This window comes from Molossus molossus, unplaced genomic scaffold (assembly GCF_014108415.1).
Source record: "Molossus molossus isolate mMolMol1 unplaced genomic scaffold, mMolMol1.p scaffold_m16_p_6, whole genome shotgun sequence".
NCBI lineage: Eukaryota > Metazoa > Chordata > Mammalia > Chiroptera > Molossidae > Molossus > Molossus molossus.
This window is the reverse complement of record NW_023425399.1, coordinates 11,075,744-11,219,922: the sequence shown is the minus strand read 5'-3', so window position 1 is coordinate 11,219,922 and position 144,179 is coordinate 11,075,744. Positions and strand designations below refer to the sequence as shown.

The following is a 144,179-nucleotide window of genomic DNA, read 5'->3' as shown; positions in this document are numbered from 1 at the left end:
TGGCTAGGTGGTTAGAGCGTCGGCCTGTGGACCAGTTGCAGGTTCAATTTTGGTCAAGGGCATGTACGTCGGTTGCAGTTTGGTCCCTAGCCCTGGTTAGGGTCATGTGGGAGGCAACCGGTCGATATGTCTCTCTCACATCGATGTTCCTCTACCTCTCCCCCACTCTATCTGAAGATAAATGGAAAAATATCCTCAGATGAGGATTAAAAAGATTAAAAAAAAAAAAAAAGAACATGGGAAAACAGGGTTTTTATAAGCTTGACTCATGTTATATTTGAATCTTCCCAAACACTCATAAGTTAAGCCTGGCCCTTCTCACATACAATTATGTTGAAGTACCATCCCTGTCCCACAGCAGAAGGATTTCTGATATGGTGGCTCATAAATGTCAAAACTTATGTCTATGTGCTAAAAGAAAAGGCACCAGTATCTACTGAGTTGTGTTGGGGACTGTTACATACATTATCTCACTTAAAACTGTCAACTTCCTATAGAGCATCAGAGTGCCCATTTTACAGATGCGGGAGACTGAGGTTTAGAGAAGCAAAGAAACTTGCTAAGGCCACACAGCCTGGCTGGTACTGCTGACTTGTATGTGTCCTTTTCTTTATACTACCCACTGAAAACCATATACCTGGGCAGTTCATTCTTCAAGTTGTTCTTATTTTAAAACATTATTAAGGTTGGATATATATGAGACTTTGTGCTAAAGTCTTTGCATGATTTCTCTCATTTGGTCCCACGTTCCTATATGGTACATAATCTTATTACCTTTAGTATGCAAATGAGGAAACAGGCACCGAGAGGTTGAGACATTTTCCCAGGTCTGTTTGGTGGAGTGGCAAAGCCAATATTCAAATTCAGTTCCGTCTAATTTCAAGGCCTGGGTCTTTTCTGCAGCATTGTGCTGTCTCCCTTAAGACAACTCTCTGTCTCCGATAGAAAGAGAAGAAAAATGACTAACACAGGCGCATAAAGTATCATTAAGAAAATTCATGGTGACTTGGCTCTTTAAGCGGGAAGCAAAGGGCAGGAGGCAGCCAGCCAGTCTAGCATGGGTTCGTGCAGGTTGGGGGTTCACATAACTCACGATAATGTAATTTGTGAAGATCATTCTTCCAGGAACTGGGGGTTATCGTGTACTTGTGTGAATAGAAGTGGGGAGAGAGATGGAAGTGGAGAGGCGAGGGACTGGGAGACCACGGTGAGCAGTCAGCTGTCAGCCCCAGCAGGGGGTTGCTCAGGCCTCCTGTGTGAGACCAGCGCCTTCTGCTGGCATAGGAGATCAGCTTCCAACACCTAAAGCTCTGGTGCACGCGCGTATGCGTGTGTGCGTGTGCGTGTGTGCGTGTGTGCGTGTGTGTGTGTGTGTGTGTGTGTGTGTAAGGGGGAAAAGTTAGCCTTGCTGACTCAGGCCCCTCTGCCTCACCATCTCTTGCCTTTGTTCCTCTAATTGTAAGCGTGGCCCAAGAGATCAGAGCCTGTGTGGGGACTGGGGAATCCTTAGCTCCTATGGACACCTACAAGAGTTTTATTGAACTGGCTTGGTTTGTCCAGAGCACCTGCCCATTTGTTGAGAAGCTGAGGCAGCCATCATGGAAGAAATGAAGACCCACTCTTGCCAGAAGGCCTGGCCTTAGAGATCTGGCTGGGGGAGGAAATCATCTGGAGAGGCTCCTATTTATTGTAGGAAGACCCCCCCCCCCCACACACACACCCCTTCAAGAGTTTATCTCTTCTTTCCATAAACATTTGTTGAGTGTTCAATATATGCTCCCGGTTGTAGAGTGGTGAGCAAACAACCATGCTCCCTGTCCTCAGAGCATTCCCAGCCCCGCGGGGGAGATAGCAAACCAAAAACAAACAAAATATGTTATTACAAACCGTGTTAAATGTTATGGGAAAATGATTACGTTCACTTCTCTATTTCCTAGCAACTAAAGCAGGAGGATTACATGATCATGGAGGTCCTCTCGGAGGAGGTGATGATTATGTTCAGACATTATAGGTGAATAGGAGTTTTCCAGGTGAAGGGTAGAGTGTTCCAGGCAGATGGAACAGCAATATGGGAAGACCTGGAGGTAGGAGAGATTCTGACTTGAACTGGGTGGTTGGATCATAAAAGCAAAGAGAAGAGGAGGGGAGGGAGAAGCCAGCTAAAGCAGGCCTTGTCGGCTCTGCTGTGAAGAGTTTTATTTTTGTTCTATGTGCAATGGGAATCCATTAGAGAGTTGTAAGAGGGCAATGATACGATTTAATTTAAATTTTGCAAAAGATCTCTTGGTTGCTGTGATCAGAGGCTAGAAATGGTGATGGTTTGTCTTGTCACTGCTGAGGACATCCTGTTGGGGTTGTTCAGGCTTCTATGGCTGACCAGCCCCCCCTTTTTTTTATCCTCACCTGAGGACATTTTTCCATTTTTTGTTCAGATAGAGTGGGAGGGAGAGAGAGAGAAACATCAACGTGAAAGGGACATATTGAGTGGCTGCCACCCACACAACCGAACCAGGGCCAGGGACAAACTGCAACCGAGGTACGTGCCCTTAGCGGGAACCAAACCCGGGTCTCTCTGGACCGCAGGCTGACACTCTAACCGCTGAGCCAAACCGGCCAGGGCCTGACCAGCCCCTTTTGACAGGCACCCTCTTCCTTTGGAGATTTTATGCCTGCATTGAGGTGTACAGTCTCACCTTGTCCTGGGGGATGGTCTACCCCAGGGGCTGTGTTTGTAAGCGTTTGGTCAGGAGCTAGAAACCACACCAGGTATTTGAAAGAGAGAAATCATTCTAAAGAATTGCCAACTAGGGATCATGTTGTTAAGTAGGGATCTAAAAAAGGATCAAAAGGACTCTCAGGTCTGTTAGTGAGCATCTGCCCACCATCTCTAAGGCCGAAGGAACAAAGGAAAGATGTTGGAATTATAAAACTCAGAGACAGTCTGAGGTTCCTGACACTCAGCCCTCTGAGGAGGGCTCACAGGCCGGCCTGTGCTGGGGTTCTGAGCTCAGCGGAGGACCGGTGAGGAACTCAGCCGACGAGGGCCTGCTGCTCAGCCCACGCTGGTGTCTGCAGGGATGTAAGGAGCTCTCTGAAAATGTGGGGGAAACTGTGAACTGGATTCACCTGGTGATATAGGAAGAAACTGCCAATGCCAAGGTGAATATGTGATGCTGCGATGATGCTCACAGCAGTCCCACAGAAACAGAAGGAGCAAGTCCTGTTTCTCCTCCAGCCTCACAGCTTCCCACGAGTATCCCATTAGCAGAGACTGGGAGGGAGCTGCTGGCAAAGCCACGGAGCAGTTCCCAGAACCCTAACTCCAGCATCACAAAGCAGGGAATAAATGGAAAGGCGAGTTTGGAGCTGAGAGACCATAGCTTACTTAATCCCACATGGGTGATATTCTAGATCTCTGTTTCCATCCCCCCCTCTTTTGGTTTGTTTCATCATTTAATGATCAGAGGGAAGCCTTATTTCTAAGATTTTGGGGAAGTCATCTCATTGTCGCCTCCTGTACTTCTCTCTTAAGTTTCTCCCTATCTGGTGGTGGGGGCGGAGGTTAGCTGATTTCCTAGCAAAGGCTGGTGCCTTCGGTGACAGAAGGGATAGAGGAAGTAGTGGAATGTGGTGAGAGTTCACCCTGAATGGTTCTCACCCTCGGAAGTGGCCACAGTGCACTTGTACTGGATTGAAGGAAGACTGATAAGGAGCATTTCAAAAGAATTGATGAAAGAGGCAACTGTACGGCCCATTCTACAGAAGAAGAAACCGAGGCTCAGAGAATCCATTTCCTGAGTCAGAAAACACCATCTGTCCGACTGCCTAGCCCAGATTTCTAAACCACAGCCTTGTGACCAGAGCTGGTCATTTCTTCAGGTTTCTCATCCATGATGACATCTACCTTTCAGAGTGGTGGTGAGGGTTAACTGGTTTCATATATTACACAGAAGCAGAAACCCATTTTTGGAGACAGATGCTGGGCACATTCCCCCTCCTACTCACCAGCCTTGGAACTTGTAGTTCAAATTCATGCCTCCGCAAAGTTACAAAGCCCATGTCATGGATCTGGGGGTGGTGGTGTTCTCATATGGAGACCAAGAATGTAAAATTCTTGAATGTCATTGTCTCAGAGAATACTAATAATGAGGGTAATGATAATAATGGTGATATGCTTCCACTTAATGAGCGCTGACTATGGATGTGCTGGTAGTCTACATATATTATTTTGCTTTGTCTATTCATCAAATAGGTATTTTAGTTCACTACGTGCCAGGCATCATGTTATGTTAACTCTAATCATCACCATGACACTGAGTGGTAGGCATTATTATTCCTGTTTAACGGAGAGTGCACCTGGGTTAAGAGAACCCGACTATAGAATAGGTATTCACATCTTGGATAAATGAAGGAACCTATTGCATCACTCTTTTCCCCTTAAGCATCCAAAGGTTTTGGAAACAAAGTTTGATGCTTTATAAACCAAAAACTAAAGAAATAATTCTTTGTAAAATTTAAAAAATCTCAATCGATGGGTTGAACAGCAAAATGGATTGAAGAGTTCATTCGTGAACCAGAAGATCAAGCTAAGGAATTCTCCCAGAATGCAGTGCAAAAGAACACGCAGATGGAAAGTCTGAACAAAGTGTTGAGAGACATGAAGGACAGATACAAAAGTCCCACTGTCTGCTTAATGTGAGCTACAGAATGAGAGAAGAAAACAGAAGAAGGGGAGGCAACAATTCAAGACATTTCCTTGGAACGTAAGAAATACTTGAGCTCTTCTATGACAGTAATTCCTGTAAATTACAGAAAGGAGGTCAAAGGACCTACATCTAAGTACATAATGATGAAATTTCAGGACACTAAGGACACAAAGAAAATCCTGAATGTTTCCAGAGTGAAAAACAAAAAAGATCCAGGATGGAATGAGAATAAGGTTGATACCAACCTTCTCATTTGCAACTTTGTAAGCAAGACAACAGAATGCTGTCTTCAAAGTTCTCTGGTTAAATACTTGTGAATTTAGGATTCTGTACCCAACCAAACTATCAAACAAATGTTGAGGGCATCATAAAGACATTTTAAGACACAAATGGACTAAAAAAGTTTACAACTCACAATGTTTCCCAACAGGGTACTATTGGCATTTTGGGTGGAAGGGGTGTAGTATAGCCTCTGGTTGGGAACTCAGTGGTGTAGACGATAGAGTCCAAAAAGGAGCAAGTGAATCCAGGAAGAGAACATGGGATGTAAGAAGCACAGGTGATCAAGGAAACCATCGAAGTTTATTTTTAAGTCTAAATAAATACCTTTCCATATAATAACTAAAATCTGAGATGATAACGTGGGATGAAGAGGCTTAAAGGTTGCAAAGGAAAAAGAAGAGAGAAGTAAAAGCATGCTAAGATTCCCATTCTATTTAGTAGGAAAATTTATACAGATATTAATGAACTCTAGATGTTGGTTAAGAATATGCTTAACTAGATGTGTCAAAAATATAAATATAATAGGAACAGAATATATATGTTCCAAGCCATTAGAAGACAAATTAATTGAGAACAAATAAAATGCCATCAACTAACCAAAAAGCAGGGATAAAAAGAAACATGAAAACAGTGTATCCAATAGAAAATGCATGGTAAATTGGTAGAAGTGTGTAAATACATCAATAGTAATAATAAATGTGAATAAATTCAATTCACTGGTAAAAGATAGAGACTTGAATTTAGTAAAAGAGTCGAAGTGTACACTTTAATTAGACAGTGAGTAATCAGACAATGGAGTAATCAAGATGGAAAATACGGAAACAGAAAAAGGTATACCAGGCAAACACCAGCAAAAGGGGAGCAAGGATACAAGCAATCTTAGCAATAGGCAAAATGGATTTCAAGGCAAAGATAATCAGTATTACTTGAAAGAGAGAAATATATATTGATAGCCCCGGCCAGTCTGGCTCAGCAGTCAGAGTGTCTGCCGGAGAACCAAAGGGTCAAGAGTTCAATTACCGTCAAGGGCATGTGGCATGGTTGCAGGTTGGATCCCTGGCCCTGGTTGGGTTGGGGTTGTGCAAGAGGCAACCAATCGATTTGTCTCTCATATCGATGTTCTCTCTCTCTCCCCCCTCCTCCTTCCTTTCTACTTTCTCTAAAAATCAATGGAAATAGCCCTGGCCGGTTTGGCTCAGCAGTTAGAGCGTCGGCCTGCGGTCCAGAGAGACCCGGGTTCGGTTCCCGCTAAGGGCATGTATCTCGGTTGCAGTTTGTCCCCGGCCCTGGTTGGTCGTGCGGGTGGCAGCCACTCGATGTGTCCCTTTCACGTTGATGTTTCTCTCTCTCTCTCTTCCTCTCCCTCCCACTCTATCTGTACAAAAATGGAAGAGTGTCCTCGGGTGAGGATAAAAAAAAAAAAAAAAAATCAATGGAAATATATCCTCGGGTGAGGATTAACAACAACAACAAATATATATATATAGTTGTATATATACACACATATATATATGTAGTTGTTTATATATATAGTTGCTTATATATATAGTTGTTTATATATATATGTATATATAAAATATTCAACCTACCAATCAGTTTAGCTTTTATACTCGCATGTGCCTAGTAATATAGGATTGAGATATAAGATATGAAAACTGATAGAATTCCAGGAGGAAACAACCGATCTACAGCTTTGTGGGAAACTTTAATATACCCATTAGGGATCTACAGGTATGTTGATCTAGTAGTCAACAAAATCAAGTAAGGAACCGGGAAGATTTGAATACCATGATTAACAAGCTTTACTGAATTGATTTATATCAAGATAAATTTTTGCCCTTTTCAAAAGGCAACTTTGCAAAAATCATTCTTATTTGAGATAATACTTATTTCTTTTAACCCTTCCCTCTTTCACTTTTCTCCTCCTATTTTTCTTTCCTCCCCTTCCCATGTTTCTATCGGTTCCATCTGTTCCTCCTCCCAGGTCACCTTCCTTGCAGAGTGGCTGTCTCTATATCTTCCTTTATGCTCATAAAATAATATGTAAATATATACATTCCTAAGTAGATTTCTCTCCTGATCTCTTACAAAAATGGAACCAGAGTGTGTACATTTCCCTGCATCTTGCAGAGATGGAAGATGGAAGCCCCCTCAAGTCAGTGCATAGATGTGTAAGACATTCTTTGTTCATGGCATTACAGTAGGTCATGGTATAAATGCACCACAACTTAGTCAACCATTCTACCTACGGGTATAGCACTTGGTTTTTAGGGGTTCATTGCAACCATGACCACTGTTGATATGAACATCCATATCTACATATATTCCAGCGCTTTTATTTCTATGGGCTAGATCCTCAGGCGTGGGATTGCTGGGTCAAAGAATGTATGGAGTTGCTTTATTTTGATATATGTTGCCAGATTGCTCTCCAACAAGGTCATAACTACTGTGATGTAATGAAGACAGTTCCTTCCCAGCCTGTAGCAGGTGTTACCGTGCTCCCTATTTGCTAGTCTGATGTGAAAGAAGTAATATTTCATTGCTATTTAATTTGCATTTCCTTGACTCCTAGGGAAGCTGAACATCTTTTTTTAGGTTTGTTCTCCATTTGGATTTGTTCTTCTTTGAATAGCCTAGTGATAGCTTCTGACTGTTTTGATTCTGATACTAATTTGCAAAAGCTCTTTGTAGTTGTAGATATTAACCCTTTATCTGCCATCTGCGTTGCAGATGGACAGAAAGATCTCATTGAGTGCTAGGTGGGTATAGTGTTGTATGTTTACTGCTAAGATCTTCATGGTTTTATATTTTAGATTTAAGTCTTTGATTCAGCTGGAATTCATTTCTGTGCCAATGACATGAAACACGGTCCTGATTTTATTTCTTCTATCTCTACATTCTCCAATATGGTAGCCTCTAGCCATATGTGACCACTGAGCACTTGAAATGGGACTGCTGTGAATGGAAATGAGCTGTAAACTTAAAACATACACTGGATTTCCAAGGCTTAGTACAAAAAAAGTAAAAGGTCTCGTTAATAACTTTCATATTGATCACCTGTTGAAATCATAATATTTTGAATATACTGGATTAAATAAAACATTACAATTAACTTCACACATTTCTTTTTTTGTTTTGCTAATCCTCACCTGAGGATATTTCTTCATTGATTTTCTAGATAGAGTGGAAGGGAGGGAAGAGAGAGACAGAGACATCGATTGGTTGCCTCCCACACGACCCTGACTGAGGCCAGGGATGGAACCTGCAACCCAGATACTTGCCCTTGACCAGGAATCAAACCCGAGATCCTTCAGTCTGCAGCCGATGCTCTAACTGCTGAATCAAACTGACCAGGGCTCACACGTTTCTTTTCTACTCTTTTTAATGTAGCTGCCAGAAGAAATTTAATTACATGCACAGCTTGCACCACATTCCTATCAAACGGCACTCTTCCAGATAATCAGTTGTGCCAGAACCATTTCTTAAACGTCTTGTTCTCTTTCACTTATCTTTTATCTTCCTCATGAGGGGCGTATCTATTTTACTGCTCGTAGTAGACATCTGTCTAATTCATCAGTTCCATCATCTTTTGAGTAGCTCTTTTGTGTTTGGAGAAATGAATCAGAACTCCAATTCCCAGCCCCCTCACCGTTAACATTGTATATTTGACCTCTGTGGAATGAATGGGAAGGGAGCTACATGGGGAATCGAGTTCTGCGTGGAGTTTCATTTCCGCAGGCTCAGGTGGCACAGGGAATGAGCTTTGATGGTGGTGGTCCCAGCAGTGGTTTCAAGGTCGAGGTCCTGGCACTGGGGGGATGGTGACAGCGATGGCAACTCCTTCATCAGGAAGCACTGGGTATGGTTTGGGACATTGATTAACCTTGTCTGGTGTTTCTGCCCTCATAGCAATATTGCTACTTACTCAATATCAAAATTTCTTTTCTTTAAAAAGACAGCCCTGGCCGGTTTGGCTCAGCGGTTAGAGCGTCGGCCTGCGGTCCAGAGAGACCCGGGTTCGGTTCCCGCTAAGGGCGCGTGCCTCGGTTGCGGTTTGTCCCCAGCCCTGGTTGGTTGTGCGGGTGGCAGCCACTCGATGTGTCCCGTTCATGTCGATGTTTCTCTCTCTCTCTCTCTCTCTCTTCCTCTCCCTTCCACTCTATCTGTACAAAAAATGGAAAAATGTCCTCGGGTGAGGATTAAAATAAATAAATAAATAAATAAATAAAATAAATAAATAAAAAGAGAAGAAGGGAGAATAAGATAGAAACATTGATGAGAGAGAAACATCAGCTGCCTCTTGCACGCCCCCTACTGGGGATCGAGTCCACAACCCAGGCATATACTCTGGGAACTGAATGAGGACTGCTCAGTCCATGGGACCGCACTCAGTGCACTGAGCCGCGTGGGCTGGGCTCAACATCTCTTCAATAAACTTGTTTTTTGATGAATCATCAGAATCAACTTCGATTGCATTGTGGAACCCAATACCGAACTCTGATGGATGCATTGGGATTTTTCTTTCTTCAAAAAAGAGATTTGGGGCCCTGGCCAGTTTGTCTCAGTGGTAGAGTGTCGGCCCGCCGACCACAGAGTCCCGGGTTTGATTCCAGTCAAGGGCACGTACTTCGGTTGCGGTTTGGTCCCCGGCCCTGGTCAGGGTCGTGTGAGAGGCAAACAGTGGATGTCTCTCTCTCCGCCTCCCCCTCCCCCTGCCACTCTATCTGAAGATAAAAATGGAAGAAAGTATCCTCAGGTGAGGATTATATATATATATATATATATATATATATATATATACACTTACCTGGCAGGGGGGATGCCATGCTCACAAAGGTGGTTTTCCCAGGGTGAGGCTTATCCATTGCACTCCGGATGTGCTGACCCCTGCAATGTCCCCAAATGTGGGGAACTCGACTGCATCATCTGTGGTAGCGGGGGACTGCTTGGTGCTCTCCCCTGGAAAAAAGGGGGGGATTTATTTTTTCCTGCTATTTCTAAAATATCATCTCCTATCTTACTGAGCTCTTTCTTCCTACTTTCCCCCCAGCTGATTTTCCTGCTCTTTCTCTATTTCTCAGGAAGAGTGTTGTCTGAGTTCCCCACGAAACAGAGCATGTGGTAAATGCTAGCAGTTCAGAGAAAGTCCGACCTCAGAGACACCAGGCCGAGGGCAGGTGAGCAGGGGAGCAGGAGGGCAACGGTAAGCGGGTGCATTACCAAGAAGACAGGGTTTGTAAAGAGTGTAGCCAGTTGCTCGGGCTCACAGTACCCTTCAGAGAGGTCTACGAAGCACTCTGTCTGGAGCATCCCTCAGGCGAAATGAGCAGATTTCACTGGCCCCCGTGGCCTGCGGTTCAAAGTCTGCCCCACGGGGCTTTACCCTGGGCACACCCAGGTGTTATCACCTGACCTCTCCAGCCCGTGGCTGAGGAGGCCGGAGCTTCCTGGGTAATTCCATCCACGCACAGAGTGGTTTGTCCACGAAGTCAGTGCTACCGCGGGGCTCCTCGATCTGTAGGGCAGGCAGTGGCCTGACCTCATGACCAGGGAACAGCTGCTGCTCCCGCTAGAGCCCTTCCATCCAGGAATGAGGCGTGTGACTAAGGTGTGAGGGTGGTGAGGAGGGATTTGGGGAGGGTGCCGCGGAGATCTGTGGTGGTGCATAAACCAAGTCTAGCACATGCCTTTTCTGTACCACGCAGATCCACCTTCCCCCTCTTGCAATGTCCGTGGACACAGGAGAACAAGATGCCCTCGTTTCCACCCCAAGAGGAGAGATGCTAGTCCGTCTTTCAAGGTGGTAGCCGGCTACAGTTTCTGAAGACATTTGAAGAGGATTAGCAAATCAACACACAGTTTCTGCAGCTGTAGCTCCTCCCAGGACAGTGACTTATACTCATCCTCTTCCTCCTCTGCACGCATTCTGGATTTCCCTCTCCCATGGCCATTACCTCTGCTGACACGTGCTGCCTGCCCACTGGCGTGATCCAGACCTTCCTGGTCAACAGGTCTGAGCCCTGACTTGTCGCTCTTGTCGAACTGTGGTCACCGCAGTGACCCACTTGCATTGAAGCCCTAGGAGGTGCCCCAGTGATCCCCTGGGGTCCAAACAGACACTGGCCTCCAATGTGAGGTGGCTACCTTAGCTTCAGGGCGGGTTATCCCCGCCAGTATAGTCATTTCTTTCTTTGCCTATAACCCGCTGGCATGAAGACCCCAAAATGTCCAGGAGGCAGAGAGAGGCTAATCCTACCTCCTCCACTCCTTTGTCCCTGGGGACGCCACACCATCTATAGGCCATTGGTTCAGTGCATATACCATACTCTGGAGGACAGCACCCCAACTCCAAAAGGTGCTGTCTCCAAGCTGGTGCCTTAACTAAACCTTGGACAGCCCATTCCAGCATTGTGTCGGGCGGATTGCTTTGGGTGGGGTATGTGTGCTTGCTACATAGGGGGTGTGTGTGGAGGGCACCAGCAGCCGTGCATCCCCTGGGGGCTTGTTAGACATGCGGGGCCTCAGGCTCCACCCCACCCTACCGAATCAGGATCTGCATTTGAACAAGAGTTCCTAAGTGATTTGTGTACACGTGGAAGTTCAGGAAGAATTGCTGTATGTGGTCAGACAAACAGATCATGTTCCCTGGAGCCAGGCAATGCCTGAAGACAGAGGAAAGAAGGAGGTGACAGGGGTGGGGATGAAGAGTGGGGTGCAGGGGTGGCTATGAATTTGGAGCAATGCTCAAACTGAATCGGGTACAAGCATCAGGTTCTTTGCATTTATTGACTAAGTTGCTGAAGGCTATACAATTGCCTGAGTGTGGCTTTTTGTGTACCCCGTAAGTTTTTCAGTGAAGAGGTCTCCTTTTCTTTGTCTGCTAGATAATGTGCAATTTCATCTTTGCTCTCTTTGATCTGACAGTTGCCAAACACTGTGTTTCTTACCCTGAGTTTCCAAGTAGTTAGCACATTTTGGCAACCTTTTAAATTATTTACTTTTTTTCCTTATTGATGAGCACAGAAGATAGCTTATGAAATATCCAATTTATTGAATTTTCTAAGAGTTTCCTTATGACCAAGTAGATGACAAGTTTTGGTAAATGCTCAAGTGTGTACAAAATGTATTTTCTGGCCTGGCCAGTGTGGCTCAGTGGTTGAGCGTCGACCCATGCACCAAGAGATCACCAGTTTGATTCTCAGTCAGGGCACATGCCCAGGTTGTGGGCCCGATCCCCAGTGGGGGACATGCAGGAGGCGGCCAATTGATGTTCTCTCTCATCGATGTTTCTATCTCTCTCTCCCTCTCCCTTCCTCTCTCTCTGAAATCAATAAAGAAAAAAAATTTTTTTAAAATGTATATTCTGTATTTGAAGAAATATTTATTTATTTGAGTTTGTGGATTATATTTATTATTATTGTTATTATTATCCTCATCCGATGACATTTTTGCATTTTTCCTCAGATAGAGCAGGAGAGAGAGAGGGAGGAAGAGAGGGAGAGAAACATCAAGTGGTTGCCACTCACATGACCCCAACTGGGGCTGGGGACAAACTGCAACCAAGGTATGTGCCCTTAGTGGGAACCGAACCTGGGACTCTCTGGTCCAGGGCCAACGCTCTAACCGCCGAGCCAAACCGGCCAGGGCAAGTTTGCAGATTATATTTTTTAATTATTTGATGTATCTATTTTTCTCTATCAGAGCTACTGATTTTGTTTTTTTTTGTTTTTTAATTGTTTTTCTTTTATTGATTTGAGAGAGAGAGGAAGTGAGAGGGAGAAAGAGATAGAAACATCAATGAGAGAGAACATCAATTAGCCGCCTTCTGAATGCTCCCCTACTGGGGATCGGGCCCACAACCTGGGCATGTGTCCTGACCGGGAATTGAACCAGCGACCTCTTGGTGCACGGGTCGACGCTCAACCACCGAGCCACACCGACCGGACTCAGAAGTACTGATTTTGAAAGAGACACACTGAAACCTCCAACCAAAGTTGTGTCTTTCTGAGATTCTCTTTTTATTTCTAAAAATTTTTACTTTTTATATTTGCCTGCTATGTTATTTGGGGCAGAATGTTTTATGCTCATTACATGCTTTTCATAAATTGTGTAGTAATAATGTCCTTTATCCACTTTGGAATTTTAACCTTGAAGCCCAGTTTGTCTGGTGTGAATAGCGCTGCTCCTGCTTTTTTTTGTTGGTTCCCAAGTCAAAGCCAGTGTGCGAGTCCCACACACATGGACAGAGCAGGTGTATCAGCGTGACTGAGGTCTGGAGCATTGGCGGGGTGGTGGCTTGCTCTTTAAGCCTTCCTCTCACACGTTTCCTTCAGGAACAATGCCCCCTGGCGTCCTGAGGAGCAGCTCCTAGAACTTAAACTGAGGAAGTGGCACTGAGTGGCAAAGGGGTGGACTGTAGTGGACACTGGATGCCCTGCCCAGATCCCCCTTCGAGAGTAAAGGACTTGCCCTGGCCTGCGTGGCTCAGTTGGTTGGTCATTGTCCTGTGCACCGAGAGGTTGCTGGTCTGATTCCCTGCCAGGGGACATGCCCCGGTTGTGGGCTCAATCCCCAGTAGGGGGCGAGCAGGAGGCAGCTGATTGATGTTTCACTCTCACATTGTTTCTTTCTCTCCCTCTCCCTTTTCCTTTCTCGCTCTTTCAAAAAGTCAATAAAAGATCTTAAAAAAAAAAAAAAAGAGTGAAGGACTTATTCCCATGGCTGCTGGAGGTGCTGCCGGCGAGTGGCCCTCAGTTGTCAACACTCTTCAGGATGGGCCTGGGCTGAAGAGACTTGCCTCACCTAAGGTCAAGCCCTTTCCCAGGGCAGCCCATGTCCGATCACTGGGTGACTGTGGACTGTACAGACCCAGCTCCCCTCATGCCTCCTATGCACAACTCGGAAGTGTCATCATAGCTTCAGAGCTTGAAGAGTGGGCGGATGCCCTTGCCTCTGTGTCCCAGCTCATGCCCTCTCCGCCCATGCCTGCCTTCCCTGCCATGGCTGTCAACCCCCGGGCTCTCCACATGCGCCTCTTTGTTTCAGAGTTTCTTCTGGAACAGTCAACACGATGATTGGAGACTGTGCTTATAGCTAAGAGATGCCTGCGTAAGAGCGAAGTGTCATCATATTGGTAACTTATTTTTAAATGATTCAGAAAAAAAATGTGTGTCATGTACAAAGAGACATAGAGATAAAAGAAATGTGGCCCTGGCCGATTTGGCTCAGCGGTTAGAGCGTCGGCCTGCGGTCCAGAGAGTCCCGGGTTCGGTTCCCGCTAAGGGCACGTACCTCGGTTGCAGTTTGTCCCCGGCCCTGGTCGGTTGTGCGGGTGGCAGCCACTCGATGTGTCCCTTTCACGTTGATGTTTCTCTCTCTCTCTCCCTCCCACTCTATCCGAACAAAAAATGAAAAAATGTCCTTGGGTGAGAAAAAAAAGAAAAGAAAATGTGGCCAAATTATAACAATTGGTGAATCTAGATGGTTCATATAGAAATATTTATTTTAACATTCTTCTGCCTTTTCTTGGGATTTAAAAATGTTACAAAATACAACAGTGAAAATAAAATCCCTGTATTCTATTTTTAATAGGTGTCTCAGTGCAAGCAAAATTAAACCTGAATGTCCAATCTGCTGTCTTTATTTGGAATCTTTGTTTATCTTTCTAAGACAGTTATTTAAATGCCCACATTTCCCTTTGAATTCTCCTTTGGTCTCATCTCATAGATTTTGATATTTTGTGTCCTCATTGCTAGTCATTAGAAATAATTTATAATTCGTATTTTGATTTTCTCTGCAACCTGAGAGAAGCTAGCTAAAAGAGTGGATTTTGGAGATTTGTGTCTATAGGAGTTTTGTTGGAGGTGAGGTTTTTGTTTGTTTGGCTTTTGTGGTTGATGATCTCTGGTTTTGTGGCACTGTGCTCTGTGAAATGGCCTGTGGTATTTTTGCTTTTTGGAATATTGGGGCATTTCCTCTAAGCACTACGGGGAGGTGGCTGCTTGAATGCATCCTTGCTGCCCGCCTTCAGTTTAAAACCAGCGACTGAACCTTTGTGGAGGCAAGTAGCTTCTAGGCTTAGGGCAAAAACACGCTCCGGTGCATCTCCGATCCGGTGCATCTCGGGGTCCAGACGGAGGGAGACGGCAGAACCGCTTTTCTCCTCTGGGTCTGGAGAGAGCCTGGGGACCAGACACCCGGGCCCAGGAGGGACGATCCAAGGAAAACGGCAGAATCTGGGAACATTCGGCTCACAGACACCCCAAGACCTCCTGAGGGCGCAGCTGCACCTGCCCACACGGGTGTTCTCGGGGCTCCCTGCTCCTGCCTCAGAAAGTGCTGGGGGGAAGGGCCCGGAGCGGAGCACCGCTGAGCCAGAGCGCAGCCTGTGGGGCTGTCTGTCCACTCCTGAGAAACGACTCTGGCATAGATGCCAGCTGCCCAGTGTGTCCCCCAGCGAGCCCACCAAGGAAATGCCGATGTGCCGTGGGACCTAGACGGGAGACGAGGAGAGTGGGCATTCCTCAGAGCACAGCAAGTGCAGACCGACTGGAGGAGACGGGCCGCCCGAACGGAATCGGTGATGGAAACAACCTAAGGAGCGGTGAGTGCGGTGCACACACACTCACACTCACACGCACGCGCACACACGCGCTAGATCGAGGACCGATCTCGTGTTCAGACTAAATTCTCAGGAGATGAATCAAGGGAGGGATGGTCACTGTTGAAACATGACCTGGAATGCCAAATGGAGAAACAAAACAAAACACAAATCAAAAATTCAAAGAGATGGAAAGTATAGTGGTGAAATCAAGGTGGTCCAAGGGGCCCTGGCCAGTTTGGCTCAGCTGTTAGAGTGTCGGCCTGCAGACCAAGGAGTCACGGGTTCAATGCCACTCAAGGGCACGTACCTGGGTTGTGATTTGGGCCCTGGCCCTGGGCAGGGTTGTGCAAGAGGCAGCCAATCGATGTCTCTCTCTCTCTCACATCAGTCTCCTCCCCCCCCCCCCCAACTCTATCTGAAGATAAACAGAAAAATATCCTCGGGTGAGGATTAAAAAAAAAAAGAGTTCCAAGGGAATGATGCAGGTGACCAAATACTCGTGTATCTGAACGATTCAGTTGTGAAATTATTGTCATTGTCATCGGAAGGATGGAAATTCATGGCATGGAGGAAATGGAAGACAGGCAATAATTAAACAAAACCGTCGAGGACATTTTCCCTGAAGCTTTTCCAATAAAGACTTGATCTGAAGATTTGAAGGGTTCACTGAATTCCTAACAGAAGTTACAAAAGATAATACTCACCTTTAGGCATGTTCTGGAGAAAGGACTGAACTCCAAGTATAAAAGTTAGTATTTGCAGCTTCCAGAGAGGGAAAATAAATAACTGACCAAGACAGACAATGAGACTGGCATTGGGCTTTCTATCTGTAAGACTGGAAGCAAGTAAGGTTTTGTTTTATCCTCACCCAAGGACATTTTTCCATTTTTTTGTTCAGATAGAAGGGGAGGGAGGGAGAGAGAGAAACATTGATGTGAAGGGACACATCGAGTGGCTGCCACCTGCATGACCCAACCAGGGCCAGGGACAAACTGCAACCGAGGCACGTGCCCTTAGCGGGGACCGAACCCGGGTCTCTCTAGACCGCAGGCCGACGCTCTACCGCTGAGCCAAACTGGCCAGGGCAAATAAGGCTTTTTCATCTGCAACACAGAGGGCAAATCATGATGCGATAATAACTGCAGACTTCTGAGAGAAAGACAGAAATCCTGCGAGAACGACTAATGATATGGGACTGTGAGTAGGATCTCAATCTGGTATTTGGGGAGACGGAGAATAAAAGCATTTAAATCTCTTTGGGGGCTGGGAACACAGAGATGTAAAAGGATTATAAATGGGTCATCTTAATGTGGAGAAATAGATGGTATTTTTATATAGTGAAAGATGATATCATTGTGATTGTGTATTTTATTCTGAATGTTAAAAAGGAGAGGTAACTGCTATTCTATAGAACACCAAAATCCGAAAGGGGGAAAAAAAAAAGATAATAAATGGCTATGTTATCAAGCCAGCAAAAACAAAGAAAAAGAAGTGAGAAATAACAAAGAAAAGTAAATAGTGAGCCTGGATTAAAGTGGAAGGAATGAAATAAAGTATATCCATTTTATACTAATCTCAAATGAGCTCAGTTGTCCTATTAAAACTCAAAGTCTGCTAAATGAGATTAAAGAACAAACCCCAGGCATATGCTGTTGTTAGGAATACTGTATGAGTAAGAATCACACACAACAGAAACCCGAATCACAGTGGGTTAAACACATGAGATGTTTACTTTTCCTCATGTAACAAGAGGGAGGGGGGTGGAGCCTACCTGGGGCAGCTGCTCAGAAAAGCGCCTCTCTCCACTGTCCTTTCTAGACTCCCTCACCTGAAGCCCCTCTGCTGGACAGGGTAACTTACCCGGTCGTGTGACCCCAACCCTCATTCCTAAGGGATCTGAGCCCTCCCTGATCACCATGTCATTCTAGGTGTGAGGCCAGGATGGATGTGCATGTCTGTTAATCATCAAAACCGGGCAGCACGTCCACACGCCAAGTTGAGGCTTCACCCTGCTGTCGACTGGTCAGGTGCACGCAGAGGGAGAGGCAACAGGTGGGTGAAATGGGGGTCTGGGTTGCTGCTCATGCATCCTCCTCCTGCCATCTGGTCCTCCTCTGCTCAGTCCCGGATGTATCACTTCCACCCTGGCGCGCTGCCGGGTCCATCGATCTCGTGAGTTGATTGATTTGACAGAATCCAGCTCATTGTGGATAGTTCTGGCTGCACAGTCACGTGGTCTCCCACAGTCAGGGGCTCCATCTCTACCCAGGCCGAGCAGCACACCTTCCAGAAGGCGTGTGATTCTCTGCTGCAGATGACATGGCCTGACTCCCAAGCCCTAGGGATCTGCGTGGTGGTTTCCCCCCCGAGACTCGACCATGGAGTTATCTCATCTCTAACCCACAGGGCCTGCTAGGGCACATGGGCCAGCTTCAGGGCCACATGCATCACAGCTTAGACCTGCTGCCGAGCTCTCTCTGCGCTGGACCCTCCCAAAGATGGAAGCCTGCGTGCCACGCAGCATTCGCGTGTGTGTGGTCTTCCCAGGTTTGGAACATGCTGCCTCCAGCATCCAGAGAAATCTGCCCGGCATGGTGCTTCCTTCTTCGTGGCGGGAGGTGGAAGATGAACATCCGGAGGGGATGTTCTAGCAAGCTTCCTGAGAATGTTACTGATTTGGCAGATTCTTCATCTTTGAAGAGCTAATCTTACCCTCCCACAACTTCACCCAGTCCAATTAGCCCATGTCATCAACAGACAGGGGGGGACCAGAGTGATGTTCTGAGCATGTCAGCCAGTCCAGGTCTCTTCAGACTGTTATCACAAAAGAGGTCCGAAGAGTGGACACAGTCCCGGGGCAAGACTGCATGCACATGGCTGCCGATTCCACCTGAACGTGAACTGCTTCTGACCTTTGGGTTTTTTTTGGAGGGGGTCATGGATGGAAAAGAACACATTAACCAGACTGGTGGCTGCATGCCACGTACCCAAGACTCTGCTGCTCTGCTCGTGCAAAGAGACCACATCTGGCACAGCAGCTGTGCTGAGGCTACTGTGTGGCTGAGTTTGTGCTAGTTCATTGTCACCCTCCAGGTATACATGGCTTTTGCAGGGGACAGACTATAAATGAGATAAGATGTGACGGGGGCTACCACCTCAGCATCGTTTAGGATTTTGGGGTGGCCCTAGTTTCTGCCACGCCTCCTGGGGTGTGATATTATTTTTATTTCCTCTGTTCGCTGGATGGAGGGGGTGCTGTTTCAGAGGTCTCCACTGGCCTTCCTCACTCTCATAGCTCAACCCCCACAGGCTGACGTGTCCAGGTGGGAGTCGTGCCAGTTACCAATATGTCTGTTCCAATGAGGATGGGAGAAGTGACCACAGGGTTGGCCAGTGGGCCAGGAGTTTACTTCCTGCTTCTCATATGCCCTCAGTTTACTAGGGAGGCCATGATGATGCTTGGGGTCTCCGGGTATCAATGCCAACTGGGATCCCAGGCCAATAGTTGTTTAAATGTCTATGTGTTTTCCTTGCCCCAGCATACGGTTACCTGCCATGGTCTTTCGGAGTGCTAGGGAGCCAGTCTCTTCTTCATCCAGTGTGCTTGGCGTCCTCAAACTGCCTCAGATCTGGAAACTGAGTGAGGGACTGTGACTGTCTGAGGAGTGGCCCACCACCTGATCAGGAAGTTAAATTGTGAACAACATGACGTGTCGAAGAGACACAGGGTCACACATTCTGTGTATAAGATGCGTAGCGGAAGGGCTAGAGGAAAACACAGCAGACTGTGAGCCGTCCTCACCTCTCGGTGGTAATAGGCAGTATTGTGGATGGTTTTAATGTTCTTTTTATTTTATTTCATTTTATTTATCCTCACCCGAGGACATTTTTCCATTTTTTGTTCAGGTAGAGTGGGAGGAAGAGAGTGGAACAGAGAGAGAGAGAGAGAAACATCGATGTGAAAGGGACACATCGAGTGACTGCCACCCGCACGACTGACCAGGGCCGGGGACAAACTGCAACCGAGGTACATGCCCTTAGCGGGAACCAAACCCGGGTCTCTCAGGACCGCAGGCCGACGCTCTAACCGCTGAGCCAAACCAGCCAGGGCAGTTTTAATGTTCTTCTCGGTACTTTTCTATATTGTCCACATTTTGGTACCATAGCAGGTGTACTCTGCCGGGCCAGAGATTATGTGTGTATATGCGTATTTTCTCTTCTCTGAAGACAGGTTGCAGAAAATCACCTCTGTGTAGTTGGAAGTGGCTGTCAACTCCCTGCTCTCCAAAGGGCGGGCGTGGGTATCAGGCATCACTTAAGAAGTCTCCCCTGGGAAGACTCCTTCTTAATCAAGGTGGCCTCTCCCGGAGGCAGGGGAAAGGGCCCTATTGCCCTAGGAAAGGGACTTTAACCAGCCTCTTTGTTATAAAGAGGAATACACACTCGCCAAACAACCCAATAATTTTACTCCTAGGTATTGACTCAAGAGACATGAAAATGTATGTCCTTACAAAGACATGTAAGTGAATACACATAGCAGCTTTACTCATGATGGTCTCAAACCAAACAAGCGAATGAATGACCAAATTGTGGCATATCCTTACAATGAAATACTATTCAGCCACAAAAAGGAATGTACGGTTAATACAGCCAATGACATCAATGACTCTCACGATAATTCTGTGGAGTGAAGGAAGCCAGAGAAGAGAGTACAGAGTGTTTGATTCCATTTATGTAAGTCTCTAAAAAATGCAAAGTAACCTATAGTGACATAAAGCAGATTAGTGGTTGTTTGGGGATGAAGGAGTGGGAAATGGCAGGGAGGGAGGATGAAGGTGCACGGGGCAACTTGTGGGGACAACAGTGAAGTTTAAGTTTATTTTAAGTTATAGCAACCTCCCCATAAAATTTTAATACCATAAATATATCTGTTTATATACTATGGTACTTTGAGGGTCACAAACCACTGGTTTTGGGGGCCCCAAGTACTAATTGTCACTCCCTTGGGTGCAATATTGCCCCTATTGAGAATGCGTGTCTATTCCATAAGAAAAAAATGAAAGCCGGCAAGGAAATAACAGTATTGTAATTAAAATGATCTGATCTGACTCTTTGACAGAAGTGTAGTAACACAGGTAACTGTGAAAAATGTTTCCCCAGCACTACGCATTAATACGGGTTAATGAATACCTGCTGCTGAAAGGGGAAGGGGGTTGGGAGGCAGGCACCTTTCAGAGATGGGACCTGATGCAGGCTTTCATGTGCAACTAGAGCCCTCTGCTGGCCATTTGGGGGAACTCCCTCAGTAAATTAAATGTAGCCCATTCATTTACCTATTTCTCCAGTGTCTGAAAGGTGCCATTGATGAGCAAAGTTTAGTACCAATCAAAACCACACAGTGATAAGTGGCAACGCTGGCGTTCAGAGTCAGGTTTGTCCAAATCCAAAGCCCATTCTCTCCTCCTCTAGAGGTCAAGGTTCATTTACTCACCTGTAGATGTCCAATTGCTCCAGCGCCATTTGTTGAAAAGTCTATCCTTCCTCCATTGAACTGCTTTTGCACCTTTGGAAAAAATCAGTTGGGCATATTTATGTGGGTCTATTTATGATTCTCTATGATGTTCCATTGATCATATGTCATCCACCCATCAATACCACACAGCCTAGATTATTGTAGATTTATAATAAATCTTCAAATCATCAAACCGATCCACAACCCAACGATTCACATGTCTCAACAATTAGAAGACCCCAAATCATCCTTTCATTCAAGTGAAAAGCTTGCAAAAAAACAGACCCTGCGTTGCCAAATAACACACATCAGCTATCTAAGGGGATATAATGAGGTTTTTACCTTTCTCTTCACACAGAAAACAAAACAAAGCAAAAAGGCTTAGATGTAGGAGAAAAAAAACAACAATCTGAAAACTAAGCCTCAAGAACAGATTTGAAGACTGTTCAGCCAACTTAATGTCAATAAAAAGCAACAGCCTATAAGGTAAGGACCAAGACAAATAGACGAAAGACTATGAAAACGAGTTTAATTCAGATATAGAAGAGAGTAACGGTTAAGGATTCAAATTGGTGTCTCCAAAGCGATGTAAGAGTCTTACTTCCCTGAAACGAGAAAAGTGGGCTATGGAAAAAGAAGTCCACAGACACTGAATATTTTATTGCTGACTTACAAAAACAGCAAAACAAAACTCTCAAGAGAAGGCTTGAAAACAAAATTATACAGGTGAGAAGAATGAGCAAATCTCTCAACACACAGAACAAAAACACAGACAAATGGAAATGATAAAAGTACAAAACAAAACAAAAACCCACAGACGGCTGGCCGGGAGAGAAGCACAGCGAATCCAACGGGATTTCTGGGTGACAAGAACAAAGAGGCTGGAGGGAAGGATAAGCAATCACAGAAGAACTGAAGATATCCCAAAACACACAAGGCTTCATCTCAATAGGACCCATCCCATTACCAAGCAGGCAGCCTGAGAAAAGAACAAATAACCAGACGCCGCCTGATGAAATATCCGAAATCGAGGATAAAGAAAAACTTGCAAGAAGGAAAAATAAAACAGGTTATCCACAAAAAAAATGAGAATTGAACGGCCAAATGACTTCTCCCAGGCTCTCCAAATGGCAGGAGACCACAGAGATGATCTTTTCTCATAATGCTCTGAAGGAAAAGGATTTCAACCCAAATCCTGTAAGCAAGCAATCATTCATGAGACGGGGCCGAATAAAGGCACTTTCGGATCCCTGGACTCGGAGGGCATACACCCATTCCGTGAAATGCTCCAGGGGTCTCTATGAAAACTCAGCAGAATCTGAAGAAGAAGACACAGTATCCAGAAATCCCGATGGACAGACAGAAGGTCTGACAACCTGTTCCAGGTGAAGCCAGAGGGGCTGTCAGTGGGTAAAAGGGTCGAGCGCATGGGGCTAACTCAACAAGAAACTTTTTTTTTTTAAGTTATTTATAAAGGGTATGTAGGCAAAGTTTCGTAGTTTTTGACGAAGATACATATTGTGGGAGCCAAGCCGGAGAATTCCTGGAACTTTGGAAGAGGAGCTGCCACAGGAATGAACAGTGATGCTACCGCAGGTCTGGTTGGTTCAGCAACAGGCCACCTGGAATGAGGTGACACGATAGGCCACTGAAGACAGAGAAGGTCTGGGCCCCTAGATGAGGTGAGGGATGCCAGTCCTCATGGTCAGCACAGGGCACTGAGATCTTTTTTCTACCTAAGTAGGGCGGCCAGATTTAGTAAATAAAAATACAGGGCACCAGTTAAATCTGAACTTCAGAGAAGCAACAAGTAAGTTTGTAGTATAAATGCATCCCATGCAAGATATACTTGGTTTTATATGCCCTGTGTCTTACCTGGCACATTTCAAGTTCTTGGGAAAGTTGAAACATAAGCAGATGATAAGTTACACCCGACGATGAGTGGCAAGTTTACAGACTCGAGGTCTCTGCCTGGCCAAATTTCTCGTGATGTAGCCTTAGAATTATTCCAGCTACAAGCTTGAAAGTTACTTAAATCTGTCATTTATACCCTCTGTAAAAAGGGCATAATAAAAGTACTTATCTCAAAATGTCAGAATTATATGAGCGAATCCAGGAAAGAAAGTTAACAGGGACTAGGACATAATAAGCAGCCCTAAATTGTAGGTAATATTATAACTGACCAATTATTATTATTTTGTCACTTTGTCTCCAAACTTGAGATAGCAAAAGTAACCAGAAAATGGATGCTAAAATTTCAATAATTATTATCCAAGTAGCTAGAAGGTGTGATGCAATTCTTTTTTTTTTTTTTTTTATCCTCACCCGAGGACATTTTTCCATTTTTTTTGTTCAGGTAGAGCGGGAGGGAGAGAGAGAGAAACATCGATGTAAAAGGGACACATCGAGTGGCTGCCACCCACACGACCAACCAGGGCCGGGGACAAACTGCAACCGAGGTACATGCCCTTAGCGGGAACTGAACCCGGGTCTCTCTGGACCGCAGGCCGACGCTCTAACCGCTGAGCCAAACGGGCCAGGGCATGATGCAATTCTTAACTAAGCATTCCCAAAGTAATATTTATTATGTTAAAACAAACAAACAAACAAACAAAAAAAAACAAAGAAAGAAAAGCATTAGATGATTTCCACAAAACTTGAGAAGAGGGAGGAGTGTATCTTCTTTGGATACTATAAAAACAATTCCTGATGTTGATAGAAACATGTTTACATCGGTGCTAACCACATCAAAGGCGATCAATCACAGAATAAAAGGAAAAGTTACACCTTTGCAACCACCGCAAGAGGAAGAGAGTAAAGTAAAATAATAATGCAGGAAAAAAAGTCAGGAAATGAAAAACATGAAGAAAAGCAATTGACAAGAAAACGTGGTTACTGAGAATGCAAAGGAACGCTTAGATTTTACTAAAAAAGAAAAAAAAATTGGTAATAGTAAACAGCTCGCCTTGGATGTGTTCATTTCCGTCTGTTCCTGGAAGAGTTGAGAGAACCACGAAGGCAGATGGAGAAAGGAAAGGAGAAACAATGCCATGAGAATGACAGTCTACCTCGAAGTCCTCACTGGCCCGGAAGTCCACACATATAGCTGCCACACAGCCACACAGTGGGAGAATGTCTAGGACCCCTCAGAAGGGGCAGGCATGCCGAGGGGACTCTTGCAAGCAACTCTGGTCTAACCATGAGGAGCTAAGAGAAGCGGGCTCTTCAGTAGGGAGGGTCAATATTTTTTCTTACTGGTTTCTTACGATGTCTGGCCTCCTGTGATTCAATAGCCGACAAGGTAAAACAAGGCAAAGTCCAACAAAGAAAAACCTGGTTACACCCGTCATGGCATAGCAAGGACAACATGTTGTGCCTTTGGTCTGTTATTAAACATGTTACAGTCTGACTTTTTTGATGTCTGGGACTTCCTTGAAAATAACCCAGCAGAGGAAGGTGGAAGGGGGGAGCGTGTGAGTGTGTGTGTATTGGGGCAGGAGACAGTATAAATGAAATAAAATGGTCTGTATATTGAATTGCTGAAGCTGCGACAGGTACACGGGAGTCATTATATAATTTTCTTTATTTTTTTGTATGTTTTATTTATTTATTTATATATTTTTTATCCTCACCCCAGGACATTTTTCCATTTTTTGTTCAGATAGAGTGGGAAGGAGGGAGAGAGAGAAACGTCGACGTGAAAGGGACACATCAAGTGGCTGCCACCTGCACAACCCAACCAGGGCCGGGGACAAACTGCAACCGAGGCACATGCCCTTAGCGGGAATCGAACCCAGGTCTCTCTGGACCATAGGCCGATGCTCTAACCGCTGAGCCAAACCGGCCAGGGCTATTTTTTGTATGTTTTAAATATTTCCATTAAGAAATGTAAAAGATGACGCAACAAAGACCTGATAGAGCTCGGCTCAGGTGCTCTTGAACTTCTATTTTTAACTCCTCGAGCTTAAGGAATTCATAGGAACCTCTCACGACAGGAATGGGTGTGCATTAGGAAAATCTATTTTTTTAGGAAAAGGGTTTGTTTTCCTTTGTTTGCAGTGTCTCCAAAGGACTTTTTATTAAGAAACTTGCTTTGGCCCTGGCCGGTTTGGCTCAGCGGTTAGAGCGTCGGCCTGCGGTCCTGAGAGACCCGGGTTCGGTTCCCGCTAAGGGCGCGTACCTCGGTTGCAGTTTGTCCCCGGCCCTGGTCGGTTGTGCGGGTGGCAGCCACTCGATGTGTCCCTTTCACATCGATGTTTCTCTCTCTCTCTCTGTTCTTCTCTCTCCCTCCCACTCTACCTGAGCAAAAAATGGAAAAAATGTCCTCGGGTGAGGATAAAAAAAAAAATAAAAAAATAAAAAAAGAAACTTGCTTTGACATAAGTGAGACACGGTGGACAGAACAGTGCCTTGGGATTCAGAGTCGGGGGCCCTGGTGCTCCCTTTGGTTGTGCCACTAACGAATAATGTAAACTGAGATAATAATAATCCAGGTATAGCATCAATGTTACTGCCAGGAGTTGTCTAGTGCTTACCACGTGGCGGCATTGTTCTAAGTACTTTATATGTATTACCCCATTTATTCCTTAAAATACAGCAAGATGTAGGTACTATTATTACTCCTGTTTTATAGCGGAAGTTGAAGGAAAAGATGTTAAAGTAATATGGTAGAGCGAGGCTTTGGACCCTGGCAGTCTGGCTCCAGAAACCTTGTGCTTTACCCTATGCCAATGACTCTCTGTCATTGTTCCAATATTGTTGGAACAATTGTTGGAACAACATTCTCTCCCAATATTGTTCACTTTTAAAATGAGGCAAGAGTTCATAGCAGCACTATTTACAACAGCTAAGATCTGGAAACAGCCCAAGTGTCCATCAGTAGAAGAATGGATAAAATTGCTGTGGTACATATATGCAATGGAGTACTATGCAGCTGTAAGAAAGAAAGATCTCTTATCCTTTGAGATGACATGGAGGGACCTGGAAAGTATTATCCTGAGTGAAACAAGCCAAGCAGAGAAAGACAAATATCACATAATCTCACTTATTTCTGGAATATTTTGAACTGAACAAAATAGATCCAGAGACATAGAAGTAGGGTACAGACTGACATTCCTCAGAAGAGGGGGGTGGAGGGAAGGAATAAACCACAGAACTTATATGCATGTACGCATAACCGATGGACATGGACAACAATACTGGGGAGGGATTGGGAGGGGTTAGGGAGGAGGGAGTCAGTGGGAGGAAAAAGGAGAAACATCTGTAACAAAAATAAATTAATAAAAAAGGAAAAATAAATAAATAAAAATAAAACGAGGCAGGATTATCTAACCCTGAAAACCCCTCCTGCACTCCCGAGAAGGCAGGAATGGTGGGTGGGTAGCATGGCCCTAAATCCCAGATGTGTTGATGCGCATGGTTGAAGGGCTGGGCGGAGCCCCGGAAGAGGGGCTGGAGGATTGACTTGAGGAGGAGGATCTGGGAGGAGTTGAGCTAATGTCTCCCCGGCCTCACTCCCAGACCATGTCCTCAGGATTTCCTCTTCCCAGGAACCCTGCCTATTGCCCACCATCCTCAGTCCTGCCTACCTTTCTCTTTTGAACATTGGTCCTCGCCCTCACTGACTGACAGATCTTGACCACCTCTGGTGTGGTGATGTTACTCAGGGCAGAAGGATCAGCGAATACAGAACCTGCCCATTTCTCGGGTCTCTGCCCTGCTGTGGGGTGGGGAGGGGTGTCTCCCAGGTGGGAGTCCTGCTCCTGGCGGTCACACCTTCTTTCCTCCCAAGAGCTGTGTGATCAGGGACATCTGGACCTGGCTGGAGGCAGTTAATCCAAATAACTGGAATCTTCAGCCCAGGTCCACTGTCTCTTGGATTCCACTACCCCCTACAACAGTTCTCACAGCGTGGTCTCCAGACCAGCAGCATCAGCATGGCCTGAGAACTGGATAGAAATGCAAATTTTTGGGCCCCTCCCCAGACCTCCGGAACCAGAAACTGGGGGTGGGGGTGGGGGTCCCAGGCAGCTGTGGGTTTTAACAAGCCCTCAGGTGATTCTGATGCATGCTTGAGAAACTGTCAGAAGATGTGATTTAGGGGCTGTAAACCACTGAGGACACAGGACAGATAGACAGTGAAGGAAGAGCCCAGAAGCCTCAATTATGCAGTAATGCGAGGGTTCTGAACTGATACCAGGCAGTCCCAAGAGCCTCTGAAGAAGACTCGGTCCTCATACACTCCAGTGCTTCCTTGAGGCCCTGGGGGCCCTGGCACTCCGCTAAGTGCTCCGGCTCCGGCGCAAACCCTGCACGGGACTTGGAAATGAGACTGTCCAGGCTTGCACCCCAACTCGTTCGATTACTGGCCACCAGACTTCACCTCCGGAGTCTTGGTTTACTTCTTGGTTAAAATTGAATTAACACCGATTTGGGGGGGGGGGTGGTATCTCCAAGAGCAAATAATATACTTCATGAAAAGATCAGTGAGGCCCTGGCCGGTTTGGCTCAGCGGTTAGAGCGCGGCCTGCGGTCCAGAGAGACCCGGGTTCGGTTCCCGCTAAGGGCACGTACCTCGGTTGCAGTTTGTCCCCGGCCCTGGTTGGGTCCTGTGGGTGGCGACCACTCGATGTGTCTCTCTCACATCGACGTTTCTCTCTCTCTCCCTCCCACTCAATCTGAACAAAATATGGAAAAGTGTCCTCGGGTGAGAATAATAATAATAAAAAGGACAATGAGGAAGGCAAGTAACTTTTCCCAGGTGCTTAGTGAGTCAGGACCGGTGCTGAGTGCTGCACAGGTGCTACCGTGTTCAATCCTCAGATCAGCCTTCACACACGTTTTAGGAATAACTTTATTTTGCTGATGGAGACGCTGAGTCTTAGAGGAGACTCGGTGGCAGGGGTAGAATTTGACCACGGAGACTCGGTGGCAGGGGTAGAATCCCAACCTGCCTTAGTTCAAACTCTTAAATCAGCCGCTGTCCTGCAGACCCACCAGCTGCCCTTAGCCGGCAGGCAGATAGAAACGTCCAAGAACCGTTCTCATCTCCACTGGGGTGGTGCGGTTGCTTCGCTAATGAATGATTGGCCAGGGCACATGAAATTCGAGGAGCTTCTGGAAACAGTCCTTTAACACTTGGACGCCTTTTCTCAGCGCCCTTTATCTGACCAGGAAACCCCTGTCTTCCCTTAGTGGAACCCGCAGACCGCAGCCCAGCTGCTCTGTCACTGGGCTTCCTCTTCTGGGGTGTCAGTGAGCATGGGATCCGCGCAGGTGTTTGCTTCCACCAGGGGTGGGCACAAGCCGGACAAAGCAACCCTCCACACTGCGTTCTCACCTGCAGTGCACATCCTGCGTGCAGGGCCCGGTCCCTGAGCGGCGCGCACACCGGGGGCTCCAAGGCTGTCTGCCGCGCGAGGCTGGAGACGGAGAAGCCGGCGAACAAGGAAGAACTGCACATGCGCAACAGGAGCTGAGCGGGACCAGCTCTGCGCCCTCCGCCCGGGAATCCATCCAATTCGGGACTCCGTTTCCCAAAAGCCTCCGCGCCCTTCTCTCTGGGGACTGTCCTTAGAAGTACCGCCTTATTCGGTGAATTGGTGACGGGTTGTCCAACCTCATCTCTACTTTTGTTGGGAGCCCTGGTTCCCCCATAACCCCAGAATCTGAACCTGGCTCCACCTACAGCCAGTGCCACTTAGATTCAAAACTACCGTGAGAAGGACAGATGCATGTCAACTGCACGTGTGAAATATAAAAATTTAACCAAATTACTCGAAAGTAGAGACTAGCGATATAGTAAAAGAGTAATATGCACTACCAGCAAGTTTTCTCCGAATGCAAACAACATCTCCAAACTGGCTTTCAAAAGTGATACAGTATAAGGCGATAACCAAAACCAAGGGAAGATTTGATGAAAGGAGCCCTCGTAATTTCCTCTCCCAGGAATGACCATGTTAGCTGATGCTCTTATTAAACTCGGACCCTAAAAGTTCAATGTATTGTTTTGATCTTTACATTAAACATGTGGTTATTCATTTTCTTACTACTTTTACCTTTTCGTTTTGAAAAATTTCAAGTGCACAGAAACGTTACAGGAATGATTCATTCTGAATGAACACCTATAAACCATGTACTTAGATTCACGGTTAATACAGTGCCACTTTTGCGCATGCTCTCTCTCTCACTCACTCTCTCTTCTCTCTCCTCTGCCTCACCATTGGAGAGTAAGTTGCAAACACGAACTGTCACCCATGTAATTAGCATATATTTCCCAAGAACAAGGATGTTCTTTAACACTGACATATTACTATCAAATATGTACACTGCATTCAAATTTCACCCAGTGTCACAATAATATCATGTATAACATTTTTGTTTCTGATCCAGGATACAATTCAGAGTCATTCATTATGTCCTCTTGTCATATCATTTAGACTCCTTTAATCTAGTTCTTCAGCCTTTGTCTGTTTTGGTGTTTAGGACATTAGTAATTTTGAAGAGGACAGACTAGTTGTTTTAAAGAATAGTCCTTATTTGGGTTTGTCTGGTTGTTTCCTCCGATTAGATTCATGTTACACATTTCTTGGAATAACATAAGGGATGTTATGTTCTCAGTAAATCACACCAGATCAGTTTCATACAAATGATGTCACTAGATCAATTGTTTCTCTTATGCCAATGACAGTAAAAGGAAATAAGTTCCATTCACAGTAGCATTCAGGATCTAGGACCAGGGTAACAAAGATAGGCAGAGCTTACACAAAAGAAATGATTATACTCCATGGGGTGACATTGAAGAGGTGAACGGAGATATGTACTCTCTTCCTAAACAGCAAGACTCAATATTCTTTAACAAAATTCCAATCAAAATCTCAGTAAGCTGAGTGATGTGACTTCTTTCTTTCTTTTTTTTATTTTTTTATTTTATTTTACTTACCAGAGCACATCTACATTTCATCCAGAAGAATAAATTAAAAATCATAGGATAAACAGCCAGGACTAAAAAAAAAAATCAGAGTATTTCCTATAAGACATGAATAGGTATAATATCAGTATAATATTCAAAAGTTTGCCTCTAGCTCCTTAGAAGAACAGGTACAAACCCAAGAGTTCATCAGAATTTAGAGTTTGATGAAGGGGGAATTTCCAAGTGGGGGGAGGGGAGAAATGAGGTAGGCAGGAAAGCATCTTAGGAAACTAGAGGCGATGGGTAGACAGGGGCAGAATAGATCTCTCATTCATACACTTTATAATATAACTTTCATGTTGATTCTTGATTTAACATTTTAACAGTAAACCACCAAGAACCTACAGAAAACATAAAATAATTTTCTCATTTAGTCTCTGGGGAGGCATAGTAAGCTGTCAAACCAAAAAAGAAATGACTGCCACATTTTACTCTAGAAAAATTTAAAACCTTACTTTCAAGAAAAAATAATCAAGGAAAAATCACTTGGAAAATATATTGTTAAGTATATGAAAGAAATGGTTTATCGACTTCATTTAATTATCTCTTACACTTTATAAGAAGATCACACTACCATAAAAGTGATCTATGGATACGAAGGGGAAAGTAATATAAGAAAAATGCAAATGAGGAATAAATATGTGAAAGCAACCCATAAACTATGAATAAAAAATGCAAAAATTTTTGGCCTTTACCATTGGCAAAGATTATTAAAAAAAAATGATATCCAAGGTGGGCATAAGTTTGGGAAGAGTTCATTCTCATAAATTTCTATTTGGAATATAATTTACAAACAATTTGGAGGCCACTCTACCAAGACTTAAAAGGAACATGCAATGTAGCAATTCTGTTATTAGAACTATGACCTAAGAAAATAATTATCCAAAGATACATGTATAAGTACATTTCTTACCGCTTATATTAACAGCAACACACTTTAAAAAATATAAATGAAAAGAAAAATAAAATAGCTTGTAGGAATCTGTAAGGTGGGATATTAGGCAACCATTAAAAATTATAATGCAGAGATACATTAATTTGCATGATGGGGAGTTTACAATATATTTTCAAATAAAATACTCTTTACACAAGAACATAAGGCATTAATTTATATTTTGTAAAAATCATCCATATGTCCTAAGGGTATAAAAACAAATATAAAAACCAAATGCAAGAACAAAACTGAACAAAAAATTTTTTTAAATTACATTACTCTCATACATAACAATAGAACAGTGTATGCAGAGATTTTGTTTATAAAGACCTGGAAGAATCAAAACCTGCATCATTCACTAGTAACATCCCCACAGGAATAGATGTATAATAGGAAAGATACATTCTCAGGGAGCATAAATTTACATCTATTGTGGAATGTATCTGCTCTAATACTGTCTTTTTTATTTTCTCAGCATTAGCTCTGATGTTGTATTGAGTGTTCTTCACTAAATTAACTGCACAGTGCATTATGGTGTTTGTTTAAGTGTCTTTGTAATATATTATGACATCTACTTTCCACATCAAAGTAATTGATCTTTGTGAATTTTCCAGCCCCCTTAAGAGCACTACCATTTAATGAATATTTGGATGAGACTGGTGTAGTAATTAAAATATATTAAATGTTAATAACAGCGAATGTTAAAATAACTGCCAAAGTCACATTCAAAATATTCTAAAGTATTAGTAACAGTGTGCTTAATCAAGACCACTAACAATCTTGTGCTTGATTGCTAAATGAGTACATTTTAGTTCATCTGCTGAAGTGATATAGCCAAACCACAGTAACACACAGTTCACATTTAGTGTGCTTTACTGCTGTAAATTATGTGGTTCCTTACAATTTTTGGAAGTTTTTAAAAACTTGTAGACACTAGCAATATATATGATCCTAGACAAGTCATTTATTCATTCTACCCTCATTTTATTGCTATTTTAGGCAAGGAGTAAGATTTAGGTAACTTGCAAAGTTCACTCCAGTACTGCCTGTCAGTTCTTCTATAGCTAAGAGGAAAATCTTTTCTTCACTTTGGCCAGAATTGGTAATATATATGGTATGGGACCAGCCCAGAACCTGGAAAGAAGAAACAGAAAATAGAGTTGGTGAGTAGGTTAGGGAGGAGTGGGTGAGGTTGGTGAGCTATTATCCTCAGACTAAATTTTCAAACACTGTACAATGGAGTTTATTTCCCTATAGAACCTGTCCCTTACCTGTCTCCCTTTGTCCTGGCTTACCTCTCCCCTCTCAAGGTTTGCCCACAGCTTCTACTGTGACAGTATTTGATGGCCCATGGATGTGGTGATATTATCCTAGTTTTGTTCACAATAAGCAAGATAATGAAGAACTGCTTCAGGTCCAGTTATCTAGTACCTAATTCTTCTAGGGATTCTTTTACTCTGCCATGAAAGGTCTCAGGTTAGGGAGGGTGCTCTCCAAGGTACTCAGAGAATCTTCTTCCTTCTCTTGAGCTCATGTTCCTGTGAATCTTGGACCTGGGCCTGGGGGTCAGATGAGCTTGTACTAGAACCTCTAATTTGGGCCACAAACTAAACCTCAGACTGGGATATGAACTTTTGACCAGCTACTGAGAACAGAGCCAGGCTAGAGAGTTAAGGGGAGGCTCTGAGTCCTCACCGCCCGACCCTTTGAAAGGCAATCAATCGCCACATAGAAAGATTAATTCAAGATTTTCTCCATGGTTATTTGGAATGAGCTCACATCTATGTTAAGGATAAAATGATGCAGACATGTTTTCTTTATTTTAGGCATATACATATATTTAAAATATAAAATTTGGAGTAAAATATCTATTTGAATCTCAGCAACTCTATCCACTAGCTAATATGACCTTCACTTCACCTCTATGAGCCTTATTTTATTCACTTTTTAAAATAAGGATTTAAGCCCTAATCTCCCAGCTTGTGAAAGCTGAGATACCTAAACAAAGAGGCTTGTAATAACAATACTGACATTGATTGGATGCCTATGTGCTTATTATGTACTAGGCAATGTGCACAGAATTACCTGGGAATCTTCTTAAAATGCAGATTTTTATTCAGCCAATGTGGGTGGGGCCCAAGATTCTGCATGTCTAGAAATCTCTGGTGATGCCTATGCTGCTGGTCCGCCACTTCCCTCTTACCATTTAATCCTCATAACAACACCTTCATTTTTTGAAAGAGTGAGTTGAGAGTTACACAGATTAAGTAACTTGTCCAAGGTGAGGTCACATCTCAGAGGCAGATCTGGGACTGGAAGCCAAGCACATTTCTTTCCATTAACCGCACGAACACTGCTCATCACTACCCTGCTCCTTATCAGGGAAACTAAAAAAATAAAATAAAATAAAGAATATCAATAGAGATATTGTTATGAAAGCTAAACATACTGAGGTTGAAAAGTACTATAACTGAGGTGAATATTTCACTAGGACTCAATAGTAGAATTTGAGCTGGCAGAATGAAGAATTTGGCAGAAAACAGACTTGAAGATATATCAGTAGAAATTATCCAATCTGAAGAACAGAAAGAAAAAGAATAAAGAATAATGAACAGAGCATCAAAGACCTATGGAATACCATCAAGCACACTAATATATGCATAATAGAAGTCTTAGAAGGAGAGGAAAGAAAAAGAAAAATGGTTGAAAAAATAGTGGCCAGAAATATCCCAAATTTGAAAACAGTAATCTTCATTGCCTAGAAACTGGAACAAATTCCACATAGAAAAAAATACAGAGAATTCCACAACTATATACATCATGATCAAAATGTTGATAGCCAAAGACAGAGAAAATCTTGAAATCAGCAAGAGAAAAATGACCTATCATGTACAAGAACAAAAATATAATTTGCAGCCGACTTTTCAAAAACAATGGAGTACAGAAGCAATAGAATGATATTTTCAAAGTGCTGGAAAAAAAATTGTGTCCACCAAGACTCACATATTATTTCTGGGAAGTATTCAGGTAGTCTAGATAATTTTCTCCCCTGCATTTCATTTTTTTCTCTTTAATTCTTAGGCTTACAGTTAGCAAATAGCAGTACTTCTATTTTACAGTTGTTCTTATCTTAATCTTTTAAATCCAATCTGGATTTTTCTAATTATTCACAGACTTCCCATTTTACTATTTGTCTCTGCCTGTATTATCCTTCTATTTATGCCATCTACTGTGTTCATATTCACTAGAACTACTTTATTTTTAAAGTTGCTTCCTGATTGTGTTTTATGTTAGCAATTTCTTATCCATCAGTTTGAGACGAGAGTAGCATTATCCATTATTAGGATGCAGGCCTGGTAACAGGATACTATGCTAATTACATTTTTTGTTGGTGGCGGAGTCTTACATTTACTTATTTACTTATTTATTTTTGCAATTTACTTTGTTTTCTCTCATGAAACAAAAACCACACATATTTTTTCTAGCCACGGAATAAATCCAAATAAAATGATCAATGATAAAATGTAGTATCAGATTAACAAAAATGTAAAATATTGATGGAACCCATGGTTGTAGAAATTGTGAAAGCAATAATATACCCATGTACATATAAGAGTTTAGAATACAAGTTGACAAGAACTTACTTGAGTTTTGTGCTTTAAAATGTGGCAAATAGCGCTGGACATTTTTGCTCAGTGGTCAGCGTGTCATCCTTTGGACCAAAAGGTCATGGGTTCAATTCCTGGTCAAGGGCAAGTACCTGGGTTGTAGGTTTGATCCCCGGCCCTGGTCAGGGTCATGCAGGAGGCAACCAATCACTGTGTTTCTCTCACATTGGTGTTTCTCTCTCTCCCTCCCTTCTTCCTTTCCACTCTCTCTAAATATCAATGGAAAAATATCCTCAGGTAAGAGTTCACAACAACAACAAAGTGGCAAATATATAATTGTGATTCCTCTTTGAAAAAGCCTAATTCAAGGACTTTAGTGTATGGATGATTAAATTCACAAAAGTCTATACACAGGTTAGTGAATCACTCTTTACATTAACAAATGGACACAATTCAAATTCTATGTAATAAATCAATAGGTAAGTCTAGTATGACACTCTATTAGTATTCAAGAAGCATTAAAATCAATGTACTATATTTATATTGAACCACACAATAACTCATTAAAATCAGTGGCTAAAAGCAAAACTTGAAAGTAAACCCCAATTAACACTTTATCTATTGAGCATAATGTTGTTTTGAGTGTAAAAGTTTTAATAGGTAATCTTAGAGAAAAAAGTATTTGAATTTCAAAGAATGAATGATGTCAATGCCTTCCTATTATTTACAAAAACACTGATGTTGCTTTTAAATGATACCTTTAAAATGCACAGCTACACCACTCGCTCTTTGCCCCCACACACGGCCACTTCTCAAAGACACATTGCCTCCCCAACCTACAACCATGTATCTTTGTATCATTCACACTCCCACATACACAAATAATAACTCATTGTGATTTATATTGTGGTGTGAGAGTCTAATTTTATTTTATTCTCTTATTGTCTCCCCATTAACATGACAACCAACTTTGGATATTTTCCTCCTGATTTTAATGAATCCAAGAGAGCCTTCAGACAGAGCTCACACTTGAATACACAGCGAAGACTTCACACTGTAATGAAAAGACTTTACACTGTAATGCAAAGCTATGTGATGACTGTAGGATGGCATGTAGTCACATCTTACACTGTACATGACATAAGAAAATTCATACAGTAGAGAAATCATACACATATGAGTATGCAAAGGCCTTTAGGCATTCTTCACCATTTACTGCTCACCAAAACCTTCATGCATCAGAGAAACTCTTTGGATAAAATGATTGTGGAAATACTTTTACCAGAGGTTCAAAGTTTACGCAATAGCAGAAAAAGCACACAGGACCAAAACTACACAAGTGTGATGCATGTGACAAGGCCTTAAATTTTTTCTCATTCTTTATTAGACTTTAAATACTTCACACTGTTGAGAAATCCTTTCAGTGTGATGCACATGAAAAGGCCAACAGGTAACCCTAAGACGACACAAAAGTATTTATACTCCAGGGAAGCAATGCCTTTGACAACATGTCAAAGCTTCTTGAACACTGGAAAACACACACTGAACCAACAGTATATAGATGTGACAAGTGTGAAGAATGCTTCACAATTTAGCAAACATCAGAGAACTCATACTGAAGAGAAATCCTTGAAATGTGATCTATGTGGAAAGGTCTTTAGCCAAGGAGAAATCCTGAAATAGCATTAAACAATGAAGAGAAAGTTTTTCATTGCTGCATGTGTGGATATGATTTTAGCAGTAACCATGATCTTATCCAGCATGAAAGAACTCATACTGCAGAAAAGCCATATGGATGTAGCCAGTGTGGCCAACCCTTCAGAAATGCATCTAATTTTAGCTATCATAAAAGGATAGATTCAGAAGTGAAACTCTTTGTTTGTAATCAGTGTAAAAGGTCATATTTTGTTCAACATCAGAAAATTTAAATAAATAGAATTTCTAAAGCGATGGTAATAATGGATAGGCCTGTAGGTATCACATCTTCTTTACTAAATGCCAGAGAATTCATCCAGAGAGACCCTGTCTCCCATGATGATTATAATATTCAATTGTTCTTCTTCAAAATTCACACTATACGAAAATTTAAAAATAGAACCAGTGTATAAAATTCAAGAACATTCTTGGCAAGGAAACAGCATTATATGATTACAGGTGTAAGTTCTACCTTACTTTGGGTATTTTTTGAACTATCCATCAGAAAAGAAGACTGAGAATATTCAGCCTAGAATTTGAAATAAGCCAATGTGTTGCCTTTATCATACTCCCTATAATGAAAGTAGCCACGAAGAACAAAGAAATAAAAATAATTAATTTTACTTATACTATTTATTAAAATAAGATAATAAATTAGAAAATTAATAAACTTTTAAAAACAAATAAAGGCAATGTGTTAAATGATAAAATATTGTGCAGAAAATTGTACACGCAATACAAATAGACATAAATAAGTGATGCGAACTCTGTATTTCTGGAATCAAAACTATTGAAGAAAATTCCGTATGCAGAGACAAAAAAAGGTAATAGATTTGCTCCTTAATTTTGAAACAAACTTAAAGAGTGATTGGTGATTGGTATTGATATCTGTAGTATAAATGAAAATGCTTCTACTTTTTTGTCTGAATGGCTGTTAACATCTGTGATATCTGGCCTCATGGAATTATCATTAGTCTTCTTAGATATATTTAGAGAAAAATGATGATGTTGACTTTTGGCAACATAGGGTTGTTAGAATTCAAACGACAGGAAAGAAAATGAAAAGCAAACAAACAAAACACCTTGAACATAAGACTACAGAAACGTGTTCTGAAAAGCTGGCAACCCAAATAGGCCATCACTACTCTTGTTAGAATAATAAGCCCCTCGTTTTTAAAAGGCCCAAACGAATATTCTTCTTCTGTCCCTATATATTGCCATGTTTACTTGGGGCTTTCACTAACTAAACAGATCTCAGCCTCTGAATTAACTTGTGCACTTAATTGTTTAAGAAGTAACGAAACAAAAAGGCATCCATTATGAAATTTTGGTTGCTTAGAAACATCTTGACCAAAGAGCTCCATTCTATGTTGAATTTTTCCAATTTTTAATATACCCCTTTATAAATAATTTGCTACATCTAATAGCACAGTGTTTTCAATACAATCAAAATTATAGTAATGAATGATTTTTTATATTTATCTCGGAACATCTGAATATTACAGTACTACACACATGTCCAGTTTTCTTTCTATTTTTTTCAATCATGAAATCCTTTATATCGGATACCCATGGTCACCTTTTTGAGGAGATATTAAGCTATTAGATAATAAAATTGCTCTAGTGAGAAAAGTTGGCCTGAGATTTTGAAGGAATGAATTTCAAAGTATAGTTTCATTATGAAGAGTTGGGGACTTCTACCATGTCATTAACCTATATGTTCCAGCATTGCATCTAAAAATAACATCATGTAGTATTGCTCTTTCTTCCAAGCAATACAACCAAGAGCATATTAAGAGATTTTTTTTTAATGTTCTTTTTTTTATTAGTATTTTTTTTTTTTTTGATATTTTGTTCAGATAGAGTGGGAGGGAGAGAGAGAGAGAAACATCGACATGAAAGGGACACATCGAGTGGTTGCCACCCGCACGACCCAGCCAGGGCCAGGGACAAACTGCAACCGAGGTACGTGCCCTTAGCGGGAACCAAACCTGGGTCTTTCTTGACCACAGGCCGACGCTCTAACCGCTGAGCCAAACCGGCCAGGACAAGAGATTTGAAAAACTTATAGAGAAATATCCTTCCAGGTTGGTGGGTAGCATTCTGAGAATCAATTTCAACTTTTCAACGTCTCCAACTCCAGCATCTGGTCTGTCACAGTAACTTCTTTTTCTTTTTTATCCTAACTCGAGGACATTTTTCCATTTTTTGTTCAGACAGAGTGGGAGGGAGGGAGGGAGAGAGAGGGAAACATCGATGTGAAAGGGACACATCGAGTGGCTGTCACTCGCACGACCAACCAGGGCCGGGGACAAACTGCAACCGAGGTACGTGCCCTTAGCGGGAACCGAACCCGGGTCTCTCTGGACCACAGGCCGACGCTCTTACCGCTGAGCCAAACCAACAAGGGCGACAGTAACTTCTTAAGTTGGAGTTTACAATATTTGCTTGATCATCTCCATTCCTGCTGCCTCTGCCGTGGTCCCTGCCCCGTCATCTATGTCTTGCACATTTGTAAGAATCAAACGTTACCTGAGCAGTTTCTTTATTTCATTCTCTCCGATTCCCCTTCCTGTTCTCTTTAGGAGCTGTTACAACCTTTACCGTGGTCCATTGTCATTGTCACCTGTGATGTGTTCTCTTTCATAGAAATTCAGATCGTAAACTCAGGCAGCCCCACACAATTTGACCTTTGACCCTCCATTTTCTTTTTTTTTTTTATCCTCACCCGAGGACATTTTTCCTTTTTTTTTTTTTTTTTTATGTACAGATAGAGTGGGAGGGAGGGAGAGGGAGAGAGAGAGAGAGAGAAACATCGACATGAAAGGGACACATCGAGTGGCTGCCACCCGCACGACCAACCAGGGCCGGGGACAAACTGCAACCGAGGTACGCGCCCTTAACGGGAACCGAACCCGGGTCTCTCTGGACCACAGGCCGACGCTCTAACCGCTGAGCCAAACCGGCCAGGGCTGACCCTCCATTTTCAACCTCATCTCCACCTTCGATGTTTCTTTATCTTTGACTCTTCCATTAGAGACTTTCCTCTTGTTTTCTATTGGAGTATGTACAAATCTCATGCTGATAAATACAGATGTAAGGAATGTGGATTTATGTCCTCTAAATTTCTGACGTGAGCTCTCACTTTACCTGCTGTAATAAAATGCAATTTGATCACTTTCAGGACAATTCCATTCAGTTGGTTCAGTAAATCCTGAAATTGTCAGTTGGTTGAGAAATTGAATTCCCAGATTTCAAATTTCACGTGCTCAGGCATGTTCTCTCCACAAGTGCCATCTCCCTTTTCTCCTCTTTTGCCTCAGAATAAGTGTCTCTTTCATGAAGGCTACACAAGAAACGAAGGAACAGTAGATAGACCCAGGTCCCGGCGCTGTCCACTGGGCCCAGCTGGCCTCTGCCTGAGGCATCTCATCTGGCTTGGGCTTTGGCTTCTGTCCTTCTACAGCGTTCAGTCACTCTGGCCTTGGGGCACAAGTGACCTGTGGACCTGGCATCCCTCTGTCATGGCCTCTGGTCAGGGCATCCACACCACGTGTTCACCTTATCCTACCCCGGCTGTTCTCCGTCTGCATCAGCTCCCCGTTGCTGCTCCCACCACCCGCAACCCATCCGCCCCACGCGGCACGTGCTAGAGCCCCCACGTCACCGACGGGCCTGGGAAAGGGCAGGTGCTCATTTATACCATCTCCTTGCCCAAGGTGCCAAACTGCTTTGCCCCCTGGCAGTTGCCTCATGTGGGAGAGGGGCACCATGTGAGGCCCCTCATTTGAAAGATTCAAGTGTGTAGCATGCCCCAGGCCCCTCGGGGGTGTGCATTACATGACCTCATGATTGGGGTAGAGAGTGGGCATGAGTGAGGAGCACTCGGGAGTTTTCAGCCTCATCCTTGACCAGACAATCCTGCTTTGCTGATCCTTCCCGTTCCCACCGGACTCGGGCCGAGGCTGAGAGCCTGCAGGCGGTGACGGGCCCTGATGGGAAATGAGAAGATGCTGCGTGTGATGATCTGGGCTCCATAAAGGAGGCTCAGCTGCTTGCTGGGCTTGTGCCGTGTTGGGCTGACCTTGGGGTGAGGGTGAGTTCATGCGGTTCCAGCGGGTAGTGGAAGGCGTGTTTTTCAGGGCAGATCGGGGAAGTAGAATCTCACGCTTTGGGCACGTGGGGAGAGGCTCCGTACCCTGAAATCCCAGCTGCTGCCGCATCACCCGTGGGGCTCAGGAGACGAGGGGGACCTGGAGGCCACGGCTGGAAGGCAGCTGATATTCCTGTGTGTGTTTGGGGTGATTTGAGGTGGTGGTGGAAGGTTGGGGTGCTTGGTCTCACAGACTTCTGCCCTCAATTTTAAGGTGTGACTCCTCGGAAGTCTGCTTTCCTCTGAGAACAGAAGCAGGAGGAGAAAATGACTCTTTCGTTCCTAAAGGTGATATCGCAGGTGAATTGCTTATGATTTTCTTCCTAAAATACCAATTTACAGGGCCTAAAAATGGCTTCCTCCTTTGGGCTGTAAGGGAGACTCTGGCCCGGCCTCTCCCCCAGCTCCTGGCAGTTGTGGCACTCCTTGGCTGGTAGATGCATGGCCAGCACCTGGCTTCCTCTTCCCAAGGCTGTCTCCCGTCTGCACGTAGCTGTCCGCCTGCCTGCCTGCCTGAGTCCAAACGTCCCCTTTAGGAGTCACACAGGATCAGTGCCCACTCCAACAATCTCATTTTAACTTGGTTACTTCTGTAAAAAAAAAAAAGAAAGAAAAAGAAAGAAAGAAATTCAAGTAGGGTCACATTCTGAGGTACAGGGAGTTAGGATTTCAATGTACCTTTTTTCGGGAACTGTTATAAATCCATATAGACCGATACAAATTTATCAAAACTTGTTATTTCTCCTGGAAGAGAGAAGTCACCAGTCATTCCACTTTTTTCAAGTCTAAGTTGGTAAGTTTATTTCTGCTTGTGTTTTTAATTTTTTTTCCTTTATTGATTCTAGAGAGGAAGGGAGAGGGGGAGAGAAGAAACATCGATCGGCTGCCTCCTGCATGCCCCCACTGGGGACCGGCCCGCAACCTGGGCATGTGCGCTGCCTGCATCTTTGAAGGGGCTTCTGCACTAGAGCCAGAACTCTGGGGGCGGGGGGTGGGGGCGGAGCTCAGCTAACTGCCCCACCTCTCCTCTGGCTGGGCTGTGTGACCCCCCAAAACTTCTCTTGGACTCAGTGTCCCAGCAGCTGCCCTCCCAAGTCTGGCCCTATGCGGGCACGGTCCCAGTGTCAGCCAAGGACCCACGGGAGACGCGTCCGGGTGGGTAGGGCCATTCGGAGCACCCTGCCGTCCAAATTCCAGCTGCATTGGAAGGAACTCCCGACTGATATCCCCTCCCTCCGTCCAGCAAGACCACGCCCTCTGCCAGGTCCCACGTCCCTGCACTGTCTCTAGAGATGCCATCAAGGACAATTTCAGGATAGCGTGTGCTTTTATCTTAAGGGTCACAGCCTTGAACAGGTTGCTTTCCAGTGCATAAAAATAGTGATTTGTATGTTTATCTAGCTTTCTTAGTTCTTTTCAGGGAGAAGGTAACTCGGGGCAACCACTCCATCACTGCTAGAACCCAAGTGGCTGTCCTTCACTGAAGGAACAGTTTGAAATACTTCATTTTTAAAGGCATCCCTTGAGGCCTCAGCCTACATAATTTTAGTCCTTACCCACACTGTCTGGAAGTTAAGTGATTGTAGTAAGTGGGGTTCTCCAGAGAAACAGAACACCAACGGGACACACACACACACACGATCTATTATAAGGAACTGACTCATGTAATTGTGGAGGCTGAGAAATCCTCAAGAGCTGCAGTCTACACGCTGGAGACCCAGGAGAGACGATGGTGTAGTTCTTGTCCAAGTCTGAAAGCCTGGGGTGTAAGTTCCAGACTGAAGTCTGGCAGGCTTGAGACCCAAGAAGAGTGACATTTCATTTCAAGTCTGAAGGCAGGAAGACCGTTGTGGTTCCTTTATAATGGGAAGAAGGGAATGAACACAGAAGACAAGACACACACAGACAGTACATGGCTGCAGCCCCGAGTGCTTGCAGCAGTTTATTTTTAAAGGCAAAAGTTTGGCAACCTGCCCTGCTTACTTAGCAGCTTTATTGGACTTCGTTCCTTACTCTTTTCTTGAACCCTTTATCTGAACAACACAGTCCTTTGTCTGTTCACGTACTGTTCTTAGTAAAAATGTTCCCAGGAAGGTCAGTGCGTGCAACAGCTCCTTCAGGCTCTCCGTTTGCAGCATAGGAGCTCCTGGGCTCGTTTGCAAAGCTTCGGGTGTGATCGTGGGGACGCAATAAGGTTCAGCTGTTTGCAGCTGCCCTTAGTTGTCTTTAGTACGTGGGTCTCACTTTTGTGATCCTCAAAACTCCTTCAAAAGACTGATAGTCACAGCCCAAGCAGCCAGGTGGGAGGAGCTCCCTCGTCATTTTACCTGCGTGGAATTCCAACTTCAAGGCTTCGGTCATCATCCCACAGAGGACAGCGTCACCCACTGACTCCTCACCAAGGACATACACCAAATCTTGAGCTGCTGCTTTTTTTTTTTTTTTTTTTTTTTTGCAAAATGAGGAGAGGTAATTGTGCCCTCCCCAACTCTACAAGGAGAAAGCCTATTTTTTCCACTTTTAGCTTTTGGCCACACATTCCAACATATCTTTATACTGTTTCCCTCCCAACTATGCCCAACTTGAAAGATAACTACTAAGGGCCCCCCAGAAGCATGTACACCTATACAGTGTGAATTGTTCTTTCAGGAGTCGGTGAAACTTAGAGATGTGGCTGTGGTCTTTTCTGCGGACCAGTGGGCTTACCTGAGCCCTGAAGACAGAAAACTGTACGTGGACGTGATGCTGGAGAACTTTGATTACCTCGTGTCCTTGGGTAAGGAAATCTCTCCCTGTTCGTTTGAAACTACCCACGGTGGAATTTTTTCTCCTGTACAAATTATCTGCAAAGCCCCTGAAAATGCCTGACAATTTCAACTCGAGATTCCTTGGGAAAGTATTGGAGCAGGGTGATGTTAGGAAAGGGCATTTTCATCTTGTGAGGACTCAGTTTTATATTCCTCACTGCCCTCCAAACCATCACACCTTCCTTCGAAACTGTACTTCTCAAGCCGATGTGTGCCAAAGCACCAGCTGGGGAACTGTTATAATGGAGGAGGTCTTTTCCCCCCTATTTTGAACAAAAACAGTGCTTTGGAGGTTCCTGAGAGATGTTGAGGTGATGAGATTCATTATCACCAAAAGTGTGGGCCCGAGTTCTGTAATAACCGCAGCATGGCCAAGGTCACTTATTTTTCTTAGGACACTGGACTTACAAGGCAGAAGTGATATCCTCTTTGAAGCAAGGGAACTCGCCCAGGATGTTGGAGAAAGAGGTGACAAGTCCTCCATGCCCAGGTAATAGACAAGCAACCAGCAGGTGGAAGCCAGCTGGTCAGAGTAACATGAGCCCTTGGGTGACGAGAGGGGAGCCCACCACCCCGGCCTCCAGAGGAATCATATTTTACCCCACCTCTCATCTTAGGATGCTACATAATGTGTTGGTAAATTTTTAAAATTTCTATTACCACATGAAGGGACAGAAGTAAGAATAGTTGAGCTGGTCGAGTAATTTATCAGTGATTAGAATGAATAAGTGGGTTAGATTAGAAAAGTGTCACGAAAAAGCTTTTTTATTTTTATTTTCTAAGAAAGAGTTATGGAAATTCCTCCGCCCCTCTAGATTAAACAGGTTAATTCGACAGAAAGTAACAAACCAGAAAAGCAACGACACTTACTATCTAATTGGAGAGAGAGAATACACCATCACTACCAGCAAGCAGAAATTGCAATGGTCATCCAGACATTTCACAGAAATGCTGAAGATTCAGTGTACAACAAAGGAGGCGGCTCATTAACAGAATCCTGAACAGCAAGGGGTGAAAAATGATGACGATTTTAGTTTGGGACAGTATTAGATCTGAAGAATAGAATAAAGTGCTGTAGGCATTTTGGAAAGTGGTCCTGGAATCCAGGAAGCAACTCAAAGGTCTTATCAGAATTGTTCACAAGAATTCCAAGTAAACCTGAGCCCTCTTATTCTTTAGAAACGTAATAAGCCGGCCCAGACTCCTCTCCACCCCGGAGCTAGCTCATCTACACAGATGAGTCATCTTCTCTTATTCCACTAATGCATTTGTCTCTCTTCCTCCGCCTTTCATTCTGTGTGCAATTCTGCATATTTTCTGTCGAGTTGTAATCACTTCTGTATTTACCACAACATTTTCCTACTCTCCCCACTGCCGTGTGGTTTTAGAAAACAAATGTTTGCTTTCTGATTTGTTTTGAGTTTCATACATAAATACACATCTATTTGAATAAACAATTTTGACTGCTTCCGGCTGGCAGTGCGGGGGTGAGGGCTGGAAATCGGGTGCAGGGGACTGAGTCACTCATATTCAGCTGCCAGCCAGGCAGCACTGCGGCTCTATGCGAGACGCCGTCGTTATTTCTGCGTTCCCTTAATCCGGAGCCCATGATCTCACTCTTCTCCCCGCCCCATGACAGCCAGTCTACTAGCTTTTCTATGTTGTTAAATATGCACACATCAATCACAAAATAGTTTCATACATACAAATGCATTTGAATTGAAATGGCGTGCTGTAAAAATCTCATTTTTTATCTTTCCATTTATCTTTAGTTCTGAGATCTTTACATGTTGTATATACACGTCTTACTTTTTCACACACTATAGTAGTCTATAATATGTGCCCACCACGTTTAACTTTGGAACCTTTTCCACCCAAAATGGCTAAGTCTTCACAACTCTTTTTGACCAAATTTTCACGTGTTCTCTTGAGGATCTGTGTAATAATTTCTCTGGGTCAGAGGACATATTATAAATTATTTCACAAAACACTGCCATTGCCTTTGCACCTTTGTAGAAAATCAGTCATCTATATGTGTTCATAATATTCCCATATCCTTTTATTAAACTATGTTTTTATTGATTTTTTTAGAGAGAGAGGAGGGGACAGACAGAAACATCAATGTGAGGGAGAAACATCAACGGGCTGCCTCCTGCATGCCCCCTGCTGGGGATCAAGCCCCAAACCCAGGCATGTGCCCTGACTGGGAATTGAAGCCAGACCTCTCAGTCCATGAGACGATGCTCAATCCACAGAGCCACACAGGCTGGGCTTCCCTTACTCTTTTAATGGCTATAGAATCTGTAGGCACATAACCTATTTCACTCCTAACATTAGTAATTTGTTTCCCTTCCCTTCCCCCCTCCCCCTCTCCTGTTCAGTCTGGCAGGGCTTATCAATTTTATGGATCTTCATAAAGACCCAGCTTCTTGTTTTGAATGTTTTCTTTTCTGTATTGATTTCTTGTTTTCTATTTCATTGATTTCTGATTTTTTATAATTTCCATTCTTTTGCTTACTTTAATTTGCTCTTCTCTTTAAATCTTAAGGTAGAGCTGAGGTCATTGATGTGAGACCTTTCTTCTTTATACTTTAGGCCTTTAGTGTTATAGGATTTTACCCAAGTATATCCCACAAATTCTTATGTATTGGGTTTTCATTTTCATTCAGTTCAAATACTTCCTGATGCTCTGTTCATTTCTTGTTTGATCTGATTAGTTAAAAATGTATTTGGGGATTTTCCTAAATTCTAATTTAATTCTTTTGTGGTCTGAAAACATGTTGTGTGACTTGAATCCTTTTAAGTTTGTTGTTTTATGGCCAGAATGTGGTCCAACTTGGGAAATGCTCCTTGTGCACTTGAGAAGAATGTGTATTCTGTTGTTGAGTGACATATTCTATAAACAGTAATTAGATCTACTTGATTGATAGTGCTGTCCAACCCTATCATATATTGCTGATATTCTGCTTGCTACTTTCATTTATTACTGAGAGCGGGGCATTGATATCTCCATCATTGTGAATTGATCTATTTTTTCCTTGATGTGCTTTTTGCCCCATGCATTTTGAAGCTCTGAAGGTGGGTACACACTGAAGGCTGCTATGCTCTTGATTAACTGACCTCGTTATTCTCATGAAATGAACTTCTTTAGCCCTGAAAATATTTATTGCTCCAAGATCTATTTTGTCTGATATTAGGGTAGCCATCTAGCTTTCTCTAAGCTGGTAGCATGGTATACACATTTTATATCCTTTTACTTTAACCTATTTGTGTCTTTACATTTAAAATGAGTTTCTTGTGGAAAATTTATAATCTGGTTTTGCTTTCTTATTCAATCTTGACAACTTCTACCTTTTAAGTGTAGGGGGGCATAGATATAGGTGGTTCTTAATGGGGACGGGAAAGATTTTGTCCCCTTGGGGCATCTAGCAATGCCTAGTGGCACTTTTGGTTGTGACAACTGGCATCCAGGGTGTAGAGGCCAGGGATGCTATTAAATATCCTACATACACAAAACCGTCCCCACAACCAAGAAATTATCTGGTACATTGTGTCAGTAATGCCCAGATTGAGAAACCTTCATTTATACCATTTACATAGAATGTGATTATTGATGTGGTTAGATTATTTCATTTGTCGTATCTGTCCTTTGTTCTCTTTTCCTCTCTGTATTGCCCTCTTTTTGACTACCTGTATTTATTTAAGATTCCACTTTGTCTCCTCTGGCCTATTAGCTATAACTGTTTATTTTGCACTAGCATTTGAGTTTATAGTATGCATTTAAATACCATAGTTCTCATATTATATTTGCATTTATCTCCATCCAGACTTTATGCTGTTATTATCATGCATTTTACATGTTTAAGCCCCACAATATAGTTATTGTTTGTCCAAACACACACAATAACAATAGACTTAGTAATAATTTTTTAAAACCTTTTATATTTACTGTGTTGTTACAATATCTGTTCTTACTTTGTATAGATCCAAACTTTCATCTGGTACCCTTTACCTTCTGCCTCAAGGGACTGCTTTAAAAATTACTTGCAGTGTGGGTCTGTGGGTAATGAATGCATTCTTTAAGCTTCTGTATGTCTAAAAATGTCTCGTCATCCCCCTTCATTTTTCAAAGGTTTTTGCTGGGCATAGAATTCTGGTTGGTAGGGTTTTGTTTTTTTCATAGTACATTAAAGCTTTTGCTCTACTATTCTTTTGCTTGCAGTTTGAGAAATCTGATGTCATACTTATTTTGTTCCATGTAGAGAATGTCTTTTCTCCCTTTGATTTCACAGTTTTCTCTTTATCACCGATTATGAGAATTTGGTTATAATGTGCCTTGGTGTCATTCTCTGTGTTCCTTGTTCTTGAAGTTTGTTGGGCTTCTGAGTCTGTGAATTTATAGTTTTCGTTGTATTTGGAAATTTTTGCGTTATTTCTTTAAAAATTTTTTGGATCCTTCTTTCTCCCTTTCTCCCCTCTTTCAGAGAATCCAGTTACCCATATATTAAGCCCCCTGAAGCTGGTAAATCTTCTACTAACTTTTCTTTTTTCCTTTATAGGACTTCTATTTAGTAGATGCTGATACCTTTAATCCTCTGACTGTTTTAACTTTTGAATTATATATTCCATTTCTTCAGACCATTTTTGAGTTCTCCAAATAGGTTTTCCATGTTATTGTTTTACCTTTGGCTGTATAATTTTGTCTTCAGCTCTATTAATTTTCTTATAAATGTGGACTCCTAAAAATGTGTAAACATATCCTCAAGCGTGTTATTTCCTCTTTGTTCTTTTTTCCCCCTTCCTTTATTTACTTATTTATTTTATTGTTGACAGTATTATAGATGTCTCCCATTTCCCTCCCGTTGGCCCCCTCCACCCAACCCCTGCCCCACTCCAGACCTTCATCACATTATTGTCTGTGTCCGTGGGCTATGCATGTATGTTCTTTGGTTATTCTCTTCCCGTCCTCCGTCTCCTCCCCTCTGAGATCGGTCAGTCTGCTTTTTCAAATTACCATTTGATTGTCTTTCATGTTGCAATGCCTTATTTATCTTTTAGAAAACATTCATGTATGTTTTAAACTATTTCTCTGTATCCATACATTTTTCCAATCATTTCAGTAACATTTCAAGGCCTAGAATGATGAAAGTAACAGAAACCATACTAGTCCTCCATCTTATCAATGGTAGGTTAATAAATTTAAAACTTGATCTATAATATTTTATATGTTATATAGAAATGCTCAAAATTAATTTTTCCTAGCAATTATCCAATTTTGTTTAGATTTCTTTATTACCAAAAAAATAAATGCCAGAACTTATCTTTTGATCAAACTATGGGGTCATAAATTTGATAGTCTGGGGTCGTCAAGATACTAAAAAATAATGACATGCTCATGCAATATAAGAACTTACCCCTGTGTGCTGTGTGTATATCTACATAAAAACTGGGGACTCCAAGTCACTTCTAAGAATCTATGACTAGAATCTATTTCAACAAATTGACAAAGATGTATATATAAAATTATTCTTAGTGTTCTCAGCACTAACAAAAAGAAATATAATTCAAATATCCAAATACATCACTGGCCCAATCAATAATGACCCTGTCCTGTCATATGGTAAAATATTAAATATCAGTAAAATTGCTAAACCAGTTTATATTTACTAATATAAATTTCCCCAATTTTGCTGTTGAAAGGAAAATAGTTAAAGTAAAATCACTTTCACAATATGTTACATCTATACAGAGATATTTTAAAGGACCTTAATGAAAATAAAACTTTAATCCATGCTGGGACTTTCATGTGATTCTTTTTAGAGTCTTGAAGCTTTTCTGTTTTGGTAATTAAAATTTCAACAAGTCATTTTTTATAGTCACAAATATAAGTATTTCAAATATAAAGAAATTTCTCAGTGGCTACATGTTGATCACTTAATTATTCTTGTACACTATTTGGAGAACACATCTCTCCCATTCCTCACCCCCACTAACTCCTGCTTCTCACACTACCTCTCTAAAGTCCCCAGTCACTGAACCCCTCTCCCCTCACCCCACTTATTAATTATCTTGATGCTTGTTAAGATGTCCAGATTTAATTTTTCTCATATTGCTTTCCTAATAGCATGCCAACCATCACTGGTGGATTTTCATACCCTTATTGAATCCGCGAACACCTTCAGACAAAGCTCTCACCACGCTAAGGATCAACAACCTCATACTTTTGCTCAGCGTTATGAATGCGATGACTGCAGCATAGCTTTCAGCCACATCTCAAAACTTATTGGACATCAGCGAATTCACAAGGTAGTGCAAGCCCACAGATATGGTGAAAATGCAGAGGCCTTTAGGCATCGCGCATCATTTACAACACTCCAAAGAACTTACCTTCCAGATCAACACTTTGAATGTAACCAGTGTGGCAACACCTTTAACAGAGCTTCAAAGTTGATTCAACATCAGAACATGCACAATGAACTGAAACCATACAAATGTGATGTATGTCAGAAGGCCTTTAGGTTTCTCTCATCCTTTAATACACATCAAAAGTTTCATGTTGGCAAGAAACCCAGCTTGACTCAGCATCAAAAACCTCAAAATCAAAAGAAAGTCTTTACCTGTAAATTTTGTGGTAGGGCCTTTTCCAGTTTCTCAGAAAGAAATCAACACCAAAAAATTCATATCAAAAAGAAATACTACACATGTAATTACTGCAAAAAGGACTTCAATCCGTACTCAAGACTCATCATACATCAAAAAGTTCATACTGAAGAGAGACCCTACAAATGTACTGATTGTGAAAAATCCTTTAAAAGCATCTCAAATCTAAATAAACATAAAAAAATTCATACTGGAGAGAAGTCTTTCTCATGTAATGAATGTAAGAAAGCCTTTCACCAGCTCATAGATCTTCATCGTCATCAACAAATCCATACTGGAGAAAAACCTTACATATGTAGTAATTGTAAAAAGACTTTTGTTCGTTTCTCAGATCTAACTCGACACCAAAGAACTCATACTGGAGAAAGACCCTACCAATGCAATGTTTGTGAAAAAACCTTTAGACATCATTCAAACCTTATTAAACATAGAAAACTTCATTCTGAAGAGAAGCCCTTTAAATGTAACGAATGTGAAAAGGCCTTTCGCTATTCCTCAGAGCTTAAGCAACATGAAAAAATTCATACTACCGAGAAACCCTATAAATGTAGTGAATGTCAGAAGGCTTTTAACAATTCTTCAAATCTTAATAAACACAAGAAAATCCATACTGGAGAGAAACCCTTCGTATGTAATCAGTGTGGAAAAGCTTTTAGCATAAACTCAAAACTTACTAGACATCAGCAAACTCATGATAAAAAGAAACCCTAAACATAGAAGATACAAAAAGGCATTTAAACTCACTTACCTTTTACTAAAAATACAAAATTTAAACCTAAGAGATCAATGTGAAAAGGTTTTTAGTCAAAGCCCAATTCTTCTGCATGAATTCGTTCTGAATGGAATATTTTAGAAATATAAATACAAATGTGTTGAAGAAACAGGGATATGTGATCAGAAATGTACTTTCTACATTGCATTGACTTGATTCTTTGAGCAAAAGTGGCTAACCATATTCAACCCAAACTTGAAATTGAACAAGGCATTTCCTATAGTGAGAAGTAGGTTAAGGGGCAGCTGGAAGGGTATAGTGAAAAGATCATGTTCATTTTGCTGGATGTTCATAATCTATTTTTACTGGGTGAATGAAATCATACTTTTAATAGAGGGAGCTCTCCAAAGTTGTAAACTTTTGTAGGGGAAGGATGCAACCCTAATCTAAGCATAAGTCAGGAAAACAAAAGGCCATCCCTTTGGAATTGGGAATTAGAACTATTAAAGGAACTTTGCCAGTGAATAATAAAAAACAAAAAGATGATCGTGGTTCAAAAATCTAAAGAATAAAGAGTTAAGAGGGTAGACATGAGAAATCCAAAGGTCACAGGTTGGTGGGTGGTGAGATGGTTTCTGCTGTCTTGTCTAAATGGATATACGTCTGAGACACACAGCTTTCCTGAATAGTTAGCACTATCCTTAGATATATCTAGAGAATGAAGAGAAGAGAAACTACAATCCTAGGACTTGGATTCAGGACATGGAGACTCTATTACTTGTAGTACTGTCTTATTTGTAATAAGTTGATTTCCTGTATGTATTAGTAAATGCCAAGTTTTCTAGTGTATGCTAACACTGGTGTGTAATGCTGAATACACCCAGGCCTTGGGTCAGAAATCTAATTACACTTTCCTGTATCTGTTGCCATATTCACTGGTGGCAACTTAGCCCTGTATAGCCAAGTAGGATGGGCATAGTCGTACAAGTTTCTTTAGGACTGGCCTCAAGCTATATAAAGTGATAGGAAGACAGTATTCAGTTTCTTCTTCGGGGGTCATTCTTGCATCTTTTTGCTTTCTGTGCTTCCCCAGAGAGTTCAGTGGCTGCCACAGAGCTAAATTGTTGTGTAATCCCCAGATGTGGCCCCTCCTTATCTGTTCTCATCTTTAAGCAAGGGTGTATATATGGCTCACTTTTTGTGAATAACAAGACACACTGTAGGTTTCAAATTATATGTAAGTTGAAAATGCAACTGAAATAAGTTTTAAAATGAGTACAAAAATATGTAATCAATACAACCATGGAAGTGGAAATGGTTATTGGGACAAAGAAAAAAATTGTGCACTAAGACCACTTACTCCTATTTTTGGTTCTTAAAATAATGAGTTAGGGTAAAATGTAAAAGGAAGTATTTTATGTGTGGCAAATGTATTAAGACTTTCCACCATGGCTTCTATCAGGGTCAAATGGCTAATTCTCAAGTCTATATTTGAAGGAAAAGAGAAAATAAAGAGGCTTAATAGAGCAGATTAGTTTGTCCCGAACAGTCTAGTATTCCATAGTTGCCACTAGCAGACTCCATTGAAAATTACATCCCAATAAAAGATTCCTAACATATTCTTTCTGCTGCCATGTTTCCTAGGGGCTATCACTAGTTCTAAGTCCTATCCAATCACATAAAAAGGATAGCCATTATGCAAAAGTTAGGCTATTCAAGACATTCTCAAGGAAAAGTTTAGGCAGAGTGTGGAGAAAAGGGGACTCTAGTACACTGCTGGTGGGAATGCAGACTGGTGCAGCCACTATGGAAAACAATATGGTGTTACCTCAAAAAATTAAAAATTGAACTGCCATTTGACACAGTGATCCCACTTCTAGGAATATACCCTAAGAAGACTGAAATACCAATCAGAAAGAATATATGTACTCCCATATTCGTAGCAGCACAATTTACAATAGCTAAGATCTGGAAACAGCCCAAATGTTTATCAGTAGATGAATAGATAAAAAAGCTGTGGTACATATACACAATGGAGTACTATGCAGCTGTAAGAAAGAAAGATCTCTTATCCTTTGAGACGACATGGAGGGACCTGGAAAGTATTATCCTAAGTGAAACAAGCCAAACAGAGAAAGACAAGTATCATATGATCTCACTTATTTGTGGAATATAATGAACATAATAGCCTGAGGAATGGGGTAGTCCCAGAGACGTAGAAGTGGGGTACAGACTGACAGTCCCCAGAAGAGGGGGTGGTGAGGGAAAGATAAACCACAGAACCTATATGCATGTATGCATGAACAATGGACATGGACAACAAAGCTGGGGAGGGAGGGAGGAATCAGTGGGGAAAAAAGGAGAAACACCTGTAATAAAAATGAATTTTAAAAAATGTTTAAGCAGAAATTTTAAAGATTAAAACCACATAAAATAATTATATTGTTTAAGCAAGAAATCATATGTATATAATCGTTATTGGCTGAGCTAAGTTCCCCAGTGTTGCCTTCTCTTCCATTTTTCCAGCGAGGGTAAGTCCCAAAGGACACGTGTGTGTGAAATATGGAGGCCTGAGGTGAAGTAGTGGTCTTAGTCCATTTGGGCTGCTGTAACAAAATACCACACACTAGGTAGCTTATAAAGGGGTGTATTGATTTCTCACAGTTCCGGAGGCTCGGAAGTCCAAGATCAAGGCACTACTATGGTCACATTCTGGTGAAGGCCCTCTTCCCACTGTGTCCTTACTTGGTTCACAGGGTGAGGAATCTCTGTGGAGTCTGTCTCATAAGAACACTAACTCCAGCCCTGGCCGGTTTGGCTCAGCGGTTAGAGCGTCGGCCTGCGGTACAGAGAGACCCGGTTCGGTTCCCGCTAAGGGCACGGCCCTGGTTGGTCGTGCAGGTGGCAACCACTCGATGTGTCCCTTCACATCGATGTTTCTCTCTCTCTCTCTCTCTCCCTCCCGCTCTGTCTGAACAAAAAATGCAAAAATGTCCTCGGGTGAGGATTAAAAAAAAAAAAAGAACACTAACTCCAAATTACCTTCCAAAGGCCCCAATTCCTACTACCATCACCTCTGGGGGCTGGGAGACCCCTGTAGCTGCTCTACCTTCCCAGTACTCTTCTCCCTCGAGCCACCGTGCCATTTCTCTTACCTGTTGCGCAACTCCTTGAAAGAGTTGTTTGCATTCAGTTTGCAGTGTCTCCTCCCACAGTTCTTGAAACCAAAGTGTGTATACACTTTTTGGGGACACCCTGTATGTTTCTAGGTGTGATTCCTGTTCCCGGGGCCTTCTGCTTTTTACTTCACTGGAATGGTTTTGTTTCCATCTGGGCCTAGGAGCATTTCCATTTAGCTGGAACCTGTACTTGGAGTCCCAGGGTTCAAGTGCCTGGTGAGCTGGACCTTTTCTAAAATCGAACCAGGGCTGTTTTGGAAACAATACCGCATAAGGCAGGAAGAAACTAGAAGACTCCATTCCGACTTGTGACCGAGGAAAACGGGTCAAATGAGTTGATTATCAAAATACACGGGCTAATTGCTTCCTAGGGCACACATAGGACAAGTCACTGCGCCACAGAAAACCCCAATGGGTGTAGGTAGAGGAAAAGGTGTATTATAAAGATCATGGGACTAGGAGTTAAAAGAGACCTTGTTCTGAGACTCAACTCGTGCACTAGTGAGGAAATCACTTAAACTCTCTGCAAGTGAGGTTTCCTATGCTCATCTGACAGACGAGGAAACAGGGTTAGTCTAAATAGCGTGCCCTGGGATGCTGTGCCGTTTTGTGGGAGGACCTGGTCTGAACTCAAACATCACGCTCTTAAAACCATGCAACGTTGCAAACACCTCCCACCCTCAAATCCTTCACTGAAATCTTCCCCCGTCAAATCGACACCCTGGCCATTCCCTTCCATTGCAGCTCATACCTTCCTTCTCATAAAGATGAATATAAGACAACTAACATCATGGTAATATAGGACTCATAATAAACCCCCGTTCCCTTCCCTGCTGCTCTCCTGTACTTTTTAAACCAGCCGGCAGGCTTCAGATCCAAGTGCACCCGTAGAACCCGTAGACCATTCTGGCCTTATGGCTGCAAAAACCTTCCACCTTCACAGAGCACCTTCTGCAGGCAAAGGCGGGCAGCAGGGCGCGCCCGCCACGAGGCCGCAGGTCGGGAGCCGGCCCTGCCCTCGCAGCCTTTCTCGGGGATCTGCTTCAGGGACTCCCTCCGCAGGGATGCGGGGGCCGGCTCCGCCCTGCCCCATCCTTCCCTCCGACGCCCGAGGGCTCGCAGCTCCCCGCAAGCCCTTCCCCTGACTTGTGGGTGCACCTGCTTCGCTCGCATCAGGCCAGGTGATGGTGAAAGGCGAGCATCCCAGGGCTGCGGTACCCACCCCCGGAGGAGCCCGGAGAACCGGAAGGAGCGCCCCGGGGGAGAACCGAAGGGCACATGCGCAGGAGAGGCTTGGTTGATTGCTGTGAAAAGAAAAGTTAACTGTTAATTTCACAGAAGACTCTAGATGGGAAAAGAAGATTACAGATTATTAAATGTCCACCAAAATGCTAATGATCCCCAAACTCTTTACGTTTCTCTGAAACCTAGCTTATGGACACCAGAGCTGTAGATCTTAGTTTTTCTACCGCTTTTCCCACTAAGCATCAGAAAACACGCTGGGAAATAACCCCTGTGGACGTTGTAAATGTGGGAAAGATTTCTATGTATCTGAGATCTCACAGAGGAGCAGCGAGAAGAATGCAGTCAATAAAGCCATCACCGATTTTGGTAAATCCATGTAGATACTTCAAATGTATGAAAGCGTTGTAGAGTTACAACATTAACCATCCAAGAATTCATGGTGAAAGGAAATCTGTCATTGTGGAGTGTTGCCTGGCTCATCGGCGGCTTGAAATGAGCAGGCCTGGAGAATCGGGTGGAGGCAAGAAGATCGGAGGAAAGACGCCTGGAAAAACTAGGGGAGTGGGCACAAACTGTGATCTTTGTGTTCGTGTTAGTTTTCTATTAACTGTGTAACAAATTGCCACAAACTTTGTGGCTGAACACAAGGCAAATATATGGTCTTGTCACTTTGTAGGTTAGAAGTCTGGGCATGGTGTGGCCGAATTCTCTGCTCTGGGTTGAAATCGAGGTGTCAGCTGGGGCTGCAGCTCTCATCTGGAACTTGGGGTTCTCTTACAGGTTCACTGGTTGTTGGCAGAATTCATTTCTTTGTGGCTGTAGAACTGGGGCCCCCATTTTCCTGCTAATGTGTCAAGCAGGCACTAATCATAGCTCCCTATCACTGTGGCCCCACAGGTCGTTCATAACATGGGTGTTGTTTTCTTCCAGGACAGCAGAAGCACATCTAATTTCTTCTTTGGTGACCAGATGGAGAAAACTCTGCTTTTAATGGATTAGTGTGATTAGGTCCCGTCTGGATAATCTCCCTAGTTTAAGGTCACCTGTTTTGGGACCTTAATTACATCTTCAGAATCCCTTCTGGCTGTATCTACATTAGTATTTGATTGCATAAGTGGAGTAAGGTGTGTATAAAAAGGGCCACCTTAGCATTCTGTCTTCCACAGTGTTTTATTTCAGTGCTCGTCCAACAACATCGACCACGTGGTTGTACAATAAGCCCATTCGTGGAGCAGCCATTATGACAGGGATAGAGCTTTTGCGTGAGCCTACAGCACAGGTTTGCCTCTTGTCAAAGCTGATCTAGCTGCTGCTACTGAATGTCTGACTTGTCGCCCAGATATATCAACACTGAGCCCTTGATAAGGTACCATTCATTGAGAACAGCTGGCTTCTTGGCAGAACGTTGATTACTTCAGGCCCCTTTAACTCTGGTTGAAGCAGTGATTCCTCCTTGTCAAAATTAACATGGACTTTGGATGTGGGTTTGCTTTCTTGACCACAATGTATCAATGTCACTGTCAGGTGTTATAAAACACCTGCTTTACTGACATGGGACTCTGCATAATGTTACCTCAGACCAAAGGACCCATTTTATAGATGTGATAATGGGCACATGACCATGATCCACTATCCTACCACACATGACATCAGCCTGAACCTGCCAGCCTGATAGAACTATGGTATGGATTTTTTTTTTTTTTTATCCTTTATTGATTTTAGAAAGAGAGGAAGTGAGAGGGAGAGAGAGACAGAAACATCAATGAAAGAGAACACCCACCTGCATGGCCGCCTCCTGCATGCCCCCCACTGGGGATCGGGCCCACAAGCCTGGCTTGTGTCCTGACCGAAAATTGAACTGGCGACCTCTTGGTGCCTGGGTCGACCGCTGAGCCACACTGGCCAGACTATGGTATGGATGAATAAAGGCTCAGCCAAGGCAGAAGTTTTGGAACATTTTCCTGAGAGTTTTGGGTGCCGTCCACCAGGATGTGGCATAGGCCTTGACCCAGTGGCTGCTATGTGATGTATAACCAGTGTGGAGCAATCCAAGAGATTGGCCTCGCTCCCATTTGCAGAATTTGTGCGTCATTTTCCCACAACTTTACACTGTTGAGATAGAGATCTTGGATCTTGGAGGTAATGACAGACAATTCCTCCAGGAAACACAATAAACAAATGGCCTAGCCTCCAGCCCTTCAGGAGAACTATTCTGGAAAATATCTATATGCTTTTCAGAGGTCCTAGCACAATCAACTCCCTGTTGTTTATATCACTGGCATTAATGACACTCCCTTAGGCTATTTTTCTCCTCTATCTCATTCTCTTCATTTCTTCATTCCTACTTCCTGAAATCACCTAAATTAACTACCTGCACCCAGATCCTTGTTCCGGCTCTGCGTTTACTCAAGGAGTTTATTTGTGCATAGCACAAATATTCTATAATAACTCAGGAGCTTTATATAACACCATAGGATGACATCGTATATTGTGCCCTGCCCTCTCTCTCTGCCATTTCTTTTTCAACCAGAAAGGGAAGAGAATCAAGATCTAAACAGAAGATTATAGAATTCCAGTTACCATCATTCATTTGCTTTGAATATAGAGTTAATATCTAGGTCTTTGCATTCTAATTGCTAAATAGATTGTGGTAATTGATTATTGTTCTGCCCATCACCTAAGAGTGTTTTCCTTTTATAATTATTTATTTATTTATTTAAATCCTCACCCAAGGATATTTTTACATTTATCTTCAGACAGAGTGGGAGGGAGAGAGAGAGAGTGAGAGAACATCGATGTGAGAGAGACACATCGACTAGTTGCCACCAGCACGACTCCAACTGGGGCCAGGGATGAACCACAACTGAGGTATGTCGTGCCCTTGGCTGGAATCAAACCAGGGACTCTTTGGTCCATGGGCCGACACTCTAACCACTGAGCAACCAGCAGGGCGAGTGTTTTCCTTTTAAAAACCTTAAATTCTGCTGAGATTTTATCCAGTGGGACCTTCCTTCAAAAGAAATTTAAAGAGTAGTGGAAGACTAAAAATTTTTTTTTTGAGGACATTTTTCCATTTTTTGTTCAGATAGAGCAGGAGGGAGGGAGGAAGGGTGGGAGGAAGGGCGAGAGAGAGAGAGAGAGAGAGAGAGAGAGAGAGAGAGAGAGGAAACATCAATATGAAAGGGACACATCGAGTGGCTGCCTCCCACATGACCCAACCAGGGCCGGGAACAAACTGCAACCGAGGTATGTGCCCTTAGCAGGAACCAAACCCGGGTCTCTCTGGACCGCTCTAATTGCTGAGCCTAACCGGCCAGGGCAGAAGACTATAATTTTTAAAAAATATTTCTCACTGTGTGCTTTTCATCATACAAGTTACATTTACATAAATACTTTTATAAGGATGTTCAGTGAAGCATGGTTTATAATAGAAAAAAAAGGAAACAATCAAATGTACATTGGTCGGGAATAACTAGGTAAATTATAGTGTAGGCACATAATAGAAAGTTATGTAGGCACCACGACTAAAAAAGGTGTGCTGGCTGGTTTGGCTCAGTGGTTAGAGTGTTGGCCCATGAATCGAAGGGTCTGGGGTTTGATTCCCAACAAGGGAACATACCTGGATTGCAGGTTCGACGCTGGTGAGGGTCATACAGGAGGCAGCCAATTGATGTTTCTCTCTTTCTCCCTCCCCCCTCCCTTCTACTCTTTCTAAAAATCAGTGGAAAAATATCCTTGGGTGAGGATTAAAAATAATTTTTTAAAAAGAATGAATAAGGTTATTATATGTTGTAATAAAAAAATGCCTATGATATACTCCTAAATAAAATAAAACAAAAGGCAGACAAAGATATAAAGCACAATTCTATCTTTTGTAAATACATGATCAGAAAAAGATATGCATTTTTAAATACATACGACTATATAAATTTAGATAAAATTTAGAAACTTATGCTCCCAAATTATTTAAGAGGAAGAGGGACTTCCATTTGCATATCTATATAATTTTTTCTGTAAAGAAGTAAAATGTATGGTTTTTCCATTTTGTGTATGAAACATATACAAAATGAAAGAGGAATATAAAGGCAGTCTAAGCCTTTTAATTGAATTTGAATTTCAAATGTGTGTCTGTGAAGAGAGACATTAGAATACACACACACACACACACACACACACACACAGATCCTCATTGAGATAAGCACCGAAGAGAAAACGAAATAAAAATATTAAATATTTATCACTTATAGGGACAGATTTTTGATGTTATGTCTTTTCCTTTTACAACTTTTTCTTAGTGTTTCAATAACTGCTGTCCGTTCTCAGATTTTTCCTTCTGCCGTCTTGCCGTGTGTATTCGTTTGCTAGGGCTGTGGTAAGGGAGTACCACACCGAGTGGCTTAAACAACAGAAGTGTATGGTCAGAAGTCCGAACCCAAGGTCCCAGCAAGGTTGGTTCTTTCTGAGGACTGTCCAGGAGATTTGTTCCAAGCCTCTCTTCTAGCTTCTTGGAGCCTTGGGAGTTCTTTGGCTTGTAGATGGCATTCTTCCTGTATCTTCACATTGTCTTCCCTTTTTTTGTTAATCCTCACCTGAGGATATTTTCCCATTGATTTTTAGATAGAGTGGAAGGGAGGAAGGAGAGAGAGAGAGAGTTAGAGAGAGAGAGAGAGAGAGAGAGAGAGAGAAAGAAATATCAAAGTGAGAGAGACACATTGATTGCTTGCCTTCATCAAGACCCCAATGGGAGCCTGAGATCAAACCTGCAACCCAGGCATGTGCCCTTGACCGGGAATTGAACCCTCAACCTTTTGGTCCACTGGCAGACGCTCTAACCCCTGAACCAAACCAGCCAGGGCTGTCTTCCTTTTCTGTGTGTCTGTCTCTGAGTCCAAATTCTTCCACCCCCTTTGCTTGTAAGGACACAGTCATATGAGATTAAGGTCCACCCAAATGACCTCATCTTAATTTAGTCATCTGCAAAGACCTTGTTTCCGAATAAGGTCACATTAACAGACAATAGGGGTTAAAACTTCAGTATCTTTTAGGAGGACATAACACTATGGAACAGTTGTCCTGATAGCTCTATTAGAATAAAATTAATTATGACCTCATATTTACTTAGAAATGTGTATGGACATCTCTCTTCAGAGTTATTTGGGCAATGTGACCTAAGCGGGGCTGGAAGAGTAGAAATCCAGGCACTGAGTCTGCGGCAAAGTTCTCGGGCCTATTCCAGTATGTAGGTGGTGTTCCAATAAACATGTGTTGAAGGAATAGTTATTATTATTTATTTATTTGTTTGTTTTTAAATATTTTTTCTTCATTGATTTTAGAGAAGAAAGGAAAGAGAGAGAGCTAGAGACATCGATGAGAGAGAGCATCGACTGGCCACCTCCTGCATGCCCCCCACCAGGGATCAGGCCCACAACCTGGGCATGTGCCCTGACGGGGAATCAAACTGGCGACCTCTTGGTGCATGGGTCTCACTCAACCAGTGAGCTACACCGGCTGGGTGAAGGGATAGTTTTTAAAAAGAGGGGGAAGTTCTTCAAGAATGAGGGGAAAACAGGGAAAGTGACATAGAGGGGGTGGGGTCTGAATACTATACCTTTCCAGGTCTCCACTTCCGGGGCTCAGGCCTGGCTAGCACGAGCTCAGGGACTGGTCCCCAGAGACAGTGAATTAATCAGGATAGTCTGGGGGAAGAAGGAGGAAAGGGAGAGGAAAAGGGGAGGGAGAGCCCTGGCCAGTTTGGCTCTGCGGTTGGAGTGTCGGCCCGGGGACCAGAGAGGCCCGGGGTTTGGTTCCCGCTAAGGGCAGTACCTCGGTTGCAGTTTGGCCCCGGCCCCAGTTGGGGTCATGTGGGTGGCAACCACTCGATGTGTCTCTCATGTCGATGTTTTTCTCTCTCTCTCTCTCCCTCCCCATCTATCTCAAGATAAATCCTCGGTGAGGATAAAAAAACGGGCCGGAGAGGGAAGAAGAGACGAGAAAGGCAGGAGGGAGGGAGAGAGCCTGGGGAGGAGGAAGAAAATAACATGAGAAGCCAGACCAGCCTGCAGACATGGGATCATGCAGTTTCCACTGTGGCCAACAGGCGGCAGTATTAGCAGCCTGGTGGATGAACCTTGTCCAGGGAGAAGACTCCGGTTCCTCTTGACCTGTGTCAGGTCATCGGTGGTGGACATCTGCTGTTGGTTTTGTGTTTTGTTTGGGTCCTCCTGACACCCATACTGTCTTTCTCTGATAACAAGTACCTCCATTTTCCTTTGGGGAACTACCCCGCTCGCACTGAGGTCTGCCTCACATACTGGCGTGGGCGGTGCACTGGCCAAGTCCAGAGGATCCATCCGCTTAGGCAGCTGAGTGCCGCCCACTGCAACTGAGTGGTGCCCGACCTACACAGCTGCCGGTGTCAGCCCCTGAATGATGGTCCAGTGGGTTGCCCATCTTACTCCTGGCCTAGGAGGAGCCGATTGTTTCTGACGGGGATGCGGTGAACAGCCCATGAATTCCGGGTAATGGAATGTGACCTCTGCCCAGTAACAGCCCAGAGGGCTGCGGGAACAAAAATCCTGACCTCTCTCTCTCCCCGCCCAGCTTGGATGACCTGTCAGTGTCTCCCATTGACTGGGTCCAACCAACAGCCAGAGGGCAAGGGAGCCCGGGTGTCATGACTCACAGACTCACAGAGCTCAGACCTCTGTGAAAGACAGCAGGCCGAGAAGGATCTGGAGGGGAAAACAGGGGTACCAAGCCTACAGAGGAGGAAATTGCAATTTATTATAACTCCGATGGGGACAGAGTTGCCAGGTAAAGCACAGGTGAACAGGTTCAACTGGAATTTCAGATAAACAACCAATATGGGCATATTCTAAGAATGTTGAGTACAAGGGCAATATATCCCAAGGACACTAAACCCGTATTCGTTGTTTATCTAAAATTCTAATTGAACCTGGTGTCCTGTATTTTCATTTGCTAAACCTGACAGCCCTAAATGGGAAGCCCATAAAGGAATTTGAAGCAAAGGAGTAACCTAATCTGATTTAGGATTTAATAAATATATTTATTTATAAAATCAAGACAATTTTAGATTACCATCAATAAGTTCAGAGGCTCCAGGGGCATGGAAATAAGCTCCAGGAGTGTTTAGACACATTCACGAGGCGAAGTCTCCACTGACCAGGTCAAGCAGTTGATAGGCGGGAGAGTCCTGGCTGACCCTGCCTGGCCTAGAGGAGCCCTGGCCATCTCTGCACTTCTTTGTCTTCCACTTGACATGGTCCTTTTCTTTCAAGGAGGCCTGCCGTGCCCAATATTTCATTCTGTCCTTACCACATTCTCGTGTGGAAAGTAGCTCACATCATTGTTAGGATGCAGCTGCAGAAACGGAGGCTCAGAGAGGTGCAGCAACCCACCCAAGGTCACACAGGGAGGCCAAGGTTACAACTCAGATTGGTGTGACTCCAAAGATCTTTCGCCTCTTCTCCAGGGTCCGTGTTGGGTGCTGGATGGCAGGTCTGGGTGTCGGGATCAGGAAGGAGGCTGCAGGGGCAGCTGCTGGCTTCGGTTCCTGTCGTATCTCTGCTGGAGCCGGGCATGAAGGTGGTGGACCCTCCTGGTCTCCTGGGCCGTGAAGAAGGAAGCGGCGATGAGATGCCGCAGTCGGCAGGCGTAGGTCTCCAGGAGGACCGTGGAACAAGCCACAAGTTGCAGGATCCCTGCAGCCAGGGCGGCGGCCGTGTGGGGGCGCTGGGCAGGCAGCAGTGGGCAGCCAGGGGACGTGAAGCGGAGCTCCCACTGGAAGGAGGTGTGGGAAGAGTGGGAGGCTTTCTCCAGAGGCGGCTGGTTGAAGAGGAAGGGGACGAAGTCCAGGACAGTGTAGGAAACCTCATAAAGGAGAAGAAGGCCAAGTCAACTAGCAGACATTGCAGCCATTCCCTGTCCCCCACCATCTATCGCTTGCAGAGCTGGGTCAACTTTCCCTGCCCTCATCTGTAAAATGGGCACAGAAGTAACCCTTTAAGGAGGATTAATCCAATTTGTACAAATGAGGAAAAGGGGGCTAGGACATGCTGGCACGCGTGAAAAGAGTGACCTTGGAGGGAAATTTTTTTCAACGTCTCTGGTATCAGTATTTTCACCTGCGGTAGGGGGTGGACACAGAACCCACTGTATCAGGTTGAAGTGGAAGTAAACTAGGTCACCTGCAGATGCAACACGGTCCCATAGCCTATCCCAGGGCTAGGACTTGAAGGGAAGTAAAATTCAGTTGCAAGCCAAGGATTTAACAAACCCTACCCCTTCCCTCAAAGAAATGACTCTATGCCCATCTTCTCATCACCACACTTACATCATACTTGACCACGAGCGTAATGGGCACAACAGGCAGCTTCTGAGCCCAGTCCACTGCAGCCTGTGCCAGGAGGAAGGCCATGTGGTCTGTGGCCACTGTCACAGCGGTGGCCATAAGGAGCAGGGTGAGCAGCCCCAGCCAGAGTACACAGCTCAGCAGCTCCCCCTGGGACAGCCTTGGCCTAGCTGCCCAGAGCAGCCAGGCTGGTGGGGAGGCCAGCAGGTGTGTGGTCCGGGCCTCCTCCAGCTGCTGAACCAACTGGCGCGTAGCGTAGACATTATCAAACTGCAGGTTGGACAGGTAGCAATGAAGATACCGGGCTGAGTTTACCAGGAGGCCCAGCATAAAGAGCCCTGTTACCACTTGCTGGGCCCCCAGTGCTGCTGCCCGGGCCAGGGACTCCAGGCCAGAAAAGTCCTCCAGGACCTGCTGAGTGACCTTGAGCATGTGAAGCCGGAAGACAGAGCCATTGCCCTGGGCCTGGAGTGTCAGGCCCCGATCAGTGGGACTCAGAGCCCTGGACGCTGTGTGTAGCTGGTGCGTGGTGTTGAGAAGACTCTCCAGGGAGCCCTCAGTGACACACCTCAGCACCTGTCCAGCTGCACCCACATTGGCCAAGACATTGGGCACCACAGTGACAGCCAAGGTGGCAGTACTCCAGGATAAAAGCAAGCGGCGGCCCTGCCCTGTGCCCAGGGTGGGCACACTGAGTGCAAATAGGCAGCGAGCTGGAGGCACCAGGCCGAGGCCCAGGAAGACCAGGAGGCCACAGAGAGTGGCCACCATGGCCGAGGTCCCCAGGGGATAAAGCAGCGAGGACACCAGCCAGTGGTGGGCCAGACCTGCAGCAGCAACAGCTAGGGAACCACACAGGAGGACCTGGATCAACAGCTGGCCACAGCTGGCTGGAACAGGCTGAGAGAAGGCAACCCAGGCAGCCTGCAGTGGGACAAGGGCCTTGCAGAGCCCCAAGTGCCAGAATCTCCACCTGCACACAAGAAATTAGGGGAACTTTTATCAGGAGGGTGGGGCATAGGTGTCTGCCCAATGTCCCTGCCCCACAAAACTTTCATCTGCTAACAGGCTCCACCCCATTAGCCGAAGGAGTGGGCACTCTCCCCAGATGGGCCAATCAAAGTAAACCACATGACCCAAAGCTGAACCAATCAGTGCCTTCCCCAGGATTATTGTCACTGGAGTTGTCAAAGAAGAGCCCAGTTTCCGTGCACTTTCTGAGGATGTGAGGATGAATGTCTGTGAGGGCAACTTGCCTAAGGGAATGGAAAAGTCATGAAGAGAGAAGCACAGATGAAAGAGGGAGAATTAGAGAGATAGAAATAAAGACTGTTTCACTGCTGGCTCATTGTGTGACACTGAACATTCCTTCTTTATGGACCTTAGTGTCTCCTCTATAATTTGGGGGAAGGAGGGTGGGGAAGAGTGGATCAATTAACCTCTAAGAAACTTTTTTACCCTATTTTCCTTGTATTTATTTATTCAAAAATATTTATTAAGCAACTACTATATGCCAGCCATTGGAGAAACAGAAATGAATAAATAGACATGAATCCTTGCCCTTGTAGAACGTACATTAAAGAGTGGAATTGTATGAAGAGGTTGGATTCTGGGTACATTTTGTTGGAAGAGCCAACAAGATCGACTGATTGGCTGTGAGTGTGAGAGAAATATGACCATGAGTTTTGATGACCTGAGCAAATGGAAACATCGGGGCGTCATTCCCTGAGACAGAAAAATCAGTGGTTCAAACGGGTTTGAGTGGAGTGGGAGAGGAGGAATTCAGCTGAAAGTCTTAAATTTGAGTTGCCAATTTAGCCATTCAATGGAGCTATTGAGTACGTGGTTGGAAACACGAATCAGGAATTCAGAGGAGAGATCAGGCTGGAGATACAGTGTTGGGCATGCTGATCTGTAGATGGTATTTAAAGTTAAGAGACAGGATGAGATTCCTGAAGACATGTGTTGATGAGGAGGAGAGAGATCCAAGTAATGAGCCCTTGCACTCCAGGGTTAACAGTTTGGGGATGAGGAGGAGTCAGCAGAGGAGACTAAGAAACAGCCAAGGAAATAAAATGTTTCAAGAAAGGAGCGATCAACTACGTCAAATGCTGTCGATGGGTCAAGAAAGATGCAATAGTTGATGGGCGAAATGTGACCAAGAGAGTTCATTTACGAGGGAAGAAGCTTTGGCAGGTTTGCAGATGGGAGATCCAATCAAGAGCGGGGACAATGATGAAGCCCCGAGGGCTCCCTGCGTGATCTCCTTCATGGGTGGGGGGTGAGATCAAGAGCACAAAAGGTGGGGCTGGTCTTAGAAAGAAGCAGGGGTCAATCATTCTCAACAGTAGGTGGGAAGGCAGAGGGAAAGGGTACAGATGATGGTGGATGGATAGGCAAAGTGTGGGCAATTACATATCAGTATCATCTGGTACACACAGAACACAGCAACGGTTAAAGGCATGACTCCAGGCTGCCTGAGTTCAACTCCCCACATCACCACTCACTATCTGTGCCATCTTGGCCAGGTTTCTTAATCTCTCTGTGCCTCAGTTTTCTCATCTGTAAAATGGTGCAATTAAAGTAGTACCTCATGGGTCATTTTGCGTCTAGCAAATTGTATCATGTCAGCTATTATCTGTTACTAGAGCCTCCACCAGGCAGGGACTTGGTCTCTTTGGATCACTGATATGTCCTGAGTGCTTAGAATAGTGCCCGGCTTGTAGTGGGGGCTCCACAGGTATTTGTTGACTGTAGCCTGTTTGCTTGTTTGCTCAGAATGGCAGGAAGCGAGGTCAGCACTGATGGTGAGGATGCTGGAGGAGGCAATGAACTTGAAGACAGAGGGGAAGATATAACACAGTTGTCCAGGAAAGTGAGAAAGCAAATGAATTAGGAAAATGATATACATGCCAGGCAGCATGGAGACCCCCCTTGAGGTTAAAGATAATGAAGTATGGCCTTCCCAGCCTCTGAAGGCATTTGAATTTGAAACAAACCCCCTCCTACTATATAATTAGTATTTGAAACCGGTAACTGTGAAAATAATAGCTACTATAAACAACATTGGAATGAAAAACCAGTTCTAAGTCATACGGAGTGCCAAGACCTGTGTTAAGTGTGGTCGAGACGGATGTTAGCTGCCACGCGTCGAGTGCTTACTCTGAGCCAAGCATGACAGCAAGCCTTCTGCGCGCTTTTCCTCATTCAAGGCTCACAACAGTCTTGCAGACATTATTATTCCTCTCATTTCACAGATGGGGAAACTGAGGCTCCAAGAGGTAAGGATTTACCCAAAGTCATGCCACCAGGGAATATGGTAGAGCTTGAGACCTAGGCTCACCCCCGATGCCTGACTGCTGACTGTTTTCTTGCCTGTGGCCCCCAGTGTCCAAGTTCTCTAGACCTACCCTGTCCTGACGAGGTGCTCAGCTGTCCCCTGGAGGGTCCTCATGCCTCTTGCTCGGCAGCCGAGCCAGCCGGGCAGCCGCAGGCAGCGGCAGCAGGTGGAAAGGAAGTGTGTGGAATGTCATCCTCTGGGACTTGGGAAACCCTGTCACTTCTGCTTTTTGGCCCTTTACGTCCTCCTGGTCATCTTGTCCTGCCCAGCCGAGGCCCACCTCCCAGGGGGTTGGGCAAGCTGCCTCGTCCTCTTGTGGTCGGCAGGAGTGGGTAGAAAGTATGGGAGGAGAGAAAAGAGCCTCTTCCAAGCAGCCTCTCTGGTCCTGATAACAGGAAAGTGGAATTAGTCCCTTTTCCCAGAGGAGGAAACAGGCTCAGGGAAGCCTTTCAGCTCCTTGGTGGTAGTGCCAGGACTAGAACTCCGCTCAGCGTCCTCTCTCCCTCCCCTTCCGCAGTTAGGTGACCCGGGAGCAGCCTGATTCCAACTCTCGTGGTGGTGGTGGGGAGACCATAGGAGACAACTGGACTTCTGCTAAGACTCCTCCAACCATCAGCACCTCTGGCCTTTCTCCCCAGCGCCCCTCCTGTCATTAGCCCGATGGGGACCTGACTTCGAAGCACAGCTCTGTCCCTCCCTAGCTGTGTGACTCTGAGCAGGTGACCTCATCTCCCTCAGTCTGTTTCCTCTTCTTAAAAGAGAGTAATTGTGATAACAGTGAACAGTTATTGAGCACCTGCTGTGCATCAGAGATGCTTCTAAACAATTTCTATTTGAATTCCTTGATTCTTAACATCTAACAACCTTTGGTGGTAGGGACGGTTATTCCCATTCTTCAGTTCAGAAAACAGACCCGGAGATCTCAGTCCCTTCACCAAGCCGCTCAGCTATTCAGAGGTGAGGCCGTGATTTATACCCAGTAGTCGCGCTCCAGAGTCACCTGGTCAGCCACTGTGCTCCGCTAGGTGTGGAGGGAAGGAGTCACAGGACTCACGAGAACCTTGTGATTCCTCTGATGCTGCAAATCGTAGGCGCTCAATAAATGTGCACTCCCTGTATGCACTTGGCTGCGGTCGCTCCCTGCAGGTACACTTCCAGGCTGTTCTCTCCCCGCATCTCTGGGGCCTGTCACTGCTGGTAGGATTGCTTCCTCCAGGGGGCCTTTTCCGAGTCCCCAGGTCCCACTCTGCAGGATGGGCCAGTTAGGGGACACTTAGATAGCATTCTGGACTCCCCGTCATTTTTCCTTATGAGGACACGGTACCTGGGTCACTTGCTTAGGCCTAAAGGAGGATGTCCTATGGCCCAGATGGGAGAAGTGACCCACTTGAATGAGACGCCAGTGGCGTGCGTGGGGCCGGCCAGCCAAGCTCAAGAGCACAGCAGTCCAGATGGAAACATCGTGCCCCCCAACATGTGGATGCCTTCACCAAGGCAGCTTCTGCTCTGCTCCAGCTGAGGGTCCGAGTTACCAGATTTTCCACATACTGTGTGGGCCATGTGATCTCGGACAACACACTGTCCCTCTCTGCACTTGCGGGGATTCTGCTGTAATGAAAACACTAGTACCTACTTCTTGGGGTTGCTTGAGGATTCAATGAAATAATGTACGCAGGGTGCCCTCTTACCGGGGCTGCCAGCTGGGGCTGCTCAGACCTGATCTACAGAGTTCTGTGATGCCCGCTGCCCAAGATCCCTGGCCAGGCTCCCACGGCACAGGACATGTCAGGGCATTGTGCTGGCCAGAGAGGAGCAGTCCTGGAAGACCAGCATGCGCCCAGTTTCTGCACGGGCGTCAGGGAGCTGACTGACTAAGGGTCATGTTGGTCATTTCCCGAAAGCCTCTGGTGGCTCTGTAAGATTTAGGAGGATGGGGACATAGGGAGCGAAAGGGCAGAAGATATTTTTGGCTTTTCTCAGCACATGTAGGCAGTTGCTTCTGCCTACACAGGGCTGACTTGAGTCCAAGGCCCACAATATCTGGAAGGGGCTTCTGAGTCACCAAATAGAATCAGCGTCGTTGAGGGGAATTTCTGCACAGAGGATTCAGAGCCATAAGACAGGACGGGAAGAGGAAGTGGTAAACCCTTCGTACAATGGGGAGGCGTTGAAGTTTACAGCCTGTGACTGTCGAACAGCACTGCCAAGCAGTTGGTTTGAGGATATGGAGGGGTGGTTAAAATCTCCCCAAACAGAGAGTGCTGTCCAATGGAAACAGAATGGGAGTCATAGATATAATTTAACATTTCCTAGCAGTCACTTAAAAAAGTGAAATTAGCCCTGGCCGGTTTGGCTCAGCGGTAGAGCGTCGGCCTGCGGTCCAGAGAGACCCGGGTTCGGTTCCTGCTAAGGGCACGTACCTCGGTTGCAGTTTGTCCCCGGCCCTGGTTGGGTCATGCGGGTGGCAACCACTCGATGTGTCCCTTTCATGTCGATGTTTCTCTCTCTCTCTCTCTCTCTTTCTCCCCACTCTATCTGAACAAAAAATGGAAAAATGTCCTCGGGTGAGGATAAAAAAAAAAAAGTGAAATTAGTTTCGATAGAATGTTTTACTTGCCCTGGCTGGTTTGGCTCAGCAGTTAGAATGTCAGCCTAAGGGCTGAAGGGCCTTGGGTTTGATTCCTGGTCAAGGGCATGCACTTGAGTTGCAGGTTCAATCCCCAGCTCTGGTTGGGGTTCTGTGGAATCGATGTGTCTCTCTCACAATGATGTTTCTCTCTCACTCTCTCTCTCTCTCTCTCTCTCTCCCCCCCTCCCTCTCTTCCACTCTATCTAAAACTTAGTGAAAAAATATCTTCGGGTGAGGATTAAAAGAAATTGTTTTAGTCAACCTAATATATCCAAGATAGTATCCTTTAAACATGTAATCAATGTGAAAATTATTAATGGGATATTTTACATTCACTTTTTCACACTCAGTTATTAAAGTCTCGTGTGTGCTTTATACTTACAACCCATCTCAATTTCAACTGGCCACATTTCAGTTGCAAGTGGTTACTGTATTATACAAGGCAGATATAGACCATTTCCATCACCACAGAAAGTTCTATTGTGAGTGCTGCTCTAGATCTTTAGAACCCGTGACCACTAAACCTAAAATGGACTTTCCAGATCATGTTGCTCAGGAGTCATAGATTCAAATGCCTCCAGAAGCCAAGAAAGTGACAGAGTCAAATGAAGAGAGGTAGTATAAGACATTAAGGAGGGGTGGGGACTGTGGCAAACAGGAGGTTCACCCTCCAACTTAAATTCTCCCACCACAATTACTCAATTCCAAACAATTATTGCCACATAGCAATGAGATCTTCTGGTATTTTCTTCTCCAAGAGAAGCATAAGTCCAGGTTTTAGTGTGAAATCTCCTGAATTTAAAATATTAATAATAAATTAATAGTTTAAAACTCATGGAAGGGAGGGAACCTGCCTGTGGGCCAGAAATAGTCCCGGGGACTGCTAGTTTGCAAGCTCTGATGTGGTATAAATCTTCCATGCCACATTTTCTGTTTGCCCCTCCAGACCCAGTCTTCACTCTTTTCCTCCCTGCTTTGTGTTGCCAGAGGTGGACCTGGGTGGGCTGCAGCAAAGGATTCCCTTGCATTTTGGCTTCTGTTGGTGTGATGGTTAATTTTAGGCGCCACTTTGTCCAGGCCCAGATATTTGGTCAAGCATGATGCTGGATGTTTCTGTGAGGGTGTTTTCGATGAGGTTTACATCGATATCACTGGAGTTCAAGTAAAGCAGATTGCTCTTCATAATGTGGTGGGCCTCATCTAATCAGTTGAAGGCCTGAATAGAACAAAAGACTGACTTCCCCTGAGCAAAAGGGAATTCTGCCAGCAGGCTGCTTTTGGACTATTTCCTGGGTATACATGCGCATGCACACATCCTGTTGGTTCTGTTTCTCTGGAGAACTCTGATCAATACAGTTGGGTTTGCCAGTGGGGAGCCCCTGCAGAAAAACTGAGTGAGGGAGGACAGAAAGATCCAGGGCATCTCCATCACTACGGAGTCATCAAGAGCAGATGTGGCCCAAGACTAGAGATGCCAGCTCCAGCTAGGCCTCTCTTTCCCTCAGACCTCAGGTTGGGAGGTACTTCTCCATGACTAGCCCTCCCTCCCACCACTGGGGCCTGCGCTCTCCCTCGCGGCTTCCTTGTCCTCTGCTCACACCTTGTAACTAAACCTTCGGCTAAACTGTCCTCAAACTAGCTATTTATGTGCTTCCTATCTCCTTTTGAGACCCTGACTATGCATTCCCATCTCTCAGATGAAGAAACCGAAGTCCAAAAACAGCCAAGGACCTGCTTGAGGTCGTGTGTTAGGGGTGGAGCTGAGAGTCCAACATGGCTTATTGAATTCTTCATTCAGTGACTTCTATATCTATTCTTTTAATTTGCCACCACTGCCTCCATTCTTCTGCCCACTGATTGTACATAAATCTTTCTGGATTCCCAGGTGGCAGCAGCACAGTTCGGCCGCTGAGACCCATCCCCAGTGGCATCAGCAGAAGCTGATCAGGAGTGGTGCTCCAGCCCAAGCAGCAGCAAGACTCGGGGAGCCAAGACCTGCATGACTGACCAATACCAGCTGCCGGTTGTCAATCCTCCAGGACCCACAGCAGGCAAGAGGCACCACGCACCAAAACAGTCTGGGAGGGATAACAGCCTTATTTGATACACACTGACCTGCCTACACATTCCAACATCCCTCCCCGGGCCTAGAACTACCAGATTGCTAACATGGTGAGACAAAGAAACAACACCCAAATGAAAGAAAAGGAGGAATCACCAGAAAAGGAACTACAGAAAATGGAAGAAAGCAATTTGTCAGAAAAAGAATTCAAAGTAACGATTTTAAGGGTGCACAAACAATTAGTGAGAACTACAAGCGACTTAATAAGAAGTATGAAGAGCTCAGTGGGAACTACATCAGCTTACAAAAAAGATGTAGAACCTATGCATAAAAATCAGGAGGAAATAAAGAATGACATAACTGTTATGAAAAATACCTTAGAAGGATCCAATAGCAGATTAGAAGAAGCTAAAGATTGAATCAGTGATTTAGAAAACAAGGTAAGAAAAAACCACCCAAATAGAGCAGCAAATGGGGGAGATGACATGGAGGGACCTGGAGAGTATTATCCTAAGCAAAACAAGCCAGTCAGAGAAAGACAAATATCACATGATCTCAGTTATTTGTGGAATATAATGAACAAAACAAACTGATAGAAAAATAGACCCAGAGTCATAGAAGTAGGGTACAGACCGACAAACCTCAGAAGAGAGGGTGGGGGGGCAGGAAAGAGTTAAACCACAGAACTTATATGCATGTGTGCATAACCAATGGACATAGACAACAATGCAGGGATCAGAAGGAGGGTGTCAATGGGGGAAAGAGGAGAAACATCTGTAACAAAAATAAATTAATTTTTTAAAAAAGGATAAGGGATTAAACATGAAAATCTGCAAATCAGTAATAAAGGAAGAGGACAGATTTGTTGCAAAAAAAAAAAAAAGAACTGTAAAGGGTCTGGGACTTTACCCTACTTGCAAGCTAATAAGTTAGCCAGCTATTGTTTCTTGCAAGCTGGTAGGAGATATGAAACTCCTGGATCAGAGACTCGTTGCAAATGGTGTTGGTGTCAGTTCTACACGTCCTTGAAGTCCCATGGAGATGACTTAACATGCGTGGGTCCGGAGGACTTCTGCACATGTGATGGGTAGTATACAGGAGAGGAATACTTTAAGAAGGGCCTGGGGACACGCCCCTTTGTGGTGGCCCGATAGAAAGCCTGCTTTTGGTTTGAGAAAAGAGGTTATGTCATCCCTCAAGCTTGCTCACCACAAAGGATGACATAACCTAACCCGCCCCAGGTTGCTTGCCAGACCAATAGTAACAGTTTAACATCTCACCAGATCACGAAGGTTTGGGCTTCCTCCCCGTTCACCATCACTTATTGTCCACTGTCTTAGTTCTTGCCAGTCTGGTTGGCATATTGTTGAATCTTGGTTTGACTTGGTTTCTCTGATTACAAATGGGTTTGAGCATCTCTTTGAAGCCTGCTGGCCACTTAGATATTGCTGTTCAGAATGGCATGCTTATGTCTTTCACTCAATTTTCTCTTGGGTGTTATGGTAGAAGGCTTCCGAAGATGGTGGCTACCCATCCTTGTACATGGATGCCCCTCCTCTCAACAAGGAATGGAGTCTGTTTCCTGCCCTGGAACCAGGCTAACCTGTGACCTGCTTTGACCAAGAGAATATGTCAGAATTGATGTTCTTGGACTCCCAAGCCTTGTAGTTTCTGTTTTTACCTTTCTAGAAGCCACTGTCATGTAAGGAGGCCCAGGCTGGACTTCTGGAGAAGCCACGTGACCCTGGAGGATCCACATTCATGATAGACATTCCGACTCCAGCCAAACTCCCAGCCGAGTGGCCCTGGCCACGCCATGTAGAGCAGAGACTAAACCATCCCTGCGGAACTCTGTCCAAACACAGAAATGTAAGCCAATAAATAGTTGTGTTTTAATGCCCTGATTTTGTGGGGTGATTTGTTATGTAACCACAGGTAACTAAAATGAGTGTTTTGTTTTTGTCTCTTCTGACTTCCTCGTATATTCCAGACATGAGTCCCTGGTATATCTCCAATGACTCTGCACACTGCCCTTGCCTGCTCCCACCCTCCCACACCGCCACAAGCACATGGCTGACTCCTCTGGTCTCAGTCCAGTGCCGCCTCCTCCAAGAAGTCCTCCCTAGCTTCTCTGGCTACAATAGCCCCTGAACCAGTTTGTCACATTGGCCAGTTTCATTTTCTTCTTAACCCGCATCCTGACCAGAGCCCTTTTATTGATTTGTTTACCTGCCTATTGTCTGTCTCCTCAGCTAGGATGTAAATTCAAAGTGGGTGGGGACAGTGAATGAGCACATAATAAGTAAATATTATTTAATGAATAAATAGAAGAATGAGTGAGCCCAGAAATGAACCAAACAGGCCCCAGATCAGAGGGTGAGGTTGCTTTTGCATAAATTCTGACAGGTTCATTCATCAAACATTTACTGAGCACCTACTCTGTGCCAGAAACTGTTCAAGGCACTGGAGTTACCACACTGAACACAATAAAGTTTGGATTCTCCTAAATTTATATTTTAGAGAGAAAGAAATTTAATAGATAAGAAAATAAATAATACACTGGCCTGTCTTAATATAAGAAAAATATAGCAGCATAAGGAGATGGAGAGTAATGAGGATGGTATTTTAGACCAGATGGTCAGGGGAGCTCTGAGGAGGTGACGTTTGAGCAGAGACCTGAGTCAAGTGAGGAAACAAGTATATATTTGGGAGCCAAGTGTTCTAGGCAGAGGGAACAGCACATGCAAAGGCCCTGAGGCAGAAGGGTCTGCGTGTGTGGCTGGAGTAGAGCAGATAGGAGAGAGCAGTAAGAAAGTGTAGTTAGGGAGATCAGTTCTGTGGACTCCCAGCTCGGGAATTGGGGGGTTTGAAGCTCTTTGATGTCCAGAAAGGCACAAAGTCTCCAGGCCCAGTGTTGACTCACATTCTTTATTTCACAGCATTTTCAATCAGAAGTATTTGAAATCACGATTCATCTAGGTACAAGTCCCATGGCTTTCTCTGTGAGTGGAATTCTGTCTTCCCCCGTTCCACAGGAGTGCACCTTCCTCCACCCCATGGGCTGCGACTGTGACTAAATACCGACATTCTACTTAGAGGGGAAGGAAGTGGCCTCTTCCTCTAACCCAGGAAACATCCATGACTCACTCCTGCGGTCCTGAGGAGGAGTTCAGTCTCGGGAACTGCCTTCCCAGCCCACGCTGCTGCTCAGGGAACCTCCTCCCTCAGAGGTGCAGGAAGGGGAGAGGTGAGGCTTGGGGGCCCCTCGGGTGGTGCCTTTGCTGGTGCTACTCTGACCCCAGGCCACTCATTCTACAGACACTTCCTGAGCATCTGCAGGGCCCAATACTGTGCTGTCCGCTGGAGATGCCCCGGTGCTTCTGCGTGAAACTGGGAGTGATCGAGCCCCCTAGGAGAGCCACCCGGCCACTGGCTCACGGAAGTCTCAGTGTCCTGTCAGTAGAAAAGGACTGTGATACTTTGCCTGCCTAAGATACTTTACCCTGGCCCTTCACAGGGCCCCGATTTATCTTTTGACTTTCCTCTCGCCCCTGAAAAAATGTGGCCTTTGCTAATCAATCAAGCTTGCCACTTGGGGTGGGGGTGGGGAGGAAAAGACCGGCTGATGAGCAAGCAGTAGCTGACAGCCACAAAGGCTTCTGCCGGCCACATGCAGGAGGGTCCTGGCTGGAGGGGCTGAGAGTCACCTGCAAGAGAGCAGGACCCAGGCTTGGCCCAACTCCAGAACTACAGGCCGAACTGAATCAGATTAAACAGGAGGATCCTGAAAACTCCAGTAGAGATGCCGGCGGGGGGTTCTAGAACCCCCTGTTGTGTTTGGGAGCCCAGAGGAGCAGTAAGGAGGCTTTGCCCAGTCTCCACGTCCTCAGGAAATTATCTGTCCCTCCCCCTCTGCACAGCTTGAAAATGTCCCTGATTGCTGGGTACCAAACAGATGGTGCAGAATGGGCACCAGCTGAACAGAACACGCACCAGCCGTGGACAGCTGGAAGAGGTGGACGGGAACACTGCAGCCCCAAAGCCTCTCAAGGAAGGTGACCCCTTGAGGCAAGATGGTCTCTCCGGAGTGCAGCCTAAACCACATTCAGCTCAGACAAAGGAGTGTGTTTCTCAGCCAGCAGCTCTGGGAACTATCTGGGCCCTGAACTGCACGAGCGAGGAGAGGGTGCCCTAGATAATGAACTTGTTGACCCAAGTGGACCACTGGACATCTGATTCAGTTCAGCTGTGATTCTGGAGTTGGGGCAAGCCTGGGCCCTGCCCTCTCGCAGGTGACTCAGGCCCCCTCAGCCAGGACCCTCCTGCGTGTGGCCCACAGGGGCCTTTGTAGCTTGCTGCGCACCGGATCGCAGAGAACTGCTTGATCCTTCTGTCTGATCCTAAGAGCAGGTGATGGTAAAAGCCTTCTGGGAGGGCCCAGCCCAAAGAGAGTCTCCAAGGAGGGCTCAGAGGGCCTGCAATGTCTTGTTGGTCACAAACGTGGGTGGCAGCGCTGTAACATTGGCCGAGTGGCTGTGGGCCCAGTCTGGGAAGGTACCCAGCTGGAAGATGGGCTGTGCCCAAGTATTGATGGCCATGTTGAGCAGCAGGAGGCCAATCAGGTTCATCAGGAAGCCAGCCCGCACCTGAAATAGAACGCAGACTCAAGATCCATCATGTACATGGAAAAACACAGGCGCATCACACACATGGAAAACCCCAAAGTCATTCACCCAAACCCAGCTCGGTCGATGCCTAAGACCCTCCCATCCTTACACACCTGAGACTGTCCCTCAAAGTGTTGCAAATGTCCTCATTCATCGAGTGGTTTTGAGGTGCCAGGTACTGTGCCATGAAGCTGTCACAGGGTCATTTAATCCTGACAGCAACCCTACAGCGCTATTCTTCTTATTGTTCCCGTTTGACAGAAGTGGAAAATGAGGGCCAGAGAAATTAGCTTATCCAAGGCTACACAACTTGAAAATAATCTGACTTGATCATTAGACATTCCCCACCCCCACCCCAACAACACATACACACACACACACACACACACACACACAGTGTGTGTTACGTTAAGGCTATACTTTTATTTACTGGGAAAATATTTTTCTCCTGGAAATTCTCACCTCTTTAAATAGCTGGAGAGAACTGCTCTCTCGTGCCTTCCCCAGGTAACCTCTCGAACTAGGCAGTCCAAACAGGACTGAAATGCCCCACTTCCCAGCTGGGTTTCTGGTGGTCCCCTGAGTAGTCCGGTTGTGACTCTCACGGTCATTCCCTTTCCAACTGCTTTTCACATCACAGCAAAACACGTCCCCCTTAGGTGCTACCACGCCCTTAACACTTCTCTCCTCCTCGCCCACTGCTCCTTTTAACACGCAGGGGTCCAGAACCTTCTTCAGGCAACTGTTATCAGGGAGAAATATCCTTATTCTGCCTTCTTCCCTTTGCATTTATTTTTAGACTTGCCGTCAATGGTATGCAACACTGGTGTTCCATGTACACGTGCGTGGGTACATTTCCTTTTTTTTTTTTTTATCCTCACCAGAGGACATTTTTTCATATTTTGTTCAGATAGAGTGGGAGGGAGAGAGAGGAAGAGAGAGAGAGAAACATCGATGTGAAGGAACACATCGAGTGGCTGCCACCCGCACGACCAACCAGGGCCGGGGACAAACTGCAACCGAGGTACATGCCCTTAGCGGGAACCGAACCCGGGTCTCTCCGGACCGCAGGCCGACGCTCTAACCACTGAGCCAAACTGGCCAGGGCTTTATATACTCTTATTTAACTTTCTTTTTTAAATGTAAGTTGATTTAGTAAAATTGGGGAATGAATCTACCCAGGATGGTTCATGGAAAGATTATACATCGTGAAGGGCGAAGGCCATGCAGCAAGGTCAGGACGCTCGGAGGGGCTGGCCGGCCTCTTCTCTAGGGGCCTCACAGCCCCGGGCACGGTTTGGAGGGTTAGGAGCCCAATCAAAGCTTTGGGGGAGCTGGGGGGGGGTCTTCCTTTGCCAGGGTCCTGGGAGCCTGGCTCAAAATGCCTGCTTAGTTCCACTTTCGTTACTTAGTTAACTGACGCCTGCACACTGCACGCTGCTCTGAGATCTCCTTCCGCCTCTCGCTTTCGTGCCCTCACCATTTACCCCGCTGGGTCCCTGAGCCCGGAAGCCAGAGCATGAGCTGGCTAAGCAGGTTGCCCCTCTGGGTTGCACCAGTTTAGGAAGCGGGAGAGGGAACACCCTGCCCAGGGGCTGAGCCCTGCCGAGCACTGGGGTGCTCCCCTCGCCAGCACTGAGGCCGCCCTTTCGTCCCGGGGTGTGGACTGCTGCTCCTCTCTCTGGAAGAGTCTGGGCAAGAGCAGTTGGCCAAACAAGAACAGAGGGCAGTGTCCAGAGAGCGGGGAAAGTCCCTTGTCCCCAAAGCAAACTTTGGAAAGTAGTCACTTAAGTGGAGTTTCCTGACGTTGTGTAAACAGTGTTCGCTAAAATGTGTCTTCCTGGCCCCACTGGGAATGACCTCTGCAGAATGACCTCTGCAGAAATAGGGGAGCGGGAGTCCTGCCAGGTGCCTGGCCCACCACCCGGTGTCTTGCCCAGACTCACCATGTCTTTGACCAGCAAGTGTCCAGAGGCGAAGGCAATTGAATTGGGGGGCGTCGAGACCGGGAGCATGAAGGCGTAGGAGCAGCCCACCGTGGCAGGGATCATCAGATACAGGGGGTGCACTTTCAGGCGGATGGCCTGGGCCAGGAGGGGGTGGCGAGACCAACACATAAACAGAGAGAAACCACAGGAGAAACCACGAGAGGTAAAGACAGTTGGAAGAAAAGTGACATGGAGACAGAAAGCAAGACGTGGAGGGAGATGCAGAGTGAGAAGGAGCAATAGAAACAAAGGAGAAGACAGATTTAGGGACAATGACAAACACAGCCAGAAATGAGAATACATAGAAATAAACCGATGAGGCGAGAACCAGACCAAGGGAGAGATGGAGAGAACATCCTCAAGATTAGTGACATTCTGTGGCCACACTGCAGGGTCACCAGGGAGAATGGGCTGGGGAGATTTACCCAGGACACTTCTCCAACTCGAGTGTACATGAGAATCACCCGGAGGCTTGTTAAGACTCAGATGGCTGGTCCCCACCTCACCCAGAGTTGCTGATTCAGCAGATCTGGGGTGGCCCCAAGAATCTTCATTTCTAACGAGATCCCAAGTTACCTGCCTGTCTTCTCTCACCCAAACAGTTCAAACAGCTGGACTCTGGGCCCCTTTAGTTGGAGCCTCATTGGACTTTGGGGATAAGGAGAACTCAAGAAGGCACCTGCCAGCAAACACTTCCAAATCTCTAAGACTGTGGGCATCAGTGTGTCTGTGGATTGGCCTCAGCCAGTGGGCCACTGGTTTGTCATATTCACCTACATCTCAGGTTGAATGCTGCTCCAGCATTTTTCTTTAAGATAGGCCATTTGGGGCCCTGCTAGGGAACTTTTGCAACTCAAAGCATGTACATTTCATCAAAATGCACCAAAATCATCTCCTTGTGTGTAAAACATTTTGATTTTTTTTTTCCTCATTCAACTTTGTTTTAATGGGCCTCAAAATTCTGTGACAGATTTTTTGGTCAAGTTGTTTCCATTAAAAAGTACTTATTTTAAAAACGAATAACTTAAAAACTGCCACGCACAAAAACCAAATGGTCCACAAAACATTCTCCTTTCCTTCTGAAGGTTCTGCGGTGCACTGTGGTCATGGACCCGTCTGTTACTGTTAAACTGAAATGGCCGATTGAGACAAACAGTGCTGAGACCGTCCTTCCGCCGATTCACCGGGGAGGCAGGGACTGGGGACAATAGTCACTCAGCCTTTTGGGCTTTCTGGGCAGACTTGGTGGCTTTGCCAGCTCCAGCTGCCTTCTGGTCCACTGCCTTGATGACACCCACAGCCACTGTCTGTCTCATGTCACGAACAGCAAAGCGACCCAGAGGAGGGTAGTCCGAGCAGCTCTCAACACACGCGGACTTGCCAGGAACCCGCTGGACGACGACAGCATCACCAGATTTCAAATACGTCGGGCCACCTTGCGGCTCCCTCCCAGAACGAAGGTCAGTCTCCTCCTCCAGCTCAGCAGGTCTGCAAGCAGCGTGAGCCGAGGGCCTGTCCAGCACAGGTGGTAGCCAGCACGGGTCTGGCCTGGCTGGTTCAGGACAGCCGCTGCCATTGGCGGGGCATTTTTGCTGTCACCAGCCACATTGCCATGACAAACATCTCTGACAGACGCGTTCTTGACACGGAAGCCCACACCGTCCCCAGGAAGAGCTTCATGCAAAGCTGCGTGGTGCATTTCAACAGACTCGACTTCAGTGGTGACATTGACTGGAGCAAAGTGACCACCCTGCCGGGCCTGAGAACACCGGTCTCCACTGCCCCACGGGGACAGCACCAATGCCACTAATTCTGTAGACATCCTAGAGGGGCAGACGCAGGGGCTTGTCAGTTGGATGAGCTGGTGGCAGGATGCAAACCAGAGCTCCCAGTGGTGTGGCTCCTCTGGCATGGGCATCTTTACGGGTGACTTTCCATCCCTGGCACCAAGGCATGTGGGCACTGGGCTCCAGCATACTGTCACCATTTCAACCAGAAATTAGCACAAATGTTACTGTGTTGGGGTTGTGCCAATTTTCTTAATGTAGGTGCTGACTTCTTTAACGACTTCCTCGTCTCTCTCTGGCTGCAGGGAGGCTCAGTGGAATCCATTCTGTTAACACCAACAGTCAGCTGTTTCACACCCTGTGTGTCGGCCAGAAAGGCACACTCAGGGTCTGCCCTGACGCCTGCTTCCAATCCACCAACACCAGCACCCACTGTCGGGACGGCATAGTCAGCCCGAGACGAGCCCGTGGATGAAATCTCGGTATCCTGGGGCATCGATGATGGTCACATAATCCTTGCTGATCTCGAATCTCCACAGGGAGATGTCAGTGGTGATACCTCACTCATGTTCGGTTTTCAGGGTATCCAAGACCCCGGCGTACTTGAAGGAGCCCTTCCCTGCTCAGCAGCCTCCTTCTCAAAGTTCTCGATGGTTCTTTTGTTGATCCCACCGCATTTGTAGACCAGATGGCTTTCTGGAATCGATGTGTCCAGTGATGATGATGTTGCTATGAGTCTTTTCTTTTCCCATTTTGGGTTTGATTGAGTGGTGGTGTTCACAACACCTGATTCTGGCGGCAAACCCGTCGGGGGGGGGGGGGGAGTTAAAATGTTCTGATTTTGAGGACAAGCAGCATTTAGAAGAATGCATCAGTTGCTAGTGTCTTCTCCAAGAAAAGGCTCCCTCCTCCATCCCGCCCGCAGCCCCTCCATCTCTCTCCATGGCCAGGTCCCTCAGATCCTGGGAAGGGTGTGATGAAATACCATCACACTTAGCAAGGGAGGGGTGAGCGTGTAGAATGACACATTCACTTTGAGGGCAATTTACCCATATCGAGCAAAATGGTAAGTGTCCAGGCTCTTTAAGCCAGGGATCTCAATTCTACCAGTATAGCTAGAGGTCATCAACGGTGCACCGATGGGGAAAGTTGGAGGCAGCCTTGCTGGATAGTAGCAAAGGCTGGAAACTGATGGCTTAAACAAATCGGCAATTACCGTTTCATAATGGAATACAGTGTATCTCTGTGCGTGTGATCTCAGTTCTAGCTGATGCCCCAGTAAGCAAACAAAGACAGTGGTGCAGACAGGTGCCTGGTATATCGTCTCTGCATACAAAGTATCTCCTGGCAACATTGACTTAATTCCATGGATTTGGGGTTGTATTGAGGTAATAAGATGGTTTGGTCTTCTTTAATCTCGTCACATGTAAAACTCCTGTTAACCTGTTTTGAAATTTTTTCTGTAAACTCTTCTTGATTGTGATATGTTGTTCTTTGCATATGAGCCTGGATTCATTTCGCTACTTGCATCTTTGCATCTTTATTTACGTGCAGTTGAGTTATGATGTTTTCCCCCCTTTGCTCCCTCCTGTGCTCTTGGTGCCGGGGTTTTGCTAACTGTATACCTGGATCGAATGGCTTTCTCTACCTGCCTGTGCTCTGGAACACTTGGGGGAGGTTGAGGACTATCTGTTCCCTGAAGGTTCTAGCTCTCACCTAGCCAACTCTCCAGGGCTGGTGAATTTTTATTTTTTATTTATTTTTTTATTGATTGATTTTAAGAGAGAGGATGGGAGAAGGGGAGAGAGATAGAAACATCAATGAGAGAGAACATTGATTGGCTGCCTCCTGCATGCCCCCCACTGGGGATCAGGCCCACAACCTGGGCATGTGCCCTGACCGGGAATTGAACCGGCCATCTCTAGGTGCATGGGTCAACGCTCAACCACTGAGCCACACTGGCTGGTCAGGGCTGGTGAATTTTAAAGCAGTCGTTCTCAACTGGGGATGATTTTTGTCTCTCCAGACAACAGTTGGCAATGTCTGAACACATTTTTGATAGTCATGATTTAGAGAGGGTGCTGTTGGTATCTAGAGGGTAGAGGCCAGGGGTGCTGCTAAACGCCCTACTGTGCACAGGACAGTCCCCACCGCTGACCTGAAATGTCAATAATGCCAAGAAGCCCAGATTTACAGGGAAGCTAGAGCTTTGCTATCGTCAGAATTTCTCCTGTGGTTATTTGACTACTCAGGTCTTCTACTTCTGCTTAATCCAAATTTGGTAATTTATATTTTCCTAGAAAACTTTCCAAGGAAGGAATTTAGTCACTTTGCAAACATTTACTCTGCTTATGCATTGCTTGAAGGAAAAATGAGCAGCCTGGATTGTTTAAGCCGGGTTCTGACGCTTGCACGCGTGTTGGAGGAGAGCAGTGGCCAGTGGCGATCCCACTAGCAGGAGAGACATTTCTGACCTGTGTGGTGGGGGACAGGAGCCCTCCCCCTTCCCAGAAGGCCCCTCACCAGCTCTGACAGGACAGGCAGGAAGATGACGATAGTGGCCGTGTTGCTGGCAAACTCCGTGAAGAAGATGATGACTGCGGTGATGATGAAGCTGGCCAGCATGGGCGGCATGCCCTCCAAGGGGTGCAGCTGATCACTGATCCACAGAGACAGCCCCGACTGCTGCAGGGGGAGGAGGAAGCAGCATCTTCACACCCTGGCCCAACCCAGCTGCTGCAGAGGGAGGGGGAGGGGCATCTTCACACCCCTGACTACCCCAGCTGCCACCCCTGAGGGCTGGGCCCAGGGTGGAGGATATCACTGATGACAGTGATATCCCTTCATAGACGGGGAGTCTGAGGTTCAGAGGGGGGTAAATGACATGTCCAAGGTCACACATTCAAGTCTGGACTTGCATCTACTACTCTCCTTCTCGAACTCTTCCCTCTTCCGTATGTTATAGGCCTGGGGCTCAAAGCCCTGGACCCTCAAATAATCCATTTGATTCTCCACATAATCCATTTGGGTCTAGCACCCCTAAGCTCTAACTTGAATGGGAGAGGGGAAGTGGATCCTCCATGATAAATCTCATTCCTCCAATGACAGTTATTAATTAAAAGGATATTAACACAATTATTGTACAAAACATGCATCTTATAATTATTATACATTAATATGTATCAAATGAATACTATATAAAAGATATACTATATCATATGTAATATAAAGCATGTATCAGGTATATATTAAATATGACACTATCAATATGATTATAAATAACAAATATATGTATGATTAATAAGGATGTTTATTACAATGATAACACAAATATTAACATTACTAACATTCTATTATTATTAATTATCCTAACAATCACCATTACTGTGGCTCCACCTGTGCCAGACACTGGCATGCATTACCTCCCTGAGTCCCCCAACCGCCCCATGAGGTCATTCGTCCCTGTGTGACAGAGGAGCAACCTGAGCCAGGTAAAGTTTTTATGATTCCCACGGTCCCCAAAAGTAATGAGAGATGCATTTCCCACTTAGGGCCATGTGCTTCTGCAAGCTCACGTACTCCTGCAAAACTCCCTGTCACCTGGGCACCCTCCTCTGGACACACCAGTCTGTCACTGCCCCTCTTAATGAAGAGCAATGCCCAGAGCTGACCAGAGTCCAGCAGGACAAAGGACCCTCCCTGGCTCCAGACTTCACCCTGATAACAATGCTGCAGAATGATCTCCATCTCTCCACTGACTTCTCCGAGAGCTACTCTATTTACAAGTGTATGATATATATACTCTTCCCCAGCTGCTCCCTCCTGCAGTCAAATGTATCCTTAATTACCAGAAGTCAACACACCTTCTTTAGGACCCCAAAGCAGCAAAGCGGAAAATGTAAAGTTGTGCTCTATTCTGCCCCCTGGTGGGGCTATGCAGCAATATCTCCCCAAACCCACAAGGTCTTGTCTTTGTTGTTGTTTAACAAAGATAGGCTTAAACGGTGACGGAAGGCAGAGATGGGTTAGTCCCCTAACATTTAGAATCAGGTGTATGTCTACCACAGCTTTTTCATCAACTCAGTATCATCTGGTACCAAGATACTTTGGCTTATCAAAGAAACTATACATTTTCTTTTACGTTTAATAGAAAATTTACTGCTTATCCAGAACTTAAAATTTCATAATGGGTTCTGGAACACGTATCTCTCCAATCTGACTCTAAAGAGACTTTGTGAAACTTAGGTGTTTCTTTTATATCTGCACTGTGTGTCTGGTAGCCTAGAAATACGGCACGTGGCAGAGTCAAAGCCCCAGCTTCTCCCCTGGCCCAGGGAACCCTTCGAGGAGACAGGGGGCCACTGCTTTTTCCCGGAGGCCACAGCTTTGGCAAAGAGGCTGACGGCAGTGTGTGCAGTCAGAGGGAGAGGCTGGACAGGGAATGTTAATGACCTGGATGAATGAGAAGAACTTCCCCATAGCCAGACCTCTGGGTGACGGGCTTCCGGCCAACGTCCCACAGCTACTCATACCCCTGGCTCGGCTTCCATACCCACGACAAGGTTTGGCAGCTTCATGAGAGAGGAGAACCCCCAACTGCCCGGGGTTCTCTTGGGAACCCTAAAGGGCTTCACCGGCCCACTCCCATTCCCTTCAGAATCAGAACCTCTGTTTCCTTGGAACCACATAGCCCCACAGTGTTCCAGGGACTCTGGGGTCAGCAATAGGCAAGGTCAGAGGCTGTATGACCAGAGAATGAGGAGAAAGGGCTCTGGAGTCAAGGCTAAGTCATGTTCTCCATCTTAATCCTATCTGACTGCGTCATCCTGGTCAAGTAACTTAACCTCTCTGTGCCTCAATTTCCTTATCTGTAAAGGGGGCTATAATAGGACCTGGCCCCGACGGTTATCATCAGGAGAAAAGGAGCTAGTCTATAAAGCACTTAGTAAAGTGCTTGGGCACCTGGTACATGTCAGCTGTCATCAGTAGCACTGAGCCAGGAGATGCCAGTGGTGGCATCAGAAACCTCCCCGTGCAGTGGCTGTCAAAGTGTGTTCTTTATGACCCTCGGATGCCAAGAGGTGCCTGAGGTCACGAGGTGCCTGAGGTCACGAGAGGGAGTCCGAGCTGGCAGGACGATGCTCCCCTCCTCTTCCTCCTTTCCCACTTCCGGGTCCTCCTCTAGGTCACTTTGATAACAGTAGGGTCGTACTTTACAAAGAGCGTGTTATGGCATAAGTGTTTAAGTTTGAAATCTCAATAGAAAACACCCTTGAAATTTCTTACAAGACTCATTAAACATAGCAGGCTCAGCTGTGCGTGTACAACTTTGTGTAATAATTCTTAGGAAGGGAGCAGTGACTTTGATTAAAAGAAAGAAAAAAGAGAAGGCTGCATACATGAGGTGAACATTCAAACCACGGTACTGCTTACAAGCTGTGTGATCTTGGGCACATTAGTGAACATCTCTGATCCTTGATTTCTTCAAGGGGTTATGGTAAGGATTAAATGAGTGCTAGTCAAAACAGTTCCTGTATGTAGTAAGCACTGAATATGATTTATTATTATTTATTTAATTTAACAACACAGTGTTTGTTCTGTGCTGGATTCACTTACAGTGTTTTGCTAATATTAACTCATTTAATCTTCATGACAACCCCATGAGGTAAGGAGGAGAATTCTCCCGGTTTTATGGTTACAGAAACTGGGGCACCAAGGTGTGATTTGCCCAATTAAGTGAGGTGTCTTACCCTAGGACTGGATTTTGAGCTCGAATTCTGGCTCTTAATAATTTCATTAGGCTACTTCTCCAATTAAAATAATAACAACAGCCCTGGACGGTTTGGCCCAGCTATTAGAGCATTGGCCCGCGGACCAAAAAGTCTCGGGTTCAATTCCCGTCAAGGGCACGTACCTCAGTTACAAGTCCTGGCTGGGGTCATGTGGGAGGCAACCAATCGATGTGTCTCTTTCACAATGATACCCCCCCCACACACACACACATTCTATCTGAAGATAAATGGATTTAGCAATAAAATAGCAACAACAACAATAAATCTCATCTCCAGCAGGAAATGAGGGGTTGGAGGAAGACACGTGTCTCTCCGTACCAGCAGGGTTTGTTCCGCTCTGATTTAACACTGAGCTTCAACACCTCAGTAGATTTGCAGACAAGTGTGTTGTGGTGGAGACCAAATGAGCTATAAATGAAGGTCCCAGAACAAGGCCAGCTCTTATGCATAAGATAGGAAAATTACAAAAACAATGAACGTCCTGAGGTCGATAGCGGCCCCCCATTTTAGCCCCTGGCATGCATCAGCCCTCCCCTGAGCACTTTCCATACATCCATCACGTCATCGATCCTTAGAGCACCATCCTGTAGGTGGTGTCCAGGTGCTATTCATTCAGTGAGCATGGGACACGGCGGATAAGACAGCTGTGGCTCTTGCCCTCACAGAGCTTGCATTCTCGTAAGAGAGACCGACCTCAGCAAACAGACCACGCCCAGGGTCAAGCAGGGTGATGAGAGGAGGGTGACTGTGCAGGTGGGAGGCTACTCTAGACACGGTGGTGTCCTTTCACTGCTGCTGACCTTGGAGCTGGGACCTGAAGGGTGAGGACCCAGAGACCTCAGGGAAGAGCATTCGGCAGAGAGAACGCAATTCAAAGGTCCTGGGGTACAGACGAATCTAGTGTGGCTGAGGAATGCTGAGGGGCCAGTGGGACCGAGTGGAGCCGCCGAGAGGAGAGAGATGGGAGCCGATGGGTTTGTGTGTGGCTGGTGGAAGCCTTCAGACTAGAGTCTAAATATGGGAGGCACCACGGGCAGCCGAAAACTGATGAGAACACTAAGTGGGTGTAAGTGAGTTGCCCAAGCTCAGAGTAGCCCTGGGATCTGATTCCAGCTCCTCGGAACCAGCACGTGGGGGTCATACATCCAGACTCACCCTGGGTCCCATGCAAGGACCTCTAAGCTGCAGGAGGCCACTGTGGCCTGGCAAGGGCCTGGGCTGGGGCTAGGAAGTAGGGTGTGCCCTGAGCAGTCTGGGCCCCCAGGGCAGGCTGTGCTGCCTGGGGACAGAATGGTACTAGCAAGGGCTAGGCGGAGGGGTGGCTGCCACATAAAGTCCTCATGGAGCAGAAATCCGAGCCTGCTGCTCAGGGCTGGCCCAGGAGCCAGACTGGCCTCCCAGCATGCTCAGCGGTCCTGCAGCCCAGTCCCCACTGAGAGACCGGCTTTGCCCACCACACTCTGAGCTCGGAGAAGACTCTGGGGTGTGGGGTCACCCCTCCACCTCCTTCCTCTGGGTTAGACTAGGTACATCTCAGTAAACAGCACCATTTCCACAGTGTTGCTCAGGGCAAGAACCTCGATGTCATCCTTGATCCTGAATTCCCCTTTCCCCCAACATCGTCATAACAACCAGCTAAGGCAGCCACGTTCTAAATTCTCCACACATATCGACTCAGTAACTGTAACAACTCTATGAGAAGGGACCCATTAGTATTCCTATTTTGCAGACGAGGAAACAGAGACACCCAGCTACGAGGGAGAAGACACGTGACTGTTCCCGGATGGCCTGGGTAACAGGTCACTTCCTCGGGGAACCCTTCCTTAACGCCTCTCTAGTCGGAGGCAGTAGTGCAAAGAATCAGGCAGACACCGGTTCAAATCCCAGCTCGGCTACCTAGGAGCTGTGTTACCTAGAGTCTGTCTCTTAACCTCTCTGGTTTTGGGGATTCCTGAAATGGCGACAAAAACAGTACTTTTGCTGTTCCTCTATCCTTTGGCTCTTTTTGAAATCTGTACCATTGAACTGTGCTATTTACTGAAGAGGAAAAAAAAAGAATCAACTAAAAATACAGTTCACAAAACGCGTGGCTGTTCAGAGAAGCACCCAGACCCCCTTCCACGAAGGCCTGTTGCCCCAGCACAGGGAGTGTGGGGTGCAGAAAGCCTTTGCTGCCAGCCCGACCCAAGGCCTGCCTTGCTTGAGGTCACACCTGCTCCTGGGGAGGCTCGTGTCCCCAGGCGATGGAGGGGTGCTGGGGTGGAAAGGCCTGGCCATCTCGGACCAGCGGGGAGGTCTCTGAGTGGCCGTCTCAGCTCGGTGCTCTCGGGGTTGGTGGAGGCTTTGGGGTTCTGCCTCACAGACCTGTCTCCCCCCCTGCCGCAGGAGGTGACCTCAAGGTCACCAAACGACCTGATAACCCCCCTGCTCACTTCTCCAGCTCGGAGTCTGCTTCCTGGGAGCCAAACCTGCCCTACCTGAGGTCTGAGAGGCGCAGGGACCTGAGCACTTCCCGTTCCCTATGGATGGCACCAGCATTATCTTCTTTAATCACTTCGCGACCCAGAGCTTCGAGCCAACACATAGATGAGAAAACTCGTGCCCAGAGAGGCTAAGGAACTCGTCCAAGTGCCCCCCCCCCGCGAGGGGTGCAGAGCTCACATTTGAATCCAGCTCAGATCCCCGAGCCCGGGCTTCTGACTAGTGTAAACCTGAACAGGTGTTTTACACTGTAATGTTATTTGAACTTGAAATTTTAAATTGAATTTAAAAAGAGAATACTCTCAGAGGTAGTTCCAGGGTTTTTTCCCCCCCTCATTTCAGGTTCGCCTTTAACTGGCTGCGGTTTTGAACGCATTGGCGTGCATGAAGCAATTCAGGGGTGAGCGGGGCCCCGCTTCGTCAGCTATGGGCGCCCATCCTGGCTCTGCCATCTCCTATCTGCACAAACGCAGATTTCGCTTCCACTTGCCTGTTTCCTCATCTTTGAACTGGGGCAGCCACAGCATTTACTTCGGGCGTGTTCGTGAAGATCGATAAAGTCGGTATTTGCAAAGTGCTCGGACCCGTGCTGGCGCTTGGGAAGTCTCGAGACCGAGCCCCGAGGAGCCTGGACTCTGAAATCACATCGACAGGAGTGCGAACCCCAGCTGCTAAGCAGAGTGTGACTTTATGATCCCAAGAGGGCTGCTTAATTTTCCCATGCCTCTGTTTTCCTACCTGTAAAAGGGGGGTGAGAAATCTCCCGTCGCCCCTCGGGTCCTGTGAGGGTTCGGTGAGATAATACATTATGATACACAGTGGGCACCGAGGCCGACGACCCCCAGAGCGAGCGCCTCCTGAAATCCTCGCCCTGGGTGCCTTGCTGGCCTCACTCTAGTCCCGGCCCTGCCTCTGAGCTCACAGAACCTTCTAGAATAACATGAATAATTAATCAACGACTATTAAAAATATCTAACATTCATATCATAGTAGCTAAGAGCATACACTCTAGAGCCAAACTACCTGGATTCTAATCCAGAGTACATAGCTGTGTGACCTTGGGCAAGTTACTTTACCTCTCTGTGCCTCCATGGTCTAACCTGTAGAGTGGGGATGGCAGGTACTGCCTAGGCTCGTTGGGAGGTTTAAATCAGTTACTATGTGTCGATACACAGGGCGAGCACAGCACCCGGCACACAGCCCTGGAGTGGTGATGCCGTTAGTAGCAGTAATGGTGTCATGTTCATGGGAGCCCCAGATGACGCCTGAGTCCTGTCTCTCTGCAGTAAGATGGGAACTATGATGACCCCAGCTGGCAAATGAACTGGTGTCTGCAGGGACCACAGTGTCACTGGCTCTTAGGCTGAGCCTGCAGCTGGGGGGACCTGCCCACACCGCCCCGGCTGCAGCCCACCCGCCGTTCTTACCTCACAGCCTTTGGCCATGGCGAAGCCCCCTCCCAGGAGAAGGATGATGTTCCAGGGGATGGTGTGCTGGGCTTTCCTCCACGTCAGCAGGGGCTCTGTCTCGGTGTTGGGAGCTGGGTAGAGAGAAGACATTCATTCTGAGGAGCGGACGCTGGTCCCCGCAGCCCTATCTTTGTGGGGCCCTTCGGGGTTCTCCGGGAAGCCACCATCTGGCTCCAGCATAGGATTTTGGAGCTTTGGGGGGAAACACCCGCAGCAGCAGCATGGGGCGTCTGCTCTGTTCAGAATGAAATAGTTCTCGAGGCTCCTCCCAGCTGGGGAATCTCCTGGCACCAGGCTTCCACTCAGGACACCCCTTAAGTCTCCCAGGGTCGAGTGCCCAGTGTTATTTCCCCCCTCACCCAGGACAAAAGGCTGTCTTTGTACCTGGATGTGTACAGAGAGGAAAGACAGAGGAAGGATATTCAGCAGAACAAAAGCGACGGGAATCTTTGGCCCATGGAACTATGGGATGATTTGTGTGTTCTCAAAAGCGGGGGTGGGTGCAGTGGTTAGAACAGGGGTCAGCACACTGCTGTGAAGGGTTAGGGAGTTTCTGCAGCTTCTGTCGCTGCTGTGGTGGCCCGCGGCAGCTGTGGACAAAACGTGCACGGACGGGCATCCCACAAAATCCTACTTTCCACGGGGTCTTGGCACTTACTATCACCCTCTGTTGCTATTTTCTTGTAATACAGAAACTGTTCTCTTTTCAAAACCGTGAAAGGCATGACGAACGGGGGGTGGGGAGGCACGTTTCCTGAAACGCTGTTCTGCACCCAGTTGGCTGCCTGCACAAAGGTCACCTCCCCGTGGGCATTTGAGTTTGCAGTCCCCGTTCTGTAGAATTAGTAACGCCAGAGGCGAGGGGTGTCTAGGGGGCCTGCTCACTTTGAAGTGGGAAGGCAAGGCCCAGAGAATATAGGAACTCACTGGAGGTCTCCCAGCAAATCGGTAACAGCTGGGATACCAGACACCTAGGTCATGGTGCCCCTCCCACAGCCCCAGCCGAGGGGACGCTCTGGGTCTTATAAGCCCACTCCCAGGTGGCAGAACATGGATGGGACCTGATCAGGAGCAGCCGGTCCACAGGCTGCTCAGGAATCTATGAGGCTACAAGGTAGCCGGTGGGGGAAGATTTGCCCAAACAGGAATAAGAAGCACTGCCTTGGCCGGGTGGCTCAGCTGCTTGGAGCGTTGTCCCATACACCAAAAGGTTGCAGGTTCTGCCCTGGCTGGTGTGGCTCAGCAGTTAGAGCATCAGCCCTCGGACCAATGAGTCGTGGGTTCAATTCCAGTCAAGGGCACGTACCTCAGTTGCGATTCGTCCCCGGCCCTGGTTGGGGTTGTGCGGGAGGCAACCAGTCGATGTGTCCCTCAAACATTAATGTTTCCCTCTTTCTCTCCCTCTCTTTCCCTCCCTCCCATTCTATCTGAAGATATGTGGAAAAATCCTCGGGTGAGGATTAAACAAACAAACAAAAAAACCCAAAAGGTTGCAGGTTCAATTCTTGGTCAGGGCATGTGTGGGAAGCAACCGATCAATGTTTTTCTCACACTGATGTTTCTCTCTCTCTCTCTAAACATATCTTCAGGTGAAGATTAAAAAAAGAAGACGAAGAAATACGAACTCATGTTATTACAACATGTCTCAATCCTTAAAAACATCACGTTAATTGAAAGAAACCAGTCGCAAAGAATCACATATGTAATTATGGTTACATTTACATAAAATATCTAGAATAGGTAAATCCATAAAGAAAGTAGACTGGTGGTTGTCTAGGGCTTGGGGGGGAGGGGCATGAATGAACCCGGGCTTCTCCATGGGGTGATGAAAATGTTCTAAAATCAATTGTGTTGACGACTGTACAACTCTGTGAATATACTGAAAACCATTGAATTGTACACTTTAAATGGGCGATTTGTGCAGTAAATAAATTATATCTCAATATAGCTGTTAAAAGAAAAAGAAGAAGCCAGACCGACCAGATCGTTATTCTCAGAAGCAGCAATGGGAAGTAGAGACACAACTGGGCAGAGGAAGTGATAATTAAAGGCGAAAACCTGGGCAGAGGCCACATGACACAGGAGGGGCATTAGGACTGAGGTTCTGTGGGGACACGGAGGAAGTAGATCCTACCAGGAAGTGGAAACGGAGGAAGCAGAAGTTATGAGAAAGCGGAAATTCTGAGGCAGTAGACACCAGGAGGACTCCGCGGGAGAAGTACGCACTGTAAGACTCGTAGGGACCAGAACGGAGGGGACAGGAAACAGCAGAAGCCGGGGAGCAGAACCTACAAGCAACTGATCACCAGCAGGGAGAAGACACTAGAAGGAAACAGAAGTTATAAAAAGGCAAGAACTACAACGAAGCAGAAGCTATAAAGACACAAAAGCTAAGACGCAGTAGAAACAAAGAAGAGACCAAGAAATGATCTGGGGAGCCAACAGTGAGGAAGAAAGAAAGCCGTTTGGAAGCAAGACAGAGTAGAGATGGAGGCAACAAGGGAACCCTGTTTGGTTTTGTAGAGGCCACAGTGCACAGCGTAAGCTCCTTGGACCCAGCGCCAGCCTCCTCGAGGGCCAGCCCTGCTCCAGTAACTGTTGGTGGGACCCTGTGACCCTGTGAAACCCTCTCCCTCCTGATCCTTACGCTGAGCTCCTCACACTCCAACCCCATCCTCCAGAATTGGAACTGTCCTTTGTAATACTCCATTTTTTCCAACAATAGAGAATAGTTAGATGATGACCCCTATTCCCTGACTCCTCGTCCTGAGCTCATCTCCCACCCCAGGCCGAGATGGGCCAGGCACAGCCTCTGGGACAGGTGGCAGGTGTTGGCACCTTCTCCTGGCAGACACCTGCTGGAAATCCAGCGAGGTCACAAAGTGGAGCTCCGAAGGCCAAGGCAGCCTACAGCCGGTTTGGTTGGAGGGCTCAGTGGTTCTTTTCGGCTGAATTTGAACGCTTCTTGGCTGTTTGTCTCATTTCCCACCACTTCCTATGCATCTAAACCCAACTCGAAATTTTCATGTCCAGGCCCTCTGGCAACCGAGTTACAAGTTTCAGAGGCAACAAGTTTTCTGTAAAGAACACCTAACCATGTTGCTCAGTGGATTGAGCATCGTCCCATAGACTGGGAGGTCCCAGTTCGATTCCTGGTCAGGGCACATGCCTGGGTTGCCGGTTCGATCCCCAGTAGGGGGCGAGCAGGAGGCAGCTGATCGATGTTTCTCTCTCTCTCTCTCTCTAAGAAATCAATAAAAACATATTTAAAGAACAAGAAAGTAAATATTTGGGGCTTTGTGGGCTAAGAGGCAACATCGAGCTATTGAGTAGGTGCTTATATAACTAAAGAAAATAAAAGTCCACAAATTTCTTATTGATGAAATTAAAAACTTTATTAATGGACACTGACATTTGAACTCCATGTAATGTTCTTGTATCATGGCATACTTTTCTCTTGATTCCTTTCATTCATTTAAAAATGCAAAAGCCATTTTTAGCTCATGAGTGGTGCAAAATTAGACAGCTGGTTGGATTTGGACTATATGCAGTTGCTGACCCCTGCCCTGGAGGGTCACCTCTGGCCGCCCTCGGTGCCCAGACAAGGTAGCCGGTAGGACAGGGAACAGGGAATGGGGAGAAAACAGGGTGGCTCGTGGCTCGTGGCTCGTACAATAGGGTGCTCAGATCCCAGGCCTGGGCCCCACCTCTAGGCCACTGATCACCACGTTCCAGGCCACAGAACTCACTAAGCTCACCAACACCCCAGCCTTGACCACCTTACCTTTAAAGTCAAACCACCACTTGAGAGAGGGCCTTTGGGACGGGAAGAAGAACAAGACGGTGACAACGGCCACGCCCGTGACAGCATCAGAAGTAAACCTACAATGACAGAAAAGGCCCTGAAGCAGGTGACCGTGGGTATCTCAGCAGGCCAACGTTTGGCAGATTTGCAAATGAGGATTTGTGGGAGGGAATTAAGGCCTCTGAGAAGGGGCCTTGTCAGAGGCCTTTGGATTCTGTCCTGCACTGAACTCAGCAGGGACGCCACCACCCATGGATGCAAAGGCTTTTACCCACAGCTCTCTGGGCTTTTAGATACTGAGCCAAACAAATAGTTCTCCTCCCAACTCAAGGACACCAGATAAAGGGACATAACCATGGAGAAAAGAATCTGAGGGTCACAGAATACTGGGGTCTGTGGCATTCCCGTGGATCACCGGGGTTCCTGTAACAGCTCTGTATTTGTCCAGCTTCTGTTTGCATTCCTCCTTGGACAGGCAGCTTACTACATGGACATGGAGCTCATTCACATCAGCAGAGCCCAGATGGAATCAGCCTCATCGCCCCTCGAAACCTAACTGCACCTTTCAGCCCACAGAAGCCGTGGGCTGGCGTCTTCCACTTCAGACAAGGCATCCACGTCTCAGCGAGCAGAGTGTGGTGTGTGGAGGAGATTGGTATCGAACTCAGATTTTTCCAGCTCCAAGTGCAATGAAGCTCAGCGCCAACTCCTAACAAAAGCTTTTTTCGCCCTGGCCGGTTTGGCTCAGCGGTTAGAGCGTCTGCCTGCAGTCTAGAGAGACCCGGGTTCGGTTCCCGCTAAGGGCACGTGCCTCGGTTGCAGTTTGTCCCCGGCCCTGGTTAGTCGTGTGGGTGCCAGCCACTCAGTGTGTCCCTTTCACGTCGATGTTTCTCTCTCTCTCTCTGTTCCTCTCCCTCCCTCCCACTCTATCTGAACAAAAAATAGAAAAATGTCCTCGGGTGAGGATTAAAAAAAAAAAGCTTTTTTAACCCACATATTTGGGAAGAAGAATATTTAAATGGCCAAGAAACTGGAAAAGATGGTCGATATCACTGTATTAGAGAAATATCAATCCAAACACTGATGGAATACCATGCTGTTACCTCTGCAGACAGGCAAACATGAAAAGGGTGATAATACTGAATGAGGGTGCTGGGAAGAACACAGGGGTGGAGGGAGAGAAATGTTTCATCTTCTAGAGGGCAGCCGGCAACATGTTTCAATACTTTACATGAGAATACCCCTCGATCCAGTTATTGTACTCCCAGGAGTCTATCCTCAGGAAATAACTGGACTCTTATACACAGATTACATATAGAGATGCTCATTTGATAAGAGAAAAAAAGTGGAAGATGCTTAGTAAGGGCATGTTTAAATAAATTCCATTTAATTATATATATATGTATACATATACATATATATTATATATAATAAAATACCCTGCATATATTGTATATATATTTTAAATATATACAATAATATCAATCTTTATGTATTGACATAGATATACAACCAAGAAAACTTGTAAATTTTTAAAAATCAACTTTTTATTTGCACTATTGGACACAATCCAAAAGGAATTGATAAATTAAATTAAGATACTCCCATTCTGTAGAATACTATGCAGTGTTTTTTTAAAAAATGAAATAGCAAGTTTTCCGTGATCATATTATTATATTTTCCAATTTTTTGTTATATATCTATGTGTATGTATTAAGGTGTGTGTGTGTGTATGTGTGTGTGCACATGTGTGTACCTGAAACATTACACACCAAACTTTAATTGTGAACATTGTTGGGGAGTGGGACAGAGGGCAGATGAAGGGAAACTAAATTTTACTTTTTCACTTCAGGATTGTTTAAATTTTTTATAATGAGCATACGTAACTTTCAGAAAGTTACGTATGAAACAGAAAAGAAAAAAGATCAGCCCTGGCCGGTTTGGCTCAGCGGTTAGAGCGTCAGCCCGCGGATTAGAGGGTCCCGGGTTCGGTTCCCGCTAAGGGCATGTACTTCAGTTGCAGTTTGTCCCCGGCCCTGGTTGGGTTGTGCGGGTGGCAGCCACTCAATGTGTCCCTTTCCCATCGATGATTCTCTCTCTCTCTCTCTCTCTCTCTCTCCCCCTCTCTCTCCCTCCCGCTCTATCTGAAGATAAATGCAAAAATGTTCTCGAATGAGGATAAAACGAAAAAGAAAAAAGATCATAAACACTATGTTCATTGTAATCACATTTCTGTCAAAAAAACTTTGTGTTTAGGTAGGCTTCTTTTCAGTCAGTTTGCGTGTGTTTTTAAAATTAGTTTTACGGACATATATAACTAACCTGGAATAAAATGCACCCATTTTGAGGATATGGTTAAATGAGTTTTGACTAATGCACAGTCTTATGACCACCAATGCCGTCAAGCTGTAGAACAGTCCGCAGAGAGGCGTTATTTTAAGTCAGAAAGGATGCCCATCAGAACTGGAGACAAAGATTCTAGGTGATTTTTATTTTCTCTGTATTGTCAGAATGCTTATAACCCCCATTTTTTTTTTTATCTGAAATAAAAACCAAATACCTACATTTTTTTGTGTGTGTGTGTGGAGCGGGGGAAATAGTAATAAGAGCCGTTTCTATTGATCCCGTGAAATTGTTTTTTTTTTTTCTTTTTCTTTTTTGGTTTGGTACGTGCCCCTAGCGGGAACCGAACCTGGAACTCTCTGGTCCGCAGGCCGATGCTCCAACTGCTGAGCCAAACCGGCCAGGGCAAATTGTATTGTTTTTTTCTCATAGCAACCCTCACGAGATCAGACTTGTATCGCTCGTTGTATCAAAGGGGAGACCGAGGCTCCGGGGGGATGGGTGAGAGCTGCCGTGTCCGACACGGTGGCCAGCAGCCACGTGTGGTTGGTGGACACTTGGAATGTGGCCAGACCAAGGTGAAATGTGCGGCAGTATAAAATACACACCAGAGTTTGAAGGTTTAGTAAGAAAAAAAGTAAAATCTCTCAAAAATAGTTTACATGGATTACATGTTAAAATAATATACTGGGTTACAAAAAAATGGATTTTTTTCAGTCACTGGGTTACTAAAATTAATGTCATCTGTTTCTTTTGACTTTTTAAAAAAATGTGGCTATTAAAATATTTAATTTACATGTGGCTCACATTTTGTATGGTGCTGATAAAAATCATCATATCTCACTAAATCCACAGGACATATCTCCTATCTAGTCATGTTCCAACCAGAATTGGACATAGTTGCCCATTCATTCCTCCTTAAAACCCTCCCTCTCTTGGCCTTAATTAGTCCGTGGCTCCAGGCTTTCTGCCCACCTCGCTGACTGCTTCTTCTCCATTGTTCTAATGGGCTCACTCTCTACCCAGCTCCTAAATGATGGGTTCTCCAGATTCTACTACACTCTCCCTACACTGTTTCCCTAGCTGAGCCCATCAATTCCTATAGACTTAAATTCCAAAATTATAGGATGACTTCCAGATTTATATCTGCAACCTGACACCTCGGAGCTCCAGGCTTATATATCCAACTGCCCATCTCAATATTTGAAAGACAAAATTAGACTTGATAAGTCTAAACCAAGTTCAAAATCGAATCATTGATAAGGCACCCCCGATTTTTCTAAAGAATGTTCTTCTCCAACTGAGCACCATCTATGCAGGGACTCCTTTCTATCAGGGCCCCAAGTTCAACCTAACCAGTCCCATCATTTCTGACTTTGAAATACACCTTGACTCTCCATCTCCACGGCCACCAGTTTCATTCAAGCCATTAAAGCCTTTGCCTAGACTGGGGTCAGTTAACATCTTCGGTCGAGGGCCACACAATAAACACGTTGGGTTTTGCACGCTGCGTGGTGGTCTCTGTCGCGGCTCAATGTTGACGTCACAGCATGAAAGCAGCCAGACGGTACGTAAAGGGGCAGGTGTGGCTGTGGCCCAACAGAACTCTATTTGTAGACACTGGCCTTTGAATTTCATATACTTTTCATGTGTCACAAAATACGGGGGAGGGAGGCGTCGAAAAGTAGGGTCACAGGTGTTCGTATGGAAAATAATACCATGATTATTAAGTAAGAATACCAGAATGAACTCTGTGTTTTGCGTACTCACAACTGGAAACCTACTTTTGCCCCATCCTATATGGTCTTTTGACTTCCCCTTGCCATTTAAAAATGTAAAAGCCATTCAGAAACAAGGGTGGGCCAGATTTGTTTGGTCCATCAGCCTTCGTTTCCTGACCCCTGTCTTTGATGACAGGGGTCATCTAAATGGTGTCATAGCTCCTAACTGTTCTCTCACCTACATTTTTGCCCCTGCCCTCCATTCTCAAGTAAATATAATTCATGTTTTACCATTTTAATCGTTTGACATGTATTAACTCATTTATCCTCAGAACAATCCAAGGAGAAGTGTGCTATTACAATACCCTTTTTGCAGATGAGGCTACTGAGCCACAGAGAGGCTAAGTACCTTTGAACCCTCCCATAGCTTCCCGTTGCTCTCATTAAAAAAGGCCAAAATGCATCACATGACCAATAAGACCTCCAGGACCTGGACCTCACCTTCCCCTCCAGCCACGTCTCGCCACACTCCCACCTTCCCACCAGGCCTCGGTCACTCTGGGCTTCAGTCAGTTCTTCAAACATCCTAAGTCGGTTCCTACCTCTGGCTCTCAGGAGATACGCCCAACGTGTCTCCAGTTTCTACCTCCACCCTTGCTAACGTTTGGTTCTTCCCAGAACTAGCCCAAGTCAAGGCCCCTGCTCCATTGTTTCATCACTTCAGCCTCTCATTCTTTCATCGCATTCATTACAATAAGTTACTTTGTTGTCCGTGTCCCCAGCACCTGGCATGATGCTTCGCACATACTAGGCTCTCGATAAGGGTTGTTCGGGTGAATGAATGAATGACAGGCTCAGGGCCGCACAATTCGTAAGTGACAGAACTGCCATTGGAGCCCAGTTCCGTCTGATTTCAGAGCCAAAGCTCTTAAGAACCCAAATGTCTTATCATCCCAACCAGAACTCTTTTGAGAGCAAAAAGAGGAGCCATTAATAATTACCAGGGACGAGGGGTTTGAACCTAGGCCGGGTCACCCCAGCCGCACTGCCTCTCCAGCTCCACGTGGCCCATCCCAGAATCTTCCCCGTTGGACTCTGCCCCCGGGTCCCCAGAGGCTCACCCAGGGGTGAAGAGATTGGCCCAGCCAGGGATGAACTTCGGGTCCCGGAAGAAGAGGAGAATGGCGAACATGCAGAAAAGGATGAAGACGGCCTGCTCAGCAAACCTGTAGCATAGACATGCAGGCACAGGGTGACCGCGCGCTCGGGCGGCCGCAGGGGGGGAGGCCTCGCACAGGTGCCCATGGCTGAGGGGCCCAGGCCCTGCCTCTAAGAAACTGAAACAAGCGATTCACCCCCCAGGAAGTCCCCCGAGTGAGGAGAGGGGTGTCCCATGGTGCGAGTGGTTTCTGCCTGGGGCTTCCACACTCACCCGGAACCCTTCCTAAGCATCAAGAACCCCTCCCCCCAAAACTATTTATATCATCTTTACTGGGAATTTCCCAGAGTCCTAAGGAGAATCCAGAGAGAGAAAGAGGGAAACAGTCAGAAAAGCAGAGAGGAAGGAAACGGACAGAGAGGCGGGCAAAGAGGGAGGAACAGTCACACACACAGGTGGACAGATGAACGTCCACACCAAGTGGAACAAACACAGAAAGGGACAGACGTGAAGAGAGGTAGAAAGAATCCTCAAATATTCAGGCAAATATCGACCCAATGTGCCCATTGCATAGATTGGGGAACGGGGCCCAGAGAGGGTTAGTGCCTTGCCCAAGGTTACATAGGAAGTAAGTGGCAGAGTCAGCAAGCCTGCTGAGGCCTAGTTATTTTTACCACATGAAACACGTGCATTAAGCACGGTCCCGGAAACCACCCAAGGCAATACGGAGCGCCCCATGTACCAGAGGGGAAGGACGCGTCCGGCAGGAAGGAGGCGGGTCCCCACCCCATGCACACCCTGAGGAGCTTTGTGGTTCTCAGGGTATCTACTCCAGTCCCAGGGCAAGAGGCTGACTGTGTAAGCCACCTCCCTACCCTCCACCTCCCTACCCTCACATTTCAGGCCATTGGTCCTGATGTCCCCCTGGGTCTCAGCCCCTAGGGACCAGGGTCAGGCCAGGAGGTAACTCCCTGTACTCTAACACCCAGCTCTCTCGCCACCCCAAGGACTCCCGGCTGCGCACTTCATGGGCCCCAGATTCTTGTATTCCTCCTGAATCACAGCTCGAGTTCTGTCCTCTGCATCAGCTCTCACGTCCGATTTCTTCTTCCTCCAGCCCCTGAGACGGAAAGTGGAGACGTTAGGAGCGGCCACCGCAAGGATGACCAACTTCTCCCCAGCCCACCACCTCCTGGCCAGGCCTCGTCGTCTGTTCTGGAGACAGTACTGGCCTGCGAGCGGACTCCCTCTGTCTTCCCTTCTAAGATCTGTTCTCCCCACCCACAGCCTGGGTGGTCTTTTAAAAATGTGAATCTGATCATATGACTCCCAGGGGGCCTTTCGGGGATCAAACAGAAACATGAATAAACAGAGTAATCAATGGAATCAAATGGAAAGTCCAGAAATATACCCAAATATAAATGGGGATTTAGTCTTGATAAAGCTGGTATCACAGATTGGTGTGCAAAAGATGGGCTATTCAGTCAATGGTGTTGGACACGTAGATCAATGGCACAGAATCGAGAGTCCAGAAATGAACCCATACATCTGTGGCCAACTGATTGCTGACAAGGATACCAAGACCATTCAATGGGGGCAAGAATCGTCTTTCAACGAATGGTGACAGGACAACTGGACAGCCACACGCGCAAGAGTGAGTGTGAACCCCTAACTCACACCACAAACAGAATTTAACTCCAAATGGATCAAAGACCTAAATGTAAGAGCTAAGCCTATAAAATTCTTAGAAGAAAAACATAGGGGTAAATTTTCATGGCCTGGGACTAGTCAACTGTTTCTTAGATATAACATCAAAAGCTCAGGCAATCAAAGGTAGAAAAATTGGACTTCATCAAAATTAAAAATTTTTGTGTGTCAAATGGTGTTGGGACAACTGGTGGTCATCTGGAACAGGGAATAAAATTGGATTCAAACCTTGGCCAGCACGCTAAGGATAAACTCCAAATAGATTTTTAAAAAAATTTAAATATAAAAAATATTAAAATAGCAGAAGAAAACATGTGATTACTTTTTTTTTTTTTTACAACTCCTTGAATGGGCACGCCCTTTTAATTATAATAGAAAATTCAGAAGCCACATGAGAAAAGGTTGATAAATTCATCTATATAAAATTTTCTCAAAAATTCTACATGGAAGAAAGCACTATAAGCAAAGTAAAAAACAAATAAGAGGAAAGTATTTGCAGCTCATATTGCAGAATAATCACCGATCTTTCACTATATAAAGAGTACTAGAAATCAATAAGACCAACGCCAACAATTCATTTGAAAATGTACAAAAAATATAAACACACAGTTTAACAATTCACAGGAAAGGAAATACCGATGGCCCCATGAATATATAAAAACTGTTCATATTGCCCCTCAGTGTTAAAAGTTGCTAAAAATAATTCTCAATAAAATAAATGCAAATTTCCCTGGCCGGTTTGGCTCAGTGGTTAGAGCGTTGTCCTGTGGTCCAGAGAGACCCGGGTTCGGTTCCCGCTTAGGGCATGTACCTTGGTTGCAGTTTGTCCCCAGCCCTGGTTGGGTTGTGCAGGTGGCAACCACTCGATGTGTCCCTTTCACGTCGATGTTTCTCTCTCTCTCTCCCTCCCACTCTATCTGAACAAAAAAAAATGGAAAAATGTCCTCAGGTGAGGATTAAAAAATAAATAAATTAAAAAAATAAATGCAAATTACTTTTCTCTTATCAGATTTGCAAAAATCCACTTCGCTGTGTGGAAACAGACTTTCTCATTGTGGTAAATGGGAGAACAAATTAGTACAATTTTTATGGAGAACAACCTGATGACACCAATTAAAATAAAAATGTGCATTTATTCGTGTATTTGTATTGATGATGGGTCAATTAACTGAGGGCCTGGGCATAGCAGGCAGGTCACACACCATACTCGTCACACCCCTGGGAAGTGAGGTCTGTGACAGTCACATGTGAGAAGATAACGTGACATCACAAGGACAATCCTCAGTGTACGTAGAAGGATGAACTGGGGAAGGCCCTTCCTGGTGCAAAGGCACCTGGGTAAAGCAAAGCTCAGTCTGGCTCAGGGTTCGAGTTGAACATGACAGGTACCTCAAGGTCATTCCTGCGTACAGGAAGGAGATCCAGAGCCAGCCCATCAACAGGAACAGCAGCATGAGAGGGAAGGCGAAAATGAACCAGGAGCCGAAATTCACCGTGTCGCACTGAGGGAAGAAACTGGAGGGAAGAGGCGGGTGAGAGCCAGCCAAGGTCAGCCAAGGTCAGCCAAGGTCAGCCTTGGGGTGGGGGAGGATTTGCACACGGGAAAACCAGGAGTATGTTAGATATGAACGGTAGGATTTCACATTTTTAATTTGTTTTCTATATTTTCTGAGAGTTCTGTAATGTATCCATTACATGTATAATTCGAATAAACTAATGAAATGCGTTTGGGGAGCAAAGCCCAAGGGGAAGACAAGGCAGCTAGTTCCCTGTCTCCCAGGCTCCTATCTGGAGAGTCAGAACCTCTAAATCTCCTCCTCCCAGACCTGAAGGTCCAAGCCTGTGCAATTAAATGTTGCACGCAATTTACTCCGAGTCCTTCGTGTTTGATGTTTTTACTCACAGCTCCAGCACTTGCCCCCAATCTCTTTTAAAGTTGGGACAAAGTTCTGCTCGTGTCAGGGTGGACAGACAGCCTGAAAAGCCTCTCTGACGGCCACAGCCACCCCACCTGTTACCTCCATCCCCCACCTCAGGACCGAATCTTTCCCGTCCAGCCCCTTCTGATGGGAGGCTACAGGGCCAGCCCAGACTGTCCCCACATCTGAAACAGGACCGTCTTGGCTTCTGGTGTCTCAGTGCTAATGAAAAACCCAAGGCACAGCCAGGTCTTGATCAAAGAATGGAGATGTGCAGACACCGAAAGTCTCCAATGGGCTTAAATCAACCGGGAAAATGCTGATGCCCGGCCCCCTTCCCACGTCTCCCAAATCAGTCTCTGCAACGGAGACCCGGGTGTATTTTTTCACCTGCCCCAGTGACTCTCACAAGCTCTCTTTGGCCGAGAAGCAGCTGTTCCTACCACCAAATCGTAAAATCGAGGAATTTAAGAACCTGAGAATATAGTGGAGGTTTAAGGTTTTCAAATCAGCGTGTGAGGCAAAACAGGGGCGTACTTGAAATTTCTCATAAAATAATTTTCATTACCCACCAATATGGTACCGACGTATGTAGACCAAAGCGGTTCTCAGGAAGACTGACCCTAGCTGTGCCTCCACCCTCCTGACAGGCCCTCAGTTCCTTGGCTGAGGAGCAGGTAAAGAAGTTGGCCAGCATCTGGGCCGTGTCGACTAGCCAAGACTTTTTACTGCCATCTGTTCGCTCAATGATTGTATTTGCATTCGTGTCGATTAAATAACCGTATGCGGCGGCTCCACTGCACAGGAATCTGAAAACCTCTCCGAATCCTAGAATCTGAAAACCTTAAAATGTCGAAATAATACGGGACATTTTAAATCTTTGCACTGAGAGGCTTGGAATGATGGACTGGACAAGCCCTGCTGTCCGAGAACCCTTCGCTGGGTTCTGTTGGAACCCATGCTGGCCTCTGTTGGAACAATCTCAGTGATGGGGAGACTTTACCTCCTGGCGCAATCCACTGCTCCGCTGGCCCATGTGCATGGGTACAAAGCTTCTCACTGGACATGACAGCCACAGACCAACGCCTCCAGGTGGGGTGTTTTTAAAGCAGATGCCGCATCACGTCACTATTCTCGGCTTTCCACTGGCTCCTTATAACAGCTACCTTAGTCTGGCCTCTTCTTACCTCATCTCCTCCCACAACCCCCTTCTCCCCACTGGTCTGTACGCCGTTCACCTTGGCACAGGCTATCCCCTCTGTCTGGAAGGCTCTTCCCTCCTGTGTCCACAGAGCTCATTTCTAGGCCTTTGCTCAAATGTCACTTTATCAGAGAGGCCGTGCATCCGTGACCAACCTATATAAAATAGCACCTACTCCTTTCCCTTCTACCCCTTTATCCTGCTTTATTTTATTCCACAATTCATTACATCAACACATCCCATATTCATTTGCCTTTTCCTTTACTGCTTGTCTCCCCACCAGAATAAAAGTCCCCAGAGCAGATCCTTTGCTGGGTTTTGTGCCTTTCGGGATCCCCGGAGCCTGGCTGATAGAAGGCACTCAAGACACGCATTCCCTGGATGTTAAGTGAAGGAGGGGGAGGAGGAGAAGGAAACTCCAGTGCCAAGTGGGGATACTTGCTTTACCTTTTGAGCCCACCAAGCAGGATGAGGTTAGGGGGCGTGCCCGTGAGGGTGGCAGTGCCCCCGATGCTGGCTGAGTAAGGGATGGAGATGAGGAGGCCCTTCCAGATGTTTTTGCGATATTCTTCTTCCTTCGTGGAGGTGGCCGACAGATCCAGGGGAGCCTCTCCCTCCTCAGGGCAGTCTTTGCTTTAAACAGACCCGAAGAGAAGCCATTCAGAACACACTCCGCAATCCTGGCCTCACAGGGGAACGGCTCGCACACTGAGTTGGGGGAGCTCAGTGGTCTTTCGAGATGGTAATTTGGCATGGGCATCAAAAACCTGAAAACGTGCAGCCCTTCAGCTCAGGTGTTCTAGTCTAAGACTTAATCCCAAAGAAATAATTGGGCAAGCACCTCGGGGGTGCGTACAAGGGTTCACCATGGCGTTAAATATAATTTAAATGGAAAACACCCTAAATCGCCATCCAAAGGGGATTGGCTGAAGGAAGATGATCCCCTTTCTAGATGGAACACTGATGCAACTATTAAAAAATGATAATTTAGATGAATGTATTAAATTGGAAGATATACATTATATAAAGTGAAAAGATAGCTAATAGCACTAGTTTTTTTCTTTTTTTTCATTTTAAAAATATTCACATAGCCCTGGCCAGTGAGGCTAAGTGGTTAGAGCATCGGCCTGCACACCAAAGGGTCTCGGGTTCAATTCCTGGTCAAGGGCACGTACCTGAGTTGCAGGTTCGATCCCATGGTTGCATGTGGGAGGCAACCAATCGATGTGTATCTCTCACATTGATGTTTCTCTCTCTCTCCCCCTCTCCTGCCTCCCTTCTACTCTCTCTAAAAATCAATGAAAAAAATATCCTCAGGTGAAAATTAACAACAAAATTTCACATATTTCATGAATATTTAAGTACTAAGGAAAGTCTAGAATAGTGATAAGCAAAGTTATTTTGGTGCCTCTCTCAGAGGTAGAACTATGGATTTTTTTTTTTTCTCTATTTGTATTTTCTGCATTGTTTCCTTGCAGTTGAGTTTTGGGAGCCCTGGCCGGTTTGGCTCAGCGGTTAGAGCGTCGGCCTGCGGTCCAGAGAGATCCGAGTTCGGTTCCCGCTAAGGGCGTGTGCCTTGGTTGCAGTTTGTCCCTGGCCCCGGTTGGGTCGTGCGGGTGGCAGCCACTCGATGTGTCCCTTTCACATCGATGTTTCTCTCTCTCTCTCCCCCTCCCACTCTATCTGAACAAAATATTGAAAAATGTCCTCGGGTGAGGATAAAAAAAAAGAGTTTGGGAAAGAGTGAAATTACAACTTATTAATTATATAATTAAAAGATAATGATGTTGACGCAAATTTATTGAGGTAAAAAGATGTTCCCTACACTCTATTAAGTGAGATAACAGGTTCCAAAATAACATCTAAAACATTCTCAGTAGTTTTATTTAAGAAAATGTATTTATGTATATAGAAAGATATTAAGAAATAATCTAGAATGGTATACACTTAACTGTTTTCATCTGTCTTTGCGAGTGAGTTGCTGAATATATTTTTTGTCCAAGAGTATTTTTTGGATGTATGCAATTATAAAAATGTTTATAAGTGAATGAAATTGAAAACTGCTCCTGTGCAACAAAACAAAACATTTTAAAGAATAAAAGATCCTTCGAATACCTTCTGGTCTTAATTGCTACATGAGGGGCCCCTTCTCCAGTGGGCGATGGAGACATGATCTGGAGTCTGAAAGAAATACAAGGAAGCAGCTGGAGACCCATGCCATGCATGGTCTGACTTCTCAGTGAGCGGCCTGGTCAGGAACTGTGGCCTCCCTCCAATCTGGGATCCCAACCAGACTGGGCCTCCCAGTGAGAATGAGCGAGCAGAGAGGGCCTAGGGCTCAGCTAGTGCAACTCCTTTGTTTGCCTGGGAAAGAGGCCCAGAGAGGGGGCGGGGCTTGCAGCCAATGGACATGGATCTCTATCCAATAGATGGGGTTTTCATACAATGGACATGGAATTCCAGAGAGTAGCATCAGGTCTTTTCCAATAAACTCAGCATAAACTCTGCATAGGCAGGTAGTTAAAACGGATTCCCAGGTTGTATGATAGCGAGTGGCTGGGCCATCACAGAATGATCATCTCAAAGCTGGGCTCAAAGCTCCCAAATGGTGCTGGGAAGGAGCACAGGCCATAGGATAAGACAATCAGATGTAAGTCGTGTTCCTTCTCTGCTATCTCTCCATCGGCTCCCTTCCCACGCAAAGTCAAGGCTACATCAATCGCCTATGAGGTCCCACATGCTCTGTCCCTCTTCTACTACCTGCTTGCCATACAGGCAGTCTCTCTGACATCACCTCCTACCATCCCCTCATCCAACTCCAACCACACAGGAAGCATGCAGGCTTCCCGTTTGCTTTGTACTCTCAGGAACTTTGCACCTGCTGGTCCCTCTGCTGAGAATACTCTCCAGATCCTCTGTGACCCCTCCCCTCCTACAGGTGTCTGCTCAAGCCTGACCTTCTTAGAGAGGCCTTCCCTGGTCACCTATTTTAAAGCTGCCCTTTGTCCCCCCCAGGCCCCTTCCCTAGCCTCCTTCACTGCTTTGTCCTCCTGCATCAATCATCTGACATATTATGGATTTTACTCATGCATTTGTTCCTTGTCACTGGGACATAAGTCCCACTAGTCTGAAATTTTTGGTCTATTCATCGATGCATCCCCGGTAGTGCCAGGCTCATCCTAAGCTCTCAATAAATATTTGTTGAATGAATGAAACAGACCTGATCATGCCCAGCAATGCTGAGAGCAAATCACTTTACTTCCCACTGTTTCATCACCATTAAATCAAGATAACGATGCCATTAGCAACAAGCGCTATGGTTGCGCATGTCGGGCCTAGCAACCTGCTGTGTCGACATTCCATTTGCTCTCCAAACAACCCTATACGGTGGGTTTCAATATCATTTCCACTTGGTCGGTGAACTTAATTGAGGCTCAGAAAGGTTAAGTGACTTGTCTAAATGACACAGCAGTTAAGTGGCAGAGCCAGGGTTCAAAGTCAGGTCTGTGTGGCTCCGAACCACAAGACATTAACCACATTGTCACATACAAAGTACACCAAAGACTGAACATGCCCTTGTGAAGGGGCTCCCTGAGTCACATGAGTGTGAAGGATTATTATTGCCTCAAAGGACATTTTTGTCTCTACAGCCTCTCGACTTGGTCTGCGCCCCTCTCCTCCTTGACTGTCATGTGGCTTGTGCTCCCCTGCTCTTCTGGGCCCTCCCTGGAGACCCTCCTCTTACCAGAACTTTTGCCCAGACCACTTGTGCATTTTTAAGGGGTCTATGGAGGTCTATGCCTAAGCCAAAGGGTCAGAACATGGGCACTTAGGTCATTTGGAGGAAATTTCAGAGGTGGGAGGGTGGTTGTCTGTAGCACTGAGTTCTCGTTCATCATCTCCTTGGACCAGGCACAGGCTCCTCTGATTTCCACCAGGAACTCACTCTTCTGTGCTGGCAAGAAATTGTATCTCCGTGGGCACAGCATGCAGGCCTTTTGTCCGCACAAGAGCTAGGGAAGAAAGCATCATGTTTTGAGTGTCACGTGAATGGGATGGGAGTGTGCCCATTCTTCTGTGGGCAGCTCAGAGTGCTTCTTCAGGCGCCACTCTATTCATTCAATCAAATAAGTAAATAAAACAAGTCACTCAACAGTGCATCTTCCTGTCCCACCCATCTCTGTTTGGAGATGACCGCGGACCTGTGGGCAGGGGTTAGCTGCAAGACTGCCTGACAGCCCATAACTCGAGCCTAGGCGTACCTGAGCAGCCATTGCCAAAAGGATGTTTGGGAAAGACTAGCTATGGATGGCAATGGATCAGCAATGGAATAAATCTCCCATTTATTCATTCAACAAGTATTTACTGAGCACCTGTTATGTGCTATGGACTATGAGCTTGGGGTAGACAGTGAACATTATGCAGCAAGGTCCCTGTTCCCATGAAGTTTATGTTCTAGAAAGGGAGACAGACAATAAACACAATGAAAGTTTCAGGTGGTGATGGAAGTGATGGAAGACATGTAACTGTGCCATGTGCTGGAAAGGAATCGCAGGGTGGGGAGAGTGAGCAGGTGGCTACCAGTAATCATGTCAACAGAGAGACACTATGAGCTGATGGCATTTGATCCGAGACTTCAAGGATATAAAGGAGCCAGTCACATGAAGAGCCTTGAGAGGAGAGTTCCAGGCAAGAGGAGCAGCGAGTGCAAAGGCCCTGGGGTAAGAAGCATAGCAGAACTGAGGAACCATGAGAAGGCCAGTGTGCTGGGAAAGTAGTGAGGAGGGAAGGCCTAGGGGAGACAGGGAGTGAGAGCGGGGTAAGCAGAAGTCAACAGAAGTCAGAAGTCGACGCAAGGATGGTGAACCCTTGCAGGATTTAGAGCCCAAGCTATATATCATGTGATTGACGTTCTGCAAACATCTCTAGGCCTGGTAGGGGAGAATGGACTGGAGCGGGGCAAAAATCGAAGCTGAGAAAGCAGTTCAGAATCTGTTGCGTTTTCCAGGTAAGATGATGATGACTGCACTGGGCTAGTGGCCACAGAGACGCTGAGAGTGAATAAGTTGTGAGTGTGTTTCAGTTCTCCTTAGACAAGGGTTTGGTGCAACTTGGAGCCCAGCGCCAGAACTCAGCCATGTGAACCCTAACCGATCACTGCATCAACGTCACTGAGTGACAAGACATGAAAACCTATGTCCTGTGGAACTTACCTTCTGGTTAGGGAGACAGGCCATAAACAAATAAGTATAATGTACAGTGTGCCAGATGGAAATGAGTGTCCAGAGAAAAATAAAGCAGGAGAGGGGACTGGTGTTCTGGGATGGAATACCTTTTCTAAAGAATGGCCAAGAAAAGTCTGGCTGAGAAGGTAACACTGAACAGACACCCGAAGAAGGTGAGGGGGTGAGCCATGCAAACCTCTGGGGAAATTAAGAGCAGGTGCACAGACCCTGAGGTGAGAGGTGGCAAGGGGTGGGGTGGCAGGAGGTGGGCGGGATCACACAGGAGTCTTAGGGATTATAGTAAAACTCTGGCTTCTCCTCTGAGTCGCATGGAAGCAGAGGCAGGGGGCTGTTTGAGCGGAGGAGTCAGAACAGGATCTGACTTTATTTGAAAAGTATTCCTTGCTTGATAGATCAATCTCCATAGGAGCCTTTGATAGTGTTTTATAGACAAGGAAAATGGAAGGAATTAAGTTTCTGCAGCTGAAATCATCACCAAGAACAAAAGAACCCATCCCTGGGTATGGGGTTCGTGACTGGTAGCTGAACACATGGGTTCTGGGTTCAAATCATATCTCCACCATTTACTATGTGACCTTAAATCAGTGGCTCCCAACCAGGGCCAATTCTCTCTCCCATGGACATTGGGCAATGTCAGGACACATTTTTGGGTTGTCACAACTGGGGTATGGGGGTTGCTACTGGCATCTAGTGGGTAGAGGCAGAGATGCCGCAAACTATCCTACAATGCACAAGTCAGCCCCCACCCCCCGCAATGAATTATCCCACCCAAACTGTCAATGATCCGAGGTTGAGAAACCCTGGTTTAGATAAATCTCTCAATCTCTCTGTACCTCAATTATTTAATTCATAAAATGGAAGTAATAATTTTCCTAGGGTTGTCAAGAGGGTTAAGGAGTTGACCCATTTGCTATAGATTGAATGTCTGCACCCTCTCCAAAATGCATGTGCTGAAACCCAGTCCCCGATGTGACAATATCAGGTGGTGGAGCTTTGGAAGGTAATTAGATCATAAGGGTGGAACCCTCATGAATGGGTTATAAGAGACCCCCACAGAGCCCTGTTGCCCCCTCAACCATGTCAGGACACAGCGAGAAGACAGCCAACAGCCAACCAGGAAGTGGGATGTCACTAGACACCAAACCTGCTAGATTTCCAGCCCCTATAACTGTGAGAATTAAATACCCAGTCTATGGCATTTTTTGTTCTAGCAACCTAACCATTCTAAGCAGGGACTGGCAAACTTCTGTCAAAGACCAGATAGTCAATACTTCAGGTGTAGGCGGTCCTATGCTCTCTGTTGTTAACTACTCAACTCTGCCAGGATAACATGGAATTAGCCACAGAAAACTCATGAATGATAAGTGGGGCTACCCTTTATTTGGAGGCACTGAAATCTGAATTTCATCTAATTTTCACATGTCACAAAATATTCTTCTTCCTTCGATTTAGTGCAACCATTTAAAGGTATATACTCTATCCTTAATTCACACAAAAAACAGGTGGTGGACTAGAGTTGGTGGGCCAAAGTTTGCCAGACTGTGATTTCAAGAATTTCACTGGAATCTGAGCACTAGTGAGGATTTAGTGAATGTGGGTTACTCTTGAGAAAGAATAACAAAGTGGCCCGGCCAGTGTGGTTTAGGGGTTGAGCATGGACCCATGCACCAAGAGGTCGCTGGTTTGATTCCTAGTCAGGGCACATGCCCAGGTTGTGGGCCAGATCCCCAGTGAGGGGCATGCAGGAGGCTGCCAATCGATGTTCTCTCTTATCAATGTTTCCCTCTCTCTCTCCTTCTCCCTTCCTCTCTCTCTAAAATCAATAAAGGGAAAAAAATTAAAAACAAAACAAGAATATCAAAGTGGCCCCTGACATCTTGAAGCGGTCTGACCCAGATCTGATATGTCACTCTCTTGTTGGACTTAAATAATCTTGCCCATCACTCGCCTCGGACAAAGTCACCCTGATAAAATGCGCCAAAGCAAGGGTGCAAAAGTGGTCTAAGCACAAAGCCACTTGCCTCCCACAAAATACCAAGCATCCTCATTCTTGCTACATGAATGGCTGCTACGTCCTGACCCAGTCATGGAGCTGCCCCTGACTTCCGACCGCACCCAATCTAGAGTAAACCCTGCTTCCTTAGATCCCCCGCCACATGCCCCACCAAAAGCCCACGTCCTGTGAGAGGCGCTGTCTCACACCCTCTTACTGAGATGATCCAGCTGCCCCGGTGGGTGCTCTTCCTCACGGCGGCAACAGAAATAAACTCCACCTGTTCATCTGCAGGTGTGTCTCTGGGATCTTCGGCCATGGGGACTGGGAAGGAGGGTCTAGCCTCCAGCCTCCACTCTTCCTGGTCTCACTCGGGAACTTGGGCATGTGAGTCCCTTCCACTCTCCACTCTGGGCTGCTCCTTTCTTGCGTGTACCAGGAGGGAGCAGGGTTCCTTGCTGGCTGACTTATTTTTACTGTGTCTGAGGCTGGCGATGCTGACCACCAGCCAGGTTCTGAAGGCTAAATGCCGACCAGTTCATCCCGGGCCAAGGGGGCGAGGGCCCAGGGGTTCCCGTGATGGGAATCCATGTCCAAGTGCAATGCACACGGCCAGAGGCCAGGGCACTGAAGCAGGAAGTGAAGCTGTTAATAGCACACTGATGCTAGGAGGCAAAGTCGCCCCCCAGGGGATGGCCAGACAGGAAGAACCCTGAGCCAGTGACCCCCAGCCCCCACCCATCTCTAGCTCGCTGTCCCCTTCCCTCCGAAGCCCTGGAGAAACGGTAGCATTTCCTGGGAGTGCTCAGGTCCCACCCTAGAGGTTCTGGGACCTCAGTTCTTTTGAAATGCTCTGCAGGTGTTTCTTCTGGGACGCCCAGGTTGAGAAGACTCTCGCGAAGTTACAGATGGGGACACCCTCAGAGGGAGCATGTGTTCCCCAGGTGACCTCAGCCCATCACTCATCCATGGACCCCAGTTGCTGCCAGCCTCTGAGCTGGGGAGCCCCGACATAAGACTGTTCGAGCTGTGCACAAGGCCGGTTAAAGGGTGGGGCTCACGCAAGGCCTTACTCGGATGAGATCGGGGCATTCGGGGTAGTATGGCATAGACTGTAGGGTCTTATTCAAATAACACTAATACCTGAGTGTGTATCAGGCTGAGGATGAAAACTTTCCCATCTGTAATCTTACAACACCTCGGAACAGCCTGGGAGAGCTGAGCAGGGGTTATTACCATCCTCTTTACACCTGGGGAAACTGAGGCCTGGAGAGTGGATTAAGGTTGGGATCAAGATGACCCAAAAGGTTAGTAGCAGAGTCAGGCTTGTTCCAGGACTATTGGTTCCACACCCGGCCCCCTTGAATCTCACTCCATCTCCAACGGAACCCAGTTGGCCCTTGGTAGGTCTGACCTGGAACCATTAACCCCAGTCTAGCCTTGGCGCTGGGCACACGGAAGCACCACAGGAGAGTTTTTGCATTAAGTTAGGTCAAGAGAACCCCAGGGAAAGTCAAAGGGCCCCAGTTGGACAGCTTTACATCCATTCACTTGATTAGCACTCACAACAACCTAGACGGTAAGTATAAACATCCCCATTTTATCTATGAGAAAACTGAGGCTTGGAACAGTTAAGTAACTGGTCTATTCATTCCTCAATTCCACGCATTTATTGAACACCTACTATGTGCCAAACAGCATTCTAGGGGAACAAGACCACAGCAATGAAAGGGATTGACCCCCCATGCCGCTTAGAGCCTACAAGGAGACAGGTAATAAACAAATAATCCCTCTCAACCAGGAAACTTCAACTGTGCGTCACAGCGTGAGGTTTAGTACCAGTTCCTGGAAATCTAATCATGGCTTATTTTATTTTATTTATTAACTTATTCTTGTTACAGACATTTCTCCTTTTTCCCCCATGGTCATCATGTTTTTTCTACAACTGCCACATAGTAACTAACCCCTTCCAATGTCCTCTCTCGTTTCTTATGTAAGCGTCACAAGAATATATTTGAAATGGGAGGTATTGTCCTCATTTTACAGGTGAGGAAAGAGGCCCACCCCTGACCTCATGAATGAGGAGCAAATGAGGGGGCAAGGCTTAACCTAGCCTAAAATGTGGCTTTCTGCGTGATGGCCTCCTGGACACTCCTGACCGAAAGACACAGGTGGCAAGCTAGTCTTCTTTGGGCCGTCATGCAGGGGAAAGAACGGTAGAGTTTAGATTCAAAAGTCAGGTGGGCTTTTGAAGGACAAAAGCCTGAAGGACATCGGGCAAATACTTCACCACTCGGAGCGTCAGTCTCTTTCTCTATAAAATGGGCACGATGAGAGGGCCACCCGGCAGGGCTGCAGTGGAGGATCTAATGGGAACATGCAGTTGAAGGACGCTGGAGAAGCCACCCCCCATGGCCCCTCGGTCCCTCAGACAGACAGGAGCAGAGCTGGGTAACGGAACTGAGAAGCGGCAGCAGGCTGCCCAAGGCTGGGGACCTCGGGGGTCCTGCCCGGTGAGCACCACCCTGCCCCAGGTTCCGTCTCGCCGTGGCACGGCGTTCAGAAGCACAGGTTCCAGATTCGGACAGGGCTCGGCCACTAACTCACCATGCTGCTTTGGACACATTATTGCCTCTGAACCTCAGTCTCCGCATCTGTAAAATGGGGATCATCTACCTCATAGTACAAGATTTAATGAGCTAATGGGCATGAAAAACTTAGCACAGTGTCTGGCAGATGGCAGGGCTTCAGAAAATGAAAGTGTGCGTTGTCACTGTTGCTATGGCTGTCCCTCACCCCTGTCCTGGACGCTCCCAGAACCTCCACTCCCTCCACGGCTGTTCTCGCCTCGCCTCACAGAGCACGGCCACTGGGTGAAAGGGAGCATCTCTCTGCACCGCAATTAGCTTTGCTTTAGGTCTTAGGGTTGATCATTAATCACCTCCAGCTGTCCGATCCCACTGCCCACAAAAGCAGGTGTCTGCCCCAACCTCCCAGGGTCTCTCGCCTCCTGACACCCCGCAGCATAAATGAGAAGGAACACTGAATTTCACTTTGTGCCCAACATAGCCTGTGACCTTTGGCAAGTCCCTTCCCCACCCTGCGTCTCAGATTTCTCATCTTTGTAATAAGGGCCTTGGCTCGCGAACTTTTTTTTTTTTTTTTTTTTGCCACTAGACTTTGCAAAAATCTTGTGTTGGAGGCAGGATAACAGAGATTAAGAGCACAGACTCTGAAGTCAGCCAGTCTGGATTCAGAATACCAGGGCAGCTGTTTTGAAAACAGGGTGACCTTGGGGCTGCTTTACCCTCTTTTACTTATTTCTTCCTCAATTTCCAGTTCTCTGAATTGGGGTCAGTGCTAGCTCCGCCTCATGCAGGTGTGAGGCCCTATGAAGAGTCAGTCCTTGCATAAAGTAAGTGCTCAATAAACGTCTGTGACTGTTACTTGGAAGCTCGGGGTATGACACAGACAGTGGGAGCAGCTGGAGTTGCAATGGCACAAGGAGTGAAGCTAGCACTGCTTCTGCCACCCCGGGGTGATTACGAGGCAGTGCTCTTGGGACCCCAAGACTCAGGGAACAGTTTGAGAACCAGGGAAGCAGATACTCCCAACTAGGGGTCTACAAACTATGAACCCCGCCCACTGCCCGCCAGCTAAGAATGACCCAGACATTTTTAAATGGCTGGAAAAACTCCGTAGGAAAATAATATTCCGTGATGCCTGCTGTGTGTCTTGGGGAAATCACTTCCCCTCTCTGAACCCTCGTTTAATCATCTGAAAACGTAGCAGCTACTTGTGTTTTGTTTCCGTTAGAACACAGTTTAAGAGGTTGGAATGAATCAAATCCCTCAGTCCACGGCACATTCTCATTTGTTGCATAAGGCCCTCTTTTGTTGTATTTATTTATTTAATCTCTTTTATCTCCATTTCTCACACTCAGCCTTCCCAGAGCAACCGCTCTGCTGTGTTTACTGTATAGCTCTTTGTTTGGTTATGTTCTTGCAAAATGTTTTGATATTTGCGTATAATTTTAATTCACATAATGGTATTTACACAATGGAGATATATTCTGTACCTCCTTCTGGCTATTTTTTCAACCGCAACTATGTTTTAGGAGGTCCCTTTATATAACTGTATTTGCTCCAGAAAGCAGTATCATGCTCAGGGTGCGCACCCACCACACCTCGCCTTCGCCTTGACTAGCGATCACATCCATGTGGCTACCAACTCTCCACACCACAGAGGATGCTCTGTGAACATCATCACTAGAGTCCGCTCATGTCCTGTGTCAGAATCCCTTTAACGTTTGCATTCAGGAGCAAAACTGCTGAGATACAGGCTATCTGCACACTTAATTTGATTAAATATTTGCAGAATGACCTTAAATTAAGAAAGGCCAACCTGCCCTGGCTGGTTTGGCACGTGGACCAGAGAGACCCGAGTTCGGTTTCCGCTAAGGGCATGTACCTCGGTTGCAGTTTGTCCCCCGCCCCTTTTGGGGTCATGTGGGTGGCAACCAGTCGATGTGTCTCTCTCTCGCATCCTCCCTCTCTCCCTCCTGCTCTATCTGAAGATAAATGCAGAAATGTCCCCGGGTGAGGAGAAAAGAAGAAAGGCCAACCCGGTTCCTCCTCTCTCCAGCAGTGCTCAGCGTTCCAGGGGCCCTCAGTCCTGCCGACACTCGGCATTGTCCAGCTTTCTCCTTTCTTGCCAGTCTCATTGAAGTCAATATCATTGTTGTTTCGATTTGCATTTTTCTGGGCATTAGTGATTTTGAGCATCTCTTCAAATGCTTTAAAAGAAGGTTTAATTACAGTACCGATTTCACAAGACTGTTTTGAGAGGTGGAGATAATGTATGGGAGTGTTTAGCTCTGCTTAACACATAGTAAGTGCTCAGTGAATGCACTTTTTTTTAAGTACAATAGTTTGACTTAGTTATTATTATCATTAATACAATACTTGGCACATAGTAGGTGCTCAATAAGTGCATTCCTTTCGTCTTCCCTGACACCCTTGGGACATCCCCACTCCCACTCCTCCACTTTGCTGGGTGGGCTCCCTGACCCTTCCCACAGCCTCACCTGCATTCTCTTCACTCTCCCGGCTGAGGTCCTTCTTAATCTCCTTCAGCCCAAAGAGACTCTTCAGGATGGCGCTGGCGATGGGCAGCATCATGGCGGTGGAGGCAGTGTTGCTCAGCCACATGGACAGGAAGGAGGTGTTCACCATCATTCCAAGGATGAGCCTGGGAATGGAGGGAATTAGAGGCAGGTCTGGACCTGCGGCCCAGGAGGTCCTCTGGTCCGAGTGTGCCACCTCTGAGGCCCACAGCCCACTCATGTTACAGATGACCCCACTGCATAATAAAGTTGCCTTGGTTTGGCACCAAGACTCTCCACCATCTCAGCCCAAGCAGCCTTCCCAGCATCCTCTTCCCCTCCCCCTCCCCCTCTTACCAGGTCCCCCTGCTCAGGCTCTGCTGAACTCCTCAGCAGCACCCCAAAAGGCCCTCATCCCTCATCTCCTGCCTGCCTCTTCCTTTCTTTTTTTTTTTTTTATCCTCACCCGAGGACATTTTTTTCATTTTTTGTTCAGATAGAGTGAGAGGGAGAGAGAGAGAAACATCGACGTGAAAGGGACACATCGAGTGGCTGCCACCCGCACGACCAACCAGGGCCAGGGACAGACCGCAACCGAGGTACGTGCCCTTAGCGGGAACCGAACCCAGGTCTCTCCGGACCGCAGGCCGACGCTCTAACCGCTGAGCAAAACCAGCCAGGGCTCCTGCCTCCCTTTTATTGTTTGGTCCCTCCCACCAACAGGAATTCATGTTTCATGATCTTTTTTTCTTACATTCAACATTTAATCCACCTAGAACTTATTAAGATGTATAGTATGAAGTCAGCTCTAAGTAGATCTTTTTTCGAAGAATGAACTATTTCTCCGCCCCCCCCCACACACACTATTTATTGAATAATCCTTTCCTTCCCCTACTCAGATGTCTTCTGGATTATTTATCTGTGTTTTTAAATCTAATTCTGAACCAGCATCATACTCTCTTCATTGTTGGAACTTCAAAATAGGTTTGTCAGCCTGGCCAGTGTGGCTCAGTGGTTGAGGGTCAACCCATGTACCAGGAAGTCGCCAGATCAATCCCCAGTCAGGCACATGCCCAGGTTGTCGGCCAAATCCCCAGTGGGGGTATGCAGGAGGCAGCCAATCGATATTCTCTCTCATCGATGTTTCTATCTCTCTCTCCCTCTCCCTTCCTCTCTCTCTCAAATCAATAAAGAAAAAAACAAACTAAAATAGGCTTGCCAGCTGCTGCATCCATTTTTCAAGGTCAGCTGTTAGCTCCTCCATGACGTCACCCTTACCTCACTTGGGCTCCCAGAGCATGTGTGTCCCTGGGTATCAGATGCTGCTATAGATAGAATCTCTCCCCAGGACTGACAGTTCCTCCAGGAGGAAACACAGCTGCAGAGCCTAGCAGAGTGCTTGACCCAGAGCAGAGGCTAAAAACCTACAAGTTATCCAGAACCTTCCTCACCTTCACCCCCAGCCACACCCCCATCACAAAAAGAGCTTTCAAATTCTGTCCATCTCCACCGCCAGCACCTAGTCCAAGCTGCTAACATCTCTTGTCAGGGTGCCCAGCACCGTCTCCTGCTGGGCTGCATCCCTATTCCCATAGCTCTTCTGCTCCCCAGGTGGCAGCCACCAGGGACTTGTTAAAAATGCAAATCTCGCCCTAGCCAGTTTGGCTCCGCGGTTAGAGCATTGGCCTGCGGTCTGGAGAGACCCGGGTTCGGTTCCCGCTAAGGGCAAGTACCTCGGTTGCAGTTTGTCCCTGGCCCTGGTTGGGTCGTGCGGGTGGCAGCCACTCGATGTGTCCCTTTCACGTCGATGTTTCCCTCTCTCTCTCTTCCTCTCTCTCCCTCCCACTCTGTCTGTACAAAAAATGGAAAAGTGTCCTCGAATGAGGATAAAAAAAAAAGAAATGCAAATCTCATAAGGTCCCTCTCGGGCTTAGAACTCTTCAAAACAGAGTTTTATAACCAGGGTAGGGCCACAGATATCATTCAGGATGGAAAGGAGGGAGAAAAATACATCTTTATTTTATAAACACCTAATAGAAATGATTTCCTTCCTTGATAAACAGAGGCCACACAGTTCAGCGGTATTAGAAGTGCCTGGGACTTGGTCTCCCATTAAGATCACATACATTTTCCTATCGCATGACTGCATAGCAGGTGACATCTGGGAATATCACTGACACTCGAAACGACAGTTGTTGCCCCGGCCGGTGTGGCTCAGTGGCTGAGCGTTGTCCCGTGCACCAAAAGGGGGTGGTCCAGGGTGCGTGCTGGAGGCAACCGCTCGACGTTTCTCTCTCACATCGATGTTTCTCTCTCTCTCTCTCAAATTCAATAAAATAACTACAGTTGTGGTTAGGCCAGTTGCTAGATCCTGTCACGTAGTGGAAAAGGGTAGATATGATACTATATCACAGATTTGTTCTAAACAAACATTTGGATGACTGTGTTTTGCTGTAATGGTTGCAGTTATTGTCGTTGTAAAGCCCCTGTCCTGTGCTTTATGGGAAGAAATATATTTGGGAAGGAATCCTTAAGATTCACCAAATTGCCAAAAAAAAAAAAAAAAGATGAAAAGAATAGCAATGGCCCTATTTAAAGGCCATCCAATCCTCTTAGAATAAAAGTCCAAATCCTAGCCAGGGGCCGGAGGACTGAACCCTGCCTCCTGTCTCTCAGGTCATTCCGACCCACTCCCCACCCACCCTGTCACTTTGACCGGTAAACAGCAAACCTGGGTGGTGACGGCCACATTCGCTGCGTCTCTGCCATGTGGCCATCGCGTTGCCAGGTCACAGACAGACACAGGGCAAGTCGTTTCCAGAGCAGGACAGTGGAATTCATACTGCTGACCGGCCCCTTCTAAAGCTACTGGGCATGAATCCCTGGGCGCGGCCCAGGGGCAGCATTCCAACTGATTTCCCAGTGATCCTTACGTACTTCTGGGAATCCCCACCCCAGAACTGAGCACTGTGCCTGGCACACAGAGGGGCCTCCTTAACATCTGAGGGGTGAATGAGGACGTGGAAGGCGGGACGTGAGTTTGGTAGTGGGATGAGCAATGAGGAAGAGGGGATTTGGGCTCCAAGAGATGGGGTCCCCCCGCCTCCCCACCTTTGGGCTGGCCCCGTTACCTGGCCTTACCAGGCCGGCTGGACCCCGACCAGCATCAGGATCTTGAGGGCGATTCTCCGGTGCAGGTTCCACTCCTCGATGGCGCTGGCCATGATCAGACCGCTGAGGAAGAGGAAGTTGGTGTCCAGGAAGTACTGGGGGCAGACGACGCTGGACTTCAGGATCCCCAAGACGGGGAAGAGGGTGATGGGCAGCATGGCTGTCACCGAGAGGGGCAGGGCCTCCGTGCACCAGTACACTGCCATGAGCAGGATGACAAACAGGCAGCGGCCTTCCTGCGGGGGGAGAGGCAGGCTCAGGAGGGGCAGCAGAGCTTGGGGGGCGGGGGCCGAGGAGGCCCTGCAGCAGGGGCCCTGCAGGCACATTGCTTGGGGAGGCGGTGGAGAGGCTCAGTGCCCAAGGCTTTGACCTCCAGCAGGTGGCATCACCTCTCTGAGCCTCATTTTGCTCTGTCCCGTTTGTAGGACTGTCTGCGGATTCTATGAAATGCTCCATTGTCTTAGAAGTAGACACTAGACCCTGAGGCGAGCACGAGAGTGAAAACAGTTTACTTAACAAGGGATCTCAGAAAGTTCCAGAAGGGCAGTGGGGAAGTGAAACAGTGAAGGAAGACAATAAGGAGTGTGTTAATGAGGTTCCCACTGTCAGCAAGTGGGGGTACCCTGGGAGACGGTGTAGATCACGCTTCATAGTTGTCTCCCTGGACGGCAAAGCAACTGGGGTCTTCATCTGCCATCCCCTGGTCATCGCTGGCCCGCCCCTCCAGCTGCCCCGCGCAGCCAGGGAGCCGGGGGCTCAGCATCCAGGTGCAGGAAGAAGCCATTGGCACGTGCGGAATGGTGAGTGCCGGTGGGGCTGTGGAGGGAGCACCATAGCAACTGCCACATCTATACCTGGCAGGTAGCTCGATGCCCGACACCTAGCGCACACTCCGTACGCAGTAACAATGATGACGCGGGCTTTATTGGGCCCTGATGGTGGGAAAAAAGTGGTATAGCCACTGTGGAAAACAGAACGGCGGCTCCAACAAACAGTAAATGGAATTAGCACACGACCCAGTATTTCCTCTTCTGGGTATTAAACCCCAAAGAATTGAAAGCGGAACAGCAAAGAGTATTTGTACACCTATGGTCATGGCAGCATTATTCACAAAAGCTAAGCTTCGGAAGCAACCCAAGCATCCACTGACAAATGAATAAGAAAAATGTGATATATATGACGAAATACTATTCAGCCTTAAAAAGAAGGCAAACTCGGACACGTGCTGCATCGCGGATGAACCTGGAAGTCAGTATGCCAAGTGAAAGGAGCCAGCCACAAAGAGATGAATATTGTTCCACCCCACGTATGGAGGGACCTACAGTAGTCAAACCCACGGGACAGAAAGTCAATTAGGGCAGAAGGTGGAGTCACAAGACCTTCAGATCCTGTTCCTCTGAATTTTAACTTCTGGAGTTCAGAGCTTGGGGGAGGTGTCTGATCAGGCAGGCCCACTTTCTGGCTCAACTGAGTCAGCACTTTGCCTCCCGGCCTGTCCTTTGCCTCCTGTGTTCTGTCCAGAGGTTCTGCTTCAAGAAGGCTGCCCAGGGTAGGTGGAGTCCTGGCTCCAGGTGAGACATCTCTCAGCTCTCCTGATGATCCCCTTGGCCGCTGGAAGCTGGCATGACTCAGCTGAAACCTCCAGGGGTGGATGAGTCCCAAGGAGGCTGTGCCCGAGGGGACAGGCACCCGCTTGAAGTGGGTGGGGTCCAGGGATGGCTGAAATGGAAGGGGAAAGAGAGCAAGGACATCTCTAGGGCTGAGCTGTCCAAGGGCAACAGCTTGGCCGCAGGGGGCTGTTTAGGTTCATTCCACTTAAGTGAAATTTAGAATTCCAGTTTCTCGGTCACACGAGCCACAGTTCCAGTGCTCGGTAGCCACAGGAGACCAGTGACCACCTGGAAGGACAGACAGCACAGGACATCGCCGTCATCGCAGAAAGTTCGCCGGGACGGAGCTGCTCTCGAGAATTCAGGACTCAGGGCCAGGAAGCCTGGACACCGCAGTTTGGCTGCTGAAACTTTGTGCCAAGTCACTGAACCCTCTGAGCCTGCGAATCGGGAATAATAATCTGGGGGCGTCTGGGTCACAGAGGACCCCACTGAAATCATTTCTTTACTTTTCTTGGTATTTCACAGGGAAATAAATATCTGCTCAGTAGTTTCTCCAGCTCCACAACACAGCTCTTCAGCATTTATTCTTTCCTTTTTATTCAATGTCCCCTTTCTGCTTTCTCGTGCTGTCTTTTTTGTGGGCCCCATGCTGGCTATTCGTCACAGGATGGGGGCCACTTGTGAGACCAGTTCTCTGTTGAAGGCAAGTGTGGGAGCGGGGCTGGGAGGAAGCTGGGGTGTCGAAGCATCGGCACAGCTAGTTATCTCTGAGTCCTCGGTCACCGGCGCTGCCCTGAGATGTGCCCTCTCTAAGCGCTAGGCTTGCTGTGGAGACTCCGTGTGAAGACCCAAGCAGGTCACAGTTCTTTGGGGTCTCTTTGAGCTTTCGTCTCTGTGCCTGGCTGAGAAAGAACACTGGAACCGTATTACAATGACACAGCTGATCATCCCTGTCCTCTGTCTTCCGCCCCCTCCCAACATCCTGCTCCTGCCAGCCGTCCTGGAGCTTCCTCCATCCATCCGACCCCTGGCACGTGGCTCTCGGGACCCTCCCTGGCTGCTGGGCATTGTCCGGCTTTGCCAGGATTGGGAAGAGCTCGCAGAGGTGAAAAGTACTTCTGGAGACCTCGGGGTCCTGCCTGGGAGCTGCAGGCTCAGGTGGCTCCTGGTTTCCTCCCGCCACTTGGTCCAAATCCCATCGCCGTTGTCACTTCTTCACACACCAGGGGTGGGACCGGTCTGCGCTCCTCATCGAAGGTGCCATTTCCTTCTCCCTTTGCACTGCTGGTTGCTGTTGTCGGGTTGCTTCAGAACGGGGGATGGAACAGAAAAGTCTAGATCCCACCAGCTTAGACCAGCAGCGCCTTGCACCTGGTCGTGGGGCCTCAGGGAGAACAATATTTTCTTTCATTTATCTGAGTTTTCTAAACTTTCTACGATAAACAGGCACAGCAGAAACAACACAAGGTTTGGAATCAGATAAGCCGTGTGACCCGGGGCCAGTCACTTCATGCCCTCACCCTGTAGGCACAGGACAACAGAACCTGCCTCGGAGAGAGACCCCTTTACATACGATAACCGACCCAGTGATGGACACGCGGGGACGCTCAATAAATACGAGCTATTGTTATGTTGGGTAAATGATTAATAATCATGTTAATGTCCTTGATTATTAATAATTCAAGTTCAATTTCTTAAATACTCTTCTTAAATCTTAAACTATGACAGCCAGAATAAATCTGAGATCATTCAATCCCAGGATTCTCAACAGAGGGCGATTTTGTCCCGCTGGGGACGTGTGCCTGGGGACGTTTTTTGGTTGTCACGGTTGGGGGGGATTTGGTGGGGGGTGGCCAGGGATGCTGCTACACTTCCTGCAGTGCCCAGGACAGCCCCACAAGGAAGCATTCTTCTTCCTCGGCTGTCTGTCCCTAGTGCTGGGGTTGGAAACCCTGGTCTCATCTAACCCTGAGTACCGTGGTTGCCCAGAGAAGGAAAGCGCCTTTCCTGAGCTCACACAGCCGGCCGAAGGGAAGGACCCTTTGGCCTTATTGCCCTGAAAGACCGCTGTGCCCAGAGCTTTGTCAGGCTGCAGGAGTTGATGGCGGGGCAGAGACTGGAGAAAGGCAGGTAGGTGCACAACCCTGACAGTGAGCCCACCTTGAACTTTGCTCCCTGGGTGCTTCCCCTGGTCCTGGCCCTGGACGAGGAAGGTCCCCACAGCCCCGGAGCAGCCCTCTTCACGCCAACCTAACCCAGACATTTCTTACTGGAAGCCTCATAATGCCCCATCCGCGCCGGAGAAATCCAGCTTCTCAGGCTTAGCCGGTCCTTCACCGCCAGGATTAAAGTCTGCAGGCAAAGGCTGCTGGGGGCGGGGAGGGAGAGGAAAACGCTCCATCAGGCGGTTAATTTGTGAGCTGGGGAATGACTTCCAGGCAGACACAAGGCGACGTTTATCCCATTGCCCCAGTTTGCCCCCGCCACTCTCTCGGGAGAAAGAGAGCTGGTCTGTTCTCTGAGCCTTGGTCTGGAAACTACCCCCATCCCCCACCCCATCCCCCCAGCTCCCTGGTGGGTAGCAGCAGGTACTTTTGTAGGGCGCTGGACTGTCCCCAGGCTCTCGGTAGGCACTGGTGACCATGCCAGGCCCTTTGGGGGGAGGACTGGGGCCAGCTGCCCACTAGAGGCCTGTTCCCCAGTAGTGTCCAGGGCCGGGTGGTGCGAAGGCCTGAACTCTGAACTCTAGAAAGGCGGAAGCCATGCCTTAAATGTCAAAGCATTCTCCCGCCGCCCCCAGCCCAGGGCCCATAGGCAGGTGATCGGAGCCTCCAGAGTCAACCAGGGTTTGAAGCATCATGGCTCCGGCTCCGTTACCGGCGTCAGTGACCTTGGGCAGATGGCTTCCCCACTCGAAGCTTCAGTTTGCTCACAGGTAACTGAGGAATGGTGGCATCACAGAGTCACCACAAGGGGACAGCACCAGGAAGATGGCCAGTGCCGGGAAAGCTGGGGCTGTTGGGATCCGCAGACAGGGAGCTAGGAAACAGGGGCTGAAGCCTGGGCCCGATGCCAGGAAACAGGGGGGCCTACGAGTTACGAGTTTGGCAGCCAGTGCCGGAGTGCCTGGGTTCAAATCCTGCCTCTACCAGTTCCTAGAGCAGGGGACTTAATTCTGTACCTCAGTTTCCTCATCTGTAAAATGGAGATGATGATAATGAGGTTAAGAATTTCAACCTCAGAGAGTTGTTGTAAGGATGAAATAAGTTAATGTAGCTAAAGAGCTGGGAGCCATGTAGGGCAGAAAAAACTATGTGTGTGTGTGTGTGTGTGTGTGTGTGTGTATAATGTATATATATACACATTATATATACACACATTATATATATTTATTTATTTTATTAACATTTTTAAACATTGATTTTTAGAAAGAGAGGAAGGGAGAGGGAGAGCGAGATAGAAACATCAATGAGAGAGAAACATTGATGGCCGCCTCCTGCACGCCCCACACTGGGGATCGAACCTGAAACCTGGACATGTGCCCTGACCAGGAATCAAACTGGAGACCTCTCGGCGCATGGGCTGACACTCGGCCGCTGAGCCGCACCGGCCGGCTACACTACATATACGTAAAGAGTTGCCTATGGCTCACGGGCTCTGGGCCCTCTGTGTGTGAGAAGTGTCACCCCAGTGATCCGTAAGGCACTTCAGGGCCGCCATGTGGGACGGAGGTGATGAGTCAAGGTGGCAGACATGGACCCCAAAGGAAGACGAGTCTGGAGCGCACACAGCAGACCCAGGCAAAGGATCAGCCCGGCAGGACAAGACAACCCAAGAGAACCCGTCTCTGCCGAGGCCACGAGGCATCTGGGCTCCAGGCCTCCACTTGAGAAAAGGGAGTGAAATGAGGTCAGCTGAGGCTCAGGTGACAAGGCCTCCAGGAGTCACAGTCCTGGGTGCAGACCTCAGTCCACCGCTCACAAGTTGCAAGCTTCGGATGGACAGGTGCCCTTTCTGAGCCTCTGTGTCCTCATCCCTAATGTAGGATGCACGTTACCCCATCCTGAGAGAGCTGGGAGGGACAGCAGAGGGAAAGCCCTGAGGTTCTGGAAGCTTCTGTCCCCCTTCCTGCCTCAGAGCAGGACCACTATCTGAGATGGCTGCACGCATTGAGCACTTACTGTGTGCCAGGCATGGCGAGTCCCTTGTAAAACCAACTGCACCCACAGCCCATGGGCAGCCACGACTGCCATCCCCAGTTCACACGCGGCTCAGAGAGCTCGAGTGACCTCCCCAAGGTCACAGGCTCCAGGACGAACGGCAGCGGAGAATAAAAGCCGCCCTTTGTGAGGGCGCACGCTGCCAGGCACCGAGCCATGTCTGACACGCCTTAGCTCACCTGCTCCTCACGGAACCCTGTTTATTTTTTATTTATTTATTTATCTTCGTATCCTCACCCGAGGACATTTTTGCATTTATCTTCAGATAGAGCGGGAGGGAGAGAGGGAGGAGAGAGAGGAAACACTGATGTGAGAGAGACACATCAAGTGGCTGCCATCTACACGACCCCAACCGGGGCCGGGGACAAACTGCCACCGAGGTACGCGCCCCAAGCAGGAACCGAACCCGGGGCTCTCTGGTCCGCGGGCCGACGCTCTAACCGCTGAGCCACACCAGCCAGGGCTCACATAACCCTGTTTGGAATGAGAAACGGAGACACACAGCGGTTCGGCGGCTCCTTCATCCACGCGCACCTCTAGCAAGGGAAGGCGCCGTGATCCCGCCACGGGGGTCTGAGCCCAGGGCCCCAGTCGCGGGCTCCGTGGTGAGGACACGGTGATGGGAACTGCCAGCCTTCACCAAGCAATCGCCATAGGCAGGTGCCTGGCTAAGCCCTGTGCGAGCGTCGTGACCTTTGCCCTCACCCTGGGAGGTTCCGGTAAACGGGGTGACGGGCAGACACTCAACAGCACAGCACCGGCCCTTTCACATCCCCTCTGGGCCTGATCCGGCTCGAAGGGCTGACTGTAGGGCACCCACTTTCCAGAGGAGGGAACTGGGGCAGGGAGGGGGACACCAGAAACCACCCAGGGTGACTCAGGGCAACAACCGGGGCCAATCCAGGGGTCTCTGGTTTCCGACAGGGCTCCCCCTACCCTGGAAACGCAGAGGAATCACCTGCAGGCCACCTGTATCCATCTAAGACTCAACGGGGAAAGAGGAGAAAGCAGAGAGGGCGACTTGTCCCGGAGACCTCTGAGGCCAGCCCCCCCCTACTCCCCCCCTTCCTCCAGACCGGAGTGTGTTAGTACCCTGAACTCATTAGCAGATGATGTACTTCCAGCTCTCACAGACATTCATTAAGTGTCCCTGGGGTGCCTCACAGGTCACAGCTCCAGGCCACAGTAATCATTCCTGAGTCAGAGAGGTGGGTGAGGTGGACCCAGGAGCCCCTGCAGCCTGGCTCGGCCCCAGGTGGACCGAACAGGTTCAGAAAAAAAGGACAACTCTCTGTGTGACCTTGGACAGCTCCTTCCCCTCTCTGGGCCTCAGTGTCCCCATCCAGGGGGCCTTTCGGTTCCCATTCAGGGGTGAGAGGGGGTGCATTGAAAGCCCCACTCAGGGCTTCTCCCCTCCCCCTGCTCCTGACAGCCCCTCCTACACCTTTGGAGGCCTTTCTGTGGTTGAAGTGAAATCCAGCCTGAAGCCAGATGGATGGGATTGGCCTTTATTTATTTATTTTAACTATGTTTTATTGATTTTTTTAGAGAGAGTGGAAGTTTATTTTAACTATGTTTTATTGATTTTTTTAGAGAGAGTGGAAGGGAGAGGGAGATACATCAATGAGAGAGAAACATCCATTGGCTGCCTCCTGCATGCCCCCTATGGGCCATGTGCCTTGACTGGGAACCGAACCAGTGACCTCCTGGTGCGTGGGACGACGCTCAATCCACTGAGCCACACCAGCCAGGATCGGCCTTTAAATTGAGGCTCTTCAACTTCGTTTCTCTGTGATCCGATGGCCAGATGTGATCCCCTGGAGGGGCTGTCACGATGACCCAGGAATATCTTTGATGTTTCTTGAACACCTGCCACTGTCCCACCTCAGGACCTTTGTACCTGCAGAGTGCCCTGCCTGGGATGTTCTTCCTTTATGTGTGTCCGGAGTTACCTCCGTGACCTCCTTCAGGTCACATGTCATCCCCTTCAGGTGCTAATTCAAAGTTCCCTTCCGATGAAACCTTCCTGGCTCTAAAATTGCACTACCCGACCCGGCTGGTGTGGCTCAGTGGTTGAGCATCGACCCCTGTACCAAGAGGTCACCGGTTCGATTCCCAGTCAGGGCACATGCCCAGGTTTTGGGCTCAGTCCCTGGAGGGGGGTGTGCAAGAGGCAGCCGATCGATGTTTCTCTTTCACATCGATGTTTCTATCTCTCTCTCCCTTCCTCTCTCACTAAAAAATCAATAAAAACATATTTTAAAAAATAAATGTCTCCCCCGAGAATGTCAGCTCCCTAAGCATAAGGACTAGTGACTATTGGTTCCTGCTGTGTCCCTTAGAGGGGTAAATGGAGCGAGGTCTTGGTTCAGCGGGATTCATCCTGGGCCGGCTGAGGCCGCAGCCTGGGTGCCCACCACTCTCCCTGATTTCCCTTGGGCACTGGGGTCTGCCTGCCCCTGTTTCCCACCCTCCCACCCCACTCTGGCGTCCCGGGGGCTGCTACAGCAGAGGCGTGCCGGGGAAGGGGCCCTGCTCCTGAGGCCCGGCCTGTGGCGTACCAGAGCCCTGTGACTTCCCGTGACCTCCCATGACCTCCCGTGACCTCCCGTGCCCACAGCCCCTCACTTCCAGGCCTCTGGGGCTGCAGGCTTCAGGCCAGGAATAGGAATGAATGACAAGGGCATTTTCACTGAGGTTGTTCTCTGAAGAAGCACTATCTAATTTAATCTCCCCAGCTCTTAGAAATACCCTTATTCCATTTCACAGGGGAGGAAAAGGAGGTGCCGAGAACCCTAGAACTCACATGATGAATAAAGGGAGGAGGCCAGGAGGACTCGGGTACAAGCCTCATCCCCTATAAAGCCCTTCCAGACCCTGAATCCATGGGCTCATTTGTAATGCAAATAACAATCTCACTGCTACTACTAATAACAATACTAGTAGCAAACTCTCTAGTGCCCCTATATATGCCAGACGCAGCCAAACTATTTTCTGTGTAAGAGGCAATCTTCACAACACCCCTGTGAGGTAGGTCCTATTAGTGTCCTCATACTATAGAGGAGGGAACTGAGGCACAGAGCCGTTAAGTAACTTGCCCAAGGTCACACAGCCAGGAAGCGGAGAGCAAGGCTCATGCCTCCTCCCTGCAGAAAGTTATTCTGGGCAGACCCCTCCTCCAGAGGAGGTGCAGGTCCCACAGCAGCAAAGGAGCAGGAGCAGGAAAGCAGCCCGGTCTCCGAGGTTGATGGCCAGCCTAGCAGGGTGAGACGGTCCTGGGGGAACAGACCTCAGTCTCCCCTAACGCCCCCCGCAGGAGGTGGGAACTGGGCTGCGGGCAGGGCAGTGCATCGGCCCGGCCAGGCCCCCCATGCCTGGACACCCCAGGATCTGGTCCCGGTGGGGGCACAGCAGACCTGTTCCCGGACTCTGCCGGCAAACGCCCTGCTCCAGCGCCGTGGCTTTGCCGGCCGAGTCCAGCCCTGCCCAGAGAAGTCCAAAGGGCCGTAGAAGGGGCCGGAGACGGTTAAAAAGAGCAGGAAGAATTCCCCTCCCCCCACCTCAGGTGCCAGTGGGCCCATGTGAAAGCGAGGGACAGAGGACACGCGGGGCTGTGGGGCGCAGGGAACAACGGTTCCCCTTGTTACTTCTCCTAAGCGACAGGCACTGTCCCCACCCCGAGAGCCCGGAGGGCAGGGGGCCGGTCAGCTCTGTCCGGCGGAGCCCGAAGCTGGTCTCTGAGTCCAGCTGGGAGGCCGGGCGGCTTTGTCCTGCCTGGAACGCCCTCCATTTCCACATCGTCTCCACCCTGGGAGGCCTTCTGCCAGGCTGCGTGCCCACAGGCAAGTGCGTCCCCTCCCCGGGCCTCAGTTTCCTTTCCGTGCCTGCCTCCCAGCCTCGTTGGGGGACGGAAGGAGTGAACGCGTTTAGGACAGGGGATCTCAGCCTCGGCACCACTGACAGCTGGGGCCGGGGAATTCTTTGTTGTGGGGTCGTTCTGGTTGTTGTAGGATGTTTATTAGCAGCCCTGGCCTCTCCCCACCAGATGCCAGGAGAACCCCGCCCCCTGCCAGTTGTGACCACAGAAAAATGTCTCCAGGCAATGCCAAGTGTCCCGTGGGGAGCAAAATGCTGGCAAACCACTGACTGAGAGCGTTTCCCAGAGCCCAGAACACAGGAGGCGATGTGTCCATGGAGGCAGCCAACATTTGTTCAGCCCTTTTTACAACCATCATCCATTATTATCAGACCCATTTACAGATCAGGAAACTGAGGTACAGAGAGGTGAAGTAACTGGGCCAAGGTCACCCAGCATATTACAAAGCCAGGCTTTGAACCCCAGCAGCCAAACCCAAGCTTCTATCCATCATGCTTAACCACCCATTGTTAGTTCCTGTCTTCAGAAAGCTCCCTGAGACTCCAAACAGTGTCAGAATGACATGTCTCTCCTCTGAGAAGCCTTCCTTGATGTCCCCCACCCCATCCAGCCTCCACGGAACTCAAGTCTCAGCCCCACTACTCATCCAGTGGCTCTGAGGTGCTAGGCCAGTGGCTTCACCTCTTTGAGTCTCAGCCTCCGCACCTGTAAAATGGGTCCATCACTCCTGTGTCCACAGCATGGCTAAAAGCACAAACTCTGGAGCTAGAATGTCAGGGTTTGAATCCCAGCTCAGCCATTTTCAAGCTTGGGAGCTTGGGCAAGTCACTAAACCACTCTGTTTCCTCAACTGTGAATGAGGATAATAACATCACTTGCCCCACAGAGCCGTGGTGAGCATAAATGAGCTGGTAGGCAAATCTTAAGTGCTTTGAGCCGTGCCTGACACTTAATAAGCACGAGAGAGGTGTTGACTGTGGCTCTCAGGAGGGTCTCCTGGGGGACAGAGGAGAGGGCATGAATAAGGCATGCGGCCCAGGGCATCAACAAACTTGAATTCACTTCCTGCAGCCTCCCAGGGACCAGTACATTCCTGCAGGAGAGCTTCATCCTGTTGAAATCAAATTCCCCTTTTAGCCCAGACTGCTGCTGAGGATCACCAGGGCAGAGTGGAGCAAAAGGGACACTGGCAGGGGAACCAATGGGCTGGCTGGCAGGGGCATGCTGGACTCCTCAGCCCTTTTCCAGTGTCTTTAGCCGGGATCACTGTTCTGATCTGTGCATCAGTAGCCCCACCCACTCTGGCTCAGGTTCATTCTCATTGGCTGCCCTTCCCCCTATAAATTTCAGGGACAAGTAGACATGGCCAAGAGCCTGGTGTTCCTATTTTGCAGATAATAGCAACAGCCACAGTTTTTTACTAAGCACCTACTATGCACCAGGCACTGGCATGTCTTCCCAGCAGGTGGGTTTCATTATACCCACTTTGCAGATGAGGAAATGGAGGCTGGGGGGTGGGCAATGACTTGTCAAGAGGCAATGTGGCCTTGTGTGTCTCTTCCCTGATGAATCTCCGCTAGAGAGAGTGGTTCGGGCACACATGTGTGACTCTTCCCCAGCCCCGGCCAGGTCAAGCATAGCCAGGGTGCTGACTCTGTGTCTTCAGTGTCTAGGGGTGTCAGAAAATGCTACTCATCAGTCCAGAGGGCACTGTCCTGTTGAGCCCGGTCAGGAAACATGATCTTGGTCCCTGCCACATCACGGGGAATCACGCTGGCCTGTTTACACACCTGGCGGGAGCCCTGACAAAGTGGAAAGTTGGCAGGGCCTCAGAGGAGCCTCTCCGGGGTCAAGGGGTCTGTGCGAGCCGGGGTCAGACAGCATGGTGGGGGCACAGGTGAGGGTTCTGGGACCACCTGCCTTCGCAGGCTGGAAAAGCCCCTCTGCGCTCCCCCCGAGTCTGTCTGCCCAGCTGAAGACAACAAGGGCTGGACGCACTGGTTCCGGCTCAGACCTTCCATGGACTGGTCAGAGTCAGGTTTTAGAAAGTGCATGTCTTCTGAAATCAGAGCTACCTGGGTTCTAGTTCAAACTCGTTCATTCACTTATTTACTGACAACCTACTATGTGTCAGATGATGTCCTAGGCACGGGGGATGCTGCTGGGAACAAGACGGACATGCGCCCTACCCTTCCGTTGCTCACAGCCCAGTGGAGGAGGCAGACCACGAACACTGGGATGAGCCACAAAGGAAATTAAACAGGAGCTCTTTGAAAGAGAGTTCTGTGGGGAGGGAGGGCAAGTGTTCTTGAGAAGGGAGCACTTCTCAGAAGAAGAACCCGTTGGAGCTAAAACCTGAAGGACCAGAAGGATCCAGCTCATTCCAGGCAGAGAGCAAGTGCAAAGGCCCTGAGGCAGAAACAAGCTTGGCAGGTTTGCAGAACCAAAAGAATTCAAAGCTTTTCCTCTTACAGCCTTACAGGCCAGAAGTCTGAAATCATTCTCAAGGAGCTAAAGCCAAGGTGTCCTTGGGGTTGGTTTCTTCTGGAGGCTCTAGAAGAGATCCATTCCTTGCCTTCCAGCTTCTAGAAGCTGCCTGCATTCATTGGCTATGGGCTCGCATCACATTCCCGTCTGACTCTGGGGCCTTCATGCCTCCCTCTTGACGGACTACGTGATTATGTTGGGTTCACCCAGATCATCAGAGTCATCTTCTCAACTCAAGATCCTTATCTTTTATTTGTTTTGTTAATCCTCACCTAAGAAAAATTTTTCCATTGATTTTTATTTTTTTTAGAGCGAGCAGAAGGGAGGGAGGAAGGAGGGGAAAGAGAGAGAGAGAGAGAAACATCCATGTGAGAGAGATACATCGATTGGTTGCCTCCGCTCCCTCACGCGCCCTGGCCAGGGCCAGGGAATGAACCTGCAACCCAGGTACATGCCCTTGACCGGGAATCGAACCTGTGACCCTTCAGCGCGCAGGACCTGCACTCCAACCACTGAGCCACACCGATCCTTATCTTGATCACATGTGCAAAGTCTCCTTTTCTATGTAAGGTAACAGGCACACAGTCAGGGGAGTGGGACATGGACATTTTTGGTGGTCAACCAAAGGAGATTTCCTTTACTTATCTGTCACCAAGTGGCATGGTGGAAAGAAGGTCATCTATGTAGCCCCTCATTTACAGACGAGGGAACCAAGAAACCAGGGGCTGACAGCCAACCTGGTGAATCTCCAACAAGGCGTAGATACATATATACAGGCTGCAAGTCCAATATTTCTTGCAGTAAAAGAGGCCAGCTCTGGAAAACACTGGACCATTCATAGAAGGACAGTAAAAAACAGCAAGGTTGCTCCAATTCTGATTCGTCCTTCAATTTCCCTCCAAAACAAAGTCTCAGTTTGGTACTAGCTTGACTTGAACACCTGTCTTGATCATGTCTCTCCCTTTACAACAAAGAAAGGGCAGGTCTCAGGCCCTCAGCTTCAAGCAGGCTGCATGTAGCCAGAATTAGCCAACACTGGATATTTATTTACGTATTGCTAGTTTTCTTTCATTAGTCATTCGTGATCCTGATTTTCCATACACGATCCCGACATGGTATTTTTTCTAAGTCATTGTATTTATGGTTTTTTTTAGGGGGCGCACTAAGACATTAACATAAAAAATAAGTAAGTGATAGGCATGGGTAATTAAGTGGTAAGAGGATCTGGCAAAATGTTGTGAGTGATATTTGGGTGATGGAAACCAAATCAGACCCCAGACCATTTTGGGGGTGCATGCGGATAAATTCGGTGTCCGAGCTTTCTGGGGTTCAAGGAGATGATGCCAGTGAAAAGCACTAGGCAGTATCTGGTCAGAGAAGGTGTTTGATCCGCAAGGCTGAACTTGTGGTTTATGTGTGTGCGTGTGTGTGTGTGTGTGTGTGTGTGTGTGTAGGGGGGTGTTCCCCAGGGAAATTCCTATTAGGGGAAGACTCAAGGGCCTCTCAGAACCCTGGTCCCCCGTCTGCCAAACCCAGGACCACGAGAAGAGAAGAAGTGATGGAAGTAATATTTAGTAGCTGTGTGATCTCAGGAACATTACCCAACTTCTCTGTGCCTCACTTTCCTCCTCTGTAAAAATGAAGATCATTATTATTCCTGCTTCTGATGGCTTATGTAAAGAACAAATGAACTAAAATGTGAAAGGCGTGTAAAACAGCGTATGGCAAATGGGAAAAAATGAGAAATTATTATTATTATAAACTGCCACTAATATTTGGCACTGCAGCCCTGGCCTGTTTGGCTCAGCGGTTAGAGCATCGACCTGCGGTCCAGAGAGACCCGGGCTCAGTTCCCGCTAAGGGCACGTACCTCGGTTGCAGTTTGTCCCCGGCCCTGGTTGGGTCGTGCGGGTGGCAGCTACTCGATGTGTCCCTTTCACGTCGATGTTTCTCTCTCTCTCTCTCTCCCCCTCCCTCCCTCCCTCCCACTCTATCTGAACAAAAAATGGAAAAACGCCCTCAGGTGAGGATAAAAAAAAAAAAAAGTGCTTAAAAAAATATATATTTAGCACTGCACTGGACAATTTCTGTGCCTTCTCTTAATTGTCTCATAATAGCACTTTGGGAGGGTATGAGTCCTCCCACTTCACAAATGAGGAAACTGAGGCTCATCAATGCAAGGTCTCCAACCCAGGCTCCCCTGTCTCATAGTTTCAGAGTCAAAACCCAAACCCAGGTCTTCCCAACTCAAACCCATGCTGTTTCCATCATTTAACTTCTCTGAGTCTCAGTTTCCTTGTCTGCGGAGTGGGAGAGTTGAGACTCACCTTGCGCATTGAATAAAAAGGTAAGAAGCTATGCTGCAGACATAACATGATTTCACTAGGCCCAAATAATAAGCAGGGAGGAAGGTGATATTATGACGAAGTTATAGATGAAGAAACGGAGGCCCAGAGAAGTAAAATGACTTGCCCAAGGTCACAGGACACGTATGTGGAATGAGAATCCAGTTCTGACCCCGAAGACTCAAAACTGGGAACGAAATGACCGTTTTCCTGATCACCCTCCCAAATGCCCCACCTGAGAATTAGGCAAGTGAGAACACTGGGCCTCTGATCTCACAGGTGTACTACCATCCCCTAAAAAGACCCACCCCACCCCCAACAAATCTGCTGCTAGCCAGACTTGATGCCCTTGTACAAATCAGGAGAAGGGGCTCTTCCTCCGGTGGACCCAGCCCCGCATCAGCTAAGTTTGCTCTCAGTGGGTGGAGGGCAGGAAAGGGGGCAAGACTTCTGTGCAAACACATGGGGCTGGCACTTATTTGCAAGCCTGCATTAATCGTTTCGTCTGTCCCCACTAGCTGCCCAAGGTCAGCCCCCAAACCTCCAACTGCCAGGATAGTCGTTTCTGGAAAGCTGAGCGGTCCCTCCAGCAGCGTCCTGACTTCCTAAGTCTCCAGCCCTCTTTGTAGCAAGAGCCAGATCCCCAGTGGCGCTGAAAATTGCAACCATTGCATTCCAGAAGTGCACCCCACTCCTTTTCATCCCTGCTGACAGCGTTCCGAGTCTGGAGGACATAATGTAAGAATTGTTCCTTCCCCCTCCCATCTGCCTTGCAGATTAACCCCAGCCTCCCCGAAGACCAGCTCACCAGACTCCGGGGGACAGGTGCATGAGAACCAAACCATTCGACCAATCGGACTCCTAGGACCTCAGAGCCACAGTGGCCTGGCAACATCAAACTGGAAAACCAGGACCCCAATAGGGGCCAATGTCCATGCACCTCAGACATCTTTCCTGATCTGATATCTGCAATTTTTCAAAAGTTTCTGGGAACCCATATGTACAACACGAGCTTCACTGGTGCTCCCAGAATGTCTGTGTGAGAGACAAGGAAGCGGCGATCTGACGTTGGGAGTGGGGGCGGGCAGTGAGGACAGGGCTCTGGAGCTCCGTTTGCACAGCCAGCACGTGGCTGTCAGACCAGCAGACCTCGTTTGGAGAAGTTATCACAGAGTGAACGGTGATGACGATTGCGCAGATGTCTTCAAGCGATGTTTGCCTAGCAAACCCACTCTGTTTTAAATGTACGTCACAGATCAATACAAACAGCAACGTTCTCTGTTCCGTGCTTCCTGAGGATGCTTTTGCTCACATTGTGCGTTAGATTGAGAAACATGTCAGTTATTAACGTCCAAAAATATAATAATAATAAATATACATTTATCAAATATGCTGATAAGGATTTCTTTTGTTGTTTTTTTTAATCCTCACCCAAGGATATTTTTTCCATTGACTTTTAGAGTAGAAAGCAAGGAGAGAGAGAAACCCCGATGTGAGAGAGACACAACGATTGGTCACCTCCTGCACACGCCCTGATGGGGGCCAGGGATCAAACCCGAAATCCAGTTACGTGCCCTTGACCAGAATCGAACCTGAGACCCTTCAGTACACAGGTTAATGTTCTAACCACTGAGCCACACCCGCCTGATAGAGATTTTGAAGGAGGCTAAGATCTCCCAAAAAGCCAGATTTGCCTCCTTGTGAGTGACATCTAGGGCCACCAGAGGGTGCCTTCTATCTGTAGGGAACCAGGGGGAGATTTTCATTCATTTATGACGAAGGGAAGAGTATAAAGTGCAATGATTAGACGTTGTACTCCAGACTTGTATAGGCTGTGTGACCTTGGGCAAGTCACCTAACCTTGCTGAGCTTCCATTTGCTCACCTGTTCAATAGGGATGCTAATAACAGCTGCCTCCTTGGTTATGGAACAATGCCTGCCAAGCTCTTAGCATGGTGCCTGGCACATAGTAAGAGTTAAGCATTCAATAAAACATGTCTCACCAGGCTACCACCATCGCAGGGGTTACAGGCACTCCCGTTACCTGTACACCCGGGGTTTGTAGAGGAGATTCACTGTACAGCTAATGAAGCTTAAGCTTCACACCCCCTTCCCAGACCCCACGCTGAATCTTGCATTTGTACATCTGTATGCTTTTGCTTACATAGAGCCCCTCAAATACTACATACTTCAGGCTCCGTAACACCTGGATGGAATCCTATTCCAGCATTTGTTGTTTTCCTTTTCTATGTCAAGAAAGTCTAATTGGAAAGTCTAGTTGTATAATTCCACACTAAGGGACTTGCTTGGGTATTAGCTCTGGATCCCCTCGGTACCACCAAGTATCACCTCCTCACTCCCTAGGCCCACGGAGGGCCCCTTCCTCCAGGCAGCCCTCTCTGAACACCTGTCTCAGCTCCCCGGTCTCTGCTGGTGGGTGCTGGGTAACGCACCTCTAAGTTTCACCCTCTCCTTACTTTTACTTTTATGAACGTTTACTATCTCATTAAGGGATGGTGAAACAACCTAGTGCCCTCCCATGATGCCTCAGACGGACTGGGCACAGGTGAGGGACCCCACAGAATGCTGTGGTACATCTCCTGTCAGTCCCCATGGGAGTGATTTTCATCTGACACCCTTGACATCAGTCTGGATCTCTCTTGATCTTCAAGACTTTCTTTGAGAGTCTGGAAACAGCTCGGGCTCTGGGTTCTGACTGGCTAGGGACCGAAGCCCCACTCCGCCGCTTGCTGTGTGATTCTGAGCAGGTCACTTCATCTCTCTGAGGCTCACTTTTCTTCTCTGGAAAATGGGGTAAATAATCCTCATTGTGAGGGGCACTGGGAAGGTGAAGGGATTAAGAAGCACAAATTGGTAGTTCCAGAATAGTCATGGGGATGTCAAATACAGCATACATATAGTCAATAATATTGTAATAACTATGTATGGTCAGATGGGTACCACCAGATTTATCAGAGTGATCACTTCATAAGTTACATAAAAGTCTAATCGCTGGGTTGTACACCTGAAACTAATATAATACCGCATGTCAACTGTAATTGAAAAAAATTTTAAATATGTTAATAAAAGAAAGGATTGAATGAAGCACGCACAAAGCTTAGCGCTGCCCCTAGTCCGTGTTGTTACACTTGGCTGTCCCCATCATGCAAGGTGCCTGGATTAAGTCCCATAGGTGCGTTATTGGGCACTTACTGTATACCAGGCTTAGTTCTAAGAGGTTTACATATACAGTCATGCACCACTTAACGACGGGAATATGTTCCAAGAAATGTCTCTTCTGGCGACTTCATCATTGTGCAAACATCACAGAGGGCACTTCCACAGACCAAGGTGGCACAGCCCACTCACTGCACACCTAGGCTACGTGGTCTAGCCTAGTTCTCCGGGGCTACAAGCCTGTACAGCAGGTCACCACACAAACGACACGAGATTAGATCAAGCACACGGGACTATGATATAATCAAGGGACCGTAAACACGAGATGTATGAAGTTTCTGCTGGCGTAACACGCTTACTGTTTACATCAACCTTCTCTTTTTAATCCCAACCTGAGGATATGTTTCCTTATTGATTTTAGAGAGTCGGCGGGGGGGGGGGGGGGGGGGATGGAGAGACATTGATGTCAGAGAGAAACATTGACACTGAACCACCCGGCCAGGGTGCAAACTTATTATTATTATTTTTTAATCTTCACCTGAGGATATTTTTACATTAATCTTCAGATAGAGCTGGAGGGAGAGAGGAAGGAAAAGAGAGAGAGGGAGAGATAGAAACATCAATGTGAGAGAGACACATTGATTGGTTGCCACCCGCATGACCACAACCGGGGCCGGGGACAAACCACAACCGAGGTACGTGCCCTTGGCCGGAATCGAAGCTGGGACTCTGGTCCATGGGAGATGATGCTCTTAACCGCTGAGCCAAACCAGCCAGAGCGGCTCAGTGGTTGAGTGTTGACCCATGCACCAAGATGTTGTTGGTTCAATTCCCGGTCAGGGCATATGCCCAGGTTGTGGGCCCGATCCCCAGTGGGGGTCTTGCAGGAGGCAGTCAATCGATGTTCTCTCTCATCGATGTTTCCACCTCTCACTTCCTCGCTCTCTCTCTAATATCAATAAAAAAGAAAAATAAAAAAAAATAACAATCAAAAGTATAATCTAGTATGGGCCAAAAAGGGGCCACAGACTAAAGCTGACAAGCCTAGGGAGGCCTGCATGGAGGTTTACAGACTCAGAGACCTAACGTAACCACAGAGGACGAACTGAACATAAAAATTCCTAACTAAAAGTGAGTCACGGCAGGTAATCATGTCCTGGGCACGTAGCTTCCTTGACAAAGGTCACTGTTGACCTCAAGTGAGCCTGTCTATTGTCTTTCTGCATCTATGATAAGATGCCTTTGGAATGTCAGAATATCCAGACCCCTCAGGCACAATTTCTCACCAGAGCACAAGATCATGAGCCCCTCATGTTCTCTGGTTCTTCGAATACCATGTCCAAGTGCCGTGAATGTTCGTTGTTAACTGTCCCATACCCACCAGTGTAAAAGAAGCATGTGTCTCTCCATCTTTATCCAATCTCAGAGATGTCCCCGCTGTGCTGTCTCCCAACTCCCTAATCTACCACCAATAAAGTTCATGAACACCCCCTCATGTCGCCTCCTTTGAGTCTAATCTATCAAATAAACTGTAAAATTACCATTCTCTAGAGCATTTTCTCAGTCTGTTGAGATTCTGCTTCCCAGCAATTGTCATCGGTTTGGCTCAAATAAAGTCATAAAAATTATCTATGGAATACCACACAGCCGTAAAAAAGAAGGAAATCTTACCTTTTGCAACAGCATGGATGGACCTGGAGATTATTGTGCTAAGTGAAATAAGCTGGTCAGAGAAAGATAAATACCATATGATCGCACTTATATGTGGAATCCAGTGACTAAGATAAACTGACAAACAAAATAGAAACAGAAACATGGATGCACGGAACAGCCTGACAGCTATCACAGGGGAGGGAGCTGGGGAAACTGGATCAAAGAGGGTGAAGGCATTAGCCAAAAAACATATATACACATACACAGTCAACAGTGTGGTAATAGCGGGAGGAAAAGAAGGGTGGGGATGAGGTGGAGGGGGGAATGGGGACGGAGAGAGACTTTGCTTGGGGTGATCAGGGCATGATGCAGTGTGCAGATGATGTTTTGAGTTGCACACTTGAAACCTGTATGGCTTTGTGAACCCAGGTCACCCCAATAAATTCAACTTAAAAAGTTCTTTACCGGTGTGGATGTTTCTTATATTGACAATAGTAAATGAATAAACCAGTAGCATAGTGGTTTATTATCAAGTATTACAAACTGTGCCCAGCCGGTGTGGCTCAGTGGTTGAGCGTCGACCCATGCACCAAGGGGTCGTCAGTTAGATTCCTGGTCAGGGCACATGCCCAGATTGTGGGCCAGATCCCCAGTGGGGGGCATGCAGGAGGTGGCCAATTGATGTTCTCTTTCATCGATGTTTCTATCTCTCGCCCTCTCTTTTCCTCTCTCTCTAAAATCAATAAAAAAATTATATATATAAAAAAAAGTATTACGTACTGTCCATGATTGCATGAGCTGTACTTTTATATGACTGGCATCACCACAAACACATGAGGATGGGTACAGGTTTACCGGGGGCGATCACTTCATAAGTTATATAAATGTCTAATCACTGGGCTATACACCTGAAAGTAATACAGCATTGTAAGTCAACTGTAATTAAAAAATAAAAATATTTTAATAAAAGAAAGGATTATCCCTGGCCAGTTTGACTCAGCAGTTGGAGCATCGGCCTGCTGACCAGAGAGTCCCGGGTTCGGTTCCCACTAAGGGAACATACCAAAAAAAAAAAAAAAAGAAGAAAGGATTAAATGAGACGAAATATATAAGGCAAAGCTTAGGGCTGCACCTTGCTCCTAGTAAGTGTTTTCTAAACTGGCTTGTGTTTTGTGACCGCAGGATGGCTACATGTCACTTAGGCAATAGAAAATGTTCTGCCCACTGCAATCTTACAGGACCATCATCGTAAATGCTACCCAAACATCCTCATGCTCACCGGGCACATGACTGTACTGCCTCATCTAATATACACTACGACCCTATGGATTGGCACTACCATTTCCCAGAGAGGTAAGTGACTTGCCCCAGGTCACACCGCTTGGCATTAAGTGTTCGCTGTGAATACCAAGTGAAGTGTGCAACAGCCTGTAGTTAGAGCTCAATAAGGAGGAATCACCCCCGTGGAAGGGAGAAGACGCAGAAAGCTGGGTGGCCTCGGGCTCCGAGCTGCAGCTGGGAAAGGGGGGAAGGAGTTAGGGGCGTTCGCAGCAGCAGATAAAGAGGAGGCGGCAGAGGGGGTCTGGTGAAATCTGTCCCGACCAGGACCTCAGCGGTCCCCAGTCTCAGGCTTAGGCGGAGAGGGTCCTGCCTGCGACGCTGCCCGGGGGGCGGGACTGGAGCTCACAGGCCGAGGAGGCGTTACCTTGGGCGGCAGGGCGAAGACCACCGGCAGCAGCGCCAGCGGCGTGAGCAGCAGCACCAGCAGCCGCCGGCTGCTCCACAGCTTCTTGGCCAAGGCCGCCAGCGCCGCCATCCGTGCGATCGCGGGGGCAGAGGCCAGCCCGGGACTGCGGGCTCCGGCCCACGCGCCCACTTAAAGCCGGGGGAGGGGCCGGGGAGGGACTGCGCGTGGGGCCCGCCCTCTCCCTACACCTCTGGGAGAAACAGGGTGGTGCCTGCCCCGGGACTGGGTGAAAGAGGCCGGGAAGAGTCAGGGCAAGTTGGGCACAATAACTAACGAAGTGGACTCCGGTCTGAAGGCGGCTTGTCCTCTGGATGAAGCCTGGTTTCCCAGTTAGGTGATGCGGGCCAACTGGCCTAATCTGCCCTGGCACTGTTTGGACACCTGTGAATTGTGCGGTAATGACAGCGTGAGGGCTAAAGCACTTACTAGTAGGACCAGGGTTCCAATTCTGCTCTGCCTCACGCTAGCTGTGTGGGCTGGAGCATCGGTCTCTGAGCCTCAGTTTACCCCTCTAGATAGGGATGCTAATAAGAGTCACTACTAGACAAGAGGTCTGTGGGGAAGTTTAAATGAGATAATGTACTTCATGGTCTCAGCACAGTGCCTGGCACACAGCAATATTTCCCTCGGTGGGAAATATTGTTACCGCCGCTGCTGTCAACATTGTTTTGATTTTCTCCCAGGGTGGGGCGTCATCTGTAGGTCGGAGCCTAGAGGAGTCCTTTCCTTCCTCTTGGATAAAATTTGCACAGGAGTGCAACTGCTGGGTTGTATGGTAGTTGAATCCTTAGTTTTTTAAGACACTGCCAAACTGTTTTCCAGAGTGTGTGTACCATTGTACATTTCTGTTGGTGATCCAGTTTCTCCACTTTCTTGCCAGCATTTGGTGGTGTTTTGGGGGTTTTTTAAAAATATTTTTTCTTTATTGATTTTACAGAGAGAAAGGAAGGGAGAGGGAGAGAGAGATAGAAACATCAATGAGAGGGAATATCGATAGGCTGCCTCCTACACGCCCCACACTGGGGATCGGGCCCACAACCTGGGCATGTGCCCTGACCGGGAATTGAACCAGGGACCTCTTGTTGCATGGGTCACCACTCAACCAGTGAGCCACACCAGCCCGGCTGTCACTAATATATTTTAGCCATTCTGATAGAAGTGTAGAGATATTGCATTGTGGTTTTAATTTGCATTTTTCTAATGGCTGATGATGATTAACATCTTTCTGTGACTCTATTTGCCATCTGCATGACCTCTTTGGTGAATTATCTCTTCCTGTTGTTTACCCAATTTCTAACTGGACTGTTTGTTTTCTGCTGGTGCATTTTGAGAATACTCTATATATTCTAGACAGTATTCCTTTGCCAGATAATGTTGTTTGCCAGATAATTTCCCCCCAGTCTCTTCATCCTCTTAACAGCCTTTCACAGAGCAAATATTTGTCATTTTGGTGCAATCAAATTTATCAAAAAAATTTATATCATGTTTTTGGTGTCAAACTCTGCATAGCCCTGGATGCTGAAGATTTTTCTCACATTTTTTTCTAGGCATGTGATAATTTATAATTTTGTTTATATTTAAGTTCATATCTTAGTTGTTACATAAGGTGTGAGACTTAGGTTTTTCTTTTTTCTTCTTTTTCTTTTTCCCTATCATTGACCAATTGCTGCAGCAACATTTGTTCAAAGTTTTATTTACTCCATTGAACTGCTTTTGTACCTTTGTCAAAAACCAATCAGGCATATGGACTAGATCTATTTCTGGATTTTTTAATTCTGTTCCATTGATCTAATTGACTCTTTCCCAGTCCCATGCAGTCTTGATGACTGTAAGTATATAAGAAGTCTTTAAATTGGGGAGACTGATTCCTCTCATTTTATTCTTTTAAAAAAAAATTATTGTAGCGATTGTAGTTCCTTTGAATTTTCATGTAAATCTTTAAACTTATTTATATCTACAAAAATTCTTGCTGGGATTTTGGTAGGAATTACATTAAACTTCTATATCAATATAGAGAGAATTTACATCTTTACTATGTTGACTTGTCTAATCCATGAGCACGGTATGTCTCTCAATTTATTTAGATCTTTGATTTCTTTGATCAGCATTTTGCAGTTTTAGCCTAAAATTCCTGTACATATTTTGCTGGATTTACATGTGTTATATTTTTTTGAGCAATGTAAATGGTATTCTATTTTTTTGCAGGGTGCATATGTTCACTGCTAGTACGCAGAAATAAAATTGAATTTTGTATGTTTATCTTGCATCTTGTAATCTTGCTCAATTTATCTGTTAGTTCTAGGAGTTTTTTTTGGGGGGTCAAATCCTTGGGACTTTCTACATACACAGTCATGTTGTCTACCATAAAGACAGTTTAATTTCTTCCTTTCCTGATCTGTATGCCCTTTATTTACTTCCCTTGTCTTATTGCACTTGCTAGAACTTCAAGCACTATGGTTGAATAAGATAGTGAGAATGGACATCTTTGTATGGTTCACAATCTTAGAAAGAAAGTATTCAGTCTTTCACCATTAAATATAATGTTAGCCATGTTTTGTAAATGCTCTTTATGATGATTATCCTAGTGAATATGCTTTTCATTTGAAAGACCCCTTGGGCTGAGATGATAGTGATTGAAACCAGAGTGGTAGTGGCAGACGTGGTAAGGAATGATTCAATTCTTGACATATTTGGCAGTAGAGCTGATAGGTCTTACTGATAGTCTAATAAGGCTAGGAGAGGAAGAAGCTGTTGTTGGGACTTAATGAGATGGTGGAATATTTCTCATGGTGTGGGAAGCATACTAGTGAAGAAGATAGATTATGTTGTACTACACAGCATTTATTTTATTTATTATTTATTTATTTAAATTTTTTTTATCCTCACCCAAGAACATTCTTGCATTTATCTTCAGATAGAGCAGGAGCAAGAGAGGGAGGAAGAGAGAGAGAGAAACATCGATGTGAGAGAGACACATCGAGTGGCTGCCACCTGCACAACCCCAACCGGGACCAGGGACAAACTACAGCTGAGGTACATGCCCTTAGCGGGAACCAAACCCGGGACTCTCTGGTCCGCTGGCTGATGCTCTAACTGCTGAGCTCTAACCCTCTGGCCAGGGCAACACAACTTTTAAGTAATAACATTGAATTCTACAGAGTGAAAATTATTCCTTGTGTTAATTTTCTTTAACTCTTCATTACACCATGGAGAGAGTCTCAGCTGAAGGGTAGTATCCCTCAGTACTTGGTCAACTCTCTTCATAACAGCCAGTGAAGGCTTTAGAGCCAGACACTTTGGACAACATTGGACAGTAATGATTGATTTGGTTTTTTTTTTAATCCTCACCTGAGGATATTTTTCCATTGATTTTTTTTCAGATAGAGTGGGAGGGAGGGAGAGACACAGAGAAACACTGATGTGAGAAGAACATATGGATTGGTTGCCTCCCACATGACCCTGATTGGACCAGGGAGCAAACCCACAACCGAGGTACATGCCCTTGACCAGGAATCAAACCCGAGACTCTTTGTTCTATGGGCCGTGGCTCTAACTGTTGAGCCAAAGTGGCCAGGGTGATTGATTTTTATTTTATGTATTCTTACAATTACTTTTGATTTAGAGCAGCAAGTGGTTTTTGTATTTTATTAAAGCCCTTGATTTATAAAAAAGAATCCTCTTTTTTTTTTTTTTTTTTAAATCCTCACCCGAGGATATTTTTGCATTTATCTTCAGATAGAGTGGGAAGGGGAAGAAAGGAGAGAAACACATTGATTGGTGAGAGAGACACATTAATTGGTTGCCTCCCGCAAGAGGACCAAACTGCAACTGAGGTACATACCCTTGCCCAGAGTCAAACCCAAGACTCTTTGGTCTGCTGGCCGACACTCTAACAGCTGAGCCAAACTGGCCAGGGCAAGAATCATCATTTTAAGATAAACCTATTTAAGTTTACAATGTGAAGCAACTCCAAGAAAAACATTAAATAACTCATAATGCAAGGAGTGCACGTTCATAGCAAAATTCCAGAAATTAGAA

At 46.6% G+C, this 144,179-nt stretch overlaps 2 protein-coding genes and 1 non-coding gene across 3 annotated transcripts; 1 reads left to right on the top strand and 2 right to left on the bottom strand.

Annotated features, from left to right (window-relative positions):
• Positions 1-9,787: 9,787 nt before the first annotated feature.
• Positions 9,788-9,950, top strand: LOC118619409. The gene has a single exon (XR_004957189.1). It is a non-coding gene; the product is annotated as a U1 spliceosomal RNA (small nuclear RNA).
• A 52,650-nt stretch (positions 9,951-62,600) lies between these two features.
• Positions 62,601-66,892, bottom strand: LOC118618111 (osteoclast stimulatory transmembrane protein). The gene is made up of 3 exons (XM_036244026.1): positions 66,849-66,892; positions 63,421-64,411; positions 62,601-62,957 (listed from the first exon to the last, which is right to left on the bottom strand). The coding sequence occupies exons 1-3, from the start codon at positions 66,890-66,892 to the stop codon at positions 62,601-62,603; spliced, it is 1,392 nt and encodes a 463-aa protein (XP_036099919.1).
• An 8,187-nt stretch (positions 66,893-75,079) lies between these two features.
• Positions 75,080-140,229, bottom strand: SLC13A3 (solute carrier family 13 member 3). Its single transcript, XM_036244471.1, has 14 exons — positions 140,100-140,229; positions 118,993-119,258; positions 115,834-115,997; positions 107,455-107,521; positions 105,624-105,689; positions 103,956-104,141; positions 101,778-101,903; positions 99,706-99,801; positions 98,644-98,748; positions 93,438-93,535; positions 89,612-89,724; positions 82,435-82,596; positions 78,083-78,220; positions 75,080-76,115 (listed from the first exon to the last, which is right to left on the bottom strand). Exons 1-14 carry the CDS (start codon positions 140,208-140,210, stop codon positions 75,936-75,938), a joined length of 1,878 nt encoding a protein of 625 aa, XP_036100364.1. The 5' UTR covers positions 140,211-140,229; the 3' UTR covers positions 75,080-75,935.
• Between the last annotated feature and the right edge of the window lie 3,950 nt (positions 140,230-144,179).

Excerpts from the sequence above, each read along its gene's own strand:
- SLC13A3 (XM_036244471.1), bottom strand. The coding sequence starts at position 140,210 with ATGGCGGCGCTGGCGGCCTTGGCCAAGAAGCTGTGGAGCAGCCGGCGG. Across the intron at positions 104,142-105,623 it reads GTAGCAATTAAGACCAGAAG|CAAAGACTGCCCTGAGGAGG; the intron begins GTATTCGAAGGA and ends GTCTGTTTAAAG. Across the intron at positions 89,725-93,437 it reads GTGGTGGTTTGACTTTAAAG|CTCCCAACACCGAGACAGAG; the intron begins GTAAGGTGGTCA and ends CTCTCTACCCAG.
- LOC118618111 (XM_036244026.1), bottom strand. The coding sequence starts at position 66,892 with ATGAGGACCCTCCAGGGGACAGCTGAGCACCTCGTCAGGACAGG. Across the intron at positions 64,412-66,848 it reads GAGCACCTCGTCAGGACAGG|GTGGAGATTCTGGCACTTGG; the intron begins GTAGGTCTAGAG and ends TCTTGTGTGCAG. Across the intron at positions 62,958-63,420 it reads CGCTCGTGGTCAAGTATGAT|GTTTCCTACACTGTCCTGGA; the intron begins GTAAGTGTGGTG and ends CTCCTTTATGAG.